A 141,785-nucleotide genomic window follows, 5' to 3' on the forward strand; every position below is an offset into this window, starting at 1 on the left:
AACTCTATAAAAAGGTACTCTCTTTGGCAGCCACGAATTTGGACACTTTCAGACTCATCTTCTCCTTCTCCATCCGGATCAAGCAAGGCCGCGCCTCCACCACCTTCGGCTTCTTCTTTTCTTCTTCTACCTTTCTTTATGGTTTTTGTTTCAGCCATGAGTGGCTGAAACCTTTCATTCTAGTTGAAGATCAAGTGAAGCTTTAGTTGTATTGTGGATTGAGAGACTTGGACATTCATTGTTTTACCTTTTGTTATTCAATATTCTTGTGATTTCATGCTTAAGGATATTATTGCTTTGTTATTTAAGATCTCCATTGATTTTTGTTGCAAAGTGATATATTGTTGTTTTGAATGATTTTAAGTCCGTATTTGCTTGAATCGTTTGAACATAAGAACACTTGGTGCACAACCAAGGAAATTGCATGATCTAGTGTTGTCTCCATGCATGTGGGTGACTAGAATTGGTTCTCTCCATTACTTTATGCGATTGACTTTTGCAAAAGGCCTAAGGCTCAAAGACGTTCTTTGGCAATTGTTAATTAGTAATTGATTGGTGGACTTTCCCTAATTAATTTAATCTAAAAGAGAGACTATGGATGTGAGAAGCTTCTTCAATCTCCATAGCCAATTTATTGAATCAACAAAGGAACATTTGAGTCAATGATCAATCCCATCAACTAAAGTGGATCTAAATCTTCAACTAGAGCTTTTACCATCATTGTTTTACCCTCAATTTACTTTATGCTTACTTTTTAATTACTCTTTTCATTAGCTTAATCAAATCAATCTCAATACCCCCATTTTTACTTTACATGCACTTGCACTTTCTTTTCTTTTCTGCTCTCTTTAATTTGGTCTATTCAAGGAAGGTAAACGAGTATCAATTCCCTGTGGATACGATCCTCTTACCACTGTCTGCAATTTTAATATTGTTGGTAGTTAAACAGGTTATTTATTTTGACCGGCTTCGACAACCGTTCTGTCAAAATTGGCGCCGTTGCCGGGGAATTGTCTAACTTGTTTATTTTCTTTCTTTTATGACCAGATCTGGACGCGAGGAAATCCTACCTTACGATCCAGAAATTGAGCGCACAATCAGGAGATTAGGTAAGCAAACAGGTACACATTTGGGGACTGCGCAATCCGGATCTGCGCAAAGACACCTTGAAATCGCAGATCAGCCTTCTGAAACCACTCCAACGCATCCTGAACCATCTGAAATGGCTGAAAACGTGGCACCACCTGCTGCCAATGCTGAACATGCTGTCCATGAGGAAATTCCTCAAGGAAATCCAGCCGTAAGGGCCCCAGAGCCAAGAATAAGAACCATGGGAGAATGGGCGGCCCCAACGGGTGATCAAGCACCTCTGTGCATCAACTATCCACCTCTGACCGTTCCTTTTGAGCTCAAAACAGGTTTGATTCATATTCTCCCAAAATTTAGAGGATTAGAAAATGAAAACCCACACAAGCACTTGAAGGAATTCACCATTATTTGTTCATCCATGAGACCTCAAGGAATTACTGAAGAACATGTTAGATTAATAGCTTTTCCTTTCTCTCTTGAGGACCTTGCTAGAGATTGGTTATTCTATTTGCCACCTGGATCTATTAATTCTTGGGAAGAAATGGTTCAAACCTTTTTGAACAAATACTTCCCAACATCTAAATCAATTGGCATAATAAGAGAAATAACTAGCATAAGACAGAAACCTGCTGAAGATTTATATGACTATTGGGAAAGGTTTGAAAGGCTTTGTACAGGTTGTCCACAACATGATATGACAGACAGGTCCCTTATACAATTTTTCTACGGAGGATTGTTGTCATCAGAAAGGAGATACATCGATGTAGCCTGTGGGGGATCCATCAAGGACAAAACACCTGGAGAGATGAGGGAGCTGATCTCCACTCTTGCAGCCTCATCTAGGCAATATGGGGAGGAAAAGCAGATGCAAAGAGGGATCCATGAGGTAAGTAATTCTGATTCTCAAGTTTCAAAGCTAACTTGTCTTGTGGAAAAGCTTCTCCTTAGCCAAGCTCAACAAGTTCATCAAGTCCAACAGCCTCAGCAACTTCGACCATGTGGTTTATGTGCCTATGTGGGACACCCAACTGATCAATGTCCCACACTTCAAGAAGAGGACCAGCACGTTAATGCAATTGGAGGATACAACAATCAGGTAAGACGTGATCCTTATTCTAACACATATAACCCAGGTTGGAGAGACCACCCCAATTTCAGCTACGCCAGGACAAACAATCAGATCAGCCCCAGGAATCAAGTCCAACCAGCACCTGCAAATTCAGACCATGCCATTGGTGAGTTGACAAAGACGATACAAGTGCTGCAACTGCAGATCGGGGAATTGGCCTCCGCAATGAACAGATCTGGCATTCAAGGTAAGTTACCTTCTCAAACAGAAGACAATCCTAGAGAGAATGTAAATGCTATAACACTGAGAAGTGGGAAGGAGCTCCAACATACCAAGACAGATGAGCCAGAAACCATTCCTGCGCAACAATCAGAGGTTTCAGCTGAAACCACCCCTGCGCAACATCCACCTGAGCCGGCTAGCCATCCTCCTGCGCAAACTGAAGCACCTTCTGCGCAAAAGGATGACCCCCAGGTACGTTTTTAGATCCCTCCCCCTTTTCCGAAGAGATTTGAGAAAGCACAGAAAGAAAAAGAGGAAAGGGAGATCCTTGACACCTTCAGGAAGGTACAGATCAACATACCTCTGCTAGATGCTGTGAAGCAGATTCCCAGGTACGCGAAATTTTTGAAAGAACTATGTACCAACAGAAGGAAGCTGGCAGAGAGGGAAAAGGTAAGTGTAGGTGAAGTTGTGACAGCTGTCATTAAAAGAGAACTTCCAGCCAAGTGTAAGGACAAGGGCATGTTTGCAATCTCTTGTAAGATAGGAAATGTTGGGATTAGAAAGGCTATGTGTGATCTAGGTGCATCGATAAATGTTATGCCCCTGTCCATTTACAATTCTCTGAATGCAGGTGCACTGAAGGAAACTAGAGTTGTAATTCAACTAGCTGACAGATCCGTGGTATACCCAAAAGGTGTGCTCGAAGATGTTCTAGTGCAAGTAGATGAGCTTGTCTTCCCAGCAGACTTTTACGTGATTGACACTAAGGAAGACCGCTGCAGCACATCTTCAGACATCCTTCTTGGACGTCCCTTCTTGAGCACTGCCAGAACCAAAATAGATGTGCACGATGGTACCTTGACCATGGAATTCGAAGGGGAAGTAATCAAATTTAATGTCTATGATGCAATGAAATTTCCCCACGATTTTTCCCCTGTTTATGGTTTAGACATGATTGATTGTTTGAGTCAACAGATTTTTAATGAGAATCATGCTGATGTGCTAAACCGTGACTTTTGCAGGGAATCTGATCTGAAAAATGAAGAGCCAGAATTGACAGAAATCGTCTGCAGCATTCAAGAGCTGAGCTGCAAACCACTGCAGGAAGAACAGGGGGAAATCGCACCACTCCAGAAAGGACTGCAGGACCAATCGCAGAAGACCTTTCAGCTTCCGCAAAAAGGCATCCTTAGGCCGCCGAACTCCTCAATGCCTCAATCGGCGCCTCCTGAGCCACTTCCGCAACATCTTCTGCCTCCAGCCCCAGCGCAAATGGTTCATGAACAAACAGAATCCTCTTCACAACAAATTCTGAAGTCTGAAGAGAGTGAGAATGACCTCTATGAGCAGGTCCACCACACCCAGGATGATGAACCATGGTACGCAGATATTGTAAACTACCTTGCTACTGGTAATCTACCTTCTGACATGCCCAAGCACACAAGAGACAAAATAAAGAATGATGCAAAGTACTATGTTTGGGATGAACCATACCTGTGGAGACATTGTTCTGATCAGATGATAAGGAGATGCATTCCAGATCAAGAAATCGCTTCAGTACTCACATTCTGTCACTCATACAGTTGTGGTGGCCATTTCGGACCACGAAAAACAGCTCATAAAATACTTGAATGTGGATTCTTTTGGCCTACTCTTTTTCGAGATGCTAATCTGTTTTGCAGGACATGTGGTAGATGCCAACAAACAGGAAATCTTGGCAACAAAAGCCAAATGCCACAAAACCCCATCATGGTTTGTGAGGTATTTGATGTATGGGGCATAGATTTCATGGGCCCCTTCCCACCTTCTTTTGGATACACTTACATCATTCTTGCAGTGGACTATGTGTCCAAATGGGTGGAGGCCAAAGCAACTAAGACAGATGATGCAAGGGCAGTAGTTGATTTTGTAAAAACTAACATTTTTGCTAGGCATGGAGTTCCCAAGGCAATCATCAGTGACAGAGGCACCCATTTTTGCAACAAGGTCGTTGCAAATCTTCTCAAGAAGCACAATGTGGTGCACAGAACATCCACCGCATATCATCCGCAGACTAATGGACAAGCTGAAGTGTCCAACAGAGAGATCAAAGCCATTCTAGAAAAAACCGTGTCACCTAGCAGAAAAGATTGGAGTACAAAACTAGAAGACGCCTTGTGGGCATACAGAACAGCCTACAAAACACCCATAGGTATGTCTCCTTATAGACTGGTCTATGGAAAAGCATGTCACCTTCCAGTTGAAATAGAGCACAAAGCCTACTGGGCTGTCAAGAATTGCAACATGGATCTAAAAGAAGCTGGACACCATCGCAAGTTGCAACTGCAAGAGCTAGAAGAGATAAGAAGAGATGCATATGACACTTCGTGGGACTACAAAACCAAGATCAAGGCCTCCCATGACAACCGAATTTCAAGGAAGCACTTCGAGGTTGGTGATAAAGTCTTACTTTTTGATTCTCGTTTGAAACTGTTTCCAGGGAAGCTACGATCTAGGTGGATTGGACCATTCATTGTTGAGTACACTTACCCTCATGGAGCAGTAGACATTCGCAGTATAGATACAGGAAAGCAGTTCAAGGTGAATGGCCATCGCCTGAAGCCTTACTACGAAGGATTCAAAGTACAACTAGTGGAAGAAATTCCATTAGATCGTCACTCACTCTGAATAGGCTCATCGCACCATCCAACCACACCAAAGGGAAGTACTCAGTTTCTTTGTTCTTTTATGTTTCTAGTACATTGAGGACAATGTATGATTTAGGTGTGGGGGTACGGCATTTTAATTTTTGCATTTTAATTTTTGCTTTAGATTTTTGCGTCTTTGCTTTCAGTTTTTCAGTTTGCGTTTTTTTTGCTTTCAGTTATTCCTTTCAGTTTGCGTTTTGCTTTCAGTTTTTTTTTAAAATTTTTCGTTTTTTCTTGCTTTCAATAACACACTCATCCACAATCTTCTTCTTGATTTGCTTTACTCAAACTGAACAAACTATGTTGAATGAACTTTCTCTCCATGGCCCCATTGATGTGATGACTCTTTAAACCTAGGTTGAATCAATTGCAATAAGATGTATTCATGTTTGGGAATTGCTTTTGAATTGAATCCTTGAGCTTGCCATGGTGAAAAACATACTGATGACCCTCAACTGATGAGAATAAATTGAAATTGTGTGAATGAACTTAATGTGACTTGTTAGCAATTGATGTTGATTTGCCCAAATCATTGAGAAAAGAAATTCAGAAAAGGCCTAGACTTCATAAGCACAATGTGAAAACTGTTCCAATGGTCAACAGACTATGAACAGAGCTAGTAGCCACTTGGACAGGTGACCAACTGAGTAACTGGGGGTGGGTATCACCAATATGTACCTTCACGTCAAAAGGTTGGTGACTTTTCCAAGCAAGTTTAAAGTGCAAAAAGGCTGAATTAAGTACTTCAAGGTAAGGGCAAGTCACTCTGAAAGCTAGATTAAGTCTTTGAATGAACAAGAACTAATGCATGTATGATCTCTCTCTTGAGGAAAACCAATCCTAACCATGGTAAGTAAAGGGAAACAAGGAAAGAGGTAAGTAACCTTGATGCATACATTCTTTATTGCAATGATTCAAAATAGGGGTCTAGAGTAAGAGCTTAAGTAGACATAAAGGATCTAAGTGAAGAGAGTTTGTTCAACTGTGTTTGTTTGCTTGAGGACAAGCAAAGAGTTAGGTGTGGGGGTATTTGACAGAGCGCATTTTAGGCCATATTATCATGATCTTAATGATGTTTATTTGCACAGTTTCTGCCTAATTTGGTTGTTTTGTTCATGTTCTACAGAAACTAGGTGTGAAAAGACATTCTGGAGAAAATGTGGTTAAAACTGCCAAAAAGTGCCAAATATGGAAAGTTCCAGAAAAGGAAAGTTTTCATATATGGAAAGTTCCAAATAAGGAAAGTTTCATATATGGAAAGTGCCAAACAAGGAAAGAGTCAAAGAGCGCAGCCAGCAAACTATCCGAAATTCGAACTGCAGAATCCTTCCTGCCTTGTTTAGAACATGTGCTAAGAAAGGAAAGTTTTCAAATAAGGCAGGTTTTCAGAAAAGGAAAGTCTTCAAATGAGGAAAGTGCAGAGACAAAAGCAAATAAGGAAAGCTCAGTCAGGAAATTATTTGAATTTCGAATCGCAGATCTTTCTTTCCTTATTCAAAGATGTGCACGTACTGCAGCAGTCAAATCTTCCAATTTAGGCAGCAAGGTCTCATCAAGGCACACTTGCCTCTTCTGCGTTCAGCGTTTAAAATTCAAATGAAGGCTCCACCTAAAAAGGAAAGAATGGACATATATCTTTCCACTTCTGCACATTAATGACTGCATTCTCCTGCCTCTTTTGCAATCCATGCGCGCGCCACCTCTTCTGGAAGCATGATCCGCGCATCCTTCCTCTTCTGAAAGCCTTAGTACGTGCATATTTCCTTATGAACATCAAGCCACGACTTTTCTTCCTCTATTGGCAGCCTTGGATCGCTCTTCCTTCCTTTTCAGACACAAGGTACGCTCCTTTCCTATTCTGAAAGCCATCTGCGCGCACCTGCCTTCTGAAGTGCATGCACTACGATTCTTTCCTCTTCTGCAACAACTTGGGCAGCAAGTTGAGTTTGGGCAGCAACTTGGGCAGCCTCTACACTAATAAGGAAGACCTAGGCAGCATCAAAACTCTATAAAAAGGTACTCTCTTTGGCAGCCACGAATTTGGACACTTTCAGACTCATCTTCTCCTTCTCCATCCGGATCAAGCAAGGCCGCGCCTCCACCACCTTCGGCTTCTTCTTTTCTTCTTCTACCTTTCTTTATGGTTTTTGTTTCAGCCATGAGTGGCTGAAACCTTTCATTCTAGTTGAAGATCAAGTGAAGCTTTAGTTGTATTGTGGATTGAGAGACTTGGACATTCATTGTTTTACCTTTTGTTATTCAATATTCTTGTGATTTCATGCTTAAGGATATTATTGCTTTGTTATTTAAGATCTCCATTGATTTTTGTTGCAAAGTGATATATTGTTGTTTTGAATGATTTTAAGTCCGTATTTGCTTGAATCGTTTGAACATAAGAACACTTGGTGCACAACCAAGGAAATTGCATGATCTAGTGTTGTCTCCATGCATGTGGGTGACTAGAATTGGTTCTCTCCATTACTTTATGCGATTGACTTTTGCAAAAGGCCTAAGGCTCAAAGACGTTCTTTGGCAATTGTTAATTAGTAATTGATTGGTGGACTTTCCCTAATTAATTTAATCTAAAAGAGAGACTATGGATGTGAGAAGCTTCTTCAATCTCCATAGCCAATTTATTGAATCAACAAAGGAACATTTGAGTCAATGATCAATCCCATCAACTAAAGTGGATCTAAATCTTCAACTAGAGCTTTTACCATCATTGTTTTACCCTCAATTTACTTTCTGCTTACTTTTTAATTACTCTTTTCATTAGCTTAATCAAATCAATCTCAATACCCCCATTTTTACTTTACATGCACTTGCACTTTCTTTTCTTTTCTGCTCTCTTTAATTTGGTCTATTCAAGGAAGGTAAACGAGTATCAATTCCCTGTGGATACGATCCTCTTACCACTGTCTGCAATTTTAATATTGTTGGTAGTTAAACAGGTTATTTATTTTGACCGGCTTCGACAACCGTTCTGTCATGTATGCATGTTGTAGAATAGGTTTATGCATGATTTGGTGGTTTGGGAGGCAAATGTACATGTTGGAGCTGAGTTTCTGCCACTTTGGGGAAGCTCAGGTTCGGCCGCCGAAGGGACTTTCGGCCGCCGAACCCGCTTGTGGAGGCAGCATTCGGCTGCCGAAGCCTGCCCCCGAAAGAGGACTTTCGTCTCTGTCTGGGAGGTTCGGCCGCCGAAGGTGCCCCCGAACATGCATGAGTTTCGTCTCTGTCTGGGAGTTTCGGCCGCCGAAGGTGCCGCCGAACCTGCCTGACTTTCGGCTCTGGAGGGACTTTCGGCCGCCGAACCTGCCGCCGAAAGTGCCCTGTTCAGCCATTTCTTGCATGTTTTCTATGGTTGTTTCATGATGTTCTAGGGGGTTTTTGGGGAATAGTTTAGAGTTATGTTCATGTATGTTTGGTCCCTCATTTGAGTCCACCTGTGTAGGTTCAGACCCGAGGAACCGAGGACCCCAGCAGTGAGTTCAGCTGCATCTGTGTCAGTTAGAGCTTCAGCCAGAGGTGAGTGGAATAAACTTTATGTTTTTAAATTAATGATATATGAAATTAGAGCATGATACATGCATCATGAATGCCATGAGATGTATTAGGTTGTTTGCATTAGAATTCACGAATATGTTGCATTGCATAACTTGATGATGATGTGGATGAATGTTGAATGATCCTTTAGTCCTCGTATGTTATGGTATGATGATGATACGGTATGGAAAGACCAGTGAGGCCCATTCTACGCCCCTGGCACTATGTTAAGAGAAAGACCTGTGAGGCCCATTCTACGCCCCTGGCACTATGGAATGTTATGTTAAGAGAAAGACCAGTGAGGCCCATTCTACGCCCCTGGCACGATTGGACTATATAGAGGACTATTGGTGACAAATTCGTCCTTGATGTGATTTGTTTATGCTGTGTTGCATTTCATGAAAGCATGAAATATAAATTAAATATTTTACTATTCTGCTCACTGGGCTCTAGTAGCTCACCCCTCTCCCTTAACCCCCAGGCTTGCAGGTACAGGGTAGACTAGGAGGTCAGCAAGAGTAGAGTTATGTTATTGTAATAGCTAGATGTGGACATGAATATGATGTAATGTAAAAGTACAGTATATAAATGTAAGGTAATGATGTTATTAAGGATAGAGTGGTGCTTGACCCTAGTATGTTGTTTATCCCTTTATAAGTACATGATCTATTATTGATGTTTATGTCTCACCAAACTTAATGCATGTATATGTCACCCCATTGGAGTTTTGATGAGGACTCCAAGATGGGATTAATGTTAATGTTTATGGTTATGTATAGTGCATGCACAGGTTGAGTTTGGTTGATGTATGAAAAGAAAAAAAAAAGATTTTATAGGTTTTTATGTATGTTGTTGATCATGTATGGGATTAAACAGGTTCACAGGATGTATGTCTGGCTTGCTACGGGTCCCGGCGGCCTTAAGCCGATCTGGATCCTAGCGCCGGTAGCGGTCCGGATTTCCGGGTCGTTACAGAGTGGTATCAGAGCCCTAAGTTCATATGGTCGGACCTAGAGTGTCGGGCTCATAGAGGTTATAGAAGGTCAAGCACAATAGGAAAGATCATGTCCACTAGGATAGGGTGTTGAGTCCTGTCTTGTATGATGATGTGAAATGCCATGATTATATGCATGTGCATTAATGCTATGATATGTATGTCATGTATGTGATGTAGGTTCATGTGTTTCCACATGAACCATATGATGCTGATGTTTATGAGATGTGTGCTGTTTTCCAGAAAACAGGATGAGAGGAACTCATCGATCTACACGATTGACTGGAGTACCACCTCAGGACGAGGGCACTGATGCCCGTCCTCCAGCATTGCCTAGGGCAATGTCAAGTAGGTCCAGCAGAGAAAGGGCAGTAAGAGACCCTAGAAGGTCTTTAGATCTGGGAAGAAGCAGATCAGTAAGGGGAACAGTGCAAGGTGGTATGTCAGAGGATATGGGGGATCAGATGGATGTGGATCAGAGGAGGGATGGCAGCTTGGGAATGAGTATGTCGGAAGAGGGAATGGGAGAGTCCCAAGGAGGCACCCAGGCCTCGGGATTTGTTCAGCCACCCCACTACCCACCCTTTTCACATAATCCCGGGTATTCGATGGGAGGTACATTGGATTACCCTAGTTTTAACCCTTATCACTCTCAGATGCCATACCCATCTTTCTACCCACCATACTCACAGTACCCCATGTACCCACCTCCACCTTATTATCCAGGTTCAGCAAACCCTAACCCATGGGATGCTACACCTCCACCACCACCAGCACCTACTGTCCCAGAAACCCAAATGCCTAAACCTAGCTCATCTGGGGGGAGCAAGGTCAAGATGACCGACTACATGAAGCTGGGTGCTCCCCAGTTTGAAACCGGTGATGACCCATTTGTGTACCTTGAGAGGGTCAAGGTGATTACAGATGAGATAGGAGTTGATGACAGTAGAGCCATTCAGATGGCTGGGTTCACATTAAAATGCAAGAAGGCCCGTGAGTGGTTTAAGAACTACGTGAACCTGAGGGTGGATAGCATGTCTTGGGAGGAGTTTGCAAACGAGTTTGCAGGATGGGCTTTCCCTGAAAGCTCCAGGGAGTTGAAGATGATAGAGTTCGAGCAGTTGAGACAATCAGATGACATGAGTGTAGATGAATACACTGACAAGTTCATGGAATTGTTACCGTTTGTCGGACAGAATCTGGACACAGATCAGAAGAAATCAAGGAGGTATATCATGAGGCTCCATTCCAGGTATTCCTCCTTGATCCAGTCAGCAGAGATGGAGAGTTTCCATGCCATAGTAGATATGGCTAGGAGGATGGAGGCTAGTGCTATCATTGAGGGAAAAGTTAAGCAGTCAGTGGCACAGCCTTCTGGTTCCAAGACCCCAGGTGAGGGAAGAGTGGACCCTTCTTCCTTAAGTTCAGGCAGTAAGAGGTGGAGCAGTACCATCAAGAAATCAAAGAAGAACAAGTTCTGGAACAAGATCAAGTCAGGTCTGGGATTAGGTAGTGGCTCAAGCTCTGGTGCAGAGAACGCAGTGTGTGCGAGGTGTGGTAAGCCACACAAGGGAGTGTGCCGGTTTGGGACAACAGCCTACTACAGATGTGGGCAAGAGGGGCACATGTCACGGGAGTGTCCGAGAGCAGTTCCTATGGCACAGTCTCAGCAGACAGCTTCAGGCAGTGTGGCACAACCAGTAGCTCCAGCCGCGACTCAGGCCAGTGGCAGAGGCAGAGGGAGAGGGTCAGCCTCTTCTTCAGCAGGTTTCAAGGGTGAGGGTCCATCAGCTCCAGCACGGATCTTCACCATGACACAGCAGGAGGCTATCACATCCAACACCGTGGTGTCAGGTAATCCCATCATAGGGTGTTCTGATGTGTATGCATTAATGGACCCAGGTGCATCTCACTCTTTTATTGCTCCGAGAGCCGTTGAGAGGTTAGGGTTGATGGTCTCTGGGTTAGAGTGTCCCCTATGGGTCAGTGGACCCAAATGTGACCCGTCAGTGGCAGAGTCAGTCTGCCAGTACAGTCCAGGTTTTGTTGAGGGAAGATGCTTGTCCGCCGACCTTGTGGTTCTAGATTTGACAGATTTTGACGTCATTCTAGGGATGGATTGGCTATCTACCCATGGTGCTACCTTGGACTGCAGGGACAAGGTAGTCAGGTTCAGAGATCAGGATGGGTCAGAGGTCGTCTTCAGAGGAGACAAGAGGGGTACACCTAGAGGTATGATATCAGCTCTTCAGGCTCGTAGGTTGCTTAGGAGGGGATGTCAGGGGTTTTTGGCTCATGTGAGAGAGCTTGATAGTCATGTCAGAGAGCCCGCCTCAGTGCCAATGGTTAGAGAGTTCTTAGATGTCTTCCCAGACGAGTTGCCAAGTTTGCCACCTAGTAGGGAGATAGAGTTCGAGATAGAGTTGATGCCTGGAACCAGACTGATCTCTATCCCTCCCTACAGGATGGCCCCAGCTGAGTTGAAAGAGTTGAAAGAACAGTTGCAAGATCTGGTAAATAAGGGCTTCATCTGACCGAGTGCCTCACCTTGGGGTGCTCCAATGCTTTTTGTAAGAAAGAAGGATGGATCCCTCAGACTTTGTATCGACTACAGGCAGTTGAACAAGGTCACTACTAAGAACAAGTACCCGTTGTCAAGGATCGACGATCTATTCGACCAGCTAGCAGGAGCAGGTTGTTTTTCCAAGATAGATCTGAGATCAGGGTACCATCAGCTAAGGATAAGGGAAGAGGATGTACCGAAGACAGCTTTCAGGACCAGATATGGGCACTATGATTTCCTTGTAATGCCGTTCGGGTTAACCAATGCCCCTGCAGCATTCATGGATCTCATGAACAGAGTTTTTAGCCAATACCTATATCACTTTGTTATTGTCTTCATAGATGATATCTTAGTGTATTCCAGGAATGCAGAGGAGCATGCCCATCATCTGAGGATAGTTCTGCAGACTTTGAGGGAGCATGGCTTGTATGCCAAGTTCTCCAAATGTGAGTTCTGGTTGAGAAGCATCTCTTTCTTGGGGCATGTGGTGTCAGAAAATGGAATAGAGGTAGATCCCAAGAAAGTGGAAGCTGTAGCTAACTGGCCTAGACCCACTACAGTAACAGAGATCAAGAGCTTCTTGGGTTTGGCAGGTTACTACAGGAGGTTCGTTCAGGACTTCTCTAAGATTGCAGCTCCCATGACCAGATTAACTAAGAAGAACCAACGGTTCGTATGGTCGGACCAATGTGAGGAAAGCTTTGAGGAGCTAAAGAAGAGGTTGACTTCAGCACTGGTGTTAGCTCTGCCTAACAGTGAGGAAGACTTCACAGTATTCTATGATGCATCCCGAGTGGGATTGGGTTGTGTGTTGATGCAGAATGAAAGGGTGATTGCTTATGCTTCTAGGCAGCTGAAGAAGCATGAGTTGAATTACCCCACACATGACCTAGAGATGGCAGCAGTAATCTTTGCACTCAAGATGTGGAGACACTACCTTTATGGGGTAAAATGTGAGATCTTCACAGATCATAAGAGCCTGCAGTACATCCTGAGTCAGAGAGAGCTGAATCTGAGGCAGAGGAGATGGGTAGAGCTACTTAGTGACTATGATTGCAAAATCCAGTACCATCCAGGTAAGGCAAATGTTGTAGCAGACGCCTTAAGCCGGAAATCACTTGGCAGTTTGTCCCATATATCAACAGAGAGGAGGCCGGTGGTGAAGGAGTTTTACAAGCTCATCAATGAAGGTCTACAGTTGGAGTTGTCTGGTACAGGTGCTTTGATTGCCCAGATGAGAGTGGCGCCCGTGTTTCTGGAGCAGGTGGCTCAGAAACAGCACGAGGACCCAGAGTTAGTGAAGATTGCCAGGACTGTTCAGTCAGTCAAAGATAGTGAGTTCAGATTCGACAGTAAGGGGATCCTCCGCTATGGGAGCAGACTATGTGTACCAGATGACATAGGGCTAAAGGGAGACATTATGAGAGAGGCTCATAATGCAAGATACAACGTTCACCCCGGAGCCACCAAAATGTATCAAGATCTAAAGAGAGTTTATTGGTGGCCAACTATGAAGAGGGAAGTGGCACAGTTTGTGTCAGCCTGCGAGATATGTCAGAGGGTGAAGCTGGAACATCAGAAGCCGGCTGGAATGTTGAACCCACTGCCGATTCCAGAATGAAAATGGGAGAATATAGCTATGGACTTCGTAGTGGGGTTACCGGCAGCATCCAACAGATTAGACTCCATATGGGTGATTGTGGACAGACTCACTAAATCTGCTCACTTCATCCCTGTTAGGAGCAACTACTCTGTGGATAAGTTAGCGCAGGTCTATGTTGATGAGGTTGTCAGGCTGCATGGGGTTCCTGTTTCAATAGTATTTGATAGAGGGCCCCAGTTCATCTCCAGGTTTTGGCGGAGTCTGCAGGATGCTATGGGTACCAGGTTGGATTTTAGCACTGCTTTCCATCCTCAGACTGATGGACAGTCAGAGAGGACCATCCAGACTATAGAGGATATGCTCAGAATGTGTGTGCTAGATTTTGGCGGTTCTTGGAGGCAGCATCTACCTTTGGTGGAGTTTGCCTACAATAACAGCTATCATGCTAGCATCGGGATGGCCCCATATAAAGTTTTGTATGGAAGGAAGTGCAGGTCACCTGTCTGTTGGGAAGAAGTAGGAGAGAGGTCCTTAGCAGGGCCTGAGTTAGTAGAGATCACCAGCAAGGTGGTGCCCATGATCAGAGAGAGGATCAAGACTGCTGCAAGCAGGCAGAAGAGTTATGCAGACATTCGCAGAAGACAGGTAGAGTTTCAGGAGGGGGTTTTGGTATTGCTCAAAGTGTCTCCAATGAAAGGGGTGATTCGGTTCGGGAAGAAAGGTAAGCTAGCTCCACGGTACATCGGACCCTTTGAAGTCTTGCAAAAGATTGGGAATGTATCGTACAAGCTGGACTTGCCAGCCTCAATGGAGAGGATCCATCCGGTTTTCCATGTTTCTATGTTATGAAAGTTCGTGTCAGATCCGGGCAAGGTTCTTAGTGAGCCTAATGTGGAGATCCAAGAGGATCTCACCTATGTTGAGTAGCCAGTACGGATCCTAGACACCCATATCAGAAAGTTAAGGAACAAGGAAATCCCGATGGTGAAAGTCCTTTGGAATCACCACAACATCGGGGAGTGTACCTGGGAGACATGGGAGTCCATGCTCCGGTAGTATCCTCATCTCTTTTAAAGGTTAGTATCTATGTGTCTTATGTGTATGATATGTTGTATGCATTGCATGTGCTAGTTGAGGAACATTCGGGGACGAATGTTCTTAAAGGGGGGAGAATGTAATACCCGGCTAGACTCTGGTATCGGAATTCCTACCATCCGGTGGAATCTCGGATGTCGAAAACCTCTGGAAGGGTAATATCATGTTTTCATAAAATGTTTTCATGTTTTTAATGGTTTTTAGTAAAAAGAAAATGAGTTTTTGAATGAAAAGACCATGGAGGCTTTTCCAGGTTCGGCCGCCGAAACTCGAAGTTCGGCCGCCGAACATTTGAGAGTTTAGGAGGGAAGTTAGGCTTCCGAAAGTTGGCTCAGGTTCGGCCGCCGAACTTGCATGAGTTTAGGAGGCACTTTAGGCCTCCGAAGGTGGTCTGGCCAGCCCCTATATAAGAGCTCCATGGCCGAAATGGGCGAGTTTTCTCCCCATTTTTGACCACGGTGAGTTCTTTCCCTCCCATGGTTCGTTTTTAATGATTTTCCTCCGATCTTTCATGTTTTAACAAGCTTTATGTCGATTTGAAGGTTTTTGAACAAAAAGGAGCAAGTTTTAGAGCTTGGAGACCCAAGGAGTTAAATCTCTCCCAACTCCAAGTTAGATCGCCTCTACTCTCGATCTTCAAGAGGTAAGAGTCGATCTCTAGCTTACATTATGTTTTAAACAAGTTTTATGCAAGTTCATGGGGTAGAATGTCATGTATAGGTTTATATGAGTTTTTGAGTTAATGTTGTTTGAATGAACAATGTATGTTGGATGTGGATGTTTGATGTGTTGTAGATGGGGTTTAGGATAGTTTGGAGCCCCTAGGAGCTCGTATGCTTGTGTATGCATGTTGGAGCTGAGTTTCTGCCACTTTGGGGAAGCTTAGGTTCGGCCGCCGAACCCGCTTGTGGAGGCAGCATTCGGCTGCCGAAGCCTGCCCCCGAAAGAGGACTTTCGTCTCTATCTGGGAGGTTCGGCCGCCGAAGGTGCCCCCGAACATGCATGAGTTTCGTCTCTGTCTGGGAGTTTCGGCCGCCGAAGGTGCCGCCGAACCTGCCTGACTTTCGGCTCTGGAGGGACTTTCGGCCGCCGAACCTGCCGCCGAAAGTGCCCTGTTCAGCCATTTCTTGCATGTTTTCTATGGTTGTTTCATGATGTTCTAGGGGGTTTTTGGGGAATAGTTTAGAGTTATGTTCATGTATGTTTGGTCCCTCATTTGAGTCCACCTGTGTAGGTTCGGACCCGAGTAACCGAGGACCCCAGCAGTGAGTTCAGCTGCATCTGTGTCAGTTAGAGCTTCAGCCAGAGGTGAGTGGAATAAACTTTATGTTTTTAAATTAATGATATATGAAATTAGAGCATGATACATGCATCATGAATGCCATGAGATGTATTAGGTTGTTTGCATTAGAATTCACGAATATGTTGCATTGCATAACTTGATGATGATGTGGATGAATGTTGAATGATCATTTAGTCCTCGTATGTTATGGTATGATGATGATACGGTATGGAAAGACCAATGAGGCCCAGTGAGGCCCATTCTACGCCCCTGGCACAATTGGACTATGTAGAGGACTATTGGTGACAAATTCATCCTTGATGTGATTTGTTTGTGCTGTGTTGCATTTCATGAAAGCATGAAATATAAATTAAATGTTTTACTATTCTGCTCACTGGGCTCTAGTAGCTCACCCCTCTCCCTTAACCCCCAGGCTTGCAGGTACGGGGTAGACCAGGAGGTCAGTAAGAGTAGAGTTATGTTATTGTAATAGCTAGATGTGGACATGAATATGATGTAATGTAAAAGTACAGTATAGAAATGTAAGGTAATGATGTTATTAAGGATAGAGTGGTGCTTGACCCTAGTATGTTGTTTATCCCTTTATAAGTACATGATCTATTATTGATGTTTATGTCTCACCAAACTTAATGCATGTATATGTCACCCCATTGGAGTTTTGATGAGGACTCCAAGATGGGATTAATGTTAATGTTTATGGTTATGTATAGTGCATGCACAGGTTGAGTTTGGTTGATGTATGAAAAGAAAAAAAAAAGATTTTACAGGTTTTTATGTATGTTGTTGATCATGTATGGGATTAAACAGGTTCACAGGATGTATGTCAGGCTTGCTACGGGTCCCGGCGGCCTTAAGCCGATCTGGATCCTAGCGCCGGTAGCGGTCCGGATTTCCGGGTCGTTACAGGAAAAGAACCAAGGGAGTTCAGCAAGGTTCGGCCGCCGAAGGTCAGTTTCAGCCGCCAAACGTTGCATGGTTTCGGGAGGATGTTCGGCCGCCGTAGTTAGTCTGGCCAGCCAACTATAAAGGGCCAAAGGTCGGTGGAAAGAATAAGATTTTCTTTCCCTTCCCATTCACAGAGGTGAGACCATGATCTTCCTTGGGTGATTTTCATATTTTCTCCAGATCTTTCAAAGTTTGAGTAGTTTTTGTGTGTTTTGAAGGTTTTTAGGAAAAACAGCAAAGTTTGGAAGCTTGGAGTTTTAGGAGAGGATTTCTCCATATCTCCACGTTGGGATCGTTTATTCTCTTGTTTGGAAGAGGTAAGTGAAGATCCTGAACTTCCTTTCGTGATTTTTGAAGGTTTTATGGAGTTTTTATGGGTAGTATGCATGATTAGGTTTTGGTGAGGTTTTTGGAGATTTTTGTGTATAAGCATGTTTAAGTGTTGTTTGATATGTTTGTTTGAGGTTTTAGGATAGTTTTGGACCTCTTTATGCATGATATATGGTAAGTGCTAGTTGGGAGTAGTTGTTATGTATGTTGGGTAAGTTTTGGGTGAGTTTTGCATGAAACAGAGCTGGTCTCTGCCCGATGGGCAAAGCCAGGTTCGGCCGCCGAAGGAAGGTTCGGCCGCCGAACCCCTTGTGGAGGTAGTTTCGACTGCCAAAGCTTGCCCCCGAAAGCTAGGCTTTCGGTTTAGGAAGAGACTTTCGGCCGCCGAAAGAGGAAGTTCGGCCGCCGAAAGTGCCCGAGTTTCGTCTCTGGACGAGACTTTCGGCCGCCGAAGGTGCTGCCGAACATGCATGAGTTTCGTCTCTGGAGGGGGGTTTCGGCCGCCGAACCTGCCGCCGAAAGTGCCCTGTCCAGCCTTCTTTTGCATGTTTTATGTGATTGTTTTAGGATCTTTTAGAGGGTTTTTGGGGGAGTTTTTAGAGATGTTCTTGAGTTAGTTTGGTCCCTCATTTGAGTCCACCTGTGTAGGAACGGACCAGAGGAATCAGGGAGGTCAGCAGTGAGCACTGCTTTAGAACCTGCAGAGTCAGTACAGAGTCAGCCAGAGGTGAGTGGAACTAAACTTAATATTTTAATATGAGAAATGAATATTTTTATCATGTTTCATGCACCATGATTATGCAATAGGTTGACTGCATTAGTGTACACGAATATGGCGCATTGCATTTTTCCATGTACTTGGCACTGTTCCTTGTACATTGTATTGTTGTGGGATGGACATAGGATGGCTCATTAGCCCTCACATCAAGACCTGAGGAGCCCCATCGAGGGCCAGGCACAGTAAAGTCCTGAGGAGCCTCTGAGAGGGGTCGGGCACATTGTACTCCGGTACTATTGATTGCATAATAAAGACCTGAGGAGCTCCTTCGCGGGCCGGGCACAGAGTAGAGGGAATTTTGAGTCAGTCCATCTGAGATGGGTGATTACTTGTGATGTGATGCATTCCATGAGAGCATGATTTATCACCTGTTTTATTACATTTTCTACTCACTGGGCTAGTATAGCTCACCCCTCTCCCATAACCCCAGTTTTGCAGGCTCAGAGTTCAGAGGGAAGTCAGCAGGGTACAAGAAGAGTTATGTAATAGCTAGTGTGAACATGTAATTGTAAAGAGATAGTTTATATTGTACAGTGTATAGAGTTGTGCTTGACTTATAAGAGTTGTAATCCCTTTTGTATATACATGGTCTGTTTATGAAAATGATTTTATTGTATATGTATGAAAAACCAGGCTTAACAGGATATGGCCCGCCTAGAGCAAGGATGAGAGCTCTAGCAGGGGTTTTACAGTACAGAGATAGAGTATGCACAGGTTGAGCCTTGGAACAGAGAAAAGTTTTAATTTTTACAGAAAATGTTTAATCATGTATGGGATTTCACAGGTACACAGAGTTCACAGCAGACTTGCTACGGGTCCCGGCGGCCTTAAGCCAATCTGGATCCTAGCGCCGGTAACAGTTCGGTTTCCGGACTGTTACAACTGTCACCTTTGATAGCTTCAAATTTAAAGAATCGAAGGCAGTGGAGAGACCTCCGATAGTATATGAAACTTGTCTAAAGTAGGCAGTAAGCTGTCACTGTAAGACTGGACCACATGATAAAAATCTAATAAACCAATATGCGGTTTCAACTGTAGAAAGGAAGGTCTGGATAACTATGGTACCCGGATCCAAATAGAAAAGGAAATTTGGACACTTCAGGACTTAGGTCGGACAAGACTTGCCCTTATAATTTCAAGGTAAGACTTCATGAGAAAGTTAATATTAACAATTACAATCTGGCAAATTCCCCGGTGAAGATTCTTTACCAACAAGTCAATCACACTATTATCAGATTATCAGAAAATATTATATATATATATACTTTCATACATTATAAAATAAGAACGATCGCAAAAATAAAATATGCTATTCTGGAACATTACTCAAATTTTAAATAGTTCATTACTTCCTTTCCATTCTTATATTTTATAAAATCTAACTGTTTAATCCCATTAAAATTGCTTTAAATATTTATATTATTTACTATATTTTTAAATATTTATACTCTTTAATCTATTTCACTAAAATTATTCCTTTAATAAAATCACTAAAAAATTAAATTTTATAAAATATAAAAAAAATTAATTAAATAATTTTAAAATAAAAATCAACTAATAATTTTTTAAAAATTGATACATCTAATACTAATTTTTCTGTATATAATTAACTGCAATATTTGAAATTAGCTAATTATCAGCGGCAATATACCACGAATAAATAGGTGGAAATGCAACTAAAAATATCTATGAAAATAAAAAGCCTATTTATATGAAAATTTTAAAAATTTTTATTATTTTGTAACTTAATTTAAAATTTTAAAATTGATAAAATTATCTAAAATTGTATCAAAACTTAAACTTAAATGGGAGAGAATATATTTTGTTGACGTAATAATATAATATAAATTATTTTATTATAGTCATGTATCACACACATAAATGCTATTGATAAAAAAATTTAAAATTTTTAATTATTTTATAATTTAATTTAAAATTTTAAAAATTAATATAATTAAACTCAAAATTTTTAAATTTATCATTTTTTACCATTAAATTTTTAAAATTTTATTATTATACTTCATTGCCATCTGTTTGGTGTAAGGAATTATAACAAATCTTTTTTGTATGTTTTAGTTTTGATATTTTATTTTTTAGTTGTAAACATATTTGCTTTTAATATAATATCCATACTTATACTTTCAAGCATTGACTTATATATTGAGCAGTAATAGAAAACTAATAGTATAACTTTAGATAATAAGACTATAATTTCTATTATTTATTACATAAATACTAACGAATATAATGAAATTTATTATAATAAAAAATTAATAAAATATTTAGAAAATAAGAAACCAATAAATATTAGAGGTAGTGTAATTTATATTAAAACAAGTAGCAAACAGAAGGAAGGTGAAATTGTAGTTTTTAGAAAAAATTTTATAATTTTAGATAATTTTATTAATTTTTAAAATTTAAATTAAATTGTAAAATAAGAAAAATTGACCAAACAAAAACTCTCTCTATATAATTTTAAAAACTTATTAAATTTTTAAACTAAATTTTAAGGCCTAAATAACCTATTTGCCTTAGCGCATTTTTTTTTTTTTTTTTTTTATATGTGTTTTAGAGATCTTCTACATAACTTGTTCTGCAGAGAAATCAAGACTAGTAATTGTATTTATAAAATGATTAAGAATTTGAAAATATTACAAAATTATTGAATTAAATTTTATTTTTTATTAAAAAAATGGAACAATGATGATAATTTTATTTGAACTGATTAATTGAAAAATAATTTGAACTGATCAATAAATTCAATAATATAATAATATCATGAAATTAAAATTTTAAAGTTTGTTTTGAGAATTCAATAAAATAATTTGAAAATATACTGTAAGTTAATTTTACTGCTAAGAAAAATATTTTTTAAAATATTAATTAGACAGTAGTAGAAATTGAATAATAAAAAGAAATTTAAGTCCTATAACATTGGGGTTGTGGGACAAAATACTGTTTTTTTTGACAGAAATATTATTTTAGATGCTGTTTCGAAAAACAATTTAAAAAATATTATTTTATTATTTTGGTGTTTTAATAACTAATTTATGTTAAAAAATAATTTTTAAATTATTATTTTTTATTTTCTAACTAATATATTTAAGAAATTACTTTTCCAAACAACAATTTCAACAATAATCCTGGGTCGTAATTTGCAAGTTAATTAATGTTTTGGAGAACTGTGGAATCGTTGGGTTGGATTTTAAATTGAATCGAATTAAAAAAATAAAAAATTAAATTAAATTAATTATTAAAATATAATCAAATCGAATTAAATCGATAAAAATCGATGAAAATTGGTTTGATTTGATTATATCAAAATTGAAATTTGTAAATTTAACGGTCTTAGACTCCTGATTGAGTTGAGTAAGAGAGGGAAGGAAAGAGATTGGGTTTGAACAGCTAGTTTAGTTGGGTAAGAGTTAGTATAATAATATATAGTAAAATCGATTAATTCAATTAATTGATTATTTAACACATTTAAATTGAACTGAATCAAAAATCAAATAATCTGAAAAATACTAATCGAATCAAACTAAATGTTCTAATTAATCGAACTGTTAAACTGAAATCAATCAATTCGGTTCAATTTCTCAGTTTGAATCGAAGTATGTTCTCTCCTAATGTTTTGGGAGATTTAGTTGGTTTGCAAGTGAAGTCCCCCTCCATAAAATAATCAAATTCTTCCATTTTCAGATTATCTATAGTCATAAGTTACTAAATTTACCGTTTAATTCTTTTTTTAAATATATTTCAACATATTCCTTCAATCAATTTTTAAATAAATGACCATTTAATTTTTAAATTTTATTATTTATTATTAACACTCTCATACACTTATTTAGCAATGAATAATAATATTTTTAACTATTGAATAAAGTCAAATTAATCATTTTTCATCGTGATGAACTTGGTAAATATTCATCCTTGGATGGTCTGAGTTCTACAATGCCAGTTGCTCCTCAAAAGCATCTTTGCTTAGTTCAGTTGATTTTTTTTTAACAATTTATTTCTCAAATTACAATTAGACTCAATTTTACATTAACATGATAATTAAAATGTCAAGAATACCCTTTTTCACATATCAAAATAAGTAGATGGAGTAGGGTCCTATCACAACAATTTAGGCACAATCCTTGCCGATCAATCCTCTGTTTCTCTTGCATAATCACTCTGTTTTAAGTTTCATGAAAGCTACAAGTTTTCTCATGGTTTCTGATTCTCTCCACTAGATGGCATCCATGACCATTTTGTCGTCACCGGAATCATTATTTTATTAACAGCCAACGTCCAAGAAATACTCCTCATGCTAGTGCTGGGCTGTGTTCCATCGCCATCAATGCTTGTTCCAAGCTGAAGTAATGGAGGATTTGTTCTTGTGATGATGAAAAAGAGATAGCACTGGAGGAGGTCTTCATGAGAAAATATACAAACAAGATGGATGTGTGTGCCTTTCTGTTGATGATCTTCTTTTAATTGACATTATAATTATTTGGAAATCACATACGTTGCATTTTCAATTTAAACAAGAACCAGAATATTTCTTCCCTCCATGGAAGTGCAAGAATTCTGCCAAATTTACGAGAAATTTTTGTGTATGATCTTGTCATGGGGAGAGAGCAAGATGCAAAACTCAAACAAGTTGAAGCCTTAATATCTCTGCAACCTTTATTTCATCTCTTTCTATCTCCAACATCAAAAATTCCAAAATTGAATGCCAAAACAAGATAAATATAGATTTACTATTTTTTACTATATGCTCTTTCTTTCTCCATCAAAGATGAGATTTCCAGGCTTATATTATTGGCAATGACTTGTGATTCAAGTTAACCAACTTTTTTTTTTTCATTTCCTAAAGACTTCCATCTCTCTCTATCATATATGGAGGAATTTTTCTCTCTTTCATTTTTCTTTTTACATCATCTCGGTTCTTCCCCGTTCTTGTCGGCTTTCACTACCCCTTCCGGACATGGAAAGCTTTACTCTCCTCTCAAAATGTGGGTCTTTGCTCTCCTCACCTTCATGAATTATAGATTTTTTGGTTTTCTTTACAGCTTAAAAGGGGGAGTTTTCCTTTGATTTGCGCTTTTTCATTGTTCCTCTTGGGGTTTTGCCCTGCATGTATTTTCTTTTGCAAGTTGTATTGTTGTCACCTTTTTAGATGAGGCTGTGTGAACAGAGCTCGATCTTCTGGAAGCTGAAAGCTGGTCATATCGGGGATGTTCATGGTGCTACAACTATCTTTCGTTGGTATCCCTGTCCTAAAAGGCTATACGAAAATGAGACGTTGGAGCTCTACATGCTGTCCTAAATCTTCTGTTTCTTCTTTGATATGTGTTTTCCTTTGCGGTTTAGATCTTCTAATCGTTGAACTTAGTTTTTAAGACTTTTTCTTCTCTAATATGTGCTTTTAATGGTTATTTCTTTGATATGCAAGGATCTCGATTCTTTGATTTCATCTTTCGAGAAGAATAACCATACTTGAAAACAACGCTCACAGTGGATTCGCTCTCCAGCGAGTCATAAGGCTTGTTTTATGGGCTGGATTATAAGGCTTCAATACTTTTGCAACTAAAGTGGCCCAGGTCATTTTTTGTGCTGGATCCTCTTCTTCAAATCATGGTCCAGCTTGGTATTGATGGGTTGCTTTTTATTTGTATAGCTAGTGTTATTTAAGCCCTTTGGGCCCATATGCCTTGTTTCTGTTAAGACCTCTAGGCCTCTACTTTTGCTTATAATAGGCTTGACCCTCTTTCATTAATGAAATCCCCATCTTTTGCCAAAAAAAAAAAAAACCCAACTTTTTTCTCTCTAATCTAGAAATAACTTTTTTCTCATTTTTTTCCTTTGGTTTCTCATAACTTTGCCACTTTTGTTGTAGATATGTGCCTCCTCATATAGGATTAGGATAGCTTCCTCAGTTCGGAGAGTAGATCCTTCCCTTTTCACCTTAAATACCATGATGTAAATAGCTTGCTTGCTTTGAGCTTTTGCTTGCAAATCTAGCACTTCAATGGAGATGATTATTTTTAAAGATTTGCGTTGTTCTCAGTCTTTTTTTGCTTGCAAATCTAGCTTTTGCTTTGGGTATTCATACTCTAGATACATGTTTATCATTGGTGTTTGGACTCGGTGAGGTATGAAACTTATTAGATGATATAGGAGACTCGCATCACTAATGTTACATTCAGTATTCGTAATATAATATAATACAATTAAATTTTCTAAATAAATCTCAAACAGAAATTTTGATTCCATTATATAGCTTTATATTATACTAAACATAGCCTAAAATTTGCAAAGTGCCAACCTTGCATGTTTGGCTAGCCTCCTAATGCTAAATGAGATTGAAGAGCCGTTTAGAGTTCTTACATGTGATTGCTCCCTGGGCCGTTTGGTGAATGATCCATGGTTGGCCTGTTCGAGACCCTCGTGGTTCGACTAGAGAAAAAGCTCCCATCTTTTTGGGCAGTTATGTTCCCAAATCCTGGTTGCTCGAGGGAAATGCATCTATATCTTTGTTGCTTCTTGCAGTTGCGATGCCTTGTTGAGATGGAGAAGAGTGGCAGAGGGCTGCAACCTTGAACAAGTCATCGGTATCAGCCTCATATTCAATCTGAGGCGTTTCTTCCTCTGAGCTCTGTAAATTTTTAAACCGAGTTAGATGGACCATGGGCTGTTCTATACTGTTGGCCTTCTATTGGTTTGCATCAGTGAACTCTTTATCTTAGAGGGGTGAAAAATGGATTGGCAAGGATAGAATTCTCTCTTCTTGCCGACATTCTGTACACACATCATTTATAAGAAATTAATCTTTTGATTTGTTTTTTCATATTCTCTTTCACTTGTATTCATGCAAGGCTGAAAATTGAGCTTCTCCTTGAATACCATCACATTTTCAGATTCCATTTTTTCTAAATCAAATTGTATTAAACCGACTAAACCCATGAAGTTTAACAGTTTTCAGTTCTCAATTCTCGGCTTTGGTTTAAAGAAATACTAAGTGATAGATTGGGAGGGCATTTACCATTAAAGCCGATTTAGCCGACCAATGGACCACATACAAGTTTATAGTACGTGGGTTGAAGTCTTTTAGGCATATCATCAAACAACTTGTGGGTGATTTCCTTTCAGGCACTATTTCCGTTATGCCTGTCATAGGAGTAATTTCCCATCAATTAAAATTGGATGTGAGATGGGATTTAGTAGACAAAGCGGCATCAAACACCCGCCATCTGTGGATTCCATCCCTACGGTTGTCTGGCCGCTGCATAATCACATGCCTACTTTCCCAAAAACAGCACTCTGCTTTGAGAAAACAGGTAGCAATCAGGCTTTCTCTGTCGCACTGTTGTTCAGTGAGAAAACAAAAACAATGTGCTTCCTCACAACAAAAACAACAAATGCAATTGTAATTAAACCAAACAAGAGCTATTACTAATATTACAAAGCAAAAATCTTGAGATTTGGGTTCATATCAAGTGTAAAAGATTGAAAGAACCGTCATCGTGGGAAAAACCCAAATAAAAAAAGGGCAAGAAAGAGGGGAAAATGACAAATTGGAGACAACCAAGCACAACTCTTGGAGAAGAGTGGCGGCATCTTCTTCTTTGCCTTGCATCCCATCTTCTTACCCTTTTGATTGAGATGGGTCTTGATTGTTGCTGAGATCCCACTCAAGCCTCTCTCTTTCAAATCATAACCCATTTGCTTAGGCACTTAAATAACAAAAGCAACATGAAATGCAAATTGAGGAGAAATATTGATGAGATATTTGGCTTATGTGATTTTTATGACGGCTGCAGATTGGAGATTCAGTGCTGGAAGACACAGAAGCATGGGATGAGAACAATTCTAGGTTTTTGTATATTTATAGGAGAAAGTCTGGATTCCCAGGGCTTTCAAGAGCCCATTAGTTAAGCCCATTGCTCGATTTAAAAATCCTTTTTTTATTAACCGAATGTAAGTGCTAGAAATTTTACAAATTTATTGAAATTTAGGGGCAAGCAAACTATTCGTGAGTTATTCGAGAATTGACTCGATAAAAATTTAATAAGATTCGACTCTTTTTTAAACGAATCAAGCTCGAGCTCATTTTTTAGATTCGTTTAATAAACGAGTCGAGTTTGAGTTTAGCAGTATTCGATTCGTTTTGGCATGCGAGCTTATTCATAAACAGGCTAGTAAACAAGCTCGTGAGTAGGCTCACAAACAAATTTGTTTGCTCTATAAAAAATAACCCTTTTATATTTTTTTTATTAGTTTTAAATTCGAGAAATTTCAATTAAATAAAAATATTTAATTTAGAAGTTTTTTAATAACTTTATAATTTAAATAAATTTGAATTATATTGAGCTTGTTTATAATATAATCCAGTTCAAATTCAAATCTAAATGATCTCAAATTCAAATTTTTTGAATAAAGTTTGAGTTGACTCGTTAAATGTGATAAACGAGTTTATTACGAATCGAATTCGAGTTTAATATTTATTTTATGAATCGAGCTCGAGTTTATAAATAAAACTCGAGTCGAGTTCGAGCACAAACTCAAACTTTTAAATTTATTTTCTAATCGAGTCTGAACTTATTAAAACTCGGTTTGGTTCGATTACGGCCCTATTAAAATTATATAAGAAAGGATTTTTATTTTTATAAGGTAAGAAGAGGCTTAAATCCTTCTCAATCCGGTAATTTAATGTATTCTCAAAGAAAAAAAAATCCAATAGTAGATTGCAATCTCCTAAAACCATAAATATATTTTTAAATAATCTTCCTGCTAATTAAAATAATTATTTTAAAGATTATATTTTACTTCCGAAAACCTTCTAAATAGTATTATTGACAGGAGAATGAGAGAATAATACAATATCTGTTGCTTAATGATAAAACAATTTGAAACAGAAAATTTGTGGGAGAATTATCTTTTGGAAAATAGTTGTGATAATAAGAGTGATTTCAAGCCTTACAAGTCTACCTGAAGGGTTCTTACATCAGGCAACAACACTTAAGAAAAGAACTCAGGATTGCTCATCGTAGAAAGTAGTAACCTTTCAACAGTGAGTCCAACCAAGTAGGATTTGAGCGTCTCTCAATCTCAGAATGGCTCGGAACATTTTCTGTTAGAATTATACAAAAGCCTATGCATCTATCAGAATGTTGTGATTGATGGGCGTTCAAGTCTAGTATCATTCCTTGACATGGATTTGCTTGTGCAACTTATTATTAAAGAATCTGAAGCTCACTAATCCTGACCTGTACAACTTAGAATTATCCTGACCTAGAGTAATAATGCAGAGCAGCAACTGTCCATTTCATTATTTTGATCTTGGTTGGATTCTCTTGTAATTCTAACCTTTTTTCAGCTACTGCTATATTTGTTTACCTATTTCAGATATCACCAGCTATTGACATAAACTTTTCTTTACTGATATTCGGTTCTAAGAAAGTTTAGACTCCCACCCAAAAACTAGGATTCATTTTGGTTGCATGTTGCAAGAGCCCTAAAACAGAAACATAAAAAGCATACATTTGCAGAGCTACCATTTCCGTAGGCATGCGCAGAATTAATTGTGCAAAACATAGTATTTCACATGGAGAAAGATTCTGAGAATTTAGAGGTACGAAGTAACATCTGATGGGTGTCTTCAAAACCAAGTATTAGGGATACATGAAACTTCGAACATTTTCCTTTCCCATGATTCAACACAACAGTACTGTTACTGCTCTACCATGTTCAGGTACTAGAAAGAAAATCCTATTACAATCTGCTATACGGAAATGGACAACCAAATAGCAGCCTCTGTTCCACCTTGCCTCATCTGCTGCGCCTGGGTGATATATCAGCTGATCTAGATCGAGATCCAGAGGGTGACCTTGAAGCTCTACCAGGCGATGGCCTCCATGCTCTTGCTTCCTCGGACTCATATTGAGGTTTCCTACAATATATTTAAAACATTTCTCAGTTGGTCAAATTATCCAACAATAGTCAATTTGTGAAGGGGGAAAAAACATTACTCTTCTGACAAGGAAGTCTACCCAAGCCTGCCTCTCCTAATCATAGGTTCACAAGAAGCACATGCTTGAAAAAAGTACTTGGAAAGATGCATCAAACAACAGAGGACCAACATAACAGCAACTTGAAGCAGATAATAACAGTTCAGCTAACTGATATTCTAATGGGGTTCAAAAAAATTCCTCAATTGTATATCTACTATACTACTATTTCAAAGGGCACATTGCCACAATCATAAACAAGAATATCACTGGTCAATATAGATGCCATCAATCCATTTTGGTTTGCGCCAATGAAAAATATATTCTTGGGAAAAATCTATTCTTGGTTATAGCTTGATACAAACACATGGGATTTGCTATTGACAGCACTGAAGGACAACAACAAAATCTTGAAATGGTAGGATAGAGAAACTACTTACTCGGTATAACCATGGCCATTTTCATCCACACCATAACCAGGAGAGTATGATCTGCGAATGCGATCACCATCTTGCCCTGGTGGAGGACCCCTAGGAGACCTTAGATGGTCAACATGCCTTCTACCTGGGGAAGCAGAGTAGTCCCGCCGCCTTGAGGCAGGAGAATATGACCTGCAAAAGTTCAAGTGCATCTATTCACCGACTGAGATGAGCAACAATGGTAAGCAACACAAACTGGTATCATGACAGCTTACCTTGAACGATATCGAGACCGAGAACTCAAATGATGGCGAGGGGAACGTGATCGGGAGAGTGATCGAGAGCGAGAACGTCCTGGAGCATATCGTATATGAGAAATGATTATTTTGTTGGGAATATCAAGAAAATTTGACACTGGAACAAGGACATTCAGATATAAAACAACATATTCAACTAGCAATTTTAGAACACATTTAACTGAGCGCCTCAATTTTTGGGCTTTATCATCAGACCATGTACTCAGATTCAATCTAATTAAATTCTCATTTGTGTACATACTGCTGCAATAAACAAAAATCTATCATGAACTTTTAAAATTCAAATTTATAGGTGAAGCCACCCTTAGTTCAGAATACAAGGTAATATATAGATCCAAAGGTTGTGAAAAATCATTAATATCCATTGCTACAACATAATGACCCTTGACTAAAGGGTCAAATGATGGGAAAAAAAACATGCCTTCGAAAGATGCAAAGCATCCAGAAATGGGTGGAAAACATAGAGGAATGCATAATGAAAGCAGAAAAAAAGATAAACATTTGGGATATCAGGTGCCCAAATCCATCAATTAAACAAGGGCTAGGAGGATATGCATTGACTATATGAACATTTCATAAACGTAAAAGAAACTATATAAAAAGAACCCCTGGAAAAACACGCATAATAATAAAGATCCAAACTATATAAAGGTACTCTCAAGCCTCATGGTTTAATTGGTGATCATTTAGTAAAGAAATGACAAAAAAAGAGCAAGACAAGCAGCAGAAAATTGCACCACAAGCAAAATATATGCTGTGGTTATTAAAATGAGAGCAAAATTTCAATGACTTGAGGCTGTCAAAAACATAATTTTGACAAGCATCAGCATAACATACCATAATATGATGACCGCCCTCCATAACCTGATGGTCCTCTGCAGAACATACAAAACATCAGAGAACACACTTAAAACAATTAATAACCACAAAGGAAAAAGTGTATAGTATGTGAGGGAGAGAGATACCTAACCCTAGACTTTTGCCGCATCTCCTCAGGCCTTTTCCTTGTCTCTGCTGCAACCACCACGGATATTTCCCTCCCAGCAAAAATTTGTCCATTCATGCGATGCTGCGCTTCCATTGCATCATATGAATCCACAAACTGCACAAATGCAAACCCACGAGGTTCCCTGCATATAGTACAAGGCAAAGCATCAAAAAGAGTATGAATATAGGATGAGTGAACACTGAGCTCCCATGGCAACATAGAAGAAGCTGATTGTCTAGTTTTTGCTATAACACAAATAGCATAACATGTTTCTTACATATCTACAGTTCAGCTCCAGAGCACTTACACATATTTTGACACCGAAATTCACATAAAGCAGGCTAAGTGGCTGACCTTTTCTTTAACAGCCAAGTATGAAAGGCAACTTCAAAAGAGGCAAGTGACTTGATAATTCTTCATATGCTTGTAAATATAAGATGCACTTGAAATCAAAGCTTCCCAAACTTAAAAACCTCCACAAGTTGTCTTCAATTGACCAAGAATCAACCTTCTTCCATCAAACTTCTAGTGATTGTGTAATTATATAATTTCTCTTTATAAAGGAACATTCTTCATTTGAACATTACTCTTAACACCCTTGAGATCAATATGTTAAGGAATGACAAACAGTAGGTCTTCATCAATTGTGGGGCTTGGTCTTGATTTTTTACTTCAAACCAACACACCCCCTGACAAACCAGTTCAAAATTTAATTCGCTATGAAAAAGAAAAATGAACCTTAACATATAGTTTAGAATGCAATTCAGACTTTCTCTCCATTTGCACTTTTATATCATCTATAAAAGTAGCTCAAAAAAGGGGACTTCTTAGATTGGACATACAAGACAAGCAGCTAATTTTAGACAAAATACCAGAAAAAGAAAATGTAGAAAACATAACATAATTACACTGCAATTCATAGTCGATCATATTCCCAAAGGAAAAAGCTCACCCTGTGTAATAGTCCTTTGGAATATATACGTCCCTTACAACTCCAAACCTCTCAAATGGAACTCGAAGTTCTTCTGGTCTAAAAAAAGCAAGAACATAAATCACCAACAACCTCCAAATTTTGATATTCAATAAAGCAGACCATTTAAACCACCCACCACCCTCTCCAAGAGATTGGGAGAAGTCAAAAGAAAAGCAATTTTACCTGCAATCAAGAGGGATATTTCGAACCAGTAGGCTTCCATGATTCTGCTCCTTGCGTCTCCCATAACCCCCACCACCTCCATATCCCCTCCTTGGTGGGCTTCTTGCTCGGCCTCCATAGCCTCTCCTTGGAGGACTATAATATGGTGGACTGTACCTCCTCATAATAATGCCTATAAAAACAGTCTGGCTTAAATAAATCCACTTTTTTTACAAACAGATAGAAATTCGTCATCTCCCTCCCCCTTTTCTAGCAATGCATATAAGATACCGCATTATACATATACCTTTTTTTTCACCTGGATGATTAAAATCAATGCCAGCCAATTCAATTATGGAACTTTGAAAAAAAAAATCTTCAAAATTTAAAATCGCAAAACCCCTTGCCGGTTGCTAAGGAATCTACAACTTGAAAAATTAATTAATTAAATTTTCATTGTACTTATCAGCGAAGCATCTTAAAACGGCAAGCAAATCAGAAAAACTTAATCGATTGCTCTAGTTACGGTGGAGTCAATATGACTTACTCCAATATATCGAGATGAAAATATCAAATATTTAACCTAAAGATCCGAATTACTTCCTTCTTATCAAAACGTCCCAACTTCAACAAAACAGAGAATTAGTTGGCTAGAATTGCAAATAATGACAACAATAATAATCGGACAACAGATTAAACCTCGATTATCCGCATTAGAAAAAAAAAACAGAGGATTAGGGTTTCCAATTTTTTTCATCCTACGATAAGAGAAGGCAAAAAAATAGTTTAGTAAAATAATTTAGGATTAGATTACCTGAAACAAGGCAGAGATTAGATTATCGGCGAAGAGAAGCGAAGCTTTTACTCGAATCTGAAGCCTGCATATATTACTGCAAGTCTGTTAAAGGAAGATAGCAAAGGTGGAGCCTTTTTATAAAACCCTAGAGATTAGAAGCGGGTTGACCCGGTTCGCCATTAGTTTAACAAATAAAATTTAAATATTTTTATAGAATTATTAATTTTAAAAATATAAAGTATAACTAAACTATTTTTTAATTGAGTTTAAATAAATTTCAATGAAATTTAGCCTTTTGTATGAAATGTTTTTTAAAAAGAATATATTTTTTTATATTCGAAAAATTTTAAAAATTAATTAATAAAAATATTTTTCAATTAAAAAATTAATTTTTATATTTTAAAAATTTTATTAAAATTTCATATATAAATTTATTAATATATTTTATTTTTTAAATTAAATAATAAAAAATAATTTATTTTATTCAAAAATATTTTTTATAAATTTTCTGAGAATTGTAATCAGAATAGAATTGAGCTGATAAGAATGTACTTTTATTATTACCTCTAAAATAAAAGAAATAGTTTATTCATTTTATCTATTATATGACTTATGAATATATGTTATTTGTTGGATTCATTATTCACTTTATATTTTGTAAAAAGCCTTAATATAAATTTTAAATATTGAAAATTCGGGATTTTTTTTTTCGGAAATTATTCGGACAAAGTTATCTACATGAGATTATCTTATCTGTTGTCATTCCTGTTGAAAAGGGAAAACCTTGGGCTAATATTAGAGAGTCAATAAGGCCTAGTTCGCCAATCAGTTAGGCATTTGCCTAGAACTTGCTGGCCATTTGGTACAGGCTGGTTCTGAGTTGTAACCGTTAATTTTAGTTCAAGAATTAGGGCTAATCAAGGTTGGATTGAATAGTTTATTTTATCTTATTTTATTTTATTTTTATTTTAATTCAATTTAATTACTTTTGATTAATTCAAAAGCGACCAAATTTATTTTGATTCAAAATAAGTACTTATACATCCAAATTAATCAATTTTTGAGGCTTAATTCAATTTTGCAATTTAAAATAAATACTCATATAAGAAAAAACTTATCTAGTCTAAGTTTATCATAGACTCAAACAACAAATAAATAAATCCCTCTATGAAAATGGAGAAAATAGATAGATGTTGAATACATAATAAACCGAATCCAGATAAATGGACTTATTGTGAAACTATTGATGCATATCACACCAAGCAAGCATTAGAAATCAATGAGGGCGTGGAAAGCTCAAGTGTATGGGTGCAGAGTGAGGAGGAAATAATATTTTGTAGCATATTATACATAATTATATGGAAAAAAGATTTAGTTGTCTATCTAATTACAATGATGCATAGTCTAATCCTTTCAAGCAGCGATCTCTGATTCAAGCCCCAAAATAATCAATGGTAATGTTGGAAACAGGTTACTTTTATGCTAAATTACTGCTCTGTGATCATGATTCATCTATCCTTTCACCCTGCAACAGCGGTGAGTCAAAAGTATTTCATTCTTCTGTTGTGCTGCAACTCTGTCAGGAAATCAGCAAAGGATAATATACATTTTAACCACATAGTTCTGCATAATTTGCGAAACTATGTTCACTTTGTTGGCTCATGTAGAAGATTTGAATTCTGGAGCATGCCATTATCAACACTGATGAAGAACCAACTAGCTTCATCACCAAACATCAATATCCTTGCGGATGGGGAAGAAAGGACGTGTGTGGAGGGTGGATATAGAAAAACAGAGCATATAGGGAGTCTACCAGTGTTTTTATGGAATCAGCATGCAACTGCAATGTCTGGTTGTGGTTGTAAGCTGTCGGAGTCAGTAAGTAAAGGACTTTTCTGGAACTCGTTTCTCAGCTGACCACAAGCAGCACTTGCGTCCAGGCCTCTTGTTTGACGTATGCTTACGGTTATTTTACGAGATTCCAGAGTAGCTGCAAATGCTTGTATCTGCCATGCAAAAAAAGGGATCATAAGATAAAAGCAAACATGCAATGGCTCTTATCATTTGTTGTTCTTACGCAAGCAATGAATAAGCCACATGGTCATACCGCCTTTTTCTTTGGTCGTTGATAATCAGAGCCTTCAATTGGATTGAAAGGTATCAGATTCACATGAGAACCACGTCCCCACTCATGAAGTAGCTCAGCAAGTTCTACTGCGTGCTCTGTTCTATCATTGACCCCAGCTGTCCAAAACAAATGACAAATTTGTTTTTGCTTTATATTGTAAAACTTCAAGTGAATACAAGGGGTGAGCAGAATTTCTATTTAATTAAAGCTACAGTACCTAAAAGAGCATACTCAAAGGACACTCGTCGACTGGTTTCAAGGAAGTAGTCCCTGCAATCTTTCATAATTGCATCTAGGGGGTATGATTTTGCACTTGGCACAATTGTTTCCCTAAGTTTCTGGTTTGGAGCATGTAAGCTGATGCAAAAGAATAAGAAAATGTCATCCCCAGAGAAAAATTATTGGTATTGATGGAGCAATAACATGTTATGCTTCAAGATAATAAGATAATAAAAGGTAAGGTAAAGACGAGCTTATATAGATTTGCAGAAACAGGAAAAACAAAGCATGGAGTGACTACCAATATCTATTTACCTGAGAGTGTAATCATTTATGTATAGTTAGCAATTGAATCAAATTTGAATTAACTGCTACCATATCATAAGATTAAAGGTCATACATTTAAAGTAAGAATTTATAATGCACAAGATTCAAGAGTTAAATAAACATTGTTGTTGAACTAAAGGCTTAAGAACAAATATATTGAAGACACATGGCTTGATAAGGAAATGAATCCTAACACGCTTTTCACTTCACAATTTCAAGCAAAAAGAAAGAGGCTCAAAAAGGCATACAAAAGTAGAAATTAATGCTATTGCAGCAACATAATGTAGAAGTTTGGCCCTTTTTCGTGATTAACCATACATACATAACTAAACAGCTCTCACAGAAGCAGCTGACGTAATTAAAGTTCACTATGCTTCCTATAGTTAAGTACCTGAGGGCCAATGTTGACTGAAGTTTGCAGGAAGCCAACTTTTTAATTGTATTTGGGACCCCTACAGTGGAAATCGTGATCATTCTTTGCCCAATTTGCACATCCTGAAAAATCAAGGACAGCCCAGTAGGAGTGAGTTTCCATTCAAAACCTTCATTCTGATTTGCAACATTTACAATAACAAACTGGATGCTATTTGTTTTAAAGGAAAAAGCGCATTGAGATCACAGACAATCTAGGTTGACAATCACAATACAACACATCTTGGAGGCATGTGTCTCACAAGTCACAATCATATAGTTCCATCATGATATAAAACGAAGAGAATTTAATATATTAACCAATCTCTGTAAAATAAATATCAAGAGAACAATTCCAAGTGAATCTGATCTTAATTCCGTTGCTCATCATGCCCAATTTTCCAGTGTCATTATCAAGAAATTACAAATTTATACTGGGTGGACCAATTCAACATCTTATGGAAGAAGGAAAAAAGGGTTGAGCAACAGCAATATAAAAATAAAAAATAAATACATAGAAAAGGTAATGAGTAACAGACATTTAATCTTCTACTCAAAGATAGAAAGAAACAACAGGATAATTGCTGATGGAAACAAATGAAATTGACCTTATTCAAGCATCTGTGAGCTTCAAGTACAGACTTCAAGTTCAGCATTGGTTCACCCATTCCCATGAAGACTACATTTGTCACTCTATGTTTGAAGATCTCCTCAATAGCCAAAACCTGTTAATATAAAAGGTATCTGAAGTAAATTGGATATCATACTTTTGTAAGTAGAAGTGATTAAAGCAATAAAATCCTACTTTTTGACCTTATTTTCCAAGGTGTTAAATACATAACATCCTAAAAGCAATAACCAATGATGGGCTCTGATGAACAAATATGGAAGAGAAATGTAACACGGACCTGCTCAATAATTTCATGCCTTTGAAGATTTCTTGAATACCCACCTTTTCCAGTGGCACAGAATGAGCAGCGCAATGGACAACCAACCTAAAATTAAATAATCAAAAGAAAAACAATAAATTTCTGATGTGCTCATAAAAAACAGCATCTGCAGAAAAACAAAGCAAAATAAATTTCACTAGATGATCCTGAGGTTACAAAATTACCTGAGATGAGACACATGCCGTAAGGCGCATTGAGCCTTTTTCATCTTCAACTGGTATGCCAACAGTTTCAATCAATCTGTTGTCCTCCAATTTAATTAGTAACTACAAGATCAGTGGAAAGCTAAAGTAAATAAGAAATGAACATAATAGTAAATTAGAGGTAAGCATATGTAATGTGACTTTCTAACTTACCGTCCTCAAAATATAATCTGAGGGTGTATTTTATTGATGTGGATTTCAAATAATTAGGTATTCAAATTTTATATTATGTTTCAATTTTACTATTTTTTCCACTTGGAAGACATTCAAACCCACATTCATTTCAAGTGTACACTGCCACCTAATTAAATGGACACTTACTGAATGGGTAATCAAAGAAACAATTTGCTGAAATAAATACACACACATTGACTATAAACTAAACTAAACCCAAACAGCATTCTCAAACCCACATTCATTTCAAGTGTACACTGCCACCTAATTAAATGGACACTTACTGAATGGGTAATCAAAGAAACAATTTGCTGAAATAAATACACATACATTGACTATAAACTAAACTAAACCCAAACAGCATTCAGATGCCTAGACAATAATTTTCAATTTAGCAGAAAATTAAGCTGCAACAGACTTGCTCTACCTACTTTACATAATATACTGTTATAATTAAAGATATTATCGTTTTTAACCTTAACAGTGCCATCAGCTGCAGTAACAGTGCGATAAATTGGTGACCGCCCAACTGTCCATCCTGCTTCTTGAAGATCATTTCTGAATGCCTGAGGCACTTTTCCCCAAGTGAAGAAAAGAAAAATTAATCTAAATCCCATAAAAATGATTAACAAAAAAGTATTGAAATGAATAAATAAACTTACATTGACTAAAATCTTGGATTTCTTTGAGCTTTCTCTGGTATATTAGATGGTAGAGCTGCTTTCCTCTATAGGTTTGCTATAATGGGGCGAATTAAACATAAGCATGTAAAAATTAACACCAAATATAGGGAAAAAAAAATCTTTTTTCTGAATTCTTTTGACATTTACTGAAATTCTACAGTTTTTATCTTTGCAACATGTCATCAGCAACAGAACATGCATAATAAACTTGTTCAATAAAAAAGAAAATACTCTTACCTGGCCCAAGTCGACGGCGAGCTGTTGAAGCTCCGGCTCCGACATGCCAAGCAGCACGTTAGGGTTCACGTGCGAGGTACGGTGCGGAGACGCGGGGGAGGAGGTAGAGAGGCTACGAGAGGATACGACGGTAAGGGAACGTGGGCGCCTAACGGCACGTGCAAGGGGCACAGAGCACACTTGCTGGAGCATCGCCATTGAAGTGGCTATCATCTCTTCACCTCCTGCTGGTTGTTGCTGCTTCGAAATTCCAACACGACACAGAAACCTCACCTCTTGGCTAAAACCTCAGCCCTTCAACAAAATTAAAAAGACGATACTACCCCAGTTACTGTATCTTCTAAGCCTCTTCTGTTTTGTGATTTTTATCACAGCACAAAATCTAAATACCAAAATATCAAAATAATTCCTTTCTCTGCTGACATGGAAAAAAAGAATTATATCATTTTAAGCACTTTTGAATTAAAAAAAAAAGAAATTTAGTATTTGCCTGTAAATATTTTAATCGCACAAAAATAAATTTTATATCTTTACCTATCAAAATTTTCGCTATAATTCAATTCAATTTTATTATTAATTTTTTTATTTAAAATGATATTTTCATGTTTCAAATCATATCAATTTTGTAGAAATTTCATTTAAATTTTTTATTTATAAAATAAATCATGCCAACTCAAAGGGAAAAACCCAAAAAAGCAGTTGATATTTTTTATATTTTCCCTGTCTGTACAAGATTCCTACAGGGTAGGTATCCTTGTTCTTGCTTTAATCTTGCGCTTTCCTACAACTGAGGTATGAATTATGCAAAATTGTTGACAAAAATAGATAGAGAACCCTGATAATTCTATCATATACATTTATGTTATTAATCATCAGCTCTGCAGAGGAACCTCATCCCTCAGATTGTACTGCTAACAAGCTTGTTGACAATTACAGAAGTTGAATTGAATGTTCATCACCAATAAATGCCAAAATGAAAATACATCAAAGAAATGTCAAATTTAGATGTTATGGAATTCAAGAACTGTACAACAACAGATTGTGAAGTTACATTTTACGAATACTTATACAGCGCAATTGGAAACTCATAGCGTAGATGGAAGTGGTAAGGTACATAATTTACTCCCTTATGTATGCAGAGGCGAAGCAGATGGTGGATAGCTGGCAGCTTTTCCATCAAAAGTTCCGTTGGCACTTCTCCTACGATATTTAGGACCGTTGCTTGAACTTCGACTAACTTTTCGGGGGTTTCCGCTTTGGGAGCTGCTTCCCTCGTTGTCGTTGGACTCGAGCAATTGCTCCAATGCTTTTACCACTTCCTCCACATTAGGCCTAAACCTTGGCTCTGTTGATAGGCACTGGACTGCAAGATTAGCAGCTTTTAGTGCATCCTTCAATGAATATTGGCCTTCTAGTCGTGCATCCATAACTTGGAAAATTTTACGTTTCCTGCCAAGATAAGGCCTTGCCCAGTCAACTAAATTTTGTTCTCTGGAAGGCTTGCTTTTGTCTATGGCTCGCCTGCCAGATAAAATTTCAAGAAGAACAACCCCGAAACTGTATATGTCGCTCTTCTTAGTTAGATGACCTTCATAAGAAATAAAACACAGTGAGATGCAAGTAGGTAGAAGCTGTAATTTATATCAAATAGGCAACAATTTCGGCTGATGCATAAATATTTTAGTATGATGATAGTTAAAACACATAGCAAAAAGTCGCCTTCTTTTTCAGCAAGAAAATGCCAAATATGAACTCGAACAAAGTTGAGAACAGAAAGAAAGATACCGGTGGCCATATATTCCGGTGCTGCATACCCATATGTACCCATCACTCGAGTCGAAACATGGCTTTCACTACCTGTTGGCCCATCCTTGGCCAACCCAAAATCAGAGAGTTTGGCATTATAGTTCTGTCACATTACATTTTAGAAGAAAGAGAGATGTGTTAGAGAGGTTCAACTCTTATGACTCCTTCTAAAGCTGAATTAAAAACATCTTTACTTACTGAATCAAGCAGAATATTAGACGCCTTAAGGTCTCGATATATCACTTTGGCCTTATGAAGAAACGATAGACCCTTAGCAGCATCAAGGGCAATCTTAATTCGGAGTTTCCAAGAGAGTGGTTCAACATAAGAAGCTCCTGTTCCACCAATATTATTATTTCATACATGGATTTTATTTGACATCTGAACACTGAGCTGAGAAAGTTGAAAAAAAAAAAAGGCTACACTGAGGAGGATATGAATTACTCACTTCTAAATAGGTGATTCTCCAAGCTGCCCTTTGGCATAAACTCATAAACCAGAAGCCTCTGGTCGTCTTCTAAGCAGTATCCAATCAATTTCACAAGATTTGGATGATAAAACTGCCCGAGAAAGTTGATTTCAGTCTGGAGTCCAAGATGCATCACAAAATTTATCAATCAAGATTTTTGAATGTTAACTTAATTGACAACTTCAAGATTCAGTATTCAGGATTCAGGAAGATAAGCCAAATCAAAAAGGTGATACTTCACTTACCAGCCATTCTTGGTGACCCTGGAAACTCTCTTGGTTAAGCCTCTTAACAGCAATGATGATTGCGCCTGCTCCAGGCTTGGCAGGTGTTAGAGAATGCTCATCAATCCATCCCTTGTAGACACAACCAAATCCTCCTTCACCCAACAGACTATCCGGGCGGAAGTTCCTAGTTGCGGCCTTTAATTCACTATAGCTAAAGATCTTCAAATTGGAAGATTGCAAGATCTCACCCTCAGTCCGAGGAGTTGAAGGCACTGTTACATTCGAGACTCTGCTAGATCCACCCGCATCATTTCCACTTTTGGCACCATATTTTGGATCTACCCATATAAAATTGACAATTAAAAATCATAAATCTTGAAAAACCATCAAAGCATCTACAACGCCAAATCAGAAAAAGGCAGTCTTATTCAACATCCAACATATAGATGCTAAGAAAATAAATATCCAAATACCGAAAAGTTGCCAATCAATTTGGGGAAAATCAAATAACAGAAGGCAAAACTTTGAACAGAATCAAGAGAATTGGCAAAATTCTCTGATGGTGAGACAGAAGTCCTAATTTGAAGAAATAGTAATGCAATAAGGTTCTCAAGTGAAATCAATAGATATACTGTAAAGCTCAATCAGTTCTTAGTAACTGAAGCCCAGAGTTTCAAGAACCAAAATGATTGCTTAACTTTCCCAGGAACCAAACAAAATCTAACACCAACGATATAGACAAAAGAATCCAACATAACTATGTTCTTCAAAGAAAAGGTAGGTGCAACTGCAACCTTTCCTGTTTCACTAATCAAAACTAAACAACTTTACATCAAAGGAAAGATCCCAAAAACGGAAAGGAAAAAAATGTAATATTTTGTCAATCACAAAGCTCAAATTAGCATCAAGAAATGTGGGGAAAGAAAAAACAAACATACCATTGTGAAGAGGACTCTCAGCTTTAATTCTTACACTAAAGCACGAACCCATTAACAAAAAACTCAAAGTTCAAAGCTCAAAGCTCAGAGCTCTTCACTCTTCTCACCACCCCCCCGCTGCCAAAGATTAGAGAAGTATAGAAAACACAGCACACTCGACAACAAACAAAGCAGAGTGGCTTGAGCCCGTGAACAAAGGAAGAAAATCTAGTGTGAAACCGATTTTTATAAGTTGAGTTAGCTGTCACCCCACGATGGTGACTGACCAATTCCACACTTTGACTGAATTTTTTTTAAAAAAAAAAATTATAGTGAGATAGTAGGCAGATGGCTGGCTTTTTGGTGTTTTGTGGTTGTTTGGTTTCTGGGAAAGTTCTATTTACTAGAGCTTCCAGAAGGACAAAGGGAAATGGTTGACAAATCCTTCAATTATTTATTTTATCTACAAGTGGAAAATTAGATCGAAAAGTCTTTATGCATATGAAAACTAATTTTCTGTAAGATATCTCCTGTGAATAAAATCTTGATAATGAAATATTTTAATTCTTTGAGTTTAATATAAGATATTAATAGTTAAATCTGCATTTGTTTATTACGTTCAACCGTCAATGTCTTTTTATTAATTATATTTTAATACTAACACAAAATTATTACATGGAAAATTTGAAATACTATTAATTAAAAAACACGTTAATAATTTGCATGAATACTAAGTTTCTTTTCTACTATGCAGTGTAATTAAAATAATTATTATTAAAATTTTGGAAAAAAAATACTTATCTAAATTTTATTTCGTCCAATAATTTAATAATTTAAAAATTTTAAGAGAAATAAAAAAATATTCGCTAATTAATTATTTTATTATTATTATTATTATTAAAATAATAAGTGGAACGTGAATAAGATGGGGGTAGCTTAAGCTTGTAAAGTCTAGCTGTGTGTTTGATTGATATGTAATCTACACATAAAATCAAATGCCAATCCCATGCTTCTTGTACTTGTCTTTTGTCTATTACCTCCATACCTACATTTATTTATGTGCTTCACTCAATTTTTTAAGATTTTTTTTGTTGTTATTGTATTATATTTTAAAAATAATATGTGTCCATATTATTTAAATATATATAAAAGTCTAGGTGAATGAATATTTTGTTAATAAAATAATATCTGAAAGATGTAATAATTTTAATTCAAAAATAATATTCTAATTATATAATTTATAATTATAGCAAATTGAACTAAGTCTGAAATCTTGTTATTATTAGATTAAAAATATCAACCCGTAGTTTTTAACAAAATTGAAGTTTAATTTATAATTTGCTGTTAATACTATTGATGCCCACTCAAATATTAATATTTTTTTATGAAAAATTTATATATATATATAAAATATAATTTTTAATAATAAAATTATAAAATACTCTTCGTCTTAGTGGATAAATATGAAAATTCTCAAATTTTATTTTTTTAATTTTTAATTTTTAATTAAAAAAATAATAAAATTAAAAAAAATAATAAATTCCTAACATCGGGTAACTGAGGTAAGCAAATAGATCATGAAAATATTAAGAAATAAGCCAGGCGTGAGAGGAAAAGACTTTTTGTAGTATTTTGGTGATATTTTTTTCTTACAAAAACAATTAAATTCATTTTAGGTAAATAAAGAGTCAACAGCAAGTGACATTATCTTCCCGTGGCGATCCATCTATTACAATAATTTTTCTTTTATAATGATGGCTATTCCTGATTTATTTCCGTAGATTTATTAACTGAAAAAATATTTTTAATAAATATTTATTTTACTTATAAAAATTAAATTTTAATTTAAAAAAAATATTTAATTACTTGATTTAATTAAAAGTGATTATACGATCCATTCAATTTAAAATCGAATCAAAATAAAAAAATTGAAAATCAAAATTTTAATAATTATGAAAATTAAATCGAATTAATTTAAAAAAAATGATTTGAATGTAATTTGATTATTTAAATTTTTAATAATTTATATTTTTTTATACTTTATTTTTAATATTTTAAAATTTAATTGAAATATTTTAATTTTGATAATTTAATTTTTCTATATTATTAAAAATAATATATTATTATTATTAGTTTAATTTAATTTTTTTATTAAAATTAAACTGAATTAAAATAATTAAAATTAAAAATTAAATTAAATTAAAATAAATAAAAAGTTAAACTGAATTTTTAAATTAATTTAATTTAAACTTAATACAAATCACCTCTAATTCAATTCTTATTAATTATGTATTAGGTATGGCTTTAATTAAAAAGGATATATATATATATATAAAATTATAGTCATGGCACTGCATGTGTAAGCAATCTGAAAAGACGATGCATAGGAATTATAAAGGTTGAAAAGAAAAACAAAGACAAAAGAGAGGGGAAGAGAAGTTTGATGAAGCCAAACCTTGGATTTGACTTTGTGCATTAGAAAAGGTTTATGTTTAGTTAGAGATGAGATTCATTTACCCATCTCTATCGCCTCTCATTCTTTTGACTCTTTTCTCTATTTAATGTTGAAAATTGTCTATTCTTGCTAAAGCTTCTTGGTTTTTTTTCAACCATTTTTATTATATACAAATTCATATACTATTTTATTATATAGTTTATTAATTTTTAAAATAAAAATATTGAGTAAAAAATTCATTTTATGTTAATTAAAATATATAAAATTAAATAAATTCATGTGTTATTTAAATATTGAACGAATTCTTTATCAAATTTTAGACGAATTCGTATATTAAAAATAATAATTAAATTTAAATTTGAATTTTAAATTTCATTAGATAATTTCATAGGTATTCTAAAATCACATAAGAATTTTCTTTCTTTTTTTAATTATTAAGACTATTTATTTCATAATATATATTTTTAGAAAAATATTTTCTATATTTTGAAGTTTGGTGCATTTAGAAAATTCAAGAAAAAAAATCAGAATGTATTGAATTTAAAACCAATATAAACAGTTTCTAATGTTGGTTTTAATTTCATATAAAACATTTTATTTTTATTCTCTCAAAAGTGTGTTGTTTTCTCTCTTTTTCTCTCCTTTTTCCTTCTTATCTTCACCACTGAATATTTCTTCCCTATGAAACTCATGGATTTTCAATTCATATCACCACCATCACCAAAAGTTTTTTTAAGTTCTATAGTTTTAATTGAAATTTGAATTCAATATATTTTAATTTTAACGGTAGATTTCAATATCAATGAATTTAAATTTATTAGTTTATATTGTTTTATTTTATAAATTATAAATTCAAAGAAAAATACAAAAATAAAATTTTCAAATCAAAATTATAAACAGCCTCTGCTATACAAATTAATACATTATTTATTAAAAAATTAATTATATAAAGTATTGTGATGGTATCTTTTCAATTTAATTTTTTTTAAAATTTTTTTGAGTACTCGATTACGCAAGTGATGAATTTCTATCGATTTAGTTAAATTAATTTTTTTATTATAAGTAAAAAAATTTATTAGTTTAGTACCCATTGACTCTCGTGCAATTTAAGCTTAAGCACATTAATCAAATATTAGTTTAATTAATTTTATTTATTTATAAATATATATAAAGTAATTTATATTTATTTAAAAAAGTTGCATGACCTGTGGTTTAGCTTTGCAGAATCTCCAGACTTCTAGACGTGGTGAGCCATGTTATTACACCGGATATATGATTTAATTTTACTATAAAAAAAAATCATGTGAATTGCTCTTCTACACTTTTGAACTGATTTTAACATATAATCACTAAATTGTAAGAACCCAATAGGTGGTTAGGGAGAGGAAACCAAAAGTGAGAGAAAGCAATGAGTCCTCAAAGAAGCGATATCTGTCGGGTTTGATTGGCTTTCCCTGTTTTTCGGGCAGGGAAATGCTGGCCTTTCGATTTTTTATTTTTATTTTTATTTTTATTTTTAATTTTGAGGTGAATTTTTGTGTATTAGTGAATGACTTCATATTTTAAAAATCGAGTATTTAAGTTAATTTTATAATTAGTTTATTTAAATTTTATTAATTAGTATTTAATTTAAATTAAAAAAAATTAATCGATCTAAATTAATTTAAAATTTTAATTCAATTTAAATTTTATTTTTAAAAATTTTAATTATTTCAGTCGAATTCAGTTTTAATGAGAAAAATTAATAAAATCAAACAAATATGTGAGTAATAGAATATTATTTTTTTATAATATAGAGAAATTAAATTATAAATAAAGTTAAAATATTTTAATTGATACTAAAAATAAAAGTTAATAAAATAAAAAGTATAATGGACTAAACGGAACTGAATCGGATTAGTTTAATTCAAATTAATTTATACTCAAAATTAATTCGATTTAATTTTAAATTTTAAATCGAATCGATTGAATGTTTATTCCTACCGTTAACCAATATTTAAATTTTAATAAATAAAAAAATTTAATAAAATTCTAAGTTGCTAATTTTTCTTATAAATTAATTATAAAGCGATTTAAGTATTTGATTTTAAAAAATATAAGAATCAATCTATTAATTTATTAAAATTCAGGAATGAATTATAACTACTAATTTCTTAGAAAGGATATTTAACAAAAAAATAAATAAAAAAATCTTTAATTTAAATGGACTTTCGGCGTAGATAAATTTTTTAGTATTTGATTTTAAAAATAAAAGTATTAATTTATTAATTATACTAAAATTTAAAAATTAATATATAATTTACTATTTTTATGTCTTCATTCAGAGGTGAAACTCCTCTCCTCTAATTGATGGTCATTTTAATTATTTCGGTTTGTTGTTTTTCTCTGCTATCGGTGAACTTCAGTTTGGAGGTTTTATTTTTATGTGGTAAAGAAGATCGTTTTGTATGCTCACTTGACTGAATGATTTTTGATACATTACATATTGGTAGACATCGGTGTTGAGGTGTGAGACGTCTCGAATCAGCTACTCCATTGCTAGCGTAGAATGAAAATACTATTGCATAGGTTTTTGGCATCTGATTTCGATAGGCATTGCACCTGAGTTGTCTTTGAAATAAGGGTTTTCCGGATTTGGTTTTGATTTTGTTGGCCCTTTCCGGTCTATCTTTGCATAATTGTTTTGTGCCTTTAGTGTTCTGCTTGTGGTTGTGATCCTGAGTTTTGCAACGATTCTTAGCTACTTATTTTTTGCTTTGTTTGGTGCACACGGTTGACGATGGGTATGAACAGAGTTACAGTGCTTCAGTTGGTTGCATGATCATAATAATTGATATTTGTTCAGATTATTAAAAATATTAAACTGATTAAGTTAATAAAATTGATAATTACTGAACAGATGTTAATTATTTTCACCAATTGATAAATTCAACTTTTTTAAATTGAAATTTGGTGTTAAAATTTTTAAAAGTTTTATGATTAAAAATGATAAAACTCAAGTTATTTTGCTAAAAGATAACTGATATGTATAAAAATCTATAATATTATGAAAATGAATAGATTTTAAACTTTACTTTTAATTATTTTATTATTAATTATTAATAGTAACCACTAAATTGATGAACATGTGTTTACTTTATTTATTTATAATTTTTATATTTTAATATATTTTTTAAATTTGAGATATAACTCTAAAAATGCTAATGTCATTCTCTTTAAAAAAATTCCTCAATTTTTTCTTTAATTATGAAAAATATTTTTAGTAACTGATTTTCCTAAGCCGTCAGATCTCAATTTTAATTACCATTAAAATTATAATTTTATTAAATATAAAATAAATTTTTTATTAAAATATATTATTATATATAATAAAAAAAATTGCATTTTGTCAAATTATTGTCTTAATAAATTAAGACAATTATTTCATTATCATTGCTAAAATATCTCTATCTAAAACCTAAAATATAATAGTGAAAAATGAGTAAATTTTGATTTTTTTTTCTATTTCCCCTACAATATATTTATTGTATTAACATCACTCAACATATTTAGTTGAATTTTTAAAAGTCTCGAGCTCAATATCCATTCCCACTTTCCTTTGTCAAAATTTTTTTAAAAATATCACAGGCTTCAAACTTAGAGCCACACCGTCAGAATGCGGATATCTCAAGCTACTCCACCTGATGAAACACCATCTTTTAACTTGCTTTATATATGTACTGGTTTAATTATTATACAAAAATATCACCAGAATATAATTTCATTGCACAACTAGCTTTTGATGAAGTACATATATTATACTCAAAAAATAGAATCCACCATAAATTGATCCTCGAAGGAACAAAGGGGTAAGAGGACATTCTTCGCATCCGGATGGTCAAAATCAACCAACAGCTCCCACCAATGTTGGGGATAAATATGGATAGCTTTAAGGGAAGGGAGAGGGGACAGCTGGCTTTGGTCAGGCAAGAAAAGAGAAAGTGCTATCCTTTCAAGATTTACACAATGTCGTACCTCAATATATTCGAGAGAATCGCAGACTATTTCTTGACTGCATATGCTCTTCAGTTGTGGCAACTTTACCAATCCAACACTCCGTAATTTTGGGAGTGTAAAGATGAAAGTAGTGCCATTACTGCTGTTACAGCTTTCTTCTCTTTCTCTTTCTTCCACTGCTATCAGCTCCTTCATGTTATCACAATGCCATACTTTAATCTCTTCCAGATTTTGAAGGTTTGACATCAAGCCCTGAGGGAACAACTTCTTCATACTTGGACACTTCCATATTTGAATTCTTTTGAGAAGAGAAAAAGAATTGCTGTTATAGCTTTCTTTTCCTTCTTCCCTTGATATCAACTCCTCCATGTTATCACAAAAGTTTACTTCAATCTCTTCCAGATTTTGAAGGTTTGACATCAAGCCCTGAGGGAACAACTTCTTCATACTTGGACACTTCCGTATTTCAATTCTTTTGAGAAGAGAAAAAGAATTGCTGTTATAGCTTTCTTTTCCTACTTCCATTGATATCAGCTCCTCCATGTTATCACAACTGCTTATAGAAATGTCTTCTAGATTTTGAAGGTTTGACATCAAGCCTTGAGGGAACAACTTCTTCATACTTGAACACTCCCATATTCGAATGCTTTTGAGAAGAGAGAAGGTAACATGCACTGGTGATGATGGTACTGCTATTGGAATATCCCCATTGTCAAACAGGAAGAGTAAATCATTCGAATCAATTGATATTTCCTCGAGGCTTTTAAATACTGAAGGGGAGGAGGAAAATGAAAGCAATCGTTGTAAATCATCACAATTCTCAATTTCAATGCTGCAGTTAATAAATCTCAGATACTTGACATCTTCTAGGTGAGAGAGGGGAATGTCTCCTTCGCTGATACTGCAATTCCACAAACAAACCTTAAAATTATCTGCTAGCTCATTATCTTCGAAAAGCTCATCTTCATCTTCAAGATCGATTTCTCCTACATGAAAACTCCATCGCATTAAATCGGATGAAGGTGTCCTAGTCGTGTGGACATAGGTCTTAAGCTCACCAATATCATGGAAGCAACATTCCAATTCTTGCAACATGCTCAGCGATGCTATTTCCTTTGCTGCAACTGCGAATGAATTGCTAAGCAAGAGGACTTCCAATTGGGAAAGCTTTGGTAATATACCAGGTGGCAACACTATTTCTGTTCCTCGAAGATTCAGATACTTGAGATTGGACAACATTTCTATTCCTTCAGGAAATTCTTTAACTACAGAACCATCAAGGTCCAACTTCTTCAATGCGCTAAGCAGCGCTAATGATGGTACATGACTTAACTTTTCACACCTCCCAAGTAATAATGAGCTTAGATTAACCAAATGAGAGATGGAACTTGGCAATTTTGTAATAGATGTCTCAGAAAGATCAAGCACCTTGAGTCCACACAATAGCTCGAAGAAAGAATCTCCGATTGAGATCAAAAAACTGCCACGCAACAAAATGCATGAAAGATTAGGACAGTTAGGTGAATAACCAGAAGGAATCTCTTTTATCTCATTATAGATCAGTGAAATTCTCATAAGATCTTTTGACCAATTCCCCCACTTTGGCATTTTGAACAACTTTTCCCAAACTTGTGCATCTGTACCCATTAGTTGGATGGCCACTTTCCTAACCAACCCATGCATACTCACCCATCTGGATCCAGAATAAGTATGGCCACCGTTAAACAAGCAAAGATTTTCAAGTTTGTTGAGCATGGTGTGGCCCTCATCGAATGCTTGTTTCCTGCTGCTTCTTTCTATTACTCCCACATCAATCAAAAAATCTATCACTTCTTTGATATCTAATGATTCCAATTTTTGATCAGGTGGCACGAATAATACAAAATATAGGAAACACTGTTGCAAAGATGGATCATTCAAACAATCATAGCTACGTTTCAAATTGTCAAATATCTCTGAGTTCTCTTGCTTAGGTATTCCTCTCGTTAATTTGTGCAATGCATCCCTCCATTCATGTATGTCATCCTTCCGCTTCATGTTTCTTGCCATTATTTCAATCCCAAGTGGCAAGCCCTGGCATTCTAATACAATCTCCCTTGCAATCGGTTCCACATTAGGCACTAATTGGTGCCCCAGTTTCTGCAAAAATAACTCCCAAGCTGCTCCATATCCAAGAGGCTCTACTTTGATATTCTTTTGGCAATCCATACTTCGACACACATCTAAAGACCGAGTTGTAATAACCAACTTGCATCCAGGAATTCCAATCCTGTCAAAGGGAATATAATTCCACACATCATCCAAAAATAAAACAAAACTTTTATTCTTGTTCAATGCTTCGGACAATTTGGCTGCTCGTATATCCTCATTGTCCACACTTGAAAGGTCTAGATCCACCATTCTTGCAATGGTGTTCTGTAGTCCATATATACTAAAATGTTCAGACACATTAACCCAATAAACGTGATCAAATGGGCTGGCAGCTGTCACAAGTTTGTTATAAATATGTTTGGCTAACTCAGTTTTACCCACTCCTCCCATCCCATAAATGCCAACCTTTGAGACATTATCATCATCCCTTAAACAAGAATAGATCTGCTTTATATGTGTCTCAAACTCTGCACCCTTCAACTTTGTTGTCAGCAACTCCTCTCCTTTGGACTCCACAAATTGCAAAGGTTGTCCGACATGGGTCTCTTCATAATTCCCCATTCCAACTTCCCCCAGTTGTTCAATTTCACGAACTTGCATTTCCATCATGTCTTCATCTCCTACTGGATTCTCCACTTGGTGATTTTGTTGCTCTGAAATCAGATTATATTCCTCATTGGTGCTTGAACTTGGCACGGTTTTACGTTTCTTGTTTCGTCCACAGCTTGCTTCGTGAGCTCTTGCTTTGACATGAGAAGGGACCTTATCACAAATTTGAATGCCCTGCCCTTGAATTCCAGCTAAATGCAATCTCATCCTTGAAATTGAAGGACCCCCCTCGAATACTTCCTTGCAGAATATGCATTTCAAATCCTTTCCACTACTACCAGTCTTCTCAACATACTGCCAAAACTCATGTTTTGGTCTTCCCATTTTTGCTTGTCCTACATGAATGTTTAAGTAAAATATTATTCCAAAAAGAGAAATCTGAAAGAGTCAAATGCGAAGTTAGAAAAGGAAAACCAAAACAATTTCAACGAAAAGAAATAAATATAAGAAATATATATATATATATGAAGTACCTTGAGTGAGAAGAATTTCTCCCAAAAGGCTTGCTTGAATGAGAACAGGCAGGGAACGATTGCAAACTTCCACTAACAGTGATTAATCAAAGACGTTCTGTTAAATATTAATCAAAGATGTTCTCATTTCAAACACAAACTTAAATCAGGCATCATCCAATTGCTCAAGCCACCAACAAGCTAAACCAAGCATAATATCAAGCTAATGTTTCATGAAAAGCACCACTATGGTACATGAATAAACCATTAATCAAATAATAATTATAATTAAATTATTTTTTTCTTTCAAATTATTTTTGATGGCATAAATTCTAGTGGCGATCTAATCTACCATGAAAAAAATATACTTACGAATGTAAATAAACTAAATTATTCATAATCTATATAAGACTTGAATAGATAAAAAGATTTTTCTAGAACTCAACTTTTAGATTCGTTTGCTAAACGAGCAGACTTAAAGTTATTAGAGGATATAAATTCTTGTGGAAATCTACCAAACAATTGAAGCAATCTGCAGTTTAAATTAATCAAAATAAGACTACACCTCTCGATCTGAAATAAACTAAAAATATAATTTTTTTCAAGTCTTTAAGAGTCTTTGCAATAATAATAAGAAGAAGAAGAAAGTAAATCAAAATCATATAAAACTCAAAATAAGTACCTGGTTCAATCGAGATGAATCTCGAAAAGATAATAACAAATTTCCCTTCGAGTTTACAAGTGCATCTGCAATTATAAAAAAAAATTTTAAAAAAAAAAACAAAAAGCATATAAAAGTCGCAAACTTCAAATGATAGTAACTAGAACATAAAATGTTTTTTCTCCTATTAAAAAAAAAAACATAGAACATTAGATACAGATAGAGTAGCTGGTCCAAGCAAGATGTTCCTCAAACAGATATAGACAAAGGGCAGATGCCCAGAAAGTAAAAATCAAAATCATACAAAATCCCCAAACACATAGAATATATTATTATCGATTGGATTTGATTTTTTATTAAAATTAAACTAAATTAAAATAATTAAAATTAAAAAGTAAATTAAATCAAAATAAATTAAATGTTTAAATTAATTTAATTAATTTAAACCGAATACAAGTCGTCTATAGTTGAATTTTTATTGATTATATATTACATATCGCTTTAATTAAATAATTTTTTTATGAAAATCATGAAAAAGGATATATAGATATATATATTTATATATAGTCATATAGGAATTATAAAGGTTGAAAAGAAAAAACAAAGACAAAAGAGAGGAGAAGAGAAGTTTGATGAAGCCAAACCTTGGATTGACTTTGTGCATTGGAAAAGGTTTATGTTTAGTTAGAGATGAGATTCGTTTACCCATCTCTATCACCTCTCATTCTTTTGAATCTTTTCTCTATTTAAGGTTGAAAATTGTCTATTCTTGCTAAAGCTTCTTGGTTTTTTTTCAACCATTTTTAATATATACAAATTCATATACCATTTTATTATAGAATGTATTAATTTTTAAGATAAAAATATTGAGCGAAAAATTCATCAAAGCATCTACAACGCCAAATCAGAAAAAGGCAGTCTTATTCAACATCCAACACATAGATGCTAAGAAAATAAATATCCAAACACTGAAAAGTTGCCAATCAATTTGGGGAAAATCAAATAACATAAGGCAAAACTTTGAACAGAATCAAGCGAATTGACAAAATTCTCTGATGGTGAGGCAGAAGTTCTAATTTGAAGAAATAGTAATGCAATAAGGTTCTCAAGTGAAATCAATAGATAACTGTAAAGCTCAATCAGTTCTTAGTAACTGAAGCCCAGAGTTTCAAGAACCAAAATGATTGCTTAACTTTCCCAGGAACCAAACAAAATCTAACACCAACGATATAGACAAAAGAATCCAACATAACTATGTTCTTCAAAGAAAAGGTAGGTGCAACTGCAACCTTTCCTGTTTCACTAATCAAAACTAAACAACTTTACATCAAAGGAAAGATCCCAAAAAGGGAACGAAAAAAATGTAATATTTTGACAATCACAAAGCTCAAATTAGCATCAAGAAATGTGGGGAAAGAAAAAACAAACATACCATTGTGAAGAGGATTCTCAGCTTTAATTCTTACACTAAAGCATGAACCCATTAACAAAAAACTGAAAGTTCAAAGCTCAAAGCTCAGAGCTCTTCACTCTTCTCACCACCCCCCGCTGCCAAAGATTAGAGAAGTACAGAAAACACAGCACACTCGACAAAAAACAAAGCAGAGTAGCTTGAGCCCATGAACAAAGGAAGAAAATTGAGTGTGAAACCGATTTTTATAAGTTGAGTTAGCTGTCACCCCACGACGGTGACTGACCAATTCCACACTTTGACTGAATTTTTTTAAAAAAAAAATTATAGAGAGATAGTAGGCAGATGGCTGGCTTTTTGGTGTTTTGTGGTTGTTTGGTTTCTGGGAAAGTTCTATTTACTAGAGCTTCCTCAAGGACAAAGGGAAATGGTTGACAAATCCTTCAATTATTTATTTTATCTACAAGTGGAAAATTAGATCGAAAAGTCTTTATGCATATGAAAACTAATTTTCTGTAAGATATCTCCTGTGAATAAAATCTTGATAATGATATTTATTTTAATTCTTTGAGTTTAATATAAGAAATTAACAGTTAAATCTGCATTTGTTTATTACACTCAACCGTCATTGTCTTTTTATTAATTATATTTTAATACTTACACAAAATTATTCCATGGAAAATTAGAAATACTATTAATTAAAAAACACGTTAATAATTGGCATGTTTCTATGCAGTGTAATTAAAATAATTATTATTAAGATTTTGGAGAAAAAAATAATTTATCTAAATCTTATTTTGTCCAATGATTCAATAATTTAAAAATTTTAAGAGAAATAAAAAAAAATTTGGTAATTAATTATTTTATTATTATTATTATTATAAGTGGAACGTGAATAAGATGGGGGTAGCTTAAGCTTGTAAAGTCTAGCTGTGTGTTTGATTGATATGTAATCTACACATAAAATCAAATCAAATGCCAATCCCATGCTTCTTGTACTTTTCTTTTGTCTATTACCTCCATACCTACATTTATTTATATGCTTCACTCAATTTTTGAAGATTTTTTTTTGTTTTTATTGTATTATATTTTAAAAATAATATGTATCCATATTATTTAAATATATATAAAAGTCTAGGTGAATGAATATTTTATTAATAAAATAAATATTTGAAAGATGTAATAATTTTAATATAAAAATAATATTCTAATTATAGCAAATTGAACTAATTCTGAATAAATTTAGATCATTCTTGCTATTATTAGATTAAAAATATCAACCCGTAATTTTTAACAGAATTGAAGTTTAATCTATAATTTACTGTTAATACTATTGTTGCCCACTCAAATATTATTATTTTTTAATGAAAAATCTATATGCATATATAAAATATAATTTTTAACAATAAAATTACAAAAAAGAGTAATAAATTCCCCACATCGGGAAACTGAGGTAAGCAAATAGATCATGAAGATATTAAGAAATAAGCCAGGGCGTGAGAGGGAAAGACTTTTTGTAGTATTTTGGTGATATTTTTTTTTTTCTTACAAAAACAATTAAATTCATTTTAGGTGAATAAAGAGTCAACAGCAAGTGACATTATCTTCCTATAGCGACCCATCTATTACAATAATTTTTTCTTTTATAATGATGGCTATTCTGATTTATTTCCATAGATTTATTAGAGGAGAAAATATTTTTAATAAATATTTATTTTATTTATAAATATTAAAATTTTTATTTTATTAAAAATGAAAAAAAATTAAATCAAATTAAGAGTAATCAGAAGATTGATTTGATTTAAAGTCGAATTAAACTAAATAAATTGAAAATTAAAATTTTAATATTATAAAAATCAAATTAAATCAATTTTCAGTAAAACTGATTTGAACCGAATTGATCTCATATGGTTTAATTATTTAAATTTTTAATGAATTTTTATTTTTTACTTTATTTTTAATATTTTAAAATTTAATTAAAATATTTTAATTTTAATAATATATTTTTTATATTATTAAAAATAATATATTATCATAACTAATTAATTTGATTTAATTTTTTTATTAAAATTGAATCAAATCAAAATAATTAAAATTAAAAATTAAATTAAATTAAAATAAATAAAAAATTAAACTGAATTTTTAAATTAATTTAATTAAATTAATTTTTTTAATTTAATTAAATTAATTTTTTTAATTTAATTAAATTATTTTTTTAATTTAAATCGAATACGAATAATATATTACGATATATCTTTAATTAAAGAATTTTTTTACGAAAATCATGAAAAAGATATATATATTTATATAGTCATCGCAATGCATGTGTAAGCAATTTGAAAAAACGATGCATAGGAATTATAAAGGTTGAAAAAGGAAAACAAAGACAAAAGAGAGGAGAAGAGAAGTTTGATGAAGCCAAACCTTGGATTTGACTTTGTGCATTAGAAAGGTTTATGTTTAGTTAGAGATGAGATTCAATTACCCATCTCTATCACCTCTCATTCTTTTGACTCTTTTCTCTATTTAATGTTGAAAATTGTCTATTCTTGCTAAAGCTTTTTGTTTTTTTTTCAACCATTTTTATTGTATACAAATTCATATACTATTTTATTATAGAATTTATTAATTTTTAAAATAAAAATATTAAATAAAAAATTTATTTTATATCAATTAAAATATATAAAATTAAATAGATTCATGTATTCTTAGAATATTAACTTCATAATATTTTAGATGAATTCATATATCGAAAATAATAATTAAATTTAGATTTGAGTTTTAAATTTCACTAGATAATTTCATAGGTATTCTAAAATCACATGAAGAATTTTCTTTTTTTCTTTTTAATTATTAACGATCTATTTATTTCATAATATATATTTTTAGAAAAAATATTTTTTACAATTTAATGCATTTAAAAAATTCAATTAATAACAAATATTTTTCTGGTAAAAAAAATTTTAAGCCATTTTCTTCACTATGAGATCATTTATTTTCTGTTGCTTATTAATTTTAATTTAAAAAATAAAATTTATCAATAAATTTGTACATAGAGATTTATGAATATCTAAATATATAAAATTATTTTTTTAAAATAATTTATTTTTTAAATAAAAAAATTTTCATTCATTGAATTTTCTGAATGTCCAAACGCCATAAAATATAAAAAATAGTTTTTATAAAATATTTTTTTTAAATAAATAAAATTATAAATTAAAATTAAATGATAAAAAATAAGTTATTTTATTGAGATATAATAGAAAATTTAATGTTGATACATTGCATTACAACATACCTCATTATACTGATGATATTTCTTTTATTTCTGAATAATTGACGGTTAAATTATATGAAATTATAATTTTATATTTTAATTTTAAATTTAATGCTATAATTACACTCAATACATTAAAACGGTGAATGTTAAAGGTGAGATTTTATTTTTTCCAATTAGCTTATGAAGAATAAATAAATTAATGCTATTTATAAATGAATTATAAGTTAAAACTTTAGCAGTGTCGAAATAATTTAAATTATAAAATTATTTTGCATATCAATAAGTTTACTTTGGTAATTGTAGAGTTGACCCTAAATTATAAAGTGTAAATTTTAGATTGAATTAAAATGAAATGAAAAAAAAAAATCAGAATGTATTGAATTTAAAACCAATATAAACCATTTCTAATGTTGGTTTTAATTTTATATAAAACATTTTATTTTTGTAATTTTGATTATTTGGCTTTAATTAAATTTAAATTCAATACATTTTAATTTTACTGTTAGGTTTCAATATCTATAATTTTAAATTTATTAGTTTATATTTTTCTATAAATAATAAATTAAAAAAAACACAAAAAAATTTCAAATCAAAATTATAAACACTTCTACTATAAAAATTAATACATTATTTATTAAAAAATTAATTGAATAAAATATTGTGATAGTTTTTTTTTTAATTTATTTTTTTTAAGTGTTAAAACTGAGTGAGTAGTGTATTTTATCTACTTAATAGTGATGTGAGTTGAAAATTCTAATGCTTTTTATTGTGATTAGAAAATTTTATTAGTTTGATACTCATAGACTCTCATGCAATTTACGCTTAAGCACATTAATCAAATATTAACTTAATTAATTTTATTTATTTATAAATATATATAAAGTAATTTATATTTATTTAAAAGAGTTGCATGACCTGTGGTTTAGCTTTTGCAGAATCTCCAGACTTCCAGACGTGGTGAGGCGTGTTATTACATATTTTGTAATTTTGAGGTGAATTTTAGTGCATCAGTCTATGAATCCATATTTTTAAGATCGGGTATTTAAATTGTTATATAATTAATTTATTTAAATTTTATTAATTAATTTTTGATTTAAATTATAAAAATTAAATAAATTAAATTAATTTAAAATTTTAATTTAATTTGATTTTTACTTTCAAAAATTTTAATTATTTCATTCGATTTAGTTTTATTAAGAAAAATTAATAAATTGAATCGATATGTGAGTAATCGTATATTATTTTTTAAAATTTAAAGGTTAATATATAATTTAACTTTTATGGCTTCATCTAGTGGTGAAACCCCTCTTTTCTAATTGATGGTCATTTTGATTATTTTGGTTTGTTGTTTTTATCTGATATTGGTGAACTGAAACAGTTTGGAGGTTTTGATTTTGTTGGCCCTTTCCAGTCTATCTTTGCATAATTGTTTTGTGCTGCATGGGTTCTGGTTTGTGCCTATAGTGTTCTACTTGTGGTAGTGATCATGAGTTTTGCAACAGCTCTTTGCTACTTGTATTTAGGACCTTACAATTGGTCGGTTCAGTTTCGAACTCAATCAAATTGAAAAAATTAAAAATTAAATTATAAAAATATTAAAAATCAAAAAAACGGATTACAAAAATATAACTGAATCAAATTGAATTGAACTGATAAAAATCAAATCGATTCGATTCGATTACTTCAAACCGAAATTTGTAGTTTTTTTTTAATTTTTTACTTCTAATTTCAATAGAATAATTCAATAAATATTTCATATAAATTTATCAATAACTATTGTGTGAATACATAATGATAATATTTAAAAAATATATATAAATCCATATAAAATTTAAAAGTACATATAAAATTAGTGTTCCAAATAATAAAAGTACGTATAAAATCGGTTATTCGATTTATCGTTATTTAATACGTTTAAATTGAATCGCACTGAAAATTAAATAAATTAAAAAATATTAATCGAATCAAACCAAATTGAATATTCTAATTAACCGAACCATTAAACCGAAATTGATCGATTCAGTTCGATTTTTCAATTCAAACTGATTTATTCTCTCCCTACTTGTATTTCGCTTTGTTTGGTGCAGACGGTTGACGATGGCTATGAACAGAATTACGGTGCTTCAGTTGGTTGCATGATCATAATAATGAGAAAGATGCAAATTAAAAGTAAAAAAAGAAAAAAAAAATTGATATTTGTTCAAATTATTGAAAATATTAAAATGATTAAGTTAATAAAATTGATAATTACTGAACAAATGTTAATTATTTTCACCAATTGATAAATTCAACTTTTTTAAATTGAAATTTGGTGTTAAAATTTTTGAAAGTTTTATGATTAAAATGATAAAACTCAAAGTTATTTTGCTAAAAGATAACTGATATGTATAAAAATCTATAATATTATGAAAATGAATAGATTTTAAACTTTAATTTTAATTATTTTATTATTAATTATTAATAGTAACCACTAAATTGATGAGCATGTGTTTACTTTATGTATTTATAATTTTTATATTTTAATATATTTTTCAAATTTGAGATATAACTCTAAAAATGCTAATGTCATTCTCTTTAAAAAAAATCCTCAATTTTTCTTTGATCCTCACAGGCTTCAAACTTAGAGCCACACCTTCAGAATGTGGATATCTCAAGCTACTCCACCTGATGAAACACCATCTTTTAACTTGCTTTATATATGTGCTGGTTTAATTATTGTACAAAAATACCACCAGAATATAATTTCATTGCACAACTATCTTTTGATGAAGTACATATATTATACCCAAAAACTAGAAAACTCCACAAGTGCAACCTCGAAGGAACACAGGGATAAGAGGAGTGTCTATGGCCCATATAACCATATAAGCCGCACATTACTCCGTTCCATATTTCCAAGACATAAAAACCTCCATATCTTCATCCTCGAAGGAACACAGGGGTAAGAGGACAATCTTCTGTTCAAAATCAAACAACTGCTCCCACCAATCTTGGGGACAAATATGGATAGCTTTAAGGGAAGGGAGAGGGAACAGCCAGCTTTGGTCAGGCAAGAAAAGAGAAAGTGCTATCCTTTCAAGATTTACACAATTTACTACCTCAATATATTCGAGAGAATCGCAGACTATTTCTTGACTGCATATGCTCTTCAGTTGTGGCAACTCTGCCAATCCAACACTCCGTAATTTTGGGAGTGTAAAGATGAAAGTAGTGCCATTACTGCTGTTATAGCTTTCTTCTCTTTCTCTTTCTTCCATTGCTATCAGCTCCTTCATGTTATCACAATGGCATACTTCAATCTCTTCCAGATTTTGAAGGTTTGACATCAAGCCCTGAGGGAACAACTTCTTCATACTTGGACACTCCCGTATTTTAATTTTTTTGAGAGGAGAAAATGAATTGCTGTTATAGCTTTCTTTTCCTTCTTCCATTGATATCAGCTCCTCCATGTTATCACAATCGTTTACTTCAATCTCTTCCAGATTTTGAAGGTTTGGCATCAAGCCCCGAGGGAACAACTTCTTCATACTTGGACACTGCCCTATTTCAATTCTTTTGAGAAGAGAAAAAGAATTGCTGTTATAGCTTTCTTTTCCTTCTTCCATTGATATCAGCTCCTCCATGTTATCACAATCGTTTACTTCAATCTCTTCCAGATTTTGAAGGTTTGGCATCAAGCCCCGAGGGAACAACTTCTTCATACTTGGACACTGCCCTATTTCAATTCTTTTGAGAAGAGAAAAAGAATTGCTGTTATAGCTTTCTTTTCCTTCTTCCATTGATATCAGCTCCTCCATGTTATCACAATCGTATACTTCAATCTCTTCCAGATTTTGAAGGTTTGGCATCAAGCCCCGAGGGAACAACTTCTTCATACTTGGACACTGCCCTATTTCAATTCTTTTGAGAAGAGAAAAGGTAACATGCAGTGGTGATGATGGTACTGCTATTGGAATATCCCCATTGTCAAACAGGAAGTGTAAATCATTCGAATCAATTGATATTTCCTCGAGGCTTTTAAATACTGAAGGGGAGGAGGAAAATGAAAGCAATCGTTGTAAATCATCACAATTCTCAATTTCAATGCTGCAGTTAATAAATCTCAGATACTTGACATCTTCTAGGAGAGAGAGGGGAATGTCTCCTTCGCTGACACTGCAATTCCACAAACAAACATTAAAATTATCTGCTAGCTCATTATATGTGAAAAGCTCATGTCCAAGATCGATTTTTCCTACATGAAAACTCCATCGCATTAAATCAGATGGAGGTGTCCTAGACGTGAGGGCGTAGGTCTTAAGCTCACCAATATCATGGAAGCAACATTCCAATTCTTGCAACATCCTCAGCGATGCTATTTCCTTTGCTGCACCTGCAAATGAAGTGCTAAGCAAGAGGACTTCCAATTGGGAAAGCGTTGGTAATATACCAGGTGGCAACACTATTTCTGTTTCTCGAAGATTCAAATACTTGAGATTGGACAACATTTCTATTCCTTCAGGAAATTCTTTAACTCCAGAACCATCAAGGTCCAACTTCTTCAATGCGCTAAGCAGCGCTAATGATGGTACATGACTTAACTTTTTACACCTCCTAAGTAATAATGAGCTTAGATTAACCAAATGAGAGCTGGAACTTGGCAATTTTGTAATAGATGTCTCAGAAAGATCAAGCACCTTGAGACCACACAACAGCTCAAAGAAAGAATCTCCGATTGAGCTCAAAGAATAATTTCCACGCAACAAAATGGATGAAAGATTAGGACAGTTAGGTGAATAACCAGAAGGAATCTCTTTTATCTCATTATACATCTCTGAAATTCTCATAAGATCTTTTGACCAATTCCCCCACTTTGGCATTTTGGACAACTTTTCCCCAACTTGTGCATTTGTACCCATTAGTTGGATGGCCACTTTCCTAACCAACCCATGCATACTCACCCATCTGGATCCAGAATAAGTATGGCTACCGTTTAACAAGCAAAGATTTTCAAGTTTGTTGAGCATGGTGTGGCCCTCATCGAATGCTTGTTTTCTGCTGCTTCTTTCTATTACTCCCACATCAATCAAAAAATCTATCACTTCTCTTCTATATGGTGCTTTAAATATTTGAGATTGCACGAATAATGCACAATATAGGAAACACTGTTGCAAAGATGGATCATTCAAACAATCATAGCTACGTTTCAAATTGTCAAATATCTCTGAGTTCTCTTGCATTGGTATTCCTCTCGTTAATTTGTGCAATGCGTCCCTCCATTCATGTATGTCATCCTTCCGCTTCATGTTTCTTGCCATTATTTCAATCCCAAGGGGCAAGCCCTCGCATTCTGATACAATCTCCCTTGCAATCGGTTCCACATTAGGCACTAATTGGTGCCCCAGTTTCTGCAAAAATAACTCCCAATCTGCTTCATATCCAAGAGGCTCTACTTTGATATTCTTTTGGCAATCCATTCTTCGACACACATCTAAAGACCGAGTTGTAATAACCAACTTGCCTCCACGAATTCCAACCCTCTTAAAGGGAATACGATTCCACACATCATCCAAAAATAAAACAAAACTTTTATTATTCTTGTTCAATGCTTTGGACAATTTGGTTGCTCGTAGATCCTCATTGTCCACACTTGAAAGGTCTAGATCCACCATTCTTGCAATGGTGTTCTGTAGTCCATATATACTAAAATTTTCAGACACATTAACCCAATAAACATGATCAAATGGGCTGGCAGCTGTCACAAGTTTGTTATAAACATGTTTGGCTAACTCAGTTTTGCCCACTCCTCCCATCCCATAAATGCCAACCTTTGAGACATTATCATCATCCCTTAAACAAGAATAGATCTGCTTTATATGTGTCTCAAACTCTGCACCCTTCAACTTTGTTGTCAGCAACTCCTCTCCTTTGGACTCAACAAATTGCATAGGTTGTCCAACATGGTTCTCTTCATCTCCTACTGGATTCTCCACTTGGTGATGTTGTTGCTCTGAAATTGGATTATATTCCTCATTGGCGCTTGAACTTGGCACGGTTTTACGTTTCTTGTTTCGTCCACAATGGGTTGCTTCCTGAGCTCTTGCTTTGACATGAGAAGGGACCTTATCACAAATTCGAATGTCCCGCCCTTGAATTCCTGCAAAATGCAATTTGATCCTTGAAATTGAAGGATGCCCCTTGAATACTTTTTCGCAGAATTTACACTTCAAATCCTTTCCACTACTACCGGTCTTCTCAACATACTGCCAAAAATCTTTATCTTTTGTTCTTCCCATTTTTGTTTATCCTACATGAATGTTTAAGTAAAATATTATAAAAAGAGAAATTTGAAAGAGTCAAATGCGAAGTTAGAAAAGTAAAACCAAAACAATTTCAACGAAAAGAAATAAATATAAGAAATATATATATATGAAGTACCTTGAGTGAGAAGAATTTGCCCCAAAAGGCTTGCTTGAATGAGAACAGGCACTGAACGATTGCAAACTTCCACTAACAGTGATTAATCAAAGACGTTCTGTTAAATATTAATCAAAGATGTTCTCATTTCAAACACAAACTTAATCCAATTGCTCAAGCCACCAACAAGCTAAACCAAGCATAATATCAAGCTAATGTTTCATGAAAAGCACCAGTGGTACGTGAATAAACCATTAATCAAATAATAATTATAATTAAATTTTTTTTTTCTTTTAAATTGTTTTTAGAGGCATAAATTCTAGTCGCCATCTAATCTACCAAGTAATTAAAAAAATATACTTATGTGTGTAAATGAACTAAATTATTTAGATAAAAAGTTATTAGAGGATATAGTTCTTATTTATTCAAATTATGCATAATCATATGATTAATAACAAGCATCTCTATGGTACACAAATAAACAGTCAATAAATTAATATAAGCTGAATATATGTTTATACGTTTGTACTAGTGAAATCAATTCATTAAACAATTTAATTAAAATTATAATCTATTTAACAATTTAAAATTATAAAAAATTATAATAATTAATTATAAATTAATCATATTAATTTATTAAATAAATCATTTAATTTTTCCAAATTGTAGTTGTTGGTATAAATTCTTGTGAGAATCTACGAAACAAGTGAAGCAATCTACAGTTTAAATTAATCAAAAGAGACTACACCTCTCGATCTAAAATAAAATAAAAATATAATTTTTTTCAAGTTTTTAAGAGTTTTTACAATAATAATAATAAGAAAGTAAATTAAAATCATATAAAATTCAAAATAAGCATCTGATATAAAACTGAAAATAAGTACCTGATTCAATCGAGATGAATCTCGAAAAGATTTGATAAACTAAGAAGAAAGAAGAAGAAGTAAAGAAGGGGAAGATGTGAATATTGAAGGAGGAAGGGGATAGCGGAGATCGAAAGCTGCTCAATAAAGAAGTATGAGAGTTGACCGATGACTTGTACTAGTCAAACATGCCAGCTATTATTTTCCCCTTTCTTTCTAAGAAGGTGTGAATTATAAGAAATTATTATTATTTTTTATTACTCTTTCAACTCTATAATTTTTATCTATTTTATATTTTACACATATTAAATATATAATTTTTAATTACGGTTTTTAATTAAGGCATAGTGGAAGTAACAATATAATTTTATATATCACAGTTAAAGATAATAGCCCTATTTTTTATTGGGCTATTATACTTTTTAATCTTTTTGTTATATACTTCCACTATGCCTTAAAAAATTAAATTCAAATCATATTTATAAATGAATTCATAATTATATAAAAATCTCAAGGCTTATTTTCTAATTGTTTTATTATTAAATATAAAAATTTCATACTGATAAAATATATTATAGTTGGCTAATAAATTAATTAATATGTATTTATTTCCTTTATTTTTTTAAATTTTTTTCATATTTTAATAAATGTATCAAAATTTAAAAAAATATTCCAAAAACATGCATATCATTTTTCTTAGAAATGCCTTTAATTTTTATTAAATTAAAAAATATTTTTAATAACTGATTTGTTCTGAGCCCTTCAAATATTAAACAAAACTTCGAAATTTATTAGGAAATAAACTTTTACAGGTCATTAATGATTAGAGGAACCATGTAGCCTTATTCTACAATAGAAAATAGGAAAATTTATTACTAGTTTTCATATTTTAATGAAATTAATTTTTAATTTTTAAATTTTAAAAAATATATTAAAATATTTTTAACATTTAAAAAAATCTAATAATTATTAATTTTACTGTTAAAATTTATATATTTTTAAAAAATTTATTAATTAGCTCCTCGACGATTAATCTCTCCGTATTAAAAATATTTTAAATTTTTTTAATATTTAATAACTGAAACTATCGAAAGAACTATTTAATATATTTTTAAAATGTTAAAAATATTTTAATATATATTTTAAAATTAAAAAATTATTTAATAAATTTTCTACATTATAAAATTAAATAGTAATTTTAAAAAATTAAATAGTAATTTTTTTTAAAATTGGCTGTAGAAATTTTTACACCACAAACACAAATGCATTTTTTTTTTTTTTTGAAATATATATATTTTTTTAAAATGGATATTAGAGATTGAGGAGTAGAATATGATATCTCTCAAATCTATTAAAATACACTTACCACCAGACTAAATCTGTGAGTGTAAATACATATGCATTTATCATCTTCAATTTTAAGCGAAATCCATTTTTATTTATTTTAAATATAATTGACTCTAATTTGATGGAATCCGAAATCTCACAGCCCAGAATCACACAGCCAGATCACAAGTATCATGAACTATTAATATTATCCATAATAACTGTGGCTTATTTGCCTATATAAGTGAACTACAATCATATAGTAAGAAAATATTAACATCATTTAAATCAAACTTACAACCACACCTTCAAAATATGGAGATTTCACACTACTCAACAATGGGACTTGACTAGGCTGATGAAACTCCATCTTCTCAAGTCTGTTATGTCCTGGTTTAATTATCATACAAAATATCATCAGAACTGATTTTAAGATGATATTGTAGAGTTATTACAAGTAAAGTTCAGTCTGTTACATGGGTTCAGAGAAATAAGTCACGAAGGCTCTTCACTGCTTTCATCATCCACTTGTTCTTCACAGCTTTCATCATCTAGTTGCTCTTCGCCGATATAGACGAAGTTGCAAAGGGGCAACAGCACATTCCTCGCATCAGGATGGTCAAAATCAACCAACTACCACCATTTTCTGGGATAAATATTGATGAATTCAAGAGAAGGCAGAGGGTAGAGGTGGCTGTGGTCAAGAGAGAAAAGAGAAAGTGAAATCCTCTCAAGCTTTAGACAATTGCATACTGTAATTTTTGCACGAGAATTGAAGACTATGTTCCCACTGCATATGCTCTTCAGTTTCGGCAAGTCTACCAATTTAACACACTGCAATTTTGGGAGAGTAAACTGATTGCTGGTGAAGATGAAGCTCTTACAGTACTTGTGGTTGTAGCTTTCTTGTCCTTCTTCTTATGCTATCAGCTCCTCCATATTATTACAACTTTTTACATAAACCTCTTCCAGATTTTGAAGGTTCAACATCGAGCCCTGAGGAAACAGCTTCTTGATACTTGGACAATTCCATATCTCAAAATTTTTTGAGAAGAGAAAAGGTACCATGCGGGGGTGATAATGGTGCTGCTAGTGGAATATCCCCACTGAACTTCCTCCCTCTACTACCAAACAGGAAACATAAGTCCTTAAAGCTGTCAATTTTTATATCCTCAAGGCTTTTAAGTACAGAATGGGAGGATGAAAAAGAAAGCAAACACTGTAGGCCACTACAATTCACAATTTTAAAGTACTTCAGCTCAGTTGCTTTTTCCAAGCATAAGCCGCTACTTTCTATGTTGCAATCGTAAAATCGCAGTTTTTTTATGCATTCTGGGAGAGACAGGGCACCGTCTCTTTCATTGATACAGCAATTACAGAAACAAACCTGATCAAAATCATATGGTATCTTGGATTCAGGGAAGCTTTGTGCTACAAGAAGATTGCATTGCATTAGATTGGATGAGCGTGTCAAAGTCTTGAAGGTGTTCAACTCGCCAACATCATGGAAACAGCATTCCAATTCTTCCAACTTGCTCAGTTATGCTACTTCCTCTCCTGCAACTGTGAATGAAGTGCCAAGCAAGAGGACTTGCAATTGAGAAAGCTTTGGCAATATACCAGGCGGCAACTCCTTTGTTCTTGAATCACCAAGATCCAGATACCTGAGTTTGGAGAGCAATTCTATTTCTCGAGGCACTTTTTCAACTCCAGATCTACAGAGATCCAACTTCCTCGATGCCGTAAGTCGTGCTAACGATGGCACATGCCTTAAGTTTTCACAGTCACTGAGTAACAAGACGCTTAGATTCACCAAATGATAGATGGAACTTGGCAATTCTTCAATACCTATTTGAGAGAGATCAAGCACCTTGAGACCATGCAATTGTTCGAAGAAAGAATCTCCTATCGAGCTCAACTTATAATTGCCTCCCAACAAAAGAATCTCCAATCTCCAATCCTTCAATACCTTTATGAAAGATTAGGGCAACTGGGTGAATGACCTGAAGGAATCTCATTTATCTTATTATACATCAATGAAATTCTTACAAGATCTTTTGACCAGTTCCCCCACTCTGGCATTTCAAATAACTCTTCACCAAACGTTACTCGTGCATTTGCTTTCATTATTTGGATGGCCATATTACTAAGCAAGCCATGCATCTTCAAGTAAGTAATGCCTTCTAACAAGCAAAGATTTTCAAGTTTGTCGAGCAGGGTATCGCCCTCATCGGATTTTTCTCTCCTACTCTCTCCTTCTATAACCCCAACATCAATAAGAAACTCTACTGTTTGTTCCCTACAGATTTTACTGTGTCTTAGAAATAATCCACCACATAAGAAACACTATTGCAAAGCTGAATCATTCAAATAATCATAGCTAAGTTTCAATTTGTTGAACAAGTACAAATTCTCTTGCATTGGCACTGCTCTTCTAAATTTGTTCAATGCATCTCTCCATCCATGTGTGTCATCCACTTCCCTCATGTTTATTGCCATCGTTTTAATCTCAAGTGGCAAGCCCCTGCATTTTTTTGCTATGGATTTTGCAATCCCGTCAACTTCCAGACTAGGTATCTTTTGCTGCCCCAGTTTCTGCAAAAATAACTCCCAAGCTTCATCCTCTAAAAGACAATCTACTTTGATATTCATTTGGCAACCCATCTTTCGACAAACACTTAACGATCAAGTTGTGAGAACCAACTTGCATCCATTCATGCTACCAGGAATTCCTACCTTTTTAAGGGGTATATAACTCCACACATCATCCAAAATTAAAACAAAATTCTTACTCTCGATCAATGCTCTTGACAATCTAGCTTCCCTTGCATGCTCATCATCCGCAATTGAAAGGTCTAGATCCACCATTCTTGCAATGGTGTTCTGTAGTTTATGGATACTAAAAATCTGATGACACAGTAACCCAATAAACATTATGATATGTGTTGGGAGTTCTTAGAAGTGCATTATTAATATGTTTTGCCAATTCAGTTTTACCCACTCCCCCCATCCCATAAATGCCAAACTTCAAGACATTATCATCCCTTAAACAAGAATAGATCTGCTTTATATGTGTTTCAAACTTTGCACCCTTTTAACTTTTTTGTCTGCAACTCCTCTCCTTTGGTCTCAACATATTGCACAGATTGTCCAACATGATTCCTTCAATGATTTTCCATTCCAGCTTCTCCCCACAAGGTTCTTTACATGATTTTCCATTCCAGCTTCCCTCACTTCCTCAGTTTCCAAAACTTCCGTTTGCATCCTTTCTTTATCTCTCACTCGTTTTTCCACTTCGTGATTTTTGTTGCCCAGAAATCAGATTACGTTCCTCATTGCAGCTTGAACTTGTCATGGTTTTACGTTTTTTGTTTGCATCAATGGTTGCATTGCCACATTTTCTGTTTGCTTCAGCAACAGCATCCCAAGCTTTTGCTTTGACATCAGGAGACACTTTCTCACAAATATTAATGCCATGCCCTTTTGTTTCTGATAAATGCAATCTGATCCTTGCATGTGAAGGATCCTTGTATGAAACCTTGCAGAATGTACACATGAGAGAGTCGTCATTGGTCCTGACAAAATACTGCTTAAAATCTTCACCTTTAGGTGTAGCCATTTTTGTTTGTCCTGGATAAGAGCAGTTGAATCATGTAAACAATGTATATTAATAGAGGTCAAATTATTTATGTTTTCTAAAACAGAAAAAAGAAAAACCAATTTTCTGTCCAATGCATTGCAAGTTTAATTAAAATATCTCGTTTGGGATACAGAATAAGGGACAGTATAGAAGCTCGACCAAGTTAAAAACCTTAAACCTTTTATGGGTATAGAAGATGGAAAATGCAATGCAAAACTCATTTACAGGGTAAAATAGCTGAGTTGAGCTGTGCTACATCATAACTTTATATGATCCTATTCCTCATGCTTCTTGTTCATATCAAGATCAAGAATTCAGGGTATTTTCTATTCAGTTATGCATAAGGTCGTTATAAAAACAGAAACTTGGAATAATCAAATGAAAACACAGAAAAGTAAAACCAGAACAATTTCAATGATAAGACGATAAACACAAGACACATTCTAATAACCTTGACTGAGAAGAATTTCTCCAAAAAAAACTTGCTTGAATGAGAAGAAGCACTGAATGATGTAAACTCTGATAGCAGATAAGTGAGAAAAGGCAGAGGGATCAATTTCAGTGATTAATCAAAGATATCATTTCAAACATAAACTCAAAAAGGTATTATAGACTTCAACTAATTGTTCAAGCATGCAGTACGTTAAACCAAGCAGATTACAGAGCTAATGTTGCTACAAGGTTGATAAAGGATATGGGTCTCCTTTTATTCAAATTATGCACAACTATCTCTCTCATAAAAAGACACCAATAGGATTATATTGTTCTTGCAAATTGTTTTTGAATGCATAAGTTTTGGTGGGAATCTACCAAACAAGGAAGCAATCTTTCAACTTAATTCATAATATGACTGGACCTCTTGATTCCAACTAAAATAACAAATTTCCCTTCGAGTTTACAAGTGCATTTGCAATTATAAAAGAAAATAAAAAAAATAACATAAAGCATATAAAAGTCGCAAACTTCAAATGATAGTAACTAGAACATAAAATGTTTTTTTCTCCTATTAAAAAAAAACATAGAACATTAGATACAGATAGAGTAACTGGTCCAAGCAAGATGTTTCTCAAACTGATATAGACAAAGGGCAGATGCCCAGAAAGTAAAAATCAAAATCATACAAAATCCCCAAAAATCCAAATGAGAGCAAGTATATATGTACATAAAGTACCTGGTTCAATAAAGATGATTCTGAAAGAGATTTGAGAAAATCAGAAGAAGAAGAGGAAGAGGCAGCTGCAAATCTTGAAAAAAGTAAGTGATAGTGCAGATCAAAAGCGACTCAATACAGAAATACAAGGGTTAACGAATGACTTCAAGCTCTATCCGTAAAACATACTGGCTTTTAGATTCCTCTTTCTAAGCAAGTGTACGTGAAAAATTGGGTTGGGCTATGCAGACTTTGCTTTGTTTTCTATTCCAGTGAAAATTATTATTTTGTTCATTTTATTAACACAGCTAACTATTTCATTAGTCTATTTTGAAAAACACCTTAATTAATTTAATTTTTTTTAAAAATTAACTATTTTTAAATTTCTTCATTAATTTAAATTTTTAATAACATATAAAATGAGTAAAAATTCATGATTTTTATTATTTCAAAATACAATTATTCAGTTTTTATAATTTAAAATTTTAATTAATTAGTTTATATACTTTTGAAGTTATATTTCTAATTGGTTAATGAAAAAGTGAAGAATAATATGTTTTTACAGTGAAGAAATCAAATAGTTAATTTTCCTTTGTTTTATAGGGAGATGATTGTTCAGAGATCCTTATTTGTTTGGAGATTTCATAATTACAGTAGTGAGTGAAGGATGAGTTTTTATGAACTGAATCGACCTAAAATTGATCAGATCGATCTAAAATTAATTTAAAGCACTCGAATTTTTTTTTTCTCGTTGAGATTGAGTATTATCTAATTAGATTCTTATCACGTAATTTTTTTTTAAATATCAACATATAATTCATTTTATTTGAACAATTATTATATAATATCAATTGTAAATAAAATTTAGAAATTTCTATCCGTTCTCGAATTTTTAAAAAATTCATTAATTTGTTTGTATGTTAAAATTACTCCATGAAAATGTTTTTATAATTTATAAAACCAAACTATTTGATTTTTCTAAAAAAAAACATTACACAATTTATTTTTATATTATTCAGATAATTAAATAGTGTAAATATAAGAAATTATAAATATTAAATAATATATATATAATTAAAAATATAAAAACTAAATAATAAAAATTTAATACGGTTAATGAGTTTTTTTATAAAAATAATAAAGAATTTAATTTTACAAGATATATTTTAAAATGAGACGAATTAATAAATTTTTAAAAAATTTAAGGATTTTATAATAATATTTTTTTAATTTTTTTTACTTTAATTATATCAAGTAAAACTATTTTTGTGGGATAAAGAAAATAAATTATATTATAAGGTTTTGTTTATTTTACATAAAATATTTTTTTAAAAAATATTTTTACATTTTTTGATATTTAAAATATTTAAAAATTTTGGTAAATAAATATTTTTCTAATTAAAAAAAATTAGATCATTTTAAAAATTATTTCTTAAACTTTAAAAATTTTATTAATATTTTTATATATAAATTTATTAATATATATTCTTTTAATGAAAATTAAATGATAGAAAATCATTTATTTTTGTTGAAAATACTTTTTTGTAAAATATATTTTTCACGTAAAAAATTTTCTATAAAAAATATTTCCTAAATAAATATTTTTTAAATACTGTTATTTTCATAAATATAGTCTAAATATTATTATTTTTATGAAGGTAGAGAGATATTCATATATTTAATATGGTGATAAGTGTATTTGAATAAAATTAAAAGATATCAGATTCTATTCTTCTAATCTTTAATTCTCATTTAAAAAAAAAAATTTAAGGCATAGAGAAATCTTTAATATCAAAGAATTTATTGCTATATAATTTCTTTATTTGGAGTAAATGATTTTGTGAGGTTAAATTGAATTTTATTTTTTAATTTTTATATTTGATAAATTAATAATATAAAGAATTCAATTTTTATGAGAATTAATTTTAAATTAAAAATAAATTTTATTAAAATTTTACAAAAACTTATTTTATTTTATTTTTCTTTTTTTTATTCTTTTATTTATTCTATCGTTAATTTTCTTAGATTTTTAAATAAAAATTACTTTTTTAGAATATAATTTTTTTTAATATTGAGTATAATGTATTTATTATAATTGACATTAAGAAATTTATTATATTATTTTATTTATTTTTCAAAAAAGAGAGTCAACTTTAATTTATATTATTTTTATGGTAAAAAATATACAAAATTTAAATTTTAAATATTCTTTTTTTTTTGAAAGCATATTTTAAATATTCTTAAAAATATTAATAACGGTTTTTAAAAATATTTTCAATGTGATAAAAGTTATTATTTTTTATAAGCATAATATTTATGTTTATGTTTAATTAAAGGAAATAAATCAATTTAATTTTATTATTAATTTGTGTAAAACAAAATAATTTAATTAAATTCTATTATTCTAAATTTATTCCAAATAAAATATTTTTTCATAAATAAAAATAAATTAAATATTAAAAAAATTCAATAAACACAGTAAAGCAAAATAATATGCTCAAGAAGAATATGTCATCATTAATGAACCTAAAAGCTGCTAATGTGATTCTCAAATAGGATTTGCTTCTTCAAAAACTCTTAAAAGGTTTGAACTTCATCATATCTTGTCTCATCTTCATCATTAGATGCAGGCTTATTGAAGCAAAGTGATGAACAAAATACTGATTTGCAACAAATTGGCATTAGTTTTCTGTTTGTTTCTTCCTAAGAATGTGAGCTCTTTTATTGTTATATAACTAGAAATTTTTCATACAATTCCAATTTTTAAGTATCTGTCTGCAAATGTCTTTCAAAATCTAGTCTTTGTTGGAGATGATGATTTCCTTAATTCCTTCCAAAAAGAAAGCATGGGAAGAGTTAGACCTCTTTTAGAATTGATCATTTCAAATTTTGAATCCACTAAAAAATTGTGTTTGGTTTATTTCTAACTAAGCAAGCTAAACCAATATATTGAAGTGGAAGAATGTTGAATACATGAAAGAAAGCTGCCACTTAAAGTCTCTCTTTATGGGTTTTCTGAGCATCATGAATTTAGAGGCTTATACAATTCTTGGGGAGTAAAGTTTAAAAGTTATAAGGCACATATGTCAAGAATATATTAACTGAAGGTAATTAGAGATATGTGAAATCTGGGAGTTGGGCACCTTTGATCTGTGAAAAATGCTTATATTGAGTTTCACAAATAACAGTTCTCGTTTATGGGTAAATCGCCTATAGCATGAGTTCACTCTTTCCTCCAACAAACATATTTTTATGGTAAGTCTCAAAAAGTTACATTCACCATTCAATAAAAAAAATAAAAATAAAAATATTTATATTTATATATGTGTTTACTTGTTTTTTTTTTTAAAAATTGATAAAATAAAGAAAGGAAAGTGGAGAGGTCTGAAACTCTGAAGCATCTTCCCTTTTCCTTTCACAATAATAATATCAGCCAAATGTCCAGCCTATGTGCCACAAATTCCCATAGAGAAAAGTCCATTTTGTACAAAAAGAAGAAGGATAGAGATATATGTAGGGTTTAGGGATATTCCCTGAGGAGCCAATTAGAAGGGATTAGAATATGCCTCATGTCTGCTTTCTCTCTTCCAACCTTAGTTATGGAGCTATTAAATTATTGTTTGTTTGCACATGTTGTGGGTCCTCAAGTCTTCTTGTCTTCTTTGCAAGTTCAATGCACATTTTCTTATTTCAATTGGACTCACCTCTACAGGTCATTGCTCTAAAAACTACTTTACTACTAATAAATTAAAATTCATTAGTATTCGATACACATCCTTATTTATTAAAGAGAGTGATGGTTGTTTATTTTCTTTTGTAAAATTGGTTGCTAGCGGAAGACCGCTAGAACTTTTATATTTGGGATAAGATCATATCCCTTCTAATGACGGAGAAAGATCCAAATCTCATCAAATCCTTTTCAAAATAAACCAATTCATTTTGCGTGTTTCAGTCCAGTCAAGAGAATCAAGCTGGATAGATCTTACACGCGGACTCCTGTAAAAGAAGTTCACTAATGAAAGCAGGCCAAGTCATCTCACAATCCTGTCCGCATGTGCGTTGCAAGGAATTAAATGGTCGTCTAACGTAGAAAGGGATTTTGACATATTCGTACGTACGGACTTGAGTGACAGAAATAAGTGGCACTATAATAGAGAAATCGTTAGATGTTACTAGCGGACAAAAAAAAGTACGTTTTCTTCTCCATCTAAATTTAGACAAACTCTCTAAACTCTATTCTCTTGATTTCAAAACATTACTAGCTAATGAAATTTTATAATAAATCAAACTTTGATTTGTAGTTTATTTATTTTTTCTCAATTATTATTAGATTCCTTTGTCTCATTTTTTTTTTCACTTCTCTTTTCTATAAATGTTATGATTAGATTCTCCGAAAGGTTTTAACTTTATAGCAATGATCACATTCCAGACAGGAGAGAGGTTGAGATCCCACAATTTTTTTAGTGATGAATGTGTGAAAAGAGTAATTCAATATTTGGAGCCAGATTCCTGAGTTTGGCAAATCATGAATTTATTATATTTGATGCTTTTACTTTACCAAACAAATCAATTCTTTGTACTTGATGACCTCTTACATTCGGGTCCGGAGTCGGGAGAAGAGTATAAATCCAAAACTCAAAATCTATTAAAATTCTCAAAAGCAGACCAGTCCAGTATCGCGCATTTCAGTCCGTGACTAAGATAAGCCGGACTAATTCATGTGCGGATCTATTAGAGAGTAGCTTAGCCCAGTGATGTGATGGAAGGAGAGCAGACCCAATCACCTCACAGTCCTATCAATATGCGCGCTGGGAGAATTAAATGGCTGCCTGACAGAGATGAGTATTTGGCATTTTTGTACGTACGAATCTGAATGAGAAAGACAGATAACACAGTAGCAGTTATGCGTTATTAGAAGACAAAAGGAAAATGAATAAAGGAGGGAGAGAATGATCTTCGCAGGCTAAACTTACTCTCATGCTCTAAATCTATTTTTTTAGATCTCGGAACATCAGTAATAATCTTTCCAGCACAATATACTTGAGTAATTAAAATTGGTATCAGAATAGCAACAAAAGAAATTTTCCATTTCTACCCATACAAAATCGAATTAAATTGAAATTTTAAACAAATATCAAGATTAAGAAAGTAAATCAGATTCAAAATAAAAATCAGAGCAAATTGTCATCCTTATTATTTTTCCAACAACTTTTATCTTATTGCACTTCACTTCCTTCACAAAATTTGAAGGAAATGAAGATCTCTAATGGTCGCTCTCTACGATTGATTCTTCTTCTTTCTATACATGTATGTATTTTAGATCATATAGCAAAGGACCACAAAGATATGCTCAGTGGGCTTCAGAATATGCAGTTAGTAATTAATTTAATGCACTGTGGTCTTTGATCTAACCTGATGACTCAACCCACCTGGTTTGGCTTTTGAACTGACAATAGGTTTAAAAAATTGGCTGAGGGCACACTACACATTCCTCAGAAGACATTCAGTTTCTCATCTTGAGTCATTGTCATGATAAAGGTGTTCTTTAGGCTTATAGGATTATCTTTCTTACATAAAGTAGCCTAAAATTAGGCATGAAATAACAAATTGTTGCAACAGAAACCTAATTTGGCTAAATTTTTATGAAAATATTCGATCTCAATTCCTTTTTAAATGAATTTTTTAAAATTAATAAAGATTGAATATTTTTTAATTTAAATAAAAGAATTAATAAAAAATCAATTAAATTAAACTTTTATAAAATTTTTAATTCTAAAAATGGGAGTAGGTAGCTGGTTCAACTATAAAACTGCAATTTTTGATACAGTAATTATAAAAAGTTCAACCTAAATTTAAAAAGGGTATAGGTAAAACAAATATATGGATGATGCTTCTTCATATGTACACCGCAGACTGGACCGTAGGGAATTGGTTCCCAAATTTGACCTATTCATAAAAGAAGGCAACTAGTGGAATTGTTGACCAAATTTTTTATTTTTTATAACCATATGTATTCTCTCATTAATTAATTTAAAATTAAATTTTATTCACATTAAATTAACTCATTAAAATATAAATTACTCTCCAAATTACTCTCCGTAAATATTTACTTCATTCATAAAAATTAAATTTCAACCTTATTTTAAAGAGAATAATACCGAACTATTAATTTTAATTTTAATACTCATCGATTTAAATAATTTTAAATTATTAATAATTATAATTTTAATTTACTAATAACTATAGACTATGTATTCACAGACTTAAATTGATAGTAAATATATTTAAATAAATTTGAATGATTTCAAATTTTACTCTTTTAATCTCCGATCTCCATTTTTTAAAAAAAAACATTATAGACTATAGCCACCTCTAAGCATCTCTTCTTCAATTCTAACCGTTGCTTATAAACATCTCTACTCTTAAAGTTGTATTCCATTTATTGACATGACCTTCTCTCACGTGAACCAAAAACAAAAGTGGTCCAACAGCCCTACTTTAACGTTCAAAAAAAAAATGATAATTTTGCTATTTAATCCCTATATCATTGAAAAATACATTAAAATTTATTTAAAATTTTAAAACATCAACTATATAATTATTTTATTAGTTTTAATTATTTAATATTTTATTATTCGGTCAATATAGTATAAAAAAATTTATTGGTTAATTCTTTAATTTTATCAAAATATATACTCATTAGTCCTTTAATATTAAGAATATTTTAATTTTTTAATAATATTTAATGGTTGAAATTAACGAATAGATTAATTAATAGATTTTTTAAAATTTTAGATACGTTTTGAAATATTTTTCAAAATTAAATGATTAATTAATGAGTTTTTCTACATTAAGAGACTAAATTGTAATTCTTTTTAAAAAATCTCCAAAGCATAAATTAATGTAAAATCTTTATATTTTATTAAAATTGACTATTTAGTCCCTAAATTTTATTCATTCAAAATCACTTTTTAGTCGTTCTGTAAATAAAATAAATATCTTATTAGAGGAACTACAAAACAAGTGTACTAACATTTATAAAAAAATAAAAAAAAAGGAATAAAGTAAACAATTTGGAAAAAATATAAGGATGCTATTGTAATTTAGCCACGGAAAAAGCCTCCTAGGATTCTTGGTGGTCCTAAATGGCTGACCACCCTTTTTGTTTAAAGGCATGAGTTGGGTTGGTCAATTTTTAGGCCTATGATTAATTGCATTAGTGGCAATTGTCTTCATCTCTTCTTTAAAAACATAAACACACACACAAAACTGTCTGCAAGAGACTTGTCCCCACCACAGACTTTGCTTTTGGGTCTCTTCTTTCTTTCATAGCAAGTTAGGAACCTTCGTCTCTTCTCCCTGTTTCACCGTTTTTGGCTATATTTTCATTATTGTTTGCCATTTTTTAGATTTTTTTTTCCTACTTGTTGAGAATATTAACATTTTCTGCATTTTATTTTTATAGAGTCAAATCAGATCAACATGTTTAATCCGATAATAAATGCATTTGAGTAAATCTGAAATATTTCAGATTTTAATCTCTCATTCTCAATTTTAATTTAAAAAAAAAGATGAAATTGAATTATGAATTCATTTGAATAATTGAATTACCTCTAAATTATATAATGCCTGTTAATTTCAAGTGTAAAAAGTCTTATACTATTAATGAAGTGGATAAAATTAAAAAAATAAAAAAATCCTTAATAATATTAGAATGTATTAGTTTAATATTTATATAATTAATTAATTAATTCTAAATATATATTTTGTAGTAATACACATTTTTATTTTCAATAAACAAATTTAAATATTTGATAAAAGTTGTTGATTTTAAATGTAAATTACTGATAAAATTTACTTCATTTAAATTATTAATTAAATATCTAAAATTTTGTATGAATTTTATAATATTATGAATTCGATATTGATATTATTGTTTGAGTTTGAATTTAGAAATATGATATTTATTAGTATACTATTTTTATTTTTCAATTAGTTAAATATTTTTTCCAAATTAATAATTAGTTAAGATATCAAAATAGAAAGACTTTCTTTTTTATCATTTATTTAAGTCAAAGATTTTTTTATTTTTATTTTATGTGATATATCTTGGAGTTTTTAGATATGCTATTTTTTAGTTGAATCTTTCAAATCATTTTGAATTTTTTATTTAATTATTTAATTGATAATTGCATTTATATTTTTATTTATTTATTTCTAATTATATGAATTTAAATTATTTTATTACAATTTTGTTTTCTGTTATTGTCATTTCATTTGTTTTTAAATTATTTCACTATTTAATTAATGTAATTATTATTGTTATATAATTATTATTGTCTTCTTTTATAACTAGATTATTTTATAATAAATTATATTCTGTTGAAGTTTTGAAAGTCAATGAAAGATGGCCTATGCTTGCCTTTTTTTTTTCTTTTCCATATATATAGATCAATTTGGATGTAGGAAAATTTAATTTAATTTTTATTTAGAAAAAAAATCTCTTTTTAATAAATTTATAAAAAAATCTGAATAAATTTAGTTATATGGTTTATTTTTTGTCCATTATTATGGAATTAAACTTGTCAATTGCCAATTTGTCTAATCTAATTGAGCTATATTCACTTTGATAGTGATATGAAAAAAAAAACATTTTATTTTAATTATAATGGGTATTTTTTTTTTGAATCAAGAAATACTTTATTTATCTTGTAGAATAATAATTTAAGAGACAATCAGGAATGTCAATCCAAATCTTGAATCTACCCTGATGAATAGACTCTCTAGCTAATAAATGGGCGGCTCTATTTTTTGAATGTCGTACCCAACGAACATAAATGTTACCATGAGACCGCATAGCATCCTTGCAATCAGCAACAACTAATCCAAACTCCGAAAAGTCATCCAGAGGAGAGCGAATAGCCAATGCTAAGGATTGGTTATCCGTAAAAATACAATCAGCCTGAAGAAAACAATCTCTAGCATAAGATAAACATTGACGCAAGGCCAAAGTTTCAGCAATAACAGGTTGCCCACCCCCCTCATAGAAACCCGAAATTGCAATGGAAAAGAAGCCTTCCAAGTCCTCAAATACTGCTGCAAAACCGAACAAATCAGCACTAGCAAAGACTGCACAATCAATGAATGCAATCCAATCAACTTCAAGAGTGGTAGCCTCAACTAAAGGGAGCACACGAGGAACAGATGGGTGGGATAACGTTCTTGGCCGAGCCACAAGTGAAGCCACATAATCAGTAAAATAGGAACTAGCAGCATGATGAACCTCACTAGGTGACAAAACTTTATTGACCCACAATCTTTCATTCCTGGCATGCCATAACTTCCATGCATGTATAGCTATACGTGTTGTCCTTTCTCTGCCAAAAGTATTATAAATATGAATAAAGAAATCCATGAATATAGGAAAAGCAACAGCAGTAGAAAAACCAACAAGTCTCCATAACTCAACAGCCATTAGACAATGCAAAAAAACATGTGAAATAGATTCATCATGATCACAAAAAAGACATGTAGCAGGTACATGTATCCCACGCCTCAAAAGAATACCCCGAGTAGGAAGCACTCCACGACAAGCACGCCAAAGAAAATCACGAACTTTGGGAGGAACATCAAGAGACCAAAGACGGTTCCACCCATCATTATAACCCAGCATACCAGTCCTTCCTGACAATTCTAAGGCACAAAAATAGGCAGATTTAACTGAGTAAACACCCTTCTTATACAAGTGCCAAATTAATTTATCCGGTTTTGGGAATAGAGGCAATGGAATAGTAAGAATAGCTCTCATATCAGCAACACTAAAAATATTCATTAGCTTCTCTACATCCCAACACAGCTCACCTTCAACAAACAAATCACATACTCTCATGGCTTCAGAAACAAACATCGACTTATCTAAAGGCATAAAACCAATATCCCGAGGAATCCAAGGGCAATTAACAACAAAAACCTGCTTACCATCACCAATTCGCCACCTTACCCCACGTTGCAACACTTGTTGAGAAGACAAAATACTCTTCCAAACGAAGCTATAGTTAGAACCTAACCGAGCTGACAAAAAATCCCCATTCGGAAAATATTTAGCTTTGAGCACTCTATATAGAAGAGAATTGGTGTCAACCAACAAACGCCAACCTTGCTTTCCCAATAAGGCAGTATTAAAGCTAGCCAAATCCCGAAAGCCCATCCCACCTTCCGATTTACGCCCACACATTCGATCCCATGAGAGCCAATTCATCCCTCTCCCATCTTCACGACAACCACCCCACCAAAATTTATTCATCATGACCTGTAGTTGACGGCAAGTGGAAACAGGTAATAAAAAAAACATTCATGCAATATGTTGGAATTGCCTGTAATACATATTTAATTAATACTTCTCTGCCTGCACAAGAAAGAAAACGATTACTCCAACTACTAATACGTTTCCAAATGTGATCCCTCAAGAAAGAGAAAATTTGCTTTTTACTACGGCCAATAAGAGATGGTAACCCCAAATAATTACCGCTACCCAAAGGAAGATGAACATCAAGTATACCAGAGATGGTCAACCGGTTTTCCTCAGACACACACGAACTAAACATGATACCAGATTTATCAAAATTTACAGCCTGACCTGAAGCTTTCTCATAAACACCAAGAATTTGCTTAATCCGTATAGCTTCCTCCATTGTACCATCAAAAAATAGTAAGGAATCATCTGCAAAGAAAAGGTGAGAAACCAGGGGGCAACCAACTTTCGCGCAACACACATGCAAAAGGCCCCTATTTTCACTATCCTGAATCAACAAAGACAGTCCTTCAGCAACAATTAAGAATAAATAGGGAGAAATGGGATCCCCCTGCCGGAGACCCCGACTTGGAACCACAGGACCAATCTCTGCTCCGTTAACAGCAATGTAGTAGCTCATGTTTGAAAAACACATACGCATCCAACCAACCTAAGTATCAGAAAAGCCCAATGCAGATAACATCGCAAACAAATATGACCATTCAACTCTATCATAGGCCTTAGCAATATCAATTTTCAGAGCACACGACCCCACACTACCCCTATTTTGTAATTTCAAACCATGCATGGTCTCAAAAGCAACAATAAAATTATCCGTAATTAGTCTCCCAGGAATGAAAGCAGACTGATTTGGTGAAATAATTTTATGCAGGACCCTCTTCAATCTATTGGCTAAGGCCTTAGACAAGATCTTATAAATCACATTACAGAGAGCAATAGGCCTAAAATCATTCACATCAACAGGATTCACACATTTCGGAATAAGAACAATTAAAGCACTGGAGATTTCAGAAGGGATAGTACCTTGTGCAAGCCACAACCGACAAATATTGCAAACATCGACCCCAATAATTGGCCAATATTTTTGGAAAAAAGCCGGATTAAGACCATCCAACCCAGGAGCTTTATTCGGGTCCATCTGAAAGAGCGCTGAACGAAATTCTTCATCTGTAAAATCTGCCAATAACTCAACATTATCTTCGGCCCTAATTCTAGGTTGAACCAGAGGGAGAAGCTCCGCAAAATCAGTAGGTGAATTGGAAAATAAACCCGAAAAATATTGCAAAAATGCATCCTGAATAGTACCCACATCCGAAGATAATGAACCATCCGATGTCACAATTTGCTGAATCTGATTACATCTGCGACGAGCTTTGATACTATTATGGAAATATTTTGAGTTCCTATCCCCATGTCTAAACCAGAACTGTTTTGCTTGTTGGCGTAGTCTAATATCCTCCTCTGCTAAAATTTGATTCCAGACATCCTTCAGTTGCCGCACTGCCCTTGTATCAAGCGATTCAGAACACTCCTCCAATCTCTTCTTAATTCGTTCTTTTTGAAGCCAATGCATGTGGTTTCTATTCTTCCCCCAATACTGAACACGCTTCACAAGCTGGTCTTTACGTTGAATAAAATCCAACCCCAAACCTTGCTGCCAAGACGTCAAAACCACTTCCCCTAACTCATCATCCTCAAGCCATGAATTGTCAAAACGAAATCGTCGATTAGCCTCCCTAACTTGAGTTCCAACAGTTTCAATTAATAAAGGAGTATGATCAGAAACTGGAGCAACTAAATTAGACGAAATCGCATCAGGAAAACGAGCATCCCAGGTTGCATTAGAACAAGCACGATCCAACCTCTCCTTCGAATACTGATCAGTACCCTCTCTATATGTATAAGAAAAAAAAGACCCCACAGCCTGAATATCATTTAAATTGGCATCAGCAAGAGCATTACGAAACCCATTAATCAAAGAAATACAACGAAGAGGACCACCAACTTTTTCCAACAGATCATCAATATCATTATAGTCACCACTACATAACCAAGAAAGCTGACTCCTATCAGCCAAAGCCCTCAACAAATTCCACGAAGTTCGGCGACGACCCGACTCAGGGCAACCATAGAACCCAGTAAACCTCCAACAATCAGAACTATCCCCAATTGTAGAATCAATAAAATTAGAGTAATAACCTGTAATGGCTAGCTTGACATCATCTTTCCACATAAGAGAGAGACCTCCCCCAATACCAACACAATCAACAGAAAAACAATGAGAAAAACGTAATAAAGACTTTATTTGTTCCATCCTTACACCATTAGCTTTTGTTTCCATAAGAAAAAGAATAGATGGTTTATAATACTGTACAATATCCACCATAGCGTTTACTGCCTGAGGATTGCCCACACCTCGGTAGTTCCAGCAAATTATCCTCATTATTGACGGGTGACCCTGTAACAGCCCGGACGTGAACCCCGGCACTGTTACCGCTCACAGCCCGTGACCTTCCTCTGGGCCCAGCCACTGTGAGCAGCTCTTAACATCCCTTCACCCTCACGGGTTCCAGGCAGGATTTGTCCCTCGGGGGAGCCATTACGGCCCACCCTAGCCCGAGTGGATTTGGCCCAATTCCTTCCTCTGGGAATTAGGTCGCCTCCCCCACTGCTCGAACCCTTGACCTCCCACTTTAAGGGAATAGTCTGGTGAGAGTGAGTACCAATTGTTCCAATTTTTTTATGTAACAGCCCGGCCCCGTACGACCGGCCCTGTTACCGCTCACAGCCCGTGACCTTCCTCTGGGCCCAGCCACTGTGAGCAGCTCTTAACATCCCTTCACCCTCACGGGTTCCAGGCAGGATTTGTCCCTCGGGGGAGCCATTACGGCCCACCCTAACCCGAGTGGATTTGGCCCAATTCCTTCCTCTGGGAATTAGGTCAGACTATTCCCTTAAAGTGGGAGGTCAAGGGTTCGAGCAGTGGGGGAGGCGACCTAATTCCCAGAGGAAGGAATTGGGCCAAATCCACTCGGGCTAGGGTGGGCCGTAATGGCTCCCCCGAGGGACAAATCCTGCCTGGAACCCGTGAGGGTGAAGGGATGTTAAGAGCTGCTCACAGTGGCTGGGCCCAAAGGAAGGTCACGGGCTGTGAGCGGTAACAGGGCCGGTCGTACGGGGCCGGGCTGTTACATAAAAAGGCGCCTTTTTATGTAACAGCCCGGACGTGAACCCCGGCACTGTTACCGCTCACAGCCCGTGACCTTCCTCTGGGCCCAGCCACTGTGAGCAGCTCTTAACATCCCTTCACCCTCACGGGTTCCAGGCAGGATTTGTCCCTCGGGGGAGCCATTACGGCCCACCCTAGCCCGAGTGGATTTGGCCCAATTCCTTCCTCTGGGAATTAGGTCGCCTCCCCCACTGCTCGAACCCTTGACCTCCCACTTTAAGGGAATAGTCTGGTGAGAGTGAGTACCAATTGTTCCATTGTCCATTGGAACAATTGGTACTCACTCTCACCAGACTATTCCCTTAAAGTGGGAGGTCAAGGGTTCGAGCAGTGGGGGAGGCGACCTAATTCCCAGAGGAAGGAATTGGGCCAAATCCACTCGGGCTAGGGTGGGCCGTAATGGCTCCCCCGAGGGACAAATCCTGCCTGGAACCCGTGAGGGTGAAGGGATGTTAAGAGCTGCTCACAGTGGCTGGGCCCAGAGGAAGGTCACGGGCTGTGAGCGGTAACAGTGCCGGGGTTCACGTCCGGGCTGTTACAGACCCGCTCAGCGGGTTCGGCCGATAGAGAAGAAGAGCCTGACCTTGAATCCATAGTATCAGAAACAATGCCCGTAAAAACAACCCGTTGACGCTTCTTACCATCATCAGGCTTGTATAAAGGATCATTCTCTCCTGCATCCTGCTTATCCCCATTACAATCAGTCTCCATAGAACCAGCACTAAAATCATTTTCACCATCCGTAGCAAGCGCTCCCAAAAAAGAATTAAGAAAAACCTGTGAAGGCAACTGGTTCTGGAAAGAAGAGTTCCCACCAGAAGCAGGAGCCTGTAAGTGTAAACTCAAAATTTCAAACCGCAGCCAAGAGCTAGTTGGACTTTGGTTCCTACGCTGAACAGCTTTTAACTCAGGACCCCATTGAGGCGTCAAAGACTCCTTCTTATGATGGAGCAAAAGGTCACAAAAAGAATCTGTATGGCCCAACCGTCCACACAGAAAACAAAAAACCTGAAAGTGTTCATAAGCAAAACGGGCAAAGAAAGAGGTACCATCAGGGGCAACTAGTCGACGATGCCTTTTCAGAAGATTCCTCACATCCATCCTGACACGAACCCTAACATAAGATTCCGATTCAACAGTAGAAACCCTGGTCAAATCATGGTCCTGGTAATACCCAATAAAATTAGCCAAGGAACGTGCCACTGATTCAGAAAAAAAATCCCGCTTTAAGGTCATGAATCTGAACCCATTCACTAACGTAAATTAAAGGAACAAATAATGGAACCTCCCCAGGTTGAAGAGGGTGTAAAATCAAGAGATGATTATTGAAAAGCCAAGGAGTTCCATTCCAAACATGTTCAAAATCAACAAGGGTATAGAACCGAAACAAAAATCTTTTAGCACCAAGATCAGTAATACTAACTCCCCCAAAAGGATGCCAAAGCTCAGCAAGAACGTCCCGCATTGAATTAAAATTGATCCTACTATATGTCAAAAATATACCCACAAAGCACAGATTATAGGAGAAAGAGGAAGTATCCAGCAAGGGTACAACCTCCAGGGCTTGATCCTCCTCATCAGATAAGGAAAGATGCTGTAAATTATCCGCCATGGGAGAAGAAAAATGCAGAAACCCTAAGAAAACCCTAGATTTTGAACGAAAAACGTGAAGTACAAGACTTACAAAGAGAGACGCAAAAAAGATAATAAAGCCCAAAAAAGGCAAAAAAGATGACACAGCATCGTAGGCCACTATAATGGGTATCTTTGACATCCTCATTTTTTTTAAAAAAAATATTATTAATAAATTAGAGACTAATGAAACTCTCATTATGCTTATTGAAATAATTTTTACCGTGATTGTGATTCTGTTCTTGGATAAGTAGAGAAAAAGAATTCAAATTGTTCCAAGAAAAAATTTGGATAAATTTATAAATTTATTGCAAGAAATATAAATAAAAAATAATTTATAAATTTAACTTGGCATTTCTCATTAAACCCAATGAAAAGTTAATTTAAAATTTAAAATTGTTGTGGTTAGAGTATCGAGATTGGTTAAAATTACAAAAAGATAAAAGAGACGAGGTGATGACTACGGCAAATGCTCCTATGTTTAAATTAATATATTAGAGAGTGGATGAATATATTAAACTGTTGAGAGTTTTAGCAGTGTAAAAATAGCGTATCTTGACCTCTGTAGTTATTCTATTTTTATATTATAAGAAAATAAAGATAAAAATAATATTTTTTAATAATTCGGTGATAATAATATCGGTTGGTAATTCTGCGATTATAAGCGTGATGGGGCTTTATATATGATAATGGTAATTTTATACCAAGTCTCGTATAAAGGAGGGCAAGTCTTGCCAATAAATAGAGTATTGAGGTGTCCAGATCTTCTTTTTCTCGAGTGGAATCGTATTATCCACATATCAGATAATTGCCACGTGGACATGTTTTGTGACGATAGCTTAAGATTTTCTTTGGACAATTCTTGTGTAGCATCAGAAGTCTCTCGTTGGTATTGAATTCTTCATATTTGAAGGTAATGATTTGTTTTTTCGAGTCTAGAACACATGGTACTATTTGGTTGGTCTTCACTGTTTGCATCGTTTTGTCTGCCTTTTTTTATAATAAATATCTTATTTCTTGACTCGTATTTAAAATTTTATCGACTACGCCACAATATAAGAATAATTTTTCTTCTATTTTTTCTTACAATTGCCGTTTGTAAAATAAATAAATGGAGGTTTTTTCTTTTCTTTTTATGAGAATAACTAAATCTATGTGAAGAATATTATTATGGACTACAAAGAGCAGTTGAAAACGGATCTTCATGAACATATAAATATATGGTTTAACTCTCTATATTAATTGAGGATTGCGATTATAATAGTATTTTTTTTGTTATGATTTCTAGAAATGATTGAATCATACAATTAATTCTGATGGTCACATGGACTAAATAAAGGAATTTAATAAGGCAAAAATGATTTTTAAAATTTTTTTCTCTCATTTTTCAATATAAAAAAATTATTTCGTTAATAAAAAAATTATTTAATTCAAATCCTCCCAGTTACTTCCCCTTATTGCAAGAAAACAGCTTCTTTAAGTTTTTAGAAAGTTAGAAAAACATGTACATCAAACAAGTTGAAAATATCAAGTTGATGCTTAATAAACTTAACTCCAACCAAATAAAATTTAAATTTATTTTAATATATTTTTAAAATAAAAAAATAATTTAATAATAATAATAATATATAAAATTAAATAATAAATTTTCCATATACTTTGCTCTCTCTCTCTCTCTCTCTCTCTCTCTCTTTGTTATTGAAGATAATTTTGAATTAATAGTCTCTGCCTATCTCTCATTTCCGCCGGCTGTTGTGTGGATTAGTAAAAATGATTTTCTTACCAAAATATCAAAATAGTAACGCTGTCCAACACCCTTTTCTACATAAATAAATAAAATATCAAATGAATTAATTCATTATATAAAAAAATCAAATTATAAAAAATCACAGTACTTCTATTTCATAATTACTATTATCTTAAAGAATTTTTTTAATCTTAAATTATTTATTATTTTAAAATTTTCAAAACAATATAAATTTTTATATTATATATACTGTTATTAGTTTTTAAATCATTTAACATTAATATATAAAAAATATAATAATCTAAAAATATATTAAATAAATTATTATAATTTTTTTAAATAAAAATTATTAATTAATTTTATTGATTTGGATGTGTTATGGTAATAATTACATATATAATTTTTAAATATTTAATAACATTGAATATTTTTTAATATAATCAATTTTCAATAATATTCAAACTCAATTTTCATTTTCTGAATAAATCTTTAATATTAATATTAATAAATTAAAAGTATTTGTAAAAATATGTAATATTTGATATTTAATATTAATCTTTAAATTTTAATTACACCATAGATAAATATTTAATTATTATTAATGTAAATATGAGAATAACCGATTCATTTGTGAACCTGACGCCTATTTCCGTCCATGTCCATTTCAACTTTTCCACCTTATCCATTTAGCCTGTAAATTTCGAGGACTTACTTGGTAATAAAGCAACAAATTCAAGGGCAATATCGTCTTTTCATACACATCTTCCTGTATAAGAACACGGCCTGGCTTTAAGCTTTAGCCTTCCATCCTCCTGAAAAAGAAACCTCTTTTCTCTCCGTCTTCCTCCTCCTCCTCCTCCTCCTCCTCCTCTGTCTGTCGCCCATCGCGTCGGAAAATCAAGGGAGCAGATTCAAGCGCGTTGAACGTTTCGAAATTAGACCCGCTGGCATCCCATCATCCTCCAAAATTAAAAAAAAAATTCATTTCTTGAATTATTTATTAAAAATTCTTAATTTCTTGAAGCATATGTTTTGAGAAGAATTGTAATTGCATAATTAGAAACGCACGGATTCCAAATTGTTTTGCAATTATAAATTCAATTTTGTTGATGGTTTTGTGTGGACAATTAAGAACGGGAAAAAAGAGACGTCGTAGATAACGACGTTTTTATTTTTCTTATTCTGTTGTTTTTTTTTTTAATTGTTTGGAGGGTTTTTGGGGGTTTGAAGATGTGTGCGGCAGCGGCGACGGATGACTGGTGGGCGAGGGGGATAGCGGGACAGATCGGAGGAGGGTTCAGCCAGGAGAGCGAGCTTGACTTGGCTCTCATGGTCAGCGACTTCCTTGAGAACGGCAGCAGCGGTCCCGATTCTTGGTGCAGCAGCGATAGCGAGTCTGGTCTCTCCGATCTCCACCATCTCGCCGACAAGATTTCGGTAATTGAATTTTGAACTTTTTATTATCACTTCTGTTGAATCTTAGATGGAACATAGGGATTTCAAATGACGATATGTCTTCATTTTTCATTTTAATTTTATTGTTTAATTTTCTGGGTGGGAATTGTATCCAGAATTTTCATGCCATGGAAATTTTATTTTTATTTTTTTTACGTTTTCTCTATTACATATATACAAGTGTATACAATCCTCTCAAAAAATTTATTAAATTCCTTGAAAATTTCTTGGAGAAATGAGACCTCTTCCTGCTTTCCAATTGCAGAAATGAAACTTTTTTTTTAAATTCATTTTGGATTTACTTTATTTAATTTCGGATTCATAAACGAAGAAATGAGTTTTGAAAATTTTATTTCTAACCTGATTAATTAATATGCGTTTGATTATTTCAAACCCCTTATCTGCAATCTGTTACTAGTTTCTACAAGATCATTGGATAATTTTTTTTGAACAAAAAAAAAAAGATCTGAATTGTCTCAGATGCTATTTGGTGGTTTTCCTTTTATTCTTTATAGTCAGCTGTCAAAGTTAAGCTGATAAATCATTTACTCATGCTGATGCATCTTTTAGATTTTCTCTTAGATTCTTTTGTACTCTTTAATTGTTAATACATTAGATGTTACCAATTCTTTCCTCATCAAGATACGAGGAAGTAACCTATCCTTATTCTAGTCAATTAACAATTATTTAGTGAGATTTTTTTCATAATACAATATCAACAAGGCTTGTTAAAGATTTTTGTGAAATTTTCATAGTTCTCATTTTGGCGATACTGATGCCTTGTTTAGAATTAGTATGTTAGATCATGCGGATGTGCTTCACTTATTATTTATTTATTTGTTTTTTTTTTTTTTTTGTGGATTTTTCAATTAAACTGAATCTCATGTCATCAAAATTCTGGCATTATTGCAGTTCTATAGACACTCAGTAGCGCAGTATGAAAGTGACTTGCTATCATTGGTTCAGTCCCTTATGGTGTCCATCAAGGAGACTGACCTTCACCTTGTTAAGTCAGGCCCGTGTAATGCCAGCTGCATTAGATTTTCCTTGGTAAAGCTTTTGAGACTTGCTGGTTATGATGCTGCTGTGTGTGCATCTAGGTGGCAGGGTGGTGGCAAGGTCCCTGGAGGTATGTAATATGGCTATCTTATACCAAAATTCAGTTCTTGTAATCTTGTAATTTGAATTGATGAGGACTATAGGTGGAGAGGCTCCATCTTGGCTAGATTGTTGGTGCTAGGGAATTGATACTCAAGTCTCTGATATGCAAACATATTTCACTTGAAATTGACCTGCTGTTTCTTTTTTAATTTTTGGATTATTCTTCACTTTGTGCTGTAAAACAAATTAATTTCTCGCCAATTGTGAACGGAAAAGAAGTTGAGGTTCATCAATTTCCCATCTTGCTTTTCCATGGGGGCTAGGAATCTTAGTTCATTTTTCTTTCATGGTCGTGCCTCAAGTTTTAGCCTGAAATTATTTATTCTGTTCTATTTCCAATTATTTATGTTCATCTTGTGTTATACCTTCTGAAGATCAAAATTTCCCCATTCATTTCTAAAATTCTGTTCTTTTTTTGAATGGCAGGGGATCATGAATACATTGATGTGGTTAACCATACTAATGGTGGAAGCTCTGAGCGTTTAATCATTGATATTGACTTCCAAAGCCATTTTGAGATAGCTAGAGCTGTAGACACTTATGACAGAATATTGAAGTCACTTCCTGTTATTTATGTGGGTTCAGTGACCAGGCTGAAACAGTATCTTCAAGCCATGGTTGAAGCTGCTAAATCTTCTCTGAAGCAGAATTCAATGCCTCTTCCTCCATGGAGATCACTAGCTTACTTGCAAGCAAAGTGGCACTCACCATACCAGAGACATTTGAGCCCGGAGGAACATAATTTTAGCAGCATCAGCTCTTCTGACCATAAGCAGTGCAGGGGACATTTAAAAAGGCTGCAAGCTTGGGTCCAATCTGATATGGAAGAAGAGCGACTGTTGAAGCCCATGAACACTGATAATAACTGGAGAGTGAAGCGTGAGAGGCGAAGGAATTCCGGATTGAGGGGTCTTTGAAGTGTATAGAATTTTCCCGGGGAATTGCGAGTTCCCTTTATGAGAGGTTAATTGTACTGCGGCTTTCATGTTTAGTAATTCTTTTTCCTGAGATGAATAAATGAAGTCCAATTTTATACGGAGGACACAAAGGACAATAACACATGATATGTGGAATCATACATTTTAATTTTTCATGTTTTGCGCATTGGCAGCAAGTGACAGCATGAGATCTTCGGAACTGGGGGGTTTGTTATCAATACGCGGCAGCATCTCTGGCCAAAGCTGCTGGTGCTTGTTTCACCAAGGTGCATAATTTGATAGGTTTATTTATTTATCTTCATTATAAGTTCCTTCTTGAACGAATCCCTTGCCTTGTATTTTATTATGGCCAAGGAATTTTTGTTCTAATTTGCCTTTGTTTTCCTGTTATCTTGTTCAAATTTATAGTTGCATGTACTCCAAGCAATTTAAAAAGGTTGCTTGGGCGAGATATACACTACAAGTTTATGATACAGCCGCTTCTGATAGTTTGTAAAATCCACTGTTGCATGTGTTCTTTTGTGATTATTATATAAAATCCATTGTATTTTACTATAATATTTCTTGCAGATATGAATTGAACTTTTCAGGCTGTTTTTCCTCTCAGCGTTTCCTGAGTTGATGGGTTTAAAAATCTGATAAAATCCTCCACCCAGATAGAGCATCAATAATACAAGCTTACAAGATCAAGTTGAAAATTAGAAATTATGGCCATTGCACACAATCAAGGCGAAACATGATGGAATTTTTTTCTTACTATATTTATTTAATAAACTAATTTGTTGTAATTGTCGCTAAAAGCCAAGTTCCTTGAAGTAGGAAGTGGCATAGGCCTAGGTTTTAACAAGCCAAAAATAATAATAATAAAAAATAAAGCCCGACAGAGAAGCTCTGAGACATACAAGCAATCCATACACAAGAGCCAAGCCTAAACCAGAAACTAGACTCGCCAACAAAAATGAGCAATAAGAAGCAAGCCACTCAAGCCAAGAACAGGCTAAATACCAGTGCCCCGTTACTCGGCTTGTTGAATATAATTTTTTATATATCTTTCTATTAATTTGAATATTAAAATATATTTTATATTTCAATTGAGAAATTAATCTTAAACTTACTTTGAAATTAGTGAAATTCTTTTAATATTATTTATGATACCAACAAATTTCATACTCAAAATGCAATTAAGCTCCCTATTTAAAGAACACATTTCTGAGAAAATTTTATTTTATTCAACATCTAATTTCTTATATTTAAACAATGAAAAAAATTTTAGAATCTCATAATATGAAAATGTAACTACAAAAGGATTAATTAATTACTTAATAAAGCAATTTATATTTATAATAACATAATAATTTATCAACTTAAAATTTTATTATAGAAATTATTTCAATACTATGAGATTGCGATTTTGATTTTTCTAGTTTTCAATGTGAATAAACAAACGAATTTTATTAAATGGTTTCAAGAAGACCGTTGAAGAAAATTCTTATTTAATGGATATATTTTTTTTAATTAAAAATTGAGAATAGAGACTAAAAAAGTATAATTTAAAATTTTTAAAATTTATTTAAATATATTTATTATTGAACTAAGTCTATGAATATAAAAGATATATTGTCATTGTATTTATGTTAATAATATACATAAATAATTAGAATAATTACGATATATATATTTTTTACAAGAACAAGCAACTAAAAAATATAATAATTTATAAATTAATAATTGCTTCTATTTATAAAATTAAATTAATATATTAATTTAAATAACTATAAATATTTGATCCACATCTGTTCAAATACTAATTATATAAAAAAAATCAAGCTAGTCTTCTGCATCTATTATTGGCTTTTTTTTTATTTGTCAAAATTATCCACACTTCCAGAGTATCCTGATCTCGATTCCACCACCATATAACTCCTCCACTTTCCTCCATTTCCCCTCCCCTCTCCCTTCAACCCTCCAATCCAAAAATCTAAAGTAGAAAAAAGATAAGAATCCATGATCACCAGAGCCCATCATCTCTTCCTCCTTATCTCCACCATCCTCCGCCTCTCCGCCTCCACTTTTGCCATTGGTGTCAACTATGGAACTCTTGGAAACGATCTTCCACCACCATCTCAGGTTGCCAACTTTCTAAAAACACAAACCATAATCGATAGCATTAAGATCTTCGATTCAAATCCTGACATTATTCGTGCTTTTGCTAATACTGGCATTACTGTCACAATCTCAGCTGGTAATGGCGAGATTCCTGCTCTTGCCAATCTAAACAATGCTCGAAAATGGGTTGCTGTTAATGTTTCACCATTTCATCCTCGTACAAAGATTAAGAGAATTTGTGTTGGTAATGAAATAATGGCTTCTGCTAATAAAGCTTGGATTTCTAACCTTGTTCCTGCCATGTGGAGTGTTCATAATGCTCTTCTGCTCGCCGGAATCAAAGACATTCAGGTTTGATCAACTTTAAAAAATAATTCTCAACTATGAATACACAGGATTAATAATTCATACTTGTTTTTCCCATTTCTAATAGGTGACTACGCCTCACTCTCTCGGCATACTCTCTATATCGGAGCCACCGAGTGCAGCCAAATTCAGGCGAGGGTACGACCGAGTCATTTTTGTTCCCATGCTCCGATTTTTACGTCAAACCAGATCGCCGTTCATGGTTAACCCATATCCTTATTTTGGTTACTCTCCACAAATGGCTAACTACGCTCTCTTCAAGCGTAATCAAGGGGTTCGTGATCGATTTACTGGCATTACTTATCGTAACATGTATGATGCAATGTTGGATGCTGTTCATTCTGCTATGAAAAAACTAGGTTATGGCGACGTGGATATCGTCGTGGGGGAGACCGGTTGGCCCTCTGTCTGCGACCCGGGTCAACCGGCTTGTAGTTTCCAGAATGCAGCTTGGTTTAATGGGAATTTGGTTAGACGTGAACGGCAGAGAAGGGGTACACCGCTGATGCCCAACCGGCGGTTCGAAACGTATATTTTCGCCTTATTCAATGAGAATCTTAAACCCGGTCCGACCGCAGAGAAAAACTTTGGTTTATTTAGACCTGATTTCAGACCAGTTTATGATATTGGAATTATGCGCAATAGACAGGTTAGTTTACTGCATATTTATCAAGCTTATTTTATTATTTAATTTAGCAAATTTTGTTCCAAAATATTTATAATTTTAAAATAAAAAAATAATTAATAAAATTTTCTATAAAATAAAAATTAAATAATAAATTTTTCTAATTAATATATAAATATTATATATAGAAAAGTTACATTGAATAATTTTATCACATTAATTACCAATGCCTTAGGAAAATCTATAAGCTAGGGCAGCTTTGGTCAATAGCACACCATTGTAATTGTATATATTTTTTTATATATATATGCAGCTGCCAGCCAGTGGTCGCCGCCGCAGTGTGAGACCTAGAGTTGGAGGTAGTGTAGCACCGAAACCGACAGGTAAGCGGTGGTGCGTACCAAAGTCAGGTGCTAGTGCTCAAGCATTGCAGGCGAACATAGACTACGCGTGCAGCCAGGGTGTGGACTGCAGGCCAATCCAGACAGGTGGTCTGTGTTTCGATCCCAACAATGTGTGGTCCCATGCATCTTTTGTAATGAACTCTTTTTATCGGACTCATGGTGCACGTGACTTCGCCTGTGACTTCTCAAAAACCGGTCTTCTTACTCCTTTTGACCCGAGTAAGTTATCTCAATGGCTAATTTGTCCCTAAGCCGTACAATAATAATTAAAAATATATTAATTTTATTAATATTTAATTTTTATGTGTATTTTGCAGGTCGTGGGACATGTAAATACATTTAAAATCAAATTTAAAGAAATTTATTATACACATTCGGTATATATACATCAGACCAATAAAATATAATAAAATAATAATAATTTATTTATTTATTATTAATCTGATGTATATGCATCCGATTCGTATAAAAATTTCATTCAAATTCAATGGATGAAGATATAGATAGACATGGGTTCTAGAGAAGTAATGGGAAGAGAAATGGGGGAATTTGTAATTGAAGTCAGAATTGTTTGTTTATTGCTATTATCTTTTTGCCACTTCTTTTACAAATAGGATTGGAGGGTAATTAAGGGAGAGGGGAAGATTTATCCATGGCAAAGCCAAATTACATGTGAAGATTTATACATGGCAAAGCCAAATTACATGTTCTTGATTCATAGCTCATGGTAATAAATTTGCATGATTTCATTCTTAAACTTAGTGGGAAATTTTTTTTTTATAACAGATTAATTATCATATTTTATAATTGAAATCGAACTCTCGAATATTGTAATTCACTAATATTTTGGACATCTCTATCTCGTCTCACATATTCAATATGTCTTGATATCAATTTAAATAGTCCAATTTAGTAATTTTGTGTTAGTTATCGTATACGATTCTGATTTTACCGTAATCCGTCAATATATTAGAGAATTCGCCTAGCTTTATAAATTAATGATAAAATATATTGTATAAAATGTATAAATTAAATTGATATGATATGTTGCATTTCCTCATTACACTTATACTTTATTGCTAACATTATAATTATATGTAGAAATAGAGAACAAAGTACATGCGGCTGATGAAACATTATCACAATTAATAAAAATTGAAAATGTGATTTTCATTTTCCAATTTTTCATCATTTAAAAAAAATAAAAAATGAAAAATTTGAGAAAAGGAAAAGATTAAAATAAAATAAAAAAATAACTTTTTTCTTGAACTTCTTTAAGTGTCAAAATTCCTTAATTGAAAAATAAGCTTATCCCAGAAGGAATCTCCTTGTGGAGCAATAAAAACAATGATGCATTTACTCATTGTTTCTTGGCCTTTTAAAGTATATATATGGAGCCCATTCAGCATCATACTCTCTCTTGCCAATGCTTAAAAAAGAGAAAGCTTGTCTTTACAATTGTGTATAATTGACATCTTCTTATTAGTTAATTTCTTTTGAATTTTTTTAAATTTAAATATATTTATAATCATTTTTTTCAAAAAAATAATGGAAATTTATATGATTTATTAGTGTAACCACCCTTCTGATTAAGACATGTGTTCATAGTTCTATAAACTTTTAATTAAATGATTTCATAACAATTCGAACTGGACAAGTCGGATATGATCTAAAGGGACTGGGGTTGAGTAATGACCTCCCAAAGACCCGGCCTACTCCATTACTCCGAGGCAATAAAATTTTGTCTGATAAACTAAATAGATGTGATGCGCGAAAGAAATAGACAGGGTATGAATTAACCGACTCCGCATTTTTCTAAGCGTTAAGGAGAATTAGAGATATATATATACTCCTGCCAAATTTGAACAGAGTATAATTTTTTTTTTTGACCTCATAAAACCCACCACTTTGCATAGGATTTGATTATATTATTTCCATTTTCTATCAATATTTACTACTCATTTATTTTTTTATTGAATCAAACCATTATCTAGGTGTTCATATCTTGTTACCCTTGGATATCCTAATCATCACTATCCAACATAGTACAAAAATTCTCTTGAATGATTGATGATTATAATTATTGGTAGAATTTGTGTCAAATAAGGAAGATATTCGATGTAAAATTTGTTTTTATTGATAACACATAAAAAATAAGGCTTGTTGGATCGTGCACACGTTATACGGAATGTAAAAAGATTTCGTGAGTCAAGCCATCCGATCTAACTAAGTAGTGGAAAAGCCCTACTAATAGAATATGAATATCATACCTCACTCATATCATAAACAAGGCAATTGAATACAAGAGCAACCAACCTCAATGATCGGAAGGAACTTGCCTTTGTACAGGCCGGATAAGCTAGATACAAACCTAATAATCGACTCCTCTAATCATCTCTGAGGTATTAAATGTATGTGTGGAAAGCTGCCTAGTTGACTGCCATACTTGCCAAAGGGCGTAGGCTAAGCATGCTCCGCAATTATGAGCCACATGACACACCTGCCAAAAGATATGGCGAAACGGTTTTGCATTGATTAGTCAACTATTAGCCGTCTAACATACCTGTCACAACACACCATTATCAAATCTTAGGGGACGTAGGGCAAGAAGTCGGGTATGAATATCCCTGAGCCATCTTCCCGCCAAAGGCTCCTAAAGATTAGTTCTCCGAAAGTGAATCTCTCTCTCTTCTCGAAACTAAGGCACAAAAAGCTAATCTCTCTTTCATATACACACACAGAAAAATACTCAAAATAGAAGTTCTTTGTAGATACCTTCAAAAAGCTCTACTATTTATTTTCTTTCATTTTTATTTTATATTAATGAATCTCATATCATTTTTAATTTAACTTGAGCGTCAGAGAGTCTTCATCAGAATATTTCCGATGGACCTTTAATTGTATTTTTCTATCTTTAACGATCCATTTTCTCAAAATCAAATATGGAGAGACTTACAGAATTAATGAATTTCACTTCATCACTTATTAATCAACTTTTATTAATATTTTGAGTTAATTAAACCTCATTGGTGTTGTAATTATTTTTAAAACTTAAAAAGATCTCAAATTTAAATTTTAATCGGGGCCAATTATATTAAAAAAAATCTTAACTTAATTTTATAGGTCATATAAGTTAATTCAATTTCATAAAAAATACACATCTTATATTATATTAGATGCTAGTGATCGTATTATATTTTAACTTAAATTATAATTTCTATATTCAAATCTGGGATAATTTATAATTTCCTTCATAATTTTTTTTTTAAAGATCCATTATGTTTAACCAGCTACCTACTTATCTATCAATTCTGGTATGTGAAATTGATAGAAAAACCATTTGTGTGACTTTTGAGTTTTGAGTCATTAGTTGATAATTTATTTTTTGGTTCTTTGGCCTTATTGCTAATTATGATAAGCAAAACCATGTGAAATTATTAGAATTAGGTTCGTATAGTCACATCTCTATTAGATGTTATTCATGTATCGCCAATTACTGAATTTTATATTTTTATCAATAAAAATTAATTAGTCTAATATAATGGCTTAGCCTGTAAAACTTTTTTCATAATTGATTTTTTTTAAAAAAAATAGTTTATTTACTAAATTTATAATATATTTCTCATTATTATAAAAATAAATATCGAAAATAGATTGTTGTTTTATATAATTTGCCTATAACTATAGACAAATCGGTAGTCTATTTATTTTATGGTAATGATAAAAAATTAGTTAAAATTATAATTTTATTTAATATAAAATAAATTTTTTATTAAAATATATTATCATATATAATAAAAAATATAAATTTTATTTATAATAATTTTAATTCACTAATAAATTATTACTTTAATTATAATAAGACAATAATTTCAGAATCGCTGCTTAAATTATCACTGTTTAAATTTTAAAATATAATAGTAGTATTTGTTTTAGATACATTGAAAAATTAAATTTTATTAATTTTAAAAATAATTTAATAATGTAATAATATAAATGAGAATATATTAAATAAAATTTATTACTTTAATCATATTAATAATATATTTTTATAATGAACATAAAAATGATAGTAAAGTATCACATCAATTATGAAATAGTGTAATTAATTGTATATAATAATTAGTACGAAATAATTAAATAACTTGACTTAATAATTTTGAATTAAACCGCTATAATTTATATCAGAATTACTTTGAATTAAAAAATTGTGTAGAATTAAAAAGTTCATAAGAAAAGAGCTATCTGTGCGAGATGAGGTAAAACTGTCCAAAACAATAACGAGCTATAATATTTGAGAATTCGATCATAACGTAGTAATTATACTTAATTCAGTACAATATATAATTAGTATAAAGTTATTAAATAATTTTAATTAATTATTTTAAGTTAAGTGAAAAATAAAAATTTATTTAGATGAATTTGAATTGATAATTATAAATTTTTATAAAATAAAATAAATATTATATAAAAAATTGGTAAAATTAGGGTGTTACAAAATTAAGAAAATGAAAAAACAAGGCAATTGTATATTTTAAAAATATGTTAGGGCCCTTGGGAAGAGTGATTGCTTAATTAGACTTTTGAGTTGGTCCCTAGAATGCCTTTTTCTCATGAAATGATTAAAGGCAATGGTGCCTTTGGAAGGAAACATCTTTTGTGAGCAAGAGACTTGTGGGTTGTCAACATGACCTAATCCAACCTTATCCCTCACCCTTCTCCCTTCATCTCCACATATATATTACACATATTAATTAAATAAAGCTTTTTTTATTTTTATTTCATAAATAAAATTTTATTAATAATTAATGTTAAAATGTATGATTTAATACTATTTTTTAAGTGAAATCGGTGGTTTTATTTTTGTAAATGAAATAAATATTTATTAAAAAACAGTGCAAATAAAAAAAAAAACCTTATCAAAGTTTCTTTCTTCAAAGCAGCTTCCTCCAACCATTGGTAATGGGTCCAGTTTCCAGCCATTGCTTATCTAATTAGACAATTTGAAATTTATGGCTTCAAGATTTTGTTAGAATATCAAGGCTGCCAAAGTGCCAATATATATTAATTTATGCCTGTTAGCTTCAGTAATTAATCACATTTTTTTACTAATAAATTGATATTAATTCAATTTTCTATTTATAAATTTTTAAATTTTAATTCTAGTTAAAATTAAAATTAAGTAAACAAAAGAAAAAAAATTATCTTTTTTTTTTAAATTCCAAATGGGCTCACTAAGATTTTTTGTAAGCAGCAATGGGAAGGATGGATTTAAACAAATGGGTGTAATTATTGGTAGTGAGAAAAAAAATCATATTAATTAATTTTTAAGAGAAATTATATAGTAAAGCAAGACAGCATGTCAAAAACATGTACTTTAAATAATATAAATAAATATAGAACAAAATATTAACCTTATAAAATAATGACCAGGGTTAGAGTATTTGATTCAAATTAAAAAAATCGATCCAACTGAATTAATTTAAAAATTTAATTTAATTTTTTATACATTTCGATTCGGTTTGATTTTTAATTTCAGAAATTTTGGTTATTTCGGTTCGGTTTGGTTTTGATAAAAAAAATTAAAAAAATCGAACCGAACTGATTAGTAATAATAATATATTTTTTTAATAATATAGAGAAATTAAATCATATTAATATTAAAATATTTTAATTAAATTTTAAAATATTAAAAATAAGGTATAAAAAATAAAAAATTATTAAAAATCGAAATCGATCAAATCAAACCGAATCAAATCGGTTCGGTTCGATTTCTATCCAAAATCAATTCGGTTTGATTTTTATAAACACTAAAATTTTAATTTTCAATTTATTCAGTTCGATTCGATTTTAAACTGAACCGACCAATACTCTCCCCACTATCTAACAATAAAAATAATTAATTTAACAAAATATTATAAATATTTATATAATTAATAATTATTCAATATACCATTTAATGTCAAACTCTGATATATATTCAGGGACTTACTCTCATGATAAGTATATAAGTAAATTTAAAAGATTTTAAGTTTTACTCCCAAATCTTCCATTCCGTTTCAAAAAACAATTCTCAAACTCTGAATTAAACACACAAGTTTTATATTTTTGAAATAATTTAAATACAAGTTATAGTTATTGATGAATGCAAATTTAATTGAAAAGTGTCCACATCAATGAGGACACTCAAGAGCATCAACTTTTACTCCGACCAAAACCCTTCATTTTACTATTTATATAAATTATTTTTTTCATTCCATAATTTTTATTTATTTTTTTTAAATATTTTAAAATTATTATTTATATTTTTAAATTAAAATAATATATAAATTAACTATTATTATTTTATTTTATTTTTAAAAAAATTTCTTAATTAATATAATGGAACTGTTTGCAACCTCCTCATCAATCATAGGAATGGCATATAACATAACAGACATTGAAAATGATAACCTTAATTAAAGAACATCAAATTTGTGTAAAGTGGTTTCCTTCTCTTTTGACTGTAATATCTCAAAAAAAAAAAAAAAAAAAAAAACAGTTGGAAAATAATTCTTTTTTTTTTTTTAAATAAAAAACCCATATGTAATATATCATCAAAAGCCTTAAATTGTTTGATTTTCTTGCTCATCACACATATACATCAAATTAAACTCAACCTCTACCAAACCACAAGAATCCATGGAAGAAAAAGAGAAGAAGCAGAAGCAAAAGCAGAATAAGAAGCAAAAGCACCAACATCCAAATGATCAAACCAGCAAACCAGCATCAGATTTTTCATTCAAGCCAAGCTCAGAAGTGAAGGGTCTTCGTTTTGGAGGTCAATTCATGGTAAAATCTTTCCCAATCCGGCGAGCAAGGCCACTTGAGCTTCTAAAAATCCTTTCTTATCCACCAACAAACAGAAACAACAACAACAGCAGCAGCAGCAGCAAAATCCCTTTCCCTTCAACAACAGCTTTTTTGCCTACAAATTTTACAATCTTAGCTCACCAAGCTTGGCATACTCTAACACTTGGCCTTGGAACCAAGAAATCCAAAGTTCTTGTTTTTGTTTTCGAATCTGAGTCTATGAAGTTGGCTGTAGACAGAATCTGGCCACCAGAGATTCCTCTAGGTGAAGCGAACAAGAAGCTTATCAGAGGCTTAACTGGGTCTGAAATGGCAAGATTTAAGTTCAGAAAAGGCTGCATCACCTTCTATGTTTATGCAGTGAGAAAATTAGGAAACATGGGATTTTCTTGTTCAGATGATTTAAGAACAATATTAGAATCTGTGGTTTCTTTAAAAGATTTCTTGGATCACACTGCTATGCTTGCAATGCCTCACCAGAGAAGCATCAATTATCAAGCTCCAGTTGCTATGGCTCATTAGTTAATTTTTCTTCTTCATCTTTTAGGCCATTCAATTTCTTTTATTAAATATTTTGTTAGTGAAATGTTGGGGGCATTGATTTATTTTTTTTGGGATCTTCTGTCTGTTTCTTTTTTTCTTTTCAAAATTTAATAAAATTAAATTTAACATGATGAATAAATTGGACTTATTTCACAGAGATTCTGTGTCCCTTTCTCTATCTGCAATTTGTATTTTAGCTTATTATCTGATAAAGTGGCAGTGGTTGGTTACTGGCAATTCTGCAAAGGGAGGTATGCAGCACTGTTATATTTATATATTCTTTATTATATTTAAGAATATTTGCAGTAATTAATTATTTCCTCCTACCCATTTTGATTTATTATTTAGTGTAGTCACTGATATTCCTATTATTGCTAAATTTTTTTTTTTTTTTAAATCCTAGTTCAAATTTCTTTTCTAGGCAAATCCTTAGCCCTGTGATTCTAAACATATTTAGCTTGAGCTGCTTTGAGGTTATTATGATCAGATTATAGTTCAAAATTCTCCACTATATAAGCTTTTGATTTCTTTCTGCTTGATCCTGTAATTGCTACTTCAGCAGTTTGTTCAAAAATTTCCCCTTCCTCTCTCTCCCCAACGCTTTTTTCTTGTAAATTGTGTAGAGATCTAACCCATGAATCCAAATGCTGAATCTACAATGGCAACCCTTTAACTGGTATTTAAATTACAATACATGTTCAATATTTTAATATGAAAAAATTACTATTTAATTTCTATATTATCAAAAAATTTATTGATTTTGAAAAATAAAACGTGTTAATTTTAATATTCTACTATTTAATTTCTATAGTTTGAAAAAACTTATTAATTAATTTAATTAATAAAACCTTTGTAATACTAATCAGTTCCTATAAATATATGCATATGTGGAGAGAGAAGGGCTGAGGAAGAAAAAAAGTTGATGGGTGTCATAATGCAAAGCAGGAACTGGGGTAGGTTTAAGGGCCAACCTCTTCATCTCTATCAAAGCTTTATGGTACAGAAAAGTGAGGAAAAAGAGAAAAAAAAAAAAAAAAAACAGAATTTCTTTTTCTTTTTCTCAATCCTTGTTTGTGGCTTTAATCATGGCTTACCAAATTTTTTCACAAGAATCATGGACTTCTCTTTCCTTCTGCTGTATGCAGACTTGAAAAAAGAATTGCCTGTCTGTCTATCTTATGAGTCTCTGTTTTCTGTGTGTACAAATTTACCAGTGCATGATGAATCAGTGAGGTGAATAGTGCTATTGTGGGTTGGAAACCATTAAGTATACAAGTTAATGGCAGAGTGTCACATGTGTTATCAATTTGCAGATAAGCTTCATGATGAAATGTGTCAGTGGCAATTTTAGCTTATTCTGGAACTCATACTCACTGTTCATAAACTACAACCGAGTCACTTTCTAGCTCTAATTTAGGAATGGCAATTGGGCCAATTTCCTCATTTAAAAAACATAAAAACCTAGCAGCTAAGCAAGGAATTGAACGTTGAATCCTAGATTCCTAGTCTTGTTCATTCTTAGGTTGGACCTAACTGTTCGAGATAAAAGATTGATTATTAACTAATTAATTTATTCTAATCTTCTAACAATATTAATTCCCCCTTCACCTTTAATTTATAATTTTAGGCTTATAATTTAAAATCATAAAAATAATATGAAATTGTATTTTAATAAAATTATTTTAGTCCTAATATGTTTCAAAAATTAAAATAAATTATAATATAAAATTATTATAATACTTTCATAAATTATATAAATCACGTCATTATTTTATATGTGAAGGGAGTCGAGCAGTTAAAAAGTACGTTGCTTCTGATGAAATCAATTTAGGATTTGATTTCACAATAAAAACAATTAATATATTTTTTCCTATATATTAAAAACATAATTTTTTAAGTAATTTTTAATTATATTTATTTTAAAAATATTATTTTTATTAACTATTAACAAACATTTTAAATATTCACTTAAAAACTAACATTTTAGTGGGAGATTATTTTGAAATTAAAATAAAATAAAATATAATTATAATAGTCTATTTAAAAAAATAAATAATAATTTTTAAAATAAATAAAAAAATAAATAAAAATTATGAAATAAAAATAAGGGTGAACAGTATTTAATTTAAATATAAAAATTAATAAAATTAAATTAATTTAAAATTTAATTTAATTTTTATTTTTAAAAATTTCACTTATTTTAATTTAATTTTAATTAAAAAAATTAATAAAATTAAATGAAATCAATTAGTTGTAATAATATATTATTTTTTATAATATAAAAAATTTATATTTTAATTAATTAAATTTAAAATATTTTAATTAATTAAATTTAAAATATTTTAATTAAATTTTAAAATATTAACAATAAGATATAAAATATAAAAAATTATTAAAAAATTTAACAAATCAAATCAAATTGAATTAAAATAATTTAATTTAAATCAATTTTTATTAAAAAATAATTTAATTTTTATAAATATTAAAATTTTTGTTTTACTAAATCTAATATCATTTAACTCATATATTTCATCAATTAAATTATAATTTAAAAGGTAACTTTTTGTTCAATTATTAAAAGTATGTCAGTGAAAAAAAAAGAGAAAAAAAAAGTAAAAAATAATTTAATTTTTATAAATATTAAAATTTTTGTTTTACTAAATCTAATATCATTTAACTCATATATTTCATCAATTAAATTATAATTTAAAAGGTAACTTTTTGTTCAATTATTAAAAGTATGTCAGTGAAAAAAAAAAGAGAAAAAAAAAGGAGGAGGTGATTTTTGGTTCCAATTTCAGTTTTTGGACCGACAAGTTTCCGGTTTGCAGTAAAAACTGACAAAAAATACCAACGCCCACCGTGGGGCTCGAACCCACGACCACAAGGTTAAGAGCCTTGCGCTCTACCGACTGAGCTAGACGGGCTTGCTTGAACTTATTGTGTCTAGATCATTTATATAGGAAGTTTTTGTAAAATATCTTCGACTACATTGGCGAAACCAGAGACTCCAGGGTAGAGGAGGATTTGAAGAGCAGCAGAGACGAATGTGGGTGCTGTCAATGATAGTAGAGCTTCTGGCAGGCCTACTTCTGATGGTAACTTCGCTATTAGTCTTTCCAATCATCTTTGAATCCTACAAGCGAAGATTCAATGACAAGTATTCTTCTTCTTCTTCTTCTTCTTCTTCTTCTTCTTCTGAACTCACTGTTATTTCTATCGCCATTATCTTTTGCTTTTGAATTCAGGATTCAGCATTCTCTGTTCATTACACTTATTTATTCTTGTTTTTATAGGCACGTCGATGCTCCTGCTATCTTCGAGGATCCGAATTCGTTAAAACAGGTAATTTGAAAGAATTTCACACACACACACACACACACATATATATATATATGTATGTATGTATGTGTGTGTGTCTGTGCGTGTATGTAAATATCTGTGGTCAGGGAGTTTAGTTGCATTGTATATCACAAAGATGATCTCTGTCACTTTTGTTCTGTGATTCTTTCAAGTGAAAAAATCGTAGGTTTAATTGGCTTTAACTCTAATGTTGATGAATATATGAAAGCTTGCCTGGAAGGAAAACGTGATCCTAGCTGAATCAAATTACAGTTGTGTTCTCTTTACTGAGCATTCATAGTTCTCACTATCTCTTGGTGCAATTGGATCTTAAACAGCCTTCCCTTGTTTAGACACGACCAGCATTAAGTAAAGACATTTACATTAAAGTTTTTAAGAATAATTGTAATAATTAATTCATTCATTGAAACGATAAATTATTTTTGGTGAGTCTAACCATTCTCATTCTTTTTTTCCAGGTTCCTTGCCCCCATATCCATGATCCAGCAGAGAAGTATGTATCGTTGATAGTTCCTGCATTTAATGAAGAACATAGGCTTCCTGCAACACTTGATGAAACCATGAAGTAAGATGAAGCAAATTTTGTTATATTATAACATTCTTTTCTTTCTTGCCATTTTGGCATATGTTATTACTGTGAAAAATATTTGTGTGTGTGTGTGTTTATGTGTATGTTATTTCAGTATTGTTCTTTATGTTGCATTGCATTGCCAAGAAAAAGAAAAGGATGAGAGTATTTCTTTATCTGTTACCAAAATATCATTGCATGAATGATAAAATACAGATATGTAAAATATGTGCCTATATATTTAATCTGACAAAATCACCAAATTAGAATCTGGTGACACGACACCTTATTTGTAACTTGTTGCTGTAAATCTACATGCTAAAACATTAGGACATCTCTCAAATGTAGTTGCGTTGTATAGCTTAGCTGCTTCTTTAAATAAGTGCCTAATAGCAATAGGAATTTGAGAACGGGTTTGAGAAAATGCCTCTAATATTTCTTATTTGATTCATCAGTTGATGACTACTACAAATAAAATTACAATATTAAAGCATAATGATTCTTATTTCTTCACTTTGTAGTTATCTTCAACAACGTGTAGCAAAGGATAAGTCATTTACTTATGAGGTATAATTTTATTCTTCTAATGTCCTGGATAACTGAGTTAGTTTCTACTGTAAATAATGAATGGTTGATTTAACTGCAAACATAAGATTACATATAATTGGTCACTAACATGTTAAATTAACATTATTTTTCTTTCTAGCTTTTCATTTTAATTGTATAAAAAATTTTGTGCATCAAGAAAGCTAGTTTTATTTTGCACATCCATTATTTGAAACTTTCCTAGAATAGGTTTTTGGTGTTAGCTTTTGGAGCTTCAAGCATTAGCCAATATTCCATGTACTAAAGTTCTAGGATTGTAGTAGTCAAACATTCAGCCTTGTATTCTCTTATACAAATAATTTGTTGAGCTCTTTCATCATACAAGCATTTGGTAAACAATTGAAAGCTTATTATGGTGACTGATTAGCGTTGATGCTTATCAACAACTTTTATTTATACAGACGCAGCATTTTGGGGTCATAAATGTGTTGTTAGAAAAAGTACCATTTTGAATCCTACTAAAAGCAGTTTGAAAAGCTTTTTTCTTTTTTTTTTTTTCCTTTTCTAGTTTTCTTACCATTAGAACGTATTACATTTATTTATCAATTTTTAGTACTCTCTAACTAATATATTTAATACATTGTTATTTTCTCAACAGTATGTCTGTCTAACAGTCTAGCAGAAAAAGAGTATCCTGCTTTCAGTTTGTTAATGTTTCCTTTTCAGTGTTTTTTTTAACTATTTGCTCCTTATCTATCTTCTTAGTAAAAAAGTTTCTTTTTCAAAAGCATTATTCTGATTTGATGCTCCTTTGGAATTGGATATATGATTTTGCCAAGTATAATTATTTCACTATTCTTCAAGATGTTAGCTTAGATATGCACTTCCATCATCTCAACTCCTAATAAGGTTGAAAACCATTTAATCTAGAGACTATTTGAATTCCTGCATGCACTGGTGTCTATGGATGCATTTTATTATATAGGCACATAAGTAATAAACTACATTTGAAGTGAACTATCTGAGCAGTTATATCAACTGATTGCTGTTTGTCTGTTGCATTGGTTGCTCTTATGAACATTTGAGAGTGTGCTGTGTTTATCACTTTCTTTGTCTCTATAAATGTGAATGGATGAGTTCTTACACAGGTGGTGATTGTTGATGATGGAAGTGCTGATGCCACAAAAAGTTTAGCTTTTGGCTTTGTGAAAAAATATACTGTAGACAATGTAAGAGTTATCCTTCTTGGAAGAAATCACGGTAAGGGAGAAGCTATTCGGAAACTGAGTCCAATCCCAACTGGTCCCTAATTATGTATATATCTCCATTGGAGAGCCCTTATTTCTCTCTTGTGCATGATAACAGCCATTGAAGTTCTCTACCTTTGTGATATCATTGTAAAACAGGGCATGCTTAATGCTCGTGGTGAACTACTTTTAATGCTGGATGCTGATGGGGCAACAAAGGTTAATGACCTTGAGAAACTTGAAAATCAGGTTTGTGTTAGCTGTGGCTCTGTAGACTACCTGTGATATTCATGAAATATGAAATGCTTAGTTATTTTGAAGTTGTCATTTTAATGCCTGGAAAAGTTAACATAGATGCCTTGGGCTACTTGATGTTTTGGCTGTCAGATTCATGCTGTTGCCAAAAAGGAGTTTAATTGGGGAGCTACAGTTACAGATTCAAATTTTAGAATATCTGATTTCCCAATTGCTGCGTTTGGCTCTTGTGCTTATCTTGAGGAGAAGGCTCTGGCAACAGTTCAGTCTTGCTTATGCTTCACTAATTTTTATGTTTTTCGTTGTTTAGCTTGTCAACTTTATTTTGTATTTCTCATGGTTGACACAATATGCTTTGCGTTCCAGAGAATGTGGTATTGCAATCTTCTAATGGTGGGCTTTCATCTTGTTGTTCTCTTAGCTGCTGGTCCTGGAATTCGTGATACTCAGGGTAATTTTCTGGAATATTTATATCATGATTCATGCGCATGGTCTTTATTTCAACCATAGCACAGATGCCCAAGCCCCAACCCAACTCCTTGCAACTTTTGTTCAAATACATTACTCCCTTACTTGGACTCAAAGATTTCACAAGAATTGAATTAAATTCATTTTTTTTCTATCAAATTTCTTATTTGGAATAGAATAATTCATTTCTTTTTTAACTTAAAAAATTTTTATTTTTCAAGAAAATAAAATCATTCATGATATTGTTAAAATTTATTTAAATTCTTTTCTTGCAAATGAATCATGCCAAATGGTACATGATTCTGTTCTTTTTACAGTGTGGTTTTAAGATGTTTACCAGGGCTGCAGCAAGCAAACTTTTCACAAACATGAGGCTGAAAAGGTAAGCATTTGAATATGTCTCTTATTTCTTTTATGTCTGCTTTCAAAATTTGATGCAAAGGATGTTAACCAAAAAAATGAAAAAGGAAAAAAGACTTTTGCTTAATGATTTTTCAAAATCCTGATTCCATATTTTTAATTTGCTCAGAATGTAAAATGCATGAATGCAGGGTCATTTAGTGTATAATAATACAAAGATGCAGAAACACAGAAACATGCTTTATAGGGTGTTTTTTTTTTCTTTTTTTTTTTTTCATGTGAATGGATTCTAAGTATGCCCTTAGACACATCCAAATGGCAACTGTTGGCACGGCAGCTGCTGGCTAATGTACATTATTCTCTTAGTTGAAGTGAAGGGAAATGGGTTCTGGTTATGTCTAGCAATTTCTTCTGTCTTTGATGTTCCATGCTTTATTCACTGGTTTATTTCCGTTGAATTTATTATGTGTTACTGATGTTTGAAGAAATTGAACTTTTGTGCAGATGGTGCTTTGATGTTGAGGTTTTCTTCCTATGCTAACATTTCGGTATCCCCATGCTTGAAATTTCTGTAAGCTGGTCCGAAATTCCTGGATCCAAGTTGAATCTGTTAAGCATTCCCAACATGATTTGGGAGCTTGCAATCATGTCCTTTGGATATAGTACTGGAATTTGGGAAATTTGCAGATAAGAGTATTTTTCATATTTCGTAGTGGAGATTATTAATGAGAATTATAGTGATTTCCTGGGCAACTCTGGAAAAAGAAAAGATAACTCCAATCTCAGGGTTGAACACCTTTGGAAGCGCATATACGAGGAGCAAATTTCTGATTCTTAGCTTGAAATGGAAGTATAGTCAAATCTTTCAGCTTACTGTTTGAGTGATCTACCTTCTTCTCTTCTTCTTCTTATTTTTCTTAAAGTTATTATTTAATTACTGAATTTAGAGTTTAGATTCCTTGTTTGAAGAAATATGAAACCAGAAGCCATCATGCTCATAATAGCAGCCATTGTTCTATGCTTTATATGGTGAGGACAATCAATTTCCTTGACGTGAACGAGATGTCGTTTTGTTCAGGGTTAGCTACTTTTCTTTGAGTAATGATATGAGATGGGGCGTGCATGGTCCAGAGCAGCCATAAGAGCCAAAGCCACAAGTGCCCTTCATGAGCCTAGACATTGATCGCCATTTTTCCGAATGGCAGTGGGTCGAGTCCAAATGAAAATTATCCAATTGTTAATATTTTCAATGTGAATGTCTCAGACCTGATTATAATAATCATCTAAGACTCTTATAATACTACTTGGCAAGGGCTTCGTAACTGCTTGTGGCTCTGACATTGTTTGTTTGCTAATTTGTCTCCTACATTAATAAATAAATAAATAAAATTTATAAATGAATATAAAAAAATTAATTATGCTCCTATTTCTTTATTATATCATATAAGCATTTTATATTATATAATTATTTTACTGTATAATATTTTTTCTATCATCATAGGCTAAATTCCACCATTTAGGACTTAATCATACTCCTACTCACCTACTACCGTCCATTATTGTCAAACCACTAAGGCAAACACAAAGAAGACCACAGTGGTTGTCAGATACAAACAGATTATTTATACACAGTATATCAACTTAAAACTTATAATAATGAAGTATATAAATTTTATTTTATAATATAAAATTTTTACAATTTTTATTTAAATAAAATAAAACCCATTTCATTTATAATAACAAGTTTTTTTTGTTAATTATATATATATACTCTCTCATCTTTAATGTTTAATTAACCTTTTTAATATTTTAAATGAAAATCACAAATTATTTGTTTGATTTAAAAAAATAAAAAAGTTATTTAAATATTATATATGAGAAAGAAAATATATATTTTTAATTTAATAAGTGTAACATCAATAAAATAATCTTGAGAAGGGGTCAGTCCTTATTTTGGGAGTGAATAAGATATCAATCCTTATTTTGATAATTTAAAAAAAAAAAAATAAGAAGTGGAAAATATATATAAATATTTTCCATTTATTATTTTTCCTCCTATTATTTTGATAGGAGAAAAATAAATGAGATAGAAATAAAGATAAAACTGCTTTCAAAAAAAAAAAAGATAAAACTATTTTTCCTTATTTGAAAAGGAAAGAAAATAATGAGTGAAAATATTATTATAGTAAGTTTACAATTGTATCCTACATATTTTTAAAATATACTTCGAGAGAAAGGGTAAATTTGTAATTTTCATTTTGTTTCTCTAAATAACAAAAGGAAAATAAATATCATTTTCTTTTTTTTTTTATTCTTCTTTCTTTTCCAAACAAGAGAAGGTTACTCTCCTTTCATATTTTTCTCAACTTATTTTCCTTCTCGTATTTTCCACACATTCGAACTTAGTGCAAAAACAACTAAAAAAAATCAAAAAAAAAAAAAAAAAGCAAAAAAAAAAATCTCAAAGGAAAATAAATAGTCAGGAAAGAAAAAACAAGAGCAGTCCCACATATAATATCTCGCAAAAGTCCTTCCAATCAAACCCTTAAATTTTCAATTATTTACGTTATTGCCTCAAATTGTTTATTGTTAAAGTAATAGTAAAAAATTGGGATCCAATTTAATAATGTCAAAGAGGATTCTTAATTATCTAATCATATTTTTCATTATGGAAATCAACTGAATTTTCAATACAAATTCAGCACCTTCTTCTAGAAAATAAAAGGGTGCATTGAATTCTACCTTAAGCAATTCTTCAATTACCTGACCCTTTAAGATACAGATGCTTAAATACCAAAATTTCCATGGAATTTCCACTTTATTAATGCTTAAAATCCCAATTCAAAGTTAATTAATCTTCACCCATTTTTTCACTTTTTTAACATTTTCGCATGTTATTTTTTTATTTGATAAATTTTTATACGCACACGAATATATATTTAATAATTTTTTTTTATCGAATTCACTGTTTTTATAAAATAATTAATGTTATTTTTTTATTCGATAAATTTTTATACGCATTCGAATATATAATCAATAATTTTCCATCAAATTCACTATAGAGTAGTTGGCGTTGGTTGCTATATATATGTAGTGGAGCAGTTGGAGTACTTACGTACAGTAGATAAGAATTACAAAGAAAACACCAAATAGATTTCTTTCATCAATTCTCACAGCAATCAACATGTCAATGCTTTTGGACAGAAACAACAAGATGGGTAGCCCTTCTTTCCATGAACTAAAGAGGCAAGCCTCTTTCTTCTTCAAGGAGAAGATCAAGACTGCTCGTTTGGCCTTAACTGATGTTACAGCAGCAGAACTGTAAGTTCCTTGTTTATATATGTACATATTATAAACCATAACTGTGAAGTAATCCTTTAACTGTTATTGTTTTTTAAAGACTGACAGAAGAAGCTACAAACGGAGAGTTTTGGGCACCAGATACACGCACCATGAGTGTAATCTCAAGGGCTGCCTTTGAAGTTGATGATTATTGGAGAATAGTGGACATTCTACACAACAGGTTTCTTATAGTTTGATCTGGGTTACCTATTTGCACTAACATAGATTTTTTTTTTTCTTCTGTCTCATCCTTTGCCTTGTTCAGGTTGACAAAGTTTGATAGAAAAACTTGGCGAGTCTCCTACAAGACTCTACTTCTGTTGGATCACCTTCTAACCCATGGTCCTTTGAGAGTTGCTGATGAGTTTCAGGATGATAAAGAGGTCATTGAGAAGATGGGAAATTTTCAATTTGTTGACGAAAAGGGGTTGGTGTTGCATATATAAGCATGTTTTTCTCGTTTAAGCCATTCAAATTATTATGATTATTTGAAGTATCCTTAATCCTTTGGTTTCATTATTTGATATGTGTAGGTTCAACTGGGGCTTGAGTGTTAGAAACTTATCTGCAAGAATAGTGAACTTGCTGGAAAATGAGTTATTTCTTAAAGAAGAAAGGGCAAGAACTCGTAAATTAACAAGAGGGATTCAAGGGTTTGGTAGCTTCACCAGCCGTAGGTCCCCTTCACATGATGGAAGCTTCAAAGGTTTGAACTTTAGACCATGCAGAAGGTGTAATTCTGACAACAGTGCTCAAATCAATCAAGAATATGAATTTTTGGCCCCAGACGACAACCTTTTAACCGACAAAAGGATCCACAAAGCAGAGAAAATCTACGAGGATGTCAGCTCAGGACTTGAAAATAGTGGAGAAATTAGAGAAGACGAATACCCAGTGGAAGATCATCCATTCTGCTACAGTGATCATCACACTTCAGAATCCCTCCTTTCTACTCTGGAATGAAAATTTTTTCTCAAGTTTTCTTTCCGTTTTTCCTTAGTATATATTCACTTATATTTTAGACTTACTGTGAGAAGATGCAAAAGAGAACCATCTTCGTTCTCTTTGCAGAATTAGACTTCAGTGGTTCAACTATGGAGTCGATACGTGAAGATAGACCCTCTTGAAGCTTTAGCCCTTGTGCTGTAGCATGTGTCTTTAGAAGCTGAGCCACCGGCTAGGAGGGGAGCTGTTGTGTTTGAGCCTATGGGCAGTTTGTATTTGGACTAGGTTTGACTAGGCTTGTGTAACTCTTCCAATTTTACAATTTGATTTTGGCTTGGACTTAATCAGATAAATGATCCGTAGCTGAGGCAGAATACAAGAACTCGTGGGAAACATACATCAATAACACGTGATATTCAGCTGCTTCCGTCGCTGCTTGCTTCTGTCACTGCTTCCATCCCACATCCATATTGGTAGATTATGAGAAGTTTATAATCGAGATGAAACTACTAAATAATTTAAATTAATTATTTTAAATTAAATAAAAAATTAATTTAAAAATTAATTAAATTAATTTGATCTTAACTGTTTTAAAATATGTGTACAACAGCAAAAAATTATTGTCCAAATCATATGTACAATAGCGAGAAATTGTTGTATTATAAATTGCAGTTATAAAATCACCGACAGCAGTTTACTTTCGCTGATATACTATAAGTAGTTTATTTCTTTATTTCTCGTTTTTTAATAAATAAAAATAGCAGCTAAAATTATTAATTTATTAAATATAAAATAAATTATTTATTAAAATATATTATTATATATATTGAAAAATTAAATTTTTTTACAATAATTTTAAATTAAAAACCATTCATTATGCACGCATAGATTTAAGGAAATTTACTTTCATAATCAAGACTTTGGGAATATCTAGTTTATTAATGGGGATTAAATTTGCTTTTAAGGAAAAATATTAAAATACTAAAAAAGGGCATTTGAAAAAAATAGTTTATGTTATTTTAATATTTTCACAATGAAATTTTATAAATATTTTATATTAAATGTTACGATAGGAATTAAATTTGCTTTTAGGAAAAAAATATTTAATATTAAAAAAGTAAACATTTGAAAAAAAAAATGGTTTCTAGTATTTTTAATGTTTGTACAGTATAATTTATTATATAATTTAATCTATATTTAATAAAATATGTATTTTTTCAATAATAACTGCATAATATTGAAGAAATATATTACACACTATGATAAGATTAAAATTGCTTTTCTGGAAAAGAAATGTTCTAAATGTGAAAAAGGTATTTTCATGATTTTAATATCTTTATAATAAAATTATTAAATAATTTATAATATTTTTTTAATATATATAATAACAACAGTCTAATACTAAAAAATCTCAAATCTCACTTTATATTCTTTAAAAGGAGGGATAGATGACAAATAATTTTTCTATTAATTAAAATTTTTAAATTTAAATATTAAATATAAAATATTTTTATTATTTGAGTGAAAATATTTTAATTTTTAATTTTAATTGGCTTTAAGGGAAAAAATAAAAAACAAACTTTTTTTTAGAAAAGCCTGTTGTATTATTTTAGAGAGCCACCTTCAAATAGGCAGTGGGCCGGACAACGTTGTCCACGTTACCGTGTGGCCCAACCTCGTTTAGAAGATTCTTCATTTTTTGTGAGGTTTGAGATATTATTTTGTAGCACTAAAATTTCATGTAAATAATTTTAAATAATGTGATAATATAATTAAAACATATATTTGGATAAAAATGGGTTTAATAAAATAAATAAAATAAATATTATTTTATTATTAATTTATCATTTCAAATTTAATATAAAATTTTAATTTAATGATAATTAAAGTCATTGTTACATCAAACTAGATTTAAATTAAGTAAATTTTTTTTATAAAAATAGAAAATAACGTTAAAACCTTGGAATTAGCTGTCCATCTTGATAAGAAATAACATTAGTTTTTTTTGTTAAAGTAATTAAATTGAAGTGAATGCTGAAATTGTTGAAATAGCATGATACCATTTAACACGTTAAAATTAAAAATTAGTTAAAAACTCATTGTTTTGATGAGTTGGCTAATATTTCAAATGATGAAATTAAATCAATAAGATTTTTCAAGTAATAATTAACATAAAATAAATGATATAGAAAATCATAAGAAATATTTGGAGGAATATTTGCTAATCTGATTTCTAAAAATAGTATTAAAAGTATTGAAAATTGCTTTTTTTTTATAAAATATAAATATATTTAAATCATAAGATTTGCAAGTAATAATTAACATAAAATAAATAACATAGAAAATCATAAGAAATATTTGTAAAAATAATTATTTAATTTTATATAAATATTGAATCTAAAAAGTCAGTCCCATATCAAATTAGATTTACAGAAATACTTTTAGAAGAATAGAAAATAAATAAATAACATTAAAAGTTTGAAATTACTTGTCGAAGTCATATTTTGAGAGGCTGTAAAGATTCATTGCATCATCAATGGTAAAAGGAAAAAAGAAAAAGACTATGGATGTTTCGTACGTACAGTTGCAGTAGTAACATGATCAACACACTAACGGTAATTCTTAAATAAAATTGAAAAGTTTTTATCTTTGACAATATTTTTTTAGAATGTAGCATTCACGATCACCAATATTTTTTCATAAAATCAAGGATAAGTTTTAAGATTAAACAGAATTAAATAATTAAATAAAAAATAAATTTAATTAAATATATATATGATAAAAAAAATTATAATTACTCTTTAAGCATAAAAATAATAATTTAGTATGAAATACAACCTACTTAATAAATAAAAAAAGAAATAAAAATAAATCTATAATTTTATTTTCTCTGACGTTATCTTTTAAATAATCAAAATTTTATAAAATTTCAACGTAAGGCTCGAAAAATTATAATGATGTACCTTAAGTAAGTGATATTTTAAATATTTTATAAATATAAAAATAAACAGTATTAATTTCAATAATTATATATAAAATTTAAGAAATACTATTTATCGAAGTGTAAGGATGAGTATCACAAGTTCATCACACTGTGTATATAAAATATTATATTCATTAATATTTATAAAAGTAATGATGAGAATACAAAATAAAAAACTCAAATTCAATAAAAAATTACTTTAATGTAATTTCTGTTGTATCGAAACTATTTTAGTGTAATCTCTGCATTCCTAATCGATTAATAGGAAAAGTCTCTTCTATGATTAATTTAGTAATTATAATGTATTGTCTAAATTTTTTTATTAATAAAATTATTCTTTAAGTTAAATTTTATATTTTTCTAAAATAAATATATTTATATTTATTACATAGAAAATTTTGTATGGGCTTAATCCAACAAATAAAGATTTTTGCATGCAATCGGCTCGTAATTTATTTCATTCTATTTCTGCTAACACACAACGCATAATCAGTCAAATACATGCATGAAGTACAATTCTTCAACAAATTCAATAATTAAAAAAAAAAAAAATCTGATTGGCAGTGTCACTTCCTTAAGAACACCAGATTTTCTTGGAGCATATATCTTTTAAACCCTGAAAAATGCAAATGAAAAGATCAAATAAAAATTGGGCAGAACCACAAAACCAAAATAATTTCTTAAAGACCAAATGCAGAATTTTTGAATTTCAAAATACTAATAATATTTGCACATACCGTTGGTAAGAGATGTTAATAACACCAGAGTTAGGGTCTGCAATGGAAGCAAAAGCTTCTTGAGACAAATCAATGGTGCTCCTACACCCATCAGGGCAACGATCTACAATCTTCACCACCACTGTCCCACTTCCCCAACAAGGGTGTGGGGTCCCAGCATTTGTCCCACTTATGCAAGTCACTTGATAATATTGCCCACAAGCTGCTCCATTGTTAAAAATAGCTTCACTTGCTGCTGCTATCATCACCCCATGGTCCTCATACCCATAACAAGCAGAAGCTGCACGCAAAAAGATTTAAATTATATTGTTTCTATAACAATTAAAGAAGAAAAAAGATTTTAACTCGTTGATACCGAAATCTTCTTCAAAACGGTTCGAAATCAAGTTCGAATCGTAATTAGAGCTAATTATAAGAGAATGTTTTTAGATATATACGCGTGTAAGGAGGAGTATAATAGCTAGCCAACCCATCAACTTGAGCATATGCGATAGTTGAAGAGAGCCATATAGTAATAAAAGAGAAGAAAAAGAAGTATTGAACGTTGGATGCCATAGGATGGAATTTGAAATTGTGAAGAAAATAAATATTGTAAGTAGAATGATGAAATGGTTTGAGGAGGGATGCTATTTATAGAAACTTTGTAGCTTTGATTAGTTGTGTAGTTGCCCTTTACCTTGTAGCCATAATCCACTTTGGTCCAAATTTTCAATCGTTGGTCGGCAGATCTGGCTATGCATGAGGTTTACAATGTGGCAATCTGCCAAAGAAGACTCATGTTTTTGTAGGGTAGTTTTGGGGTTTCTTCGTGTATTACAAATGAAAAAAGCCACAAAGAAGACATGTTTTGCTCAATTTTGCAGATGGTGGTACAAGAAGTCAATATCTTCTTCTTCTTCTTTTTTTCTAATTTATTTGTCTATAAATAAAAAAAAAAGTCAAGATTGACAACACGTTCATTCAATGTCGTATTGAAACATCCGCAGATCAAAATCTTTGCTGCAGTCCCACATTTGTAAAATAACAAATAAAATGAAGAAAATATAAAGTCTAAGTCAAAATTGGCTTAAGCCATTTTTGTAGGAGGTGATCCAAGCTCAAACAATTTCATAACTTTTTACCATAAAAACAGATTTTATTTTATCCATGGCAACTTTTTTTGTAATATTTTATAGGTTAACTTTCATTTAATCAACATACATTTAAAAAGTTAAATTTATTAATTTAAAGAATAATTTAATAATTATAAAAAAATTAAAACATAGTGAATTTTGTTTTTTAAATGAAAATCGAAAATTAAAGGAGTGGAAAACTTTAAAAATTTTTAGATTTATTTAGATACACTTACCATGGTCATGGTTAAGTTTGTAAGTGTCAATTTTTATAATTTAAATTTAATAAATATTAATGTAATTATATAACAGATTATGTTAAAATTGGAAAATAAATAATTACACTAATTAATAATTAATTAGTGGTTTCTTCTAAACCCCTCTGACGGCGACGTCCCCTCCATGAACCTCTCTAATTTTCCAGGCTATGATACTGGTCAACCTCCAGCACAAGAAGACCTCTCTCGGAGTTCTAAAAGAAGTCGACCTGAGGAACTACAAGTTACTGTGGAGGAGTGTATGAAAGATGTAGGGAAGGACGCGTTCAAAGTGTCTTTTAAGGACTCTCTTCTTAACGGATCTAATGGAAACCATTAAGCATCTCAGGATGATGCGGCAGCCACTATCCAATTCCAGGAAGGTCATATTTTGGTCGGTAGAGAGGATGGAGTTCCTTCTATTCAATTCTAGAAACGGATCAACGATATTCTGATTAAAAGAATGGAGAGCACGATAATAGTAAAGCTATTAGGAAGATCTATAGGTTATAGAGCTCTCTTTAACAAGATTCAAGCTCTATAGAAACCATCTGCAGCTTTCAACTGGTTGATCTAGAGAATGACTATTTCTTAGTTAAGTTCAGGGATAATGAGGATTTCCATCATGCGCTTACGGGTGGCCCTTGGATGTTTTATGGGCACTACCTAACAGTTCAACCCTAGAATGACTCTTTCTCAACGGAGACGAATAGATCAAAAACGATTGTTGGATGGGTTCGCTTCCCTGGGTTACCCTACAAATTCTATGAGAAGAATATCCTCAAAGAAATTGCTAGCACCCTAGGAACGGTTTGTCGAATTGATTTTTTCACAGACTCTTATCAAAAAGCAAAGTTTGCGAGATTGGCCGTTATTCTTTGATCTCAAGAAACCTTTGGAATCTCATGTTAAAGTGGCAGGACGTTTCCAACGTGTGGAGTATGAAGGTCCTCCCAAGATTTGTTATAAGTGTGGTCATTATGGGCATACTCAAGAGTATTGTAGGGACTCTCCCAATGCACAACCCGATAATGTTAATGTTGATATGGTCCGATCTCCAGTGACCAATCAAAATCCTCCAAATCCAGGTTATGGCCCTTGGATGCAAGCTCCGAGGAGAAATCGGAGAAGGCCTTTAACGGATGTGTCGAACCAGACCACACCGACGATCAAACTCTAGAAGAACAAGAATGGTAACTCTCGATTTGGTATCTTGCAGGATCTCAATGAAGAAGGAGATAGTTTAGCCGAAAATCATGCAGAAATTTCCCAATCTGAGAAGGAAAGTTCTGAGGAAAATACGATTCCATATAAGGAAATCCTAGTTCAAAGAAGTCAACGAACCAAAAAATCTGTTGTGGACGAGAATCCCAATGATATTCGCATTATAAAGGAAAAGAGTAGGGAAGGTTCCGTCGGTTTGGTTCTGAATTAAATTAAATTTAAAAAATCAAAAAATTAAAATGCTTAAAATTATAGACCGAACTAAATGGATATATGAAGAATAATTGAATCAAATTGGATCGAAAAATATCGGTTCAGTTAAGTTCGATTTGATGAAAACCGAAAAATTCTGAAAACCAGTGAGATGCACAAATCTGCAATTCTCAATCCCAGCACTTGGCAATTCTCATTCCCAGTATGTATGAGGGGAAACTTGGTGAAGGGGAACTCTTATCTGGATCGGTATAGCCATTGAAGGATGTGTGCGTTGGTTCTTTTTCTTTACTTAATCTCCTTTATAATTAATGATCTCTTTGCCTGGAATTGTCTAGGGGCAGGGACAGATCGCTTCTTGAGAATTTTTAATTGCTTTATGAAAGATAATAAACCTGATTTTGTTTTTCTCTTTGAGACCCGTATCAGTGGCAAATGTGTTGATCATGCTATTCAGAGGATGGGCTTTGATTTCTCTCACAGAATTGAGGCTCAAGGTTTTTCGGATGGTCTATGGATTTTATGGCGACATTATGTTTCTGTTGATATTAGTCTTAATCATGGTCAATTTATTCATCTAGCCATTGATGATGTTCCGAAAAGAGGGAAGGTTTTCATCTGAGCTATTTATGCTAGTCCTTCTGCTAAAGGTCGAATTTCCCTATTGAATTACCTTAATACTCTTGCTGAGACTATTTCTTCCCCGTGGCTGCTCGTGGGTGATTTCCACGCGATGCTCCATCCTTCTGAAAAACAGGGCGGTGCTCGTAATATAACTGCTGTTTGTTCTCATTTCAGTGATTTTGTTTTCAATAAGGGTATCCATGAACTCGGCTTCAAGGGACCTCCTTTTACCTAGACAAGAGGTTCTTTGTTTGAAAGGCTTAATAGAGGGCTTTCCAATTGGTCCTGGTTATCCTCTTTCCTGACACGGTTGTCTCACACCTTACCAGAATCAGATCAGACCATCGGCCCCTTTTACTGTCCTTCAACCGAAGCAATTATAATAACAATTCTAAGCTGTTTCGTTTTTAGGCTTCTTGGATGTCACATGGGGATTTTTCAAATTTTGTTGCCAACTCTTGGAATAATGCTTTGCCAATTAAGGAAGCTATTGAGAATTTTAGTACTCTTGCTATGGTATGGAAGCGGGATGTTTATGGTAGCAATAACCAACGCAAAATAAGGATATTGGCTAGACTTAATGGCATTCAACGATCTTTGATGGTTCGGGATAATCAGTACTTGTCCTCCTTAGAAATTGAGCTGAAAAGAGAACTTGATGATTTACTTCGCCATGAAGAATTATACTGATTCCAGCGCTCCCGATGCAAATGGATCAAATGCGGTGACCGAAACTCGACCTATTTTCATGCAAAAACCATTCGGAGACAAGCTAAAAATCGCATTCATGCCCTTAAAATCAATTGTACTGACTGGTGTTATGATCAAGAAACTCTTTGCTCCAGGGTTGTTTCTTTCTTCAAAAATCTCTACACAGTGGATGGAAGCATGGATTTATCTAATTGTCCCAGAGGTTGCTTTCCTTCTCTTAGTGAGTCTGAATTATATATGCTTTTTAGTGCTGTTACAAAATTGGAAGTTAAGCAGGTTTTATTCTCTATGAAACCTCTTAATGCTCCTGGAATGGATGGTTTACATGCCATATTCTTTCAAAAAAATTGGCACCTGGTGAAAGGCAGTCTTATCCGGTTTGTAAATAATTCTTTGAAAGGTGATCCTTTGCTTCCTAATATCAACAAGACACTTATTGTTCTGATTCTGAAGATTAGCTCACCTGAGTTCTGCTCTCATGTACGGCCGATCAACTTATGCTCCATTGTTTACAAGCTCGTTACAAAAGTGATAGCTAATCGGTGCCAGTTTTGTGAAAGGCAGAAATATTATGGATAACATAATTATTGCCCAAGAAATTGTTCATTCAATGAAGCGCAAGAAGGGATCAACGGGTTGGATGGTTATGAAGCTTGACTTGGAGAAAGCTTACGACCGCTTACGTTGGGACTTTATTGATGATACTCTCAGTGATATTGGCTTTCCAAACTGTATAAGAAGAGTCATTATGAATTGTATTTCTTCAGCAGAAATGTGTATCATGTGGAATGGGAAGATTTCTGAAACTTTCAAACCCACACGGGGCATTAGGCAAGGCGACCCAATTTCTCCGTACATTTTTGTGCTTTGTATGGAGAGGTTGAGTCAGGCTATTAATGGTAAAGTGAATCAGAATGTGTGGCTCCCTATCCTTTTGAAGAATAATGGCCCCCCGCTTAGTCACTTATTCTTCGCAGACGTTCTTGTCCTTCTCTCTAAGGCTTCTTGTTCTCAAGCTAATGTTATCAAATCTGTTATGGATGGATTTTGCGCAGCTTCTGGTCACCGGGTTAGTGCCTCCAAATCTCATATTTATTTTTCTGGTAATGTTGAGTTATCTATGGCTAATGAGATCAGTGATAGACTGCACTATCAACAGGTCAATAATTTGGGTACATACCTGGGTGTTCCTTTAACTCATGATCGTGTTACAACAAGCACTTATAGCTATGTAGTAGAGAAAATTCAAGCTAAGCTCTCAGGATGGAAAGCAAAGTTATTATCTTTAGCCGGCCGTATTACCCTCGCTAAGGCAGTATTGCTTGCCTTTCCCTCTTATGTAATGCAAACCGCCACTCTTCCGGTTTCCTTATGTAAGAAGATCGAGCAACTTGTCCGTAATTTTATCTGGGGTTTCTCGAATGATCAAAAGAAGATTAATTTAGCAAAATGGGAAGAACTATGTCAACCGTGGTCTCACGGTGGGATTGTTGTTAGAAAAGTCACTAGCATGAATAAATCTTTTCTTATGAAATTGGGTTATAATTTAATTCTCAAAACTAACTCCCTATGGAACTGGTGCATCAATAGTTTAGCGTGGTATTTGTAAGATCTGGTTTGCTGTTAGGCAGGGTATTCAATGGATTCTGGGAAACGGTAAATTGGCTAGATTCTGGACTGACCGTTCTTTTGCTAATATAGACCCCTTGATTAATTTTATTGATCGATCAAGGAATGATATTAACTATAATCAAAAGGCAGCAGAGTTGGTTTCGGGTAGTATGCAATGGAACTGGGAATTTCTTAGCACATTACTGAACTCGAATACCCCACTTCGAATCGCTGCCCACAAACCTCCTAACGAGGAGAGTGGAAGGAATATTTGGAAAAATCACAATAATTACATCTTTTATAACTCCTTTAGTAGTTGTTCTGATATAATTTCATTGAGCACCCACCTTTACCATGATATCTTGGCAGCTAATAATAGCCTAGATGATTGTTGTCAACCATGCATATCCAAGTCCACTGTCTTGATCAGCTGGAATCCTCCCCCTATCAATTGGATTAAAGTTAATATGGATGGAGCAATGAAACGGAATATGACTGGAGCTGCTTTCTCTGGAGGCCTTTTGCGGATTCTTTGGGTAATTTTATTGTTGGTTTCACTAGAAACATTGGAATATGCAGTGTATTGGATGCAGAAATTTGGGGCATCTATGGTGGACTCCTTGTTGCTTGGGAGAGAGGTTTTAAACAGGTAATCGTTGAAGTTGATAACCAGACTGCTTGAATCTTGTTAAGTAATAATAGTATATAAGGTGCTCATTCTTCGGTCCTCATGGCTGTCAAGAGTATGCTGAACTGGAATTGGATGGTGAAGTTTCAGCATGTCTATCGCGAAGGGAATCAGGCTGCAGATTGGCTTGCGAATGCTGATACGAAGATGGCTCCTGGATTTCACTTGATTCAATTTGTCCCCCTGGTCTCTATCAAATCTTACTTGCCGATAGTATGAGGTTGCTTATCCTAGACAGATCAGAGTTGTTCACTAAGGGTCTTGCCCTGTCCCTTTGTCAAAAAAATATTACATGATGATAATAAAAAAGTACAAGATAAAGGTTGAAATTAATTCATAAAATTAGGAAATTGTCCAACAGCAGTCTACAAAAAATTTCAAAATATTTTATAATGGTAAATTAAGATGCAAGAGCCAAGAATCCCAAGAACCAACTCATGATAATGGCAACTATTATTCAGGAAGCCCTCAAACCCACCAACAAAATTAAGGGTGCAGATCAAAATGCATCTTAGGAGTAAAAAGGGAAAAAATTGTGAATAATAATAATGAAAGAATTGGACCATTTTGGCAATCATCTCCTCGCCTTCTCAAAGTCATCACTGCAACACCGTAATAAACATGCAAGGAAAGGGTGTCCAGCTATCCACTTCTTTCCAAGAAACCAAGCAGTTAAACGTTTTTTTTCTTCTTGCTTCAGCAAAATCCTATTCTTGAAACACTTAGAAGCATTTCCTATGCACAATTGATGGTCCAGACTCATCATATTCTGTCTTTGCAATCCACATCTGCACTCAATAAACAAGCATGCAAAGTCATCAACCATAAATTAAACTTGGCATAAGAAACTGTTCAATTTTGGTCAAGTCTAACTTGTCCCAATAACTAATTTAAGGGGAGGAGTGCTCAAAACCCTTATAAGGTCCACATTATCTCTATTCTAAACTCACGTGGTTTCACACAAACATTTTGTGGATATTCATGAATGAATTTGAACCAACCTGCTGAAAAGTGCTGAGGGATGCCAGAATGGAGCCACCAATCCAGACACTGTACTTCCTCTCTGGTGGTGCAACCACCTTAATTTTCATGCTACTTGGGGCTAATGCGGAGATTTCCTTGCTCATTCTGTCCGCAATACCAGCGAACATGGTTGTGCCACCACTGAGAACAATGTTACCATACAAGTCCTTCCTGATGTCCACATCACACTTCATGATGGAGTTGTATGTGGTTTCATGGATGCCTGCAGCTTCCATTCCTATCATGGATGGTTGGTAGAGGACTTCTGGGCAACGGAAACGCTCAGCACCAATGGTGATGACTTGCCCATCAGGCAATTCATAGCTCTTCTCTACTGATGAGCTAGTTTTCGAAGTCTCTAGCTCCTGTTCAAAGTCAAGAGCAATATAGGACAGCTTTTCTTTCATGTCCCTCACAATTTCTCGCTCAGCTGAGGTGGTAAAAGAGTATCCACGCTCAGTGAGGATTTTCATCAAGTGATCAGTAAGGTCACGGCCAGCCAGGTCAAGACGAAGGATTGCATGTGGGAGTGCATAACCCTCGTATATGGGAACTGTGTGGCTCACACCATCACCAGAGTCCATCACAATACCTGTACAGCAAATTCCACAACAGTCACACTGACTAGAATAACATAGAGTTCCTTGAGTAAGATAAATTGAACTTCCCAGAAAATACTAATTTAAACAGAAAAATGATAACTAATCCTGACATTGTACCCTCGATTTAGTATCAAGAATTCTGCAAAAATTTAATTCAATTTATTTTTATTAATTTTTTTTGTTTGAAATGAAAAAGTTCAATTCTTTTTAATTCAAAAAATTTTAATTCTGAAGGAAGTTAGATTTTTGTATGATTTTACAAGAATTCTTTTAAATTTTTTCTTGCAAAATGATCTCATATGAACTAGGTTTTTGGCACGCCAACTAACAAGTCTCGCATCTACACTAAAATTAACTCCATCTAGCACATAGACATTACTATTTGCACATCAAAGATCTCCATTTTCAAATGAAAAGCTCCATGGATGAAGAAAATTATTTAACTGCTTACCAGTTGTACGACCACTGGCATACAAGGACAGAACAGCCTGAATGGCAACATACATAGCAGGAGTGTTGAAGGTCTCAAACATGATTTGGGTCATTTTCTCACGATTGGCTTTGGGATTCAAAGGCGCTTCAGTCAGCAGTACAGGGTGCTCTTCTGGGGCAACACGAAGCTCATTGTAGAAGGTGTGATGCCAAATCTTTTCCATGTCATCCCAGTTGCTGACAATTCCATGCTCAATTGGGTATTTCAAAGTTAAAATACCTCGCTTGGACTGAGCCTCATCACCAACATATGCATCTTTCTGCCCCATTCCTACCATCACACCAGTGTGACGAGGACGGCCAACAATGCTGGGAAACACAGCACGTGGAGCATCATCTCCAGCAAATCCAGCCTAAGAGCAAATGTTGAAATCAATTCCCCCAAGCACAATACACCAAAACAGAACTAATTAACTCTTCAGTCAGATTCCAAATACAAATGCAATGAAGCCCAATGGCATACCTTGACCATTCCAGTTCCATTGTCACAGACAAGGGGTTGAACATCTTCAGCGTCAGCCATCTTCTACTGCCTGCCATATTGGAAAAATGTTCAAAATTTACATAAAATGCACCACGATCACTGTCATTGTATCTCCTTTTATGTTCATTCATGGAACACTAACATAGCTAAATAAGTCTTTTTATTTGATTGATCAATCAAAACTGAGAGAAACTTTGCCATTGCAAATGTTATCCACTGAGGTACAGAGTAGGAGACAATAAATTGTAAACAAACAATGACATGGGCACAAATGCATCTTTATGCCAAATTAAAATTGATTAAATAAAAGGGATTTTATCATTTTCATTTGTCATATAACTAAAAGAATTGTCCTCTCCTTTTCTTTGTAATTTCAGTTTTTTTTTTCTTGATTAATGTCCATATTAACAACTCGATCAACTTCCATTTTCATTTCTTCTCAATCCACAACCATTACACGCAAATCCAGACCCCATCAAATTATTAAAAAACTCAAAGAACCCACAAATGTAAACCAAAAATTATGATCTCAAACTAATAAAAATAAACAAATAAGCATCATTCAGAAAACTGGTTATACTTAGAGAATGAAGAAAACAAACTTAACAATTTCAGAAGCAGAACCAATCGCAGAGTAGGAGGAAATAAAAAGAGAAACAGAGAGAGATTTGAAAAAGAAAAGAGAGATAAAATATAGAGAGAACAGACCTTAATTAAGGAAAGGAAAGAGATGGTGGTTTTAGGAAGCAAGAATGGGGAGACCTATGGAAGCGCGAGATGCAATGTAGACCATTGGGTTAATTGCGGTGACTCGTTTGGGCACAACTTACGCTGTGGAACGCTTCATGAGCTCCCCTTTGTTCTTCATTTCAAACTTCAACTCCGCCCTTCGCGCGTTCTTCTTGCCTTCATTTCTTTGTGTTTTTTCCTTTTCAATTTTAATTTGAAAATTTTATTATTTACTCTCTATATTATATAAAAAAAGTTATTAATTAATTTTTTATTTTTAAAAATATATCAAAATATCTTAATATTTTAAAATTATATTAATTAATTTTTTTATTAATTTTAATTATTAAACATTTTAAAAACCTTTAAAATATATTTATATAAAAAAATTAATTAATAGATTTTTTTATAAAATTTAACTGATCAACTATTATATTTTTTAAATAAAAAATTTAATTAATAAACTTTAATGTGATTATAGATAGGGATGTAAACGGGTAGGGTACCCGCGAAAATTAAACTACCCGAATCCGAACCTGATTTATATTAGTAATATTCGAATCCGTTTCGAACCCGATTAAAAATTAATTTAAATTATCTGAATCCGTCCCAAACTCGATTATTATTATCCGAATAAATTCGAACTCGTTTAATCTTATATATTTTAATTAATAATTTATATAAAAAATATTTTTCATTAATAATTTTTATTTAAAAAATTTAATATTTCTAAAGAATATTTAAATTTAAATTTTTAAATAAAAATTTATAAATATTATTGTAAAATATATTTTTTATATTAAATTAATTATTTATATAAACGGATTCGGGTAGTGGGTACCCTGTACATAAATCCCGAATTCGATCCGAACCCGCAACGGGTATTATTTTTAAAATCCGAACTCATCCCAAATCCGATTATAACTATTTAAATCCGTTCTATTAGGGTTCGGTCGGATCGGGTACCCAAAAATACCCGATCCACTGCCATCCGATTACAATTTGGATAAATAAGAATATATTTTAAAAAAATTAAATAATAAAATATTTTTTAATAAAATTAATAAAAATATTAATTAATAGACTTTAATATGATTAAAGCGATCGGTATTTTATTCAAATCGAAAAAATTAATCAAATCGAATTAATTTAAAATTTTGATTTAATTTTTTATTCATTTCGATTCGATTTTTAATTTTAAAAATTTCAGTTATTTCTAGGGGTGTAATCGAGCCGAGCCGAGCCGAGTTTTGTAAAGTTTAAACTCGTTTATTAAAAAAGTTTGGAAGCTCGAGCTCGAGCTCGAACTCGACTCGAGCTCTAATATTTGATTCGAGCTCGGCTCGAGAATTAAATATTATAATCGAGTTCGATTCGAGCTCGACTCGTGAAAGGCTCGTTCGATTCAATAACGAGTCTAATTCGAGCTCAAGCTCGAAAAACTTGATTAAAAAGCTCGTTAATAAAACTCGAGCTCGAACTCGGAAAGCTCGATTAAGAAACTCGTTAAAAAAGCTCGAGACCGAGTTCAAAATTAAAAAGTTTGGTTTGAACTCAAGTTCAGGTTCGAGCTCGAATTAATAATTACACTTTAATCAGTTTTTAATTATCATTAATTTAAATAATATAAAAAAAAGAGAGTGTACATAAAAAAAAGAGAGTGTACATAAAACAAATTACGTAACACAATTTATAACTAAAATAACACAAATAAATATAAATTCAACAACATAATAAAATTAGATTACACACAAAGTTTAATATCAAACGAATAAAGTTGATTTCAATTTCCAATAGTTGAAACAAGCTAATATAATTAATTATTTTCATAATCATCTTCATGCTTATTCAATTAGTTAACTTGAATTTCAACTTCAACATCCATATAACCTTAATTAATTATTATTAATATACTTTGATAATTATTATCATCTTTTATATTGTATACTTAATTATATACAAAATTTTTTTTATAATTATACTTTAATTTTAAAATGTATATAATTTTTATAACTCAATTTATCATGTTTAAAGAATACTTATTATAATAATTAATATTAATTATTTGTGATTATACATTAATTTTATGAAATCTTATTATAATAATTATATACAAAAGATTTTTATAATTTAATTTTAAAGAATATTAATTATAATAATTAATCTTAATTATTTATAATTTTCAATACTATAATTTTAAGTATTTATAATAGTTTAAATTTTATAACTTTATAGTTATTTTTATTTTTTTTAATAATATATGAACTTGTTCATAAATTTATTTAACGAATTGGTTCACCAATTTATTTAAACAATATTACTCACGAGCCTATTTAACGAACCTGCTCGTGAGCCTTCTCAACGAGCCTGCTCGCGAGCCTTCTCAACGAGCCAGCTCGCGAGCCTAAAAACGAGCCAGCTCGCGAGCCTTAACGAGCCGAATACTATGGAGCTCAAGCTCAGCTCGTTTAAGTGACGAGCCTCAAAATTGAGTTCGAGCTTGGCTCGTTTAAAAAACGAGCCGAACTCGGTCGAGCTTTTATCGAGCCGAGTCTTGAGTAGCTCACGAATAGCTTGGCTCATTTACAGCCCTAGTTATTTCGATTCGGTTTAATTTTAATCAGAAAAAAATTAAAAAAATTGAACTAAACTGATTAGTGATAATAGTATATTATTTTTAATAATATAGTGAGGTTAGATCATATTAAAATTAAAATATTTTAATTAAAATTTAAAATACTAAAATAAAGAGTAAAAAATAAAAAAATTATTAAAAATTTAAACCGATCAAAATCGAATTGAATCAAATTGAATCAGATCGATTCGATTTGATTTGATTTTTGATCAATCAATTCAGTTTTACTTTTATAAATATCAAAATTTTAATTTTTAGTTTATTTAGTTCGATTCGATTTTAAATCGAACCAGCCAAATGTTCACACTTAAATATGACTACGGATCACAATTTGGATAAAGAAGAATATCAAAGAATCGGGAATCATGCCAAACCAAAATCAAACCAGTAAATAATTGAACTAAAACCAAACCAAGTTTTAGGCTGTTTAGAGTCTTGCAAATTTGGTTTGGTTCAACCATTTAGTCATTGACGATATTCAATTTGGGTACGTATTTCAATTTTTTTTTCACAAATTACTATGAAAGTTTCAATTCAAGTTTAAATTAGTCAAAAAAAAAAATTAAAGAAACAAGAAATTAAACTTGTTGTTTTAGGCTAAATTCAAAAAGTTTAAGAAATAAATTTCTAAATTTTTGGGTTAAAACAAGTATTAATGGAATTTATACAAGAAATTTTAATTTTTGAATTAAATTGAGTTTAACTTAAAATTTATAATTAAATTTAGATAAAATATTTCACGAAAAATATTTTAATTAACTTAAAATTAAACTTGTAATTTTAATTAACTTAATTTTAATTAAGCTTGTAATTTTAATTAAACTTGTAATTTTAATTAACTTAAATTTTATAATTAAATTTGAATTAAATTGAGTTTAACTTGTATTTAAAAAATATTTTTTGTAAAAAATATTTTTCACATAATGAGATAATTTATTTTTTATTATTTAAATTTAATTTAAAAAATAAAATAAATTAATAAATTCAAGACTTTAATAAAAATTTTTAAATATGAAAAATAGTTCTATTTTTTTAAAAGAAAATATTTTTTAAATGATTTAATTATTTTTTATTAAAAAATATTATTTATTGCCTAAAATTTTTAAATATTTTAAATACTAAAAAAAAATTTTTATTGGACAAACGGAGCCTTGAGAGGCCTAAAACATCGGCCTAAAACATCGAAACAGTCGGTCATGAATTATAATGATTGTTGTTTCATGAAAATTTTGAACGGAAAGATGATATCACAAAATAATTTTGCAATGATTACTTGAACAAAGTGAATCGATTAATTTCCATTTTTGGCTCAGTTTTTATTTTATTGAATTTCGGATAATATTTATGAAATTTTTAATTTTTTATTTAAATTTTTATGTATTATCATTATAAAATACAAGACAGTGCATGAGACACTATAACATTATGAGAATTAGTAAATAAAATTTTATTTAATTTATTTAAAAAATTAAATACATATTATGTAATTTAATTAGGTAACGCCCAAATTAGAGAAAAGGGTCACTTTTGCCCATTAAGGCAAGAGAGATTCACGATACAACAGCAAAGAGGGTTTTGAAAAGAAAAAAAAAGGATTGTGAATAGTTTTTGTTTTCAATTATGGCTTTTTTATGATAGTATTTGGTTTTTTTTTTCGTTGAGCAGGAATTATTTTCTTTGTCGCAGCTAATTACATCTCATTTCTATTTTTACAATATTATTTGGTGCTTCAATAAGGTTATTTTTGAAATTTTAATTATGATAATATTTGTTTAAATTTGAATCTAATACGACGTGGATAAACTGTCACCCATTGTTTAAATGGTTGACTAATTTAAAGACTATTACAAAGTCGATTCTTTATTTAAATTTTTTCTAATGACCACCGGATCTCTAACATATGGACTGAAGTCGAACTCTAAAAAAAGACAACTCAAAACGCAATGGAGTCTATTAAGCAAATCAATCCCATGCCTAAAGCAAGCTGGACTGTTCGAAAGCCCGAACCTACTAGAAGGGAGCTTATCTCGCATTATGTGATGGATAATAAAAGAGAAGGTTTAGTTATGCCTCGATCCTACCACCACGCGCGTTAGAGGAGAATTAAATGGTCGTCTGACTATGATGGATAAGTAGGTACACTCATACATATAGTTCTGCGTGATAGGAACAGATGATACTATAGCAGTAGCGATTATGCATTACTGGATAATATGAAAAAAATAAATAAATAAGGAAAATGTAACCCTTCAAATCAAGTTTATACATACTCTCAAAAACATTGTCACGATGATAATATTAGCTTGAATGTTATTTTCTTCAATTATTTAACTCTCATTTAGACTTTATTTTCGGATCTACATCTTATAAGCTTTATTGATCTTCAACAGACTTTTTAGTCCAATTCTTTATACTTTGATTGAGATCTTTCTAGCTTAATTTTTTTTTGTTGATCCATGATTTTTCAACTTTTTCTCTTAGTGTGTTTTTATTACTTATTTTTTATACTTAAAATTATTATTTTTAAGAGGCATGCCTAAGAGATGGTTGTTGGGGTAGAATTGATGGAGGATCCTCTGCTCTTACTACTATCGCTATTGTTCACTCCTATTAACAGCGACACTTTTCTAGAGCTCTTTATTTAGGGTTTATTCCTTCTATTAATGTATCTATGTTTTTTTAACCTTAATTTTTTTCTTTTTAGTTTTTAATGGTTTTTTCTAAATATTTTCTAGACCATAACTTATATTGACTTTGACTTATTTAATGTATTTCTATTTTCTTACAAAGAAAAAAAATAATCGGGTAAATGCATGAGTCATTCACTAAACGAATGAAAATTTTGAACTTGAGCTAATTTATTACATACTATATTGTAAACAAATTTATTTTTTAAAAAAAAAAATTTCAATCCGTTAATATGTAATCATTCTTTTTAATTAGTTTTAATTGAAATTTAAATTTGGGAGTTAACAATACAAGAGAGGACTCCAGTATGGCTGAGATCAGTGACGTGACGGATTCACAGTGGATCGAGAGGCCCTGGATTTTTAAAATTTTTTAAATTATTTAGGGTGTGTTTTAGGTAATTTTTCAATTCTAAGCAAATGAGAAAAAAATTATTATTAAATCTCTAAATTTTTAAAAAATTTATTAATTTTTTTTATTTGAAAATTACACTATTAATTTATATTAAATATTTATATTTTTAATTTATATAATTTTAAATATATATAATATTCTGAAATTGTTTAAATTATGTTTAAATAATTTTTTTAATTCTAAATAAATGAAAAAATTATTATTAAATTTTTAAATCTTTAAAAAATTTATTAGTTAACCCATTTAAAAATTATACCATTAATTTATATTAACAATATTTATATTTTTAATCTAAATATTTATATTTTTAATCTATATAATTTTAAATATACGTATTACTTAATAATCATCGATGTGACTCTCTTAAAATTTTTTAAATTATCTAGATATATTGAGGTAATTTTTTTTCAATTCTAAATAAATAAAAGAAAAATTATTATTAAATTATTAAATTTTTAAAAATTTATTAATTTATCCCTATTTAAAAATTATACTATTAATTTAAATTAAATATTTATATTTTTAATCCATATAATTTTAAATATATATTATTTAATATTTATAAATTTAAATATTCATACTATATAATTTTAAATATATATATTATTTAATATCTATAAATTTAAATATTCATACTATTTAATTTTTTATTAAAATTTAAATAAATTCATTAATAATTTTTTAATAAATTATTAAATAACTTAATTTTATAAAATATATAAATATTTCTACTCATAATTTTAATATAAATACGAAATAATGAATTTTTAAAAATTTAGAAATTTGATAGTTATTTTCTCATAAATAAAATCGCTATGTTAAATAATATTTTTAGATCAATAAATTATTTTGTTCTATTTTAATTTAAAAAATTTACTGTTAATTTTCAATATTTTAACTCTAAGTATATTAATATTTTTCCTTTTCAAAAATATTTATAAGCTAAGTTATTCATATTTATTTTCTATAATCATTTTTTAATAATAATCAATAATAATGATTTTTATTTACTTTTATTTATGCGATTAAAATTATATTTTAGATTATTTAAATTTATGAAAAATAAATTTTAAATTAAATAAAAAGAGTGTTATGAGTAATGGTTTAAATTATTTAATATTTTCATAAATTATTTAAATATAAAAAAATAAATCTAAAAAAAATGAGTTTAATAAGTTATGAGTTGGATTAACTTTATTTAAAAAATAAATAATAAATATAGATAAAATTAAATAGTCTTTATGTGGTTAATAGATAAAATTCAAATAAATATTTGTTTAACTTATGTGTGTAATTCAATCAACATAAAATGATTTTTTCTTTTTAAATTATAGGGTAGTGTTAATTCTAAATACACTCTAAGAGCTAAAGGCGCAGCCAAACTGAATCTTAACAGGAAAAAAATACTCAGGAATGAAAGAATTAAGGACGAGATCATTTGGGCAATCGACTTCTTGCCTTCTCAAACTTATAACTCCAACATGTCATAATAAACATAGAAGCACAAAAAAGCTAGAATGAAAAAGTGAGCAAGCTACCCACTTGTTTCCCAAACAACAAAAACAGTACTTTCTTTTCTCCACTTTCTTCAACAAACCTATTCTCAAAACATTTAGAAACACTTCCTATGCACAATCGATGGCCCCGACTCATCATATTCTGCCTTTGCGATCCACATCTGTAATATCAAAATCCCAAATGAGAAAAACAAGAAAAAAATTATTACACTCATAGTAAGATCCATGAATAAATTTTAACCAACCTGCTGGAAAGTGCTGAGGGAAGCTAAGATGGAGCCGCCAATCCATACACTGTACTTCCTTTCCGGTGGTGCAACCACCTTGATTTTCATGCTGCTTGGTGCTAAAGCTGAGATTTCCTTGCTCATTCTGTCAGCAATGCCGGGGAACATGGTAGTGCCACCACTGAGAACAATGTTACCGTACAAGTCTTTCCTGATATCAACATCGCACTTCATGATGGAGTTGTATGTCGTCTCGTGGATGCCTGCAGCTTCCATCCCAATCATGGATGGTTGGTAGAGGACTTCTGGGCAACGGAAACGCTCAGCACCTATAGTGATGACCTGCCCATCAGGCAATTCATAGGTCTTCTCAACTGTAGAGCTGGTTTTAGAGATCTCTAGCTCCTGTTCAAAGTCAAGAGCAATATAAGACAGCTTTTCTTTCATGTCCCTCACAATTTCCCGTTCAGCTGAGGTGGTGAAAGAATATCCACGCTCAGTGAGGATTTTCATCAAGTGATCAGTAAGGTCACGACCAGCCAGGTCAAGACGAAGGATTGCATGTGGGAGGGCATACCCCTCATATATGGGGACTGTGTGGCTGACACCATCACCAGAGTCCAACACAATACCTGCGTAGCAAATTCCACAAATCATATAACAAATATGTTAATCAATTTGCTAAAATAAAACACGAGGTGCTTGGAATAAAACCCCTTTAATGTTAAAATTCCTTAGAGTGCTTACCAGTTGTACGACCACTGGCATACAAGGAAAGAACAGCCTGAATGGCAACGTACATAGCAGGAGCGTTGAAGGTCTCAAACATGATTTGGGTCATCTTCTCACGATTAGCCTTGGGATTCAGTGGAGCCTCAGTTAGCAACACAGGATGCTCTTCTGGGGCAACACGAAGCTCATTGTAGAAGGTGTGATGCCAGATCTTTTCCATGTCATCCCAATTGTTCACAATACCATGCTCAATTGGGTATTTCAAAGTTAAAATACCTCGCTTGGACTGAGCCTCATCACCAACATATGCATCTTTTTGGCCCATGCCAACCATCACACCAGTGTGACGAGGACGACCAACAATACTGGGAAACACAGCACGCGGAGCATCATCTCCAGCAAATCCAGCCTTAAGTAAACAATGGTATCAGTTTGCCAAAAACATTATAAATAATTAAAAAGCAGACCCAGTTATAATGCATTAAGCAACAGCATAAGAAAACATGGAATTATTTTTCTACAGAGGCCATTGTTCTTGAGAAAATGAAATCTTCTTTTCTTTTCCCAAAATAATACATTGGACAGAGGTTTTCAACACAGCTTTTTCAAAAGCAATCCCCACCACCTGGAATTAATCGTGAAAATTCTTGATAATAATAAGAAGTTCAATGAAATACCTTCACCATTCCTGTTCCATTGTCACAAACGAGGGGTTGAATGTCCTCACCATCAGCCATCTTTTAATTCCTGCAAATTCTAATATCTGGTCAATATTTAAAGTTAAGAAAGTTTCATAAATAACAAAAAGATCACCGAGCCAATTTATCCCCTAATGTACACTCATGTCACCTCCACATTATATTATTAAGGTCTGTTTAGTAAATTGACTTATGACGTTAAGAGAAGATGCCAACGGACATTGACATGAGAGAATGAATCCATCAAAATGCAAGAACAGTTCATTAGCTAATGCAAATTGATGTCCAATTTAATCAACTTGTTGATTTACTTTTCATTTTGGTAACAAATTGAAACAACCCAATAAAGCAAACACGAAGAAAAGCAAAAATCAGTCTCAAAATTCAAAATTTTTCCAATATAATCACAGACTACTAACGATACAGAATTGCATTCAACAAAAGATATTGAAGAAGCAAATGAACAAACTTCAACCGTTTCCCTGGAAGATCCAATGGCAGCTTAACAATGAATCATAGAGAGTAATTAAGTAGAGATTAAGAGAGAATACAGACCTTAATTAAGAGAAGAAGAGCAATCTCTGAGAGAGAGAGAGAGGGTGATTTAGAGAAGCGAAACAGGCGTTGGGGGGTGGTTTCCTTTTGAAAGGTGATGAAGGGAAAGAGTCATATATGGAATTGGAAGAGCGAGATGCAATGTGGGCCGTCGGATTTTATAAAATTTTTGTGCGGGCATAACTTACTTAGAAAGAGAAGAACGCGTCATGGGCTTAATTTCCTCCTTCCGATTATCCGGTCATTTTATTTTATTTTAAGAAAAGAAGGTATTCAATTTTTTTAGAAAAATTTAAATTTAATTTCTTCTTAAATTAAGTGTAAAATATTTTTCAAAAACTTTTAAATTTCATTCCATCAAATAAGTGAGTATAGAATAATTTATGTTCAAAACTTTCAAATATTTTAAAATTTTGTTTATTTTCTCTGAAATAATAAAAAAATTGTAATGATTTAAAAATCATAAAAATCAAAATTAACAAATGTTGTTTAATAAATTTCAGTTTATTATACCAGAATGCTAATAAAATTAAATCATTAAATTAAAAGTATATATATAAATGAGTATTACTTCGAGTTTCAAGGAGTATTAGCTCAACGACCAACCTAATCCATGATTATGTTGGAGTTGCAGTCTTGCAGATCAGCACACGTGCATTGCTGATGCAACTTTTCATGTTATGAACAAGGAATGAATAAAATTTAAAAATAAAAATAATTATATTTTAATTTTTAAATTTTAAAAAAATATTTAAATTCTTAAATTTTAGTATAATTAATAAATTAATTTTTATTTCTTCTATAATTAATCCATCCCCATTTATTAAAATTTAAACATTTTAATTTTCATTTCTTGAGTTTATTTGTGTGCAAATTTTAATAAAAAATTATTATAAAACTTATTATAATTCCAGAAATTAAGATTTTTATATCTTATCACTTAAAGATTTTTCAAAAGTATCAGAAAGGTACATGATACATGAAAAAAAGAGAAAAGGAAGCCACCTTTCATAATGGATTGGCAATGTGGTGTTGGAAAAATAATCAGAAGTAGGAAGTGCTTTTTTCCAGAATTGTGATTCCAAAGTAGCTGGAGCAAACTTTTTCCAGCCAACAATAGTTGTCTGAAGGCTTCCACTTGAACAAGAGGTGTAGCCCACTTAGACCTACAACCTCTGAAAGTTACTCATGGACATCACAAGTGGGCATGATGATGATGATGAGTTGGTTTCAGATCAGGAAACCTATGTTCCTCACTTGCTGATGCGCATCAATGATCATGTCCATTGGAACTTAAGCTTTCAAGGACGTTCTTGCTCTGCTCATCCATCTTTGATATCAGCAAAAAAGAAGATTTTGCATATCACATGTATGGCTTTAGTACTTTACATATTATATTGAAAAAATTACGACTCAGTTTGTACATTGAAACTCACTGATGTCTCATTTTTAAAAAAATATATTAAAATATTCTTAAAATTTTAAAAAAATTATTAATAAATCTTTCCAGTAATTTTAAAAATATGAAACTTACACATTAATTCAAATATTTTAAAAATGGACTATTTATTTATTATAATATTAAAAAATCAACAAATTAATACTTATACAACAAAATTCCTTTATTTCAATCACAATGTAGTCCTATAAAATCCAACAAAAAAGGTGATGTAGTGATGTAACTTCTTTTCGCTGAATGGACTAGTTTGTCAATTTTCTAAAATTATAAGGACTAAATATATTATATTTTTAAAAATAACTAATGTGTGTAGTTCACTAAACTATAGGGATCAAATTGTAATTTACCCTAAATTCTAAAGAAAGCATAATAAAGATGCTAAGAAATAATGATGATCATCAAGAAGCCAAACTTAATAAATTAACAAACCAGCAAGATTTATTGAACTCCCCAAGTACTTTAACAGAATGAAGAAAGTTTTAATAAAATAAAACAAAATAGAATAAAAAAAAAACAATTTGGGAAGATTATCTCTAGTTTCCAGTAATTTGGTGTCTAAATAAAAGAGATTAAGATCTTCAACCAATTTGGTGAAAGAGTGTGCTCCACTTGACATCTGAGAGCCGAAGCAGCGAGTAAGAAGTGGAATAGCTGATCATGTCTACAGGAATGGTGGCAGAATAATCCATCTGCGAGGATATTTAGGTCTTCCATCCTTTCCATCAAATAGCTGAAGAAGACAAATAGAATAGATGTCAAGAAACATACTTTTAACTCACAGACTAAAGGGAAAAAAACAACCCTAACCTTAAGTTGGACAGTTAAATCTATTGGAAAATGCCACGTTGACATCAATACAAGTATTTTCTGGTATTTGAGCTGTATTCCATATGCACAACTATCTTATCTAACATTTATATCATCTACAGTCTAAGGCAACAACATATGATCTTAATGCTACAGATGTTATGCAAATCAAATTCAAAATAACAAGATAAATTCAGGTTGCCAATGTTTAAGGTGAGATTCAGGATATCCAACCATGCAGAATGTTCAATAAAATAAACTAGTTCAATACTACAATAAGTACAGAAGGTAACCTTCTTCAATCGCCGGTGCTTTCCAAGGGCCCAATCAGTCATGATCATAGCAGCAACCACTAAAAAGACATAGCCTGCAACAGTCTGTGTTGCAATGTTGAAACCCAACCACTGATAAATCTCTGTTGTGTAATTTGCACATGTCACAATATTGAAGAGAAAACCACGTGGGATTTGGTAACCTCCACTCCCATCTGGAGTGCGAAGATTTCTCAGCAAGATGTGGCAATAAAAGTTTGCAACTTGACAAATCAAACCAAAGCCAAAACCAATCTTCATTTGAAGATCACTAACAGGAGTATAAAGTGGGTGGTTCACATAGTAGGCAATGTAGGAACCAAAGGTCCAATAATAAGCACAATTTCGGAAAACATTGGACAGAGGCGAAGTTGCATGACTAAATCGGTGCACAAAAAATGTCTCCATAATACGTTTGAAGTAGTGGAAACACCAATAGTATAAAGCATATGTCTGAACTGGGTGGATGACTCGTTCCCCCTTGTAGCCAAAGTACTGGTACACAGGGAAGAAGTAAAAGACAGGATATAGGATCAAAGGACCCAGGTATTCCCAGAAAAAAAGTGTGCGGTAAGAAACTTGTGGACCTAGGTCCTTGAAAACTATGGTTATGTTGTCTGAATTCCCATCACAGTAATCCTTAAGACTCTTCTTGTAATTAAGGACAACAGGCCTGCCCTTTGATCCCGGTGGAAGAGGCAGGGTCAGCCGCTGTCTTGAAGGGTAGAATTTTTTGGCTGTTGCAGTAAGCAGTTAACCAGGTTATTAAAATAAAATGCATATTTAAACAATCATAATTTGCATATTCTGCCATGAGTTGGGAAATGGGGTTTTCCAATAGAAAACCATTGTTTTTCATATTCACATCTTAATAAGTAAGTATGAAGAATTAGAGATGACTATGCGTGATAAATCAAATCAAATAGCTTTCAGAATTTACAAAAAAGGAACAACTCAAATTTAATTTCAACGCAAGTGGAAATTTAACAACTAAAAATGAAAATTGAACCAACCATCAAAAGAATAACATACAAACTCAACACAGAAGCAATATTTCACAAGATAAGATAACCATAAAAAAGACAGTTTAGGCGGTTCAACTTTCTGGGGTTATCAATTTGAGTGTCTGAATTTTTCCATGCAATTAACTACCTGAACTGAAAACAAACTTGCAATCAGGTACCTTATACTTTCCAGGTGACTAGAAAAGCACATTGTGGATGCACTAAAAGAAATGAAGGATCACATGACCCCTCTTTTTTTTCATAAAAAAGATGTTCTTATGTATATGTGTATTTATCTAAATTGACCACTCCTAAATTAAATTATTGAACCTTTTTTTAGTGATAGAAGCATTTCTGCAGATGGAAAGTTAATTAAATCTCTTTTTATTAGAAAAAATCTTAAACATAGGAAAATAATATTCTGATATGTTGACCTTATGAAAAAAACGTTCTAGATCTGCAACTAGAAATGCATGATAGACTAAAATAATAGGAAATCTGCCTTTCTTTTACTATGTTAACAGACATAGAATATTTGATTTTTTTTAAAAAAAAACATGACTTTATTTTAATTTTTCAAATTTCTCATTCATATAAACTTGAGCATGCATGAAGGTGTAACTTGAGGATATTTAAAAATAATAATAATAATAACAGTCCGTACAAGATGAATCTGCCAACTTCAATGCACTGCCTGTCACGCAATTCACAAAAATAAAGTTCAAACACTCAAATGTAAAATCCCAAAAAAGTTAGGCACTTAAAATGTCACCATCCCTTCAATACACACAAAAGCCCATAGATAACTGAACCCCACATGAGCTTGCTTTGTGCAATTTTTTCATGTCTTACATACTATCATACGCATATAGTTGTACTGATTACTGACCGAGAAAAAGAAAAGAACATGTTCTGCCAAGTTCTAGTAGTTTCGGCCAGTAATTCAACTTTGCAAGTAACATTAGAAAGATGCATTTGTGCCACACAAGCAACACTACAAGCCCTAACACCAGCATGAAGCAGATCGGAGAAATTGGGAAAAAGAAAAGAGATAATCTGGACTCTGGAGCAATATAAATAAAGGGATCAAAGAAGAGGAACGGTCTGCAGGTGTAGGATTTCATGTCTGCAGGTGTAGGATTTCATGTTCATCCAGAAACAAGCAAGCAGGGATATGAATATCTAGAAAAACTTGTCTGGACTCAGTCGATCATGGACCTAAGTGGGCAAGTGGTCCCTCCATGCAAAAAATCATAGTACCCATTTTTTATTTTCATGAGTCTCAGGTCCATGGTAGGCCGAGTACACATAGGATTTCCCTATGAATATCAAGGACTTGAGATCAAACAACAAGAAATTCTAGACAATAGAATACTTGCATGGGATTCTCAATACTTCATAATTTGACAAATTTCATTACAGAAGAAAATTTCTCTCTTTTTTCTTCCAAACTAAATGTATAATCATAATAGGATCTACAAATTAGAGTAGACTTTAAATTTCTAGTCATTGAAATAAGCCTCAGAATCAAAGAGTGAAGTATGCACAGCACTTACTTCGCTTATATATTGCCTCCTGCAGATCAGCCACAGTCGCCTACAAAACAAACCAAAATGTATGGAGTTAAAAAGAAAATTAAGGACATCTTGTTTCTCTTTCCAGCGTTCTCAAAGCAGCCAACCATACTAATAGAGCAATTATGAAATCTAGAGAGTAAGCCATAGAAATTACCGAATCATTGAGCTTAATGCCTCCTTTGACGAGCTCTCTGCCACTGCGTGAAACTACAGTGACCATCATTTTGGAGATGAAATGAGAGAAACCCAATTCACCAAATGAAAAACAAAACAAACCCTTTAAACTGATAAGGACTCAGCTCAAGATTCAGAGCTAACAGCAGAAACTGAGAGAACCAAAGGTAGAACTGGGAATTTTGAACGAGATGCACAAAAACGAAGTAGAAGTAGCGGTGGCAATGAGGAAGAAGAGATGGGTTTGGGCCTATATTACGGGCGATACATTTAAGGCGTGTGGTTGGGAGGTAGGAGAGCTAACAATGTTGGGTTGACGAAGATGAACCGCACACAATCACCATAATTGCCATTTAGCTAGTTTCATATGGGAGCTCGCCTACTAATACTGGGAGAGTTGTGGACTTGTGGGCCAGTATTAAAATCTATTCTTTTTCTGGGTAATGCACAAAATTTAGAAGTTTCTCATTTATATCGATTTAAGCGTGGGTAATTAGATGAATTGACGTTTTATTTAACATAAGTTCGATAGTTTACTAATAGTTTATTTATGATTATAATAAATTTTAATTTAAAATTAATAAATTTTTATTATTAGCGCTATTAATTATTATTTTATATTTTTTTAATTAATCACTATTTTTTATATCCTTTAATCAACAAAATGAAAAGTGTTGGAAATTTACTTTTTAATAACTGCAACTAGCATTTATTTTCTAAAAATAAATAATAATAGTTAAAGCTCCTCATATCATAGTTAATGTTCACGTTTAAGCTAGAGTAATGGAGAAACACGTGAAACATGCGAAACATGCTTATCCTACAAAATTGATTTATTTATTTTTCATCCATCTTAAATTATATGCCACTTTGCTTTTTAAGATGGTAAATTAAATATCTTTTGCTTTTTACAAGAAAAAAATTATTACAAAATAGATTATAATAATATAAGGCCAAAAAATAAAAACAAGACTAAACCCAAGGTCCACATGTAGATATTACAATCAAAGTGATCTCTAAGGCCTAGTAAGACAAAGCCTACTACAAATAATCTCTAAAAACTTGGTTGATATAAAATCTAACCTCCAAACTCGATTATAAAAAATAATGCAAGTTAGAAGAATCGATCACTGAACAAGAATGGCGATAAAAGCTAACTCCTTCAATATTAGCCAAAACTTAGTTATAAAACAATCGTTGACTATTGGAGGAGCGACCATATTCAAAGCTTAATACTTATAGAAAGAGAAACTAACAACTTTAATAGAAAACATTACATGCAATCAAATTTTATGAAAAACAAAGGAGATCTAGCTCAACAAATGATAGAAAAATTAATCTAAACCCATCAGAGATCAAAAAATCCATCTCAGAACCAATATTATCAACAAAGAATCAGAGGAGATGTGCTATTTAGCATCTCTATTGCACCTTGTGAGACTCAACTTTACGAGTCACTACCTTCTCTTCTCATAAGAAAAAAGACAATGGAAGAGTAAATTTTGATGGTCTTCACTTGCACAAAAGAAACAAAAGAAAAAACCAATAGTCTTAACATCAAACCCTCACTTAAACAATATGCTTGTCATAGAAGGATAGGATAATACAAAATAAAATAAAATAAAATAAAAAAATCTAACTCAGTGGTGGGACTGTGTGGGTAAAGGGAACTAATATCAACAACAGTAAAACAAGCGCTTAAAAGAAGAAAATTTTAAAAAGAGAGGATTCTCTCTAAAAGGTTAAAGAGTGAGAGCGTGGATAACTTGAGTTGATATTCAAATGATTTGTTGAGTATCACACCAACATGTGCAAGACAAGGCAAGGCAAATTCTTTTATGTCCTAAGAGGTGGATAATTCAATGCTTAAAGCTTGATTCTAATGTGAATTGCCATGCTCAAAACTTGATAATTGAGATAGGGCCTAGTAAAATGCATGGTTACATATACACAAATTACTCGATCGAGCCTATATAACTTCTGGTATATTTGGCATTACTATTGGAGCATTTAGA

General features: G+C 32.5%; 14 protein-coding genes, 1 long non-coding RNA gene, 2 other non-coding genes and 1 pseudogene across 31 annotated transcripts; 5 read left to right on the forward strand and 13 right to left on the reverse strand.

Annotated features, from left to right (window-relative positions):
- Positions 1-24,391: 24,391 nt before the first annotated feature.
- LOC110624463 lies at positions 24,392-26,220 on the reverse strand. The gene is made up of 2 exons (XR_002489420.2): positions 25,258-26,220; positions 24,392-25,013 (listed from the first exon to the last, which is right to left on the reverse strand). It is a non-coding gene; the product is annotated as an uncharacterized LOC110624463 (long non-coding RNA).
- LOC122724962 lies at positions 25,417-25,548 on the reverse strand. The gene has a single exon (XR_006352412.1). It is a non-coding gene; the product is annotated as a small nucleolar RNA snoR143 (small nucleolar RNA).
- A 1,569-nt stretch (positions 26,221-27,789) lies between the features above and the next one.
- On the reverse strand, positions 27,790-32,034 carry LOC110624996 (serine/arginine-rich SC35-like splicing factor SCL30). Its single transcript, XM_021770472.2, has 8 exons — positions 31,896-32,034; positions 31,103-31,274; positions 30,899-30,976; positions 29,924-30,088; positions 29,796-29,833; positions 28,917-28,995; positions 28,663-28,833; positions 27,790-28,164 (listed from the first exon to the last, which is right to left on the reverse strand). Exons 2-8 carry the CDS (start codon positions 31,264-31,266, stop codon positions 28,044-28,046), a joined length of 816 nt encoding a protein of 271 aa, XP_021626164.1. The 5' UTR covers positions 31,267-31,274; positions 31,896-32,034; the 3' UTR covers positions 27,790-28,043.
- Positions 32,035-33,193: 1,159 nt separating this feature from the next.
- LOC110623856 (probable dual-specificity RNA methyltransferase RlmN) lies at positions 33,194-37,539 on the reverse strand. Its single transcript, XM_043960572.1, has 10 exons — positions 37,210-37,539; positions 36,952-37,027; positions 36,766-36,863; positions 36,077-36,178; positions 35,871-35,957; positions 35,571-35,687; positions 34,943-35,046; positions 34,223-34,362; positions 33,985-34,121; positions 33,194-33,883 (listed from the first exon to the last, which is right to left on the reverse strand). The coding sequence occupies exons 1-10, from the start codon at positions 37,420-37,422 to the stop codon at positions 33,707-33,709; spliced, it is 1,251 nt and encodes a 416-aa protein (XP_043816507.1). The 5' UTR covers positions 37,423-37,539; the 3' UTR covers positions 33,194-33,706.
- A 498-nt stretch (positions 37,540-38,037) lies between these two features.
- On the reverse strand, positions 38,038-69,208 carry LOC110624410 (receptor-like cytoplasmic kinase 176). 5 transcript variants are annotated; one of them, XM_021769530.2, is made up of 7 exons: positions 52,465-52,661; positions 40,650-40,736; positions 39,730-40,049; positions 39,464-39,599; positions 39,214-39,350; positions 38,995-39,118; positions 38,038-38,797 (listed from the first exon to the last, which is right to left on the reverse strand). In XM_021769530.2, exons 2-7 carry the CDS (start codon positions 40,699-40,701, stop codon positions 38,337-38,339), a joined length of 1,230 nt encoding a protein of 409 aa, XP_021625222.1. In that variant the 5' UTR covers positions 40,702-40,736; positions 52,465-52,661; the 3' UTR covers positions 38,038-38,336. The 5 variants fall into 5 exon arrangements, with proteins under 5 accessions (XP_021625222.1, XP_021625223.1, XP_021625221.1 ...); XM_021769531.2 differs by lacking the exon at positions 40,650-40,736 and having other exon boundaries at positions 52,385-52,662; XM_021769529.2 differs by lacking the exon at positions 52,465-52,661 and having other exon boundaries at positions 40,650-40,817.
- Positions 58,312-63,082, reverse strand: LOC110624409 (probable disease resistance protein At4g27220). Of its 3 annotated transcripts, XM_021769526.2 has the most exons (3): positions 62,924-63,082; positions 62,061-62,132; positions 58,312-61,929 (listed from the first exon to the last, which is right to left on the reverse strand). In XM_021769526.2, the coding sequence occupies exon 3, from the start codon at positions 61,916-61,918 to the stop codon at positions 58,520-58,522; it is 3,399 nt and encodes a 1,132-aa protein (XP_021625218.2). In that variant the 5' UTR covers positions 61,919-61,929; positions 62,061-62,132; positions 62,924-63,082; the 3' UTR covers positions 58,312-58,519. The 3 variants fall into 3 exon arrangements, with proteins under 3 accessions (XP_021625218.2, XP_021625220.2, XP_043816911.1); XM_021769528.2 differs by lacking the exon at positions 62,061-62,132; XM_043960976.1 differs by lacking the exon at positions 62,924-63,082 and having other exon boundaries at positions 62,061-62,345.
- On the reverse strand, positions 64,435-67,492 carry LOC110624977 (annotated as a pseudogene).
- A 5,302-nt stretch (positions 69,209-74,510) lies between the features above and the next one.
- On the reverse strand, positions 74,511-79,949 carry LOC122724916. Its single transcript, XM_043961137.1, has 4 exons — positions 79,544-79,949; positions 79,416-79,423; positions 77,843-79,327; positions 74,511-74,600 (listed from the first exon to the last, which is right to left on the reverse strand). The coding sequence occupies exons 1-4, from the start codon at positions 79,947-79,949 to the stop codon at positions 74,511-74,513; spliced, it is 1,989 nt and encodes a 662-aa protein (XP_043817072.1).
- Positions 79,950-86,733: 6,784 nt separating this feature from the next.
- On the forward strand, positions 86,734-90,069 carry LOC110624888. Its single transcript, XM_021770309.2, has 3 exons — positions 86,734-87,375; positions 88,306-88,522; positions 88,981-90,069. Exons 1-3 carry the CDS (start codon positions 87,169-87,171, stop codon positions 89,469-89,471), a joined length of 915 nt encoding a protein of 304 aa, XP_021626001.1. The 5' UTR covers positions 86,734-87,168; the 3' UTR covers positions 89,472-90,069.
- A 1,283-nt stretch (positions 90,070-91,352) lies between these two features.
- LOC110624886 (glucan endo-1,3-beta-glucosidase) lies at positions 91,353-93,753 on the forward strand. The gene is made up of 4 exons (XM_021770308.2): positions 91,353-91,949; positions 92,032-92,613; positions 92,903-93,212; positions 93,311-93,753. Exons 1-4 carry the CDS (start codon positions 91,497-91,499, stop codon positions 93,334-93,336), a joined length of 1,371 nt encoding a protein of 456 aa, XP_021626000.1. The 5' UTR covers positions 91,353-91,496; the 3' UTR covers positions 93,337-93,753.
- A 5,841-nt stretch (positions 93,754-99,594) lies between these two features.
- LOC110625122 lies at positions 99,595-100,545 on the forward strand. The gene has a single exon (XM_021770664.2). It carries the CDS (start codon positions 99,675-99,677, stop codon positions 100,365-100,367), a length of 693 nt encoding a protein of 230 aa, XP_021626356.1. The 5' UTR covers positions 99,595-99,674; the 3' UTR covers positions 100,368-100,545.
- Positions 100,546-103,242: 2,697 nt separating this feature from the next.
- TRNAK-CUU lies at positions 103,243-103,315 on the reverse strand. Its single transcript has one exon. It is a non-coding gene; the product is annotated as a tRNA-Lys (tRNA).
- A 65-nt stretch (positions 103,316-103,380) lies between these two features.
- Positions 103,381-108,518, forward strand: LOC110624435 (dolichyl-phosphate beta-glucosyltransferase). 7 transcript variants are annotated; one of them, XM_021769571.2, is made up of 10 exons: positions 103,382-103,548; positions 103,685-103,733; positions 104,210-104,316; positions 104,841-104,886; positions 106,014-106,148; positions 106,272-106,361; positions 106,500-106,628; positions 106,734-106,817; positions 107,153-107,217; positions 107,490-108,518. In XM_021769571.2, exons 1-10 carry the CDS (start codon positions 103,436-103,438, stop codon positions 107,563-107,565), a joined length of 894 nt encoding a protein of 297 aa, XP_021625263.1. In that variant the 5' UTR covers positions 103,382-103,435; the 3' UTR covers positions 107,566-108,518. The 7 variants fall into 7 exon arrangements, with proteins under 7 accessions (XP_021625259.1, XP_021625258.1, XP_021625260.1 ...); XM_021769567.2 differs by having other exon boundaries at positions 103,381-103,548; positions 106,500-106,817; positions 107,700-108,518; XM_021769566.2 differs by having other exon boundaries at positions 103,381-103,548; positions 106,500-106,817; positions 108,274-108,518.
- A 1,748-nt stretch (positions 108,519-110,266) lies between these two features.
- Positions 110,267-111,930, forward strand: LOC110624594 (ENTH domain-containing protein C794.11c). The gene is made up of 4 exons (XM_021769797.2): positions 110,267-110,516; positions 110,596-110,718; positions 110,803-110,964; positions 111,071-111,930. The coding sequence occupies exons 1-4, from the start codon at positions 110,380-110,382 to the stop codon at positions 111,498-111,500; spliced, it is 852 nt and encodes a 283-aa protein (XP_021625489.1). The 5' UTR covers positions 110,267-110,379; the 3' UTR covers positions 111,501-111,930.
- A 2,975-nt stretch (positions 111,931-114,905) lies between these two features.
- On the reverse strand, positions 114,906-115,821 carry LOC110624007 (EG45-like domain containing protein). The gene is made up of 3 exons (XM_021769052.2): positions 115,640-115,821; positions 115,203-115,482; positions 114,906-115,081 (listed from the first exon to the last, which is right to left on the reverse strand). The coding sequence occupies exons 1-3, from the start codon at positions 115,755-115,757 to the stop codon at positions 115,075-115,077; spliced, it is 405 nt and encodes a 134-aa protein (XP_021624744.1). The 5' UTR covers positions 115,758-115,821; the 3' UTR covers positions 114,906-115,074.
- A 6,332-nt stretch (positions 115,822-122,153) lies between these two features.
- Positions 122,154-125,116, reverse strand: LOC110624447 (actin). Of its 2 annotated transcripts, none has more exons than XM_021769590.2 (5): positions 124,952-125,116; positions 124,223-124,292; positions 123,719-124,112; positions 122,644-123,257; positions 122,154-122,430 (listed from the first exon to the last, which is right to left on the reverse strand). In XM_021769590.2, exons 2-5 carry the CDS (start codon positions 124,280-124,282, stop codon positions 122,365-122,367), a joined length of 1,134 nt encoding a protein of 377 aa, XP_021625282.1. In that variant the 5' UTR covers positions 124,283-124,292; positions 124,952-125,116; the 3' UTR covers positions 122,154-122,364. The 2 variants fall into 2 exon arrangements, with proteins under 2 accessions (XP_021625282.1, XP_021625283.1); XM_021769591.2 differs by lacking the exon at positions 124,952-125,116 and adding an exon at positions 124,851-124,936.
- A 7,008-nt stretch (positions 125,117-132,124) lies between these two features.
- On the reverse strand, positions 132,125-134,563 carry LOC110624427 (actin). 2 transcript variants are annotated; one of them, XM_021769554.2, is made up of 5 exons: positions 134,439-134,563; positions 133,863-133,932; positions 133,201-133,594; positions 132,472-133,085; positions 132,125-132,387 (listed from the first exon to the last, which is right to left on the reverse strand). In XM_021769554.2, exons 2-5 carry the CDS (start codon positions 133,920-133,922, stop codon positions 132,322-132,324), a joined length of 1,134 nt encoding a protein of 377 aa, XP_021625246.1. In that variant the 5' UTR covers positions 133,923-133,932; positions 134,439-134,563; the 3' UTR covers positions 132,125-132,321. The 2 variants fall into 2 exon arrangements, with proteins under 2 accessions (XP_021625246.1, XP_021625247.1); XM_021769555.2 differs by having other exon boundaries at positions 133,863-133,941; positions 134,439-134,509.
- Positions 134,564-136,309: 1,746 nt separating this feature from the next.
- LOC110624009 (very-long-chain enoyl-CoA reductase) lies at positions 136,310-140,155 on the reverse strand. Its single transcript, XM_021769054.1, has 4 exons — positions 139,751-140,155; positions 139,576-139,615; positions 136,998-137,752; positions 136,310-136,627 (listed from the first exon to the last, which is right to left on the reverse strand). Exons 1-4 carry the CDS (start codon positions 139,817-139,819, stop codon positions 136,559-136,561), a joined length of 933 nt encoding a protein of 310 aa, XP_021624746.1. The 5' UTR covers positions 139,820-140,155; the 3' UTR covers positions 136,310-136,558.
- Between the last annotated feature and the right edge of the window lie 1,630 nt (positions 140,156-141,785).

The sequence above is a fragment of the Manihot esculenta genome, chromosome 10, assembly GCF_001659605.2.
Source record: "Manihot esculenta cultivar AM560-2 chromosome 10, M.esculenta_v8, whole genome shotgun sequence".
Taxonomy (NCBI): domain Eukaryota; kingdom Viridiplantae; phylum Streptophyta; class Magnoliopsida; order Malpighiales; family Euphorbiaceae; genus Manihot; species Manihot esculenta.

What these genes read in the sequence shown, in the direction of transcription:
- LOC110624996 (XM_021770472.2), bottom strand. Translation starts at nt 31,266, where the DNA reads ATGAGGAGGTACAGTCCACCATATTATAGTCCTCCAAGGAGAGGCTAT. An exon ending in CGGCAAAAGTCTAGGGTTAG is followed by an intron (nt 29,834 to 29,923) that starts GTATCTCTCTCC and finishes TATGTTCTGCAG; the next exon opens with AGGACCATCAGGTTATGGAG. An exon ending in CGGTCTCGATATCGTTCAAG is followed by an intron (nt 28,834 to 28,916) that starts GTAAGCTGTCAT and finishes GAACTTTTGCAG; the next exon opens with GTCATATTCTCCTGCCTCAA.
- LOC110624427 (XM_021769554.2), bottom strand. Translation starts at nt 133,922, where the DNA reads ATGGCTGATGGTGAGGACATTCAACCCCTCGTTTGTGACAATGGAACA. An exon ending in TGCCAGTGGTCGTACAACTG is followed by an intron (nt 133,086 to 133,200) that starts GTAAGCACTCTA and finishes TTTGCTACGCAG; the next exon opens with GTATTGTGTTGGACTCTGGT. An exon ending in CCCTCAGCACTTTCCAGCAG is followed by an intron (nt 132,388 to 132,471) that starts GTTGGTTAAAAT and finishes TTGATATTACAG; the next exon opens with ATGTGGATCGCAAAGGCAGA.
- LOC110624009 (XM_021769054.1), bottom strand. Translation starts at nt 139,819, where the DNA reads ATGATGGTCACTGTAGTTTCACGCAGTGGCAGAGAGCTCGTCAAAGGA. An exon ending in GCATTAAGCTCAATGATTCG is followed by an intron (nt 139,616 to 139,750) that starts GTAATTTCTATG and finishes TTTGTTTTGTAG; the next exon opens with GCGACTGTGGCTGATCTGCA. An exon ending in AGCACCGGCGATTGAAGAAG is followed by an intron (nt 136,628 to 136,997) that starts GTTACCTTCTGT and finishes TGTCTTCTTCAG; the next exon opens with CTATTTGATGGAAAGGATGG.
- LOC110624594 (XM_021769797.2), top strand. Translation starts at nt 110,380, where the DNA reads ATGTCAATGCTTTTGGACAGAAACAACAAGATGGGTAGCCCTTCTTTC. An exon ending in GTGGACATTCTACACAACAG is followed by an intron (nt 110,719 to 110,802) that starts GTTTCTTATAGT and finishes TGCCTTGTTCAG; the next exon opens with GTTGACAAAGTTTGATAGAA. An exon ending in CAATTTGTTGACGAAAAGGG is followed by an intron (nt 110,965 to 111,070) that starts GTTGGTGTTGCA and finishes TGATATGTGTAG; the next exon opens with GTTCAACTGGGGCTTGAGTG.
- LOC122724916 (XM_043961137.1), bottom strand. Translation starts at nt 79,949, where the DNA reads ATGAGCTACTACATTGCTGTTAACGGAGCAGAGATTGGTCCTGTGGTT. An exon ending in GTAACATTTATGTTCGTTGG is followed by an intron (nt 74,601 to 77,842) that starts GTACGACATTCA and finishes GCCTAATTTTAG; the next exon opens with GCTACTTTATGTAAGAAAGA.
- LOC110623856 (XM_043960572.1), bottom strand. Translation starts at nt 37,422, where the DNA reads ATGATAGCCACTTCAATGGCGATGCTCCAGCAAGTGTGCTCTGTGCCC. An exon ending in AATCCAAGATTTTAGTCAAT is followed by an intron (nt 36,864 to 36,951) that starts GTAAGTTTATTT and finishes CTTGGGGAAAAG; the next exon opens with TGCCTCAGGCATTCAGAAAT. An exon ending in GGCATGAAATTATTGAGCAG is followed by an intron (nt 35,688 to 35,870) that starts GTCCGTGTTACA and finishes TTATATTAACAG; the next exon opens with GTTTTGGCTATTGAGGAGAT.
- LOC110624409 (XM_021769528.2), bottom strand. Translation starts at nt 61,918, where the DNA reads ATGGGAAGAACAAAAGATAAAGATTTTTGGCAGTATGTTGAGAAGACC.
- LOC110625122 (XM_021770664.2), top strand. Translation starts at nt 99,675, where the DNA reads ATGGAAGAAAAAGAGAAGAAGCAGAAGCAAAAGCAGAATAAGAAGCAA.
- LOC110624007 (XM_021769052.2), bottom strand. Translation starts at nt 115,757, where the DNA reads ATGGCATCCAACGTTCAATACTTCTTTTTCTTCTCTTTTATTACTATA. An exon ending in TTATACTCCTCCTTACACGC is followed by an intron (nt 115,483 to 115,639) that starts GTATATATCTAA and finishes TTTTGCGTGCAG; the next exon opens with CTTCTGCTTGTTATGGGTAT.
- LOC110624886 (XM_021770308.2), top strand. Translation starts at nt 91,497, where the DNA reads ATGATCACCAGAGCCCATCATCTCTTCCTCCTTATCTCCACCATCCTC. An exon ending in CCGGAATCAAAGACATTCAG is followed by an intron (nt 91,950 to 92,031) that starts GTTTGATCAACT and finishes CATTTCTAATAG; the next exon opens with GTGACTACGCCTCACTCTCT. An exon ending in TCTTACTCCTTTTGACCCGA is followed by an intron (nt 93,213 to 93,310) that starts GTAAGTTATCTC and finishes TGTATTTTGCAG; the next exon opens with GTCGTGGGACATGTAAATAC.
- LOC110624888 (XM_021770309.2), top strand. Translation starts at nt 87,169, where the DNA reads ATGTGTGCGGCAGCGGCGACGGATGACTGGTGGGCGAGGGGGATAGCG. An exon ending in ATCTCGCCGACAAGATTTCG is followed by an intron (nt 87,376 to 88,305) that starts GTAATTGAATTT and finishes GCATTATTGCAG; the next exon opens with TTCTATAGACACTCAGTAGC. An exon ending in TGGTGGCAAGGTCCCTGGAG is followed by an intron (nt 88,523 to 88,980) that starts GTATGTAATATG and finishes TTTGAATGGCAG; the next exon opens with GGGATCATGAATACATTGAT.
- LOC110624410 (XM_021769524.2), bottom strand. Translation starts at nt 50,163, where the DNA reads ATGGGAAGACCAAAACATGAGTTTTGGCAGTATGTTGAGAAGACTGGT.
- LOC110624447 (XM_021769590.2), bottom strand. Translation starts at nt 124,282, where the DNA reads ATGGCTGACGCTGAAGATGTTCAACCCCTTGTCTGTGACAATGGAACT. An exon ending in ATGGAACTGGAATGGTCAAG is followed by an intron (nt 124,113 to 124,222) that starts GTATGCCATTGG and finishes ATTTGCTCTTAG; the next exon opens with GCTGGATTTGCTGGAGATGA. An exon ending in CCCTCAGCACTTTTCAGCAG is followed by an intron (nt 122,431 to 122,643) that starts GTTGGTTCAAAT and finishes TATTGAGTGCAG; the next exon opens with ATGTGGATTGCAAAGACAGA.
- LOC110624435 (XM_021769565.2), top strand. Translation starts at nt 103,436, where the DNA reads ATGTGGGTGCTGTCAATGATAGTAGAGCTTCTGGCAGGCCTACTTCTG. An exon ending in CTGGAATTCGTGATACTCAG is followed by an intron (nt 106,818 to 107,152) that starts GGTAATTTTCTG and finishes TTCTTTTTACAG; the next exon opens with TGTGGTTTTAAGATGTTTAC. An exon ending in ACAAACATGAGGCTGAAAAG is followed by an intron (nt 107,218 to 107,489) that starts GTAAGCATTTGA and finishes ATGGATTCTAAG; the next exon opens with TATGCCCTTAGACACATCCA.